Genomic DNA, 112,220 nt, shown 5'->3' with positions numbered 1-112,220 from the left:
TATTGAATAAATTATTTTAAGTTCAATTTTTTAGAAATTAAACTGATAAACAGTGATGCAAGAAGAGGATGCAGTTCAAACACACACACTCAGAGGGCTAGCGTCCTCTTTCTGGCATTACTGCTCGTAAGAGAAAAAAATATACTTTGGATTTAATGTTAATACTAGTTCTTTATATACATTTCATGACAAATATTGAATACGAGTTAAGTTAAGAAGCAAGCAAAGAAATTAATGTAACAAGAAATTTTATAGATCCAACCAAAAAATGCTAATCAAATCTTTATAGTAAAATCTATTAAACGTTCTAGTTATAAAAAATCGAGTCTTATCATGATAACTAGAAATTTTTGTTTGATTTAACCTTCAATCATATACGTCTTGTTGGTACAATCAAACGATTTTTCTCAGTGTATAATTGCAATATATTATTATATTAAAATATATTGATAAATTATATTGAAAATAAATATTGATAAATTATATTAAAATATATTGCAATTTATATTAAATTTATATTAAATTTTTTTTCAAACAAAGCCACACATACAGTTGAAAGATCCTTACATCATCAAATTTCCTTAAAGCAGCAAAGAAATAAATGTTCTAGTTATAAAAAATCGAATCTTATCATGATAACTGAAAATTCTTATTTGATTTAATCAAAATGCCTTCAATCATATACGTCTTGTTGATACAATCAAACGATTTTCTCAGTATACAATTGCAATAATAATTATTATATTAAAATATATTGATAAATTATATTGAAAATAAATATTGATAAATTATATTAAAATATATTGCAATTCATATTAAATTTATATTAAAATTTTTTTCAAACAAAGCCACACATACAGTTGAAAGATCCTTACATTCTCAAATTTCCTTAAAGCAGCAAAGAAATAAATGTTCTAGTTATAAGAAATCGAATCTTATCATGATAACTATAAATTCTTGTTTGATTTAATCAAAATATCTTCAATCATATACGTCTTGGTACAATCAAACGATTTTTCTCAGTGCACTTATCCCGGCGACAATAATAAATTTCGAGTTCTCGCTGCATCTCGGAAAATCGCCGATTTCGACTCGTACGTACCTGGATCGGTGGCACCGTCTATGTGAACAGCAAATGCTCGAAGATGAGAAAGAGGGGACCCGATCGCAGTAGGGACCACGTCGTCGTGGTGGTGGCAATATAAGGCCCAACGGGTGGCAAGCCTCAGCCAGTCCGTTGAACGGTATCTACACCTTCAAGGTCCGCGTCCTTGAAGGCGTCCTCGATTTTTTTGTCGTCCCGTGTGTCATTAAAGGATCGCTGCCGAGATTTCTAGCTGGATCTTCCTTTGCACCCGACTCCCTCCTTTGCATTTTCCCTGCTTCAAAAATTACGGACGGACGCATCGCCATTTTACGATCAAGTACTCTTTCAACCCTCGCTGATCGACAGCGTCGGGCAAACATCAGTTGAGCGGAAGTGATTGAGGGGGTGAGATTTAGGTGCAAGACGAAAAATAAGAAGACGACGACGACGTCGAGGAGAAGAAATCATATCCCCCGAGGATCAGCATGAGGTCCTCGCTGGTGCTGCTCCTGGTAGCAGCTTTTGTCCTTGCCGGTGAGTGCCAGATTTCTCTACCAGCTCTTTCGCTGGCCGATGCCAAGGTATCGCTTCACACGTCAGGAAACCATATATCGAATTTCTTGCATGGCGGAACGCGTGAGAGTTTTACAAGTCTTTCCGGTCATATAACGCGTGGGAGACAATTTTTCTCACGAAGCTTACCAACAACCGTTCGACTTGAACTGATTTTTTTCCACCGATCAAGCGCACCGATTCTTTTTGCGCCTTTTGTATTATTTTTTATATTAATTTCTGAATCGCGTTGAACCCGACCTGCGATATAATGTGTAATCTTGAAGGAAAATGCCGATAAGAAATTCTCTTGATTACTTACATACTAATTAATTATACCTATTTATGTTAAATTATTAAATTATATTAAGTAAATATATAAATATATTGATACATAAATTATGTATCAAAATTAATTAGAAATTATCTATTTAAATTACAAATACATTTTCGATACTTTTTGATGAATAAAGAAATATCTTTGAAATATTGAAGAAGAAAAATGTTAATTAAATGCAAAGATTATACCAGATGCAAATTAATTGAGAGAATTATTTCAAATATATCACAGATGGACACGTGTGAGATCGTGCATAGTGACAGTCATTCAAAATGGCGAAAGTACCACTGCAATCTGGTCATTTGAGATTTCTTCTTTCTATTCCGGTATCTTTGATCGTGAGATTAGTTGTTCTGTTTTTTTTGTTTTTACATAAACGAGCGATATTTACGACAACAAGAAAAATAATCTAATAGTCGATCGTCGGGACGACAAGTTGCATAAGAGATTAGAGCGTGAAAGCTTCTCGGTCTGGTCGGTCCCGGATAGGTGACGTCACTGCCGTGCCCCGGTCTGGAAATAGCGCGGGTGGGGGTACAACTTTCCCCGTTTGTCGTTCCACCATGAAATCGTCTCGCAAGCCCGGGGGACCAAATGTTTATCCGATATTATTAATGACTATTTCGATATAGACTGCAGATAAGAATTCAACAAGCGCCTTTAAAAATCAAGCTTTATGAGATTAAGATATTAATTTAGAATATTCTTTATTAATAAATTAATTAATTGATAAAATCGTTAAACATAAATCTCGTCCTTTGTCTTTCATTATTTTTGTTTAATATAAAATCTTGTAAAAAATTAATTTTTTTTGTAAAAAATCGAGCTTTATGAGATTGAGATATTAATTTAGAATATTCTTTATTAATAAATTAATTAATTGATAAAATCATTAAACATAAATTTCGTCCCTTTTCTTTCATTATTTTTGTTTAATGTAAAATCTTGTAAAAAATTAAATTTTTTTAACAAACTTGTTAGCGCACGATTACAAATTATTCAAGCACTATATAAATCTTATAAAAATATGATCCTTATGTTAGTCCTGATTTTCAATTTTATTAACCACAATCGTAAGTTTAAAGAAATGTCAGATTATATCAATCTCTGTGGTACAAAGTTTTTATCACTCTAAACCACTCTCGTTTCGAACGATGCAGACATGTAAATTGTATAGAAATTACGATAGTAATAACTCGAGTATGGTTACTTTAATCGCTTTGAAAATTTCGAATAAGATTGATAATGTCATCTGCAATAAGACATTTCTGATCGTTTCGTAAAAAAACAAACCAAGTAATATATAATAAATTGATATTTAGCTTATCAAGAAAAATCCAATCAATGTTTCGACTTCAAACAAAGCAAATATTCTTATTTCTCGTAATAATATAATTAAAAAGTGCTACTGCAATTGTTTAGAAATAATCATAAATATTATAAAACGGTAGATTTTTATCATAATATGGCCCCTTCTCCAAATTTATTTTCTAGAACACATTTCTAAGAATTGAGAAATATTGCCGAATTATTTGAATAATTATTTCTAGAAGAGACGAAATCTTTGTCACGTCACAGATTCCACTATTTCACTTTTTAGAGGGCTCGACTCGAGTTAAGCGACAAGAAGAGAAGAAGGAGGAGAGTTTTGAAAATGAGATCTGCAAGGATAAAGATGCCGGCGAGTGGTTCAGATTGGTCGCCGGCGAGGGTGACAATTGCCGCGACGTCATTCAATGTACGAGTTCCGGTCTACAGGCGATAAGATGCCCGGCCGGCCTGTACTTTGACATCGACAAGCAGACGTGCGATTGGAAGGACTCTGTCAACAATTGTAAACTAAAGAACAAGGAGAGAAAGGCCAAGCCCCTGCTCTACACCGAGGAACCGCTTTGCCAAGACGGATTCCTCGCGTGCGGCGACGGATCTTGCATCGAGAGGGGCCTCTTCTGTAACGGCGAGAAGGATTGCACCGATGGCTCCGACGAGAATATTTGCGGTAAATTTACGCAAGTTTGCGCGAAAGCCTACCCTACTCCTGCAAAACAGAAATTCGTGCCGTTTAGAAAATGAGTAAATGTTGCAATTTGCAATTTTTCGCCATTTCAGACATGGACAACGATCCCAATAGAGCCCCTCCATGTGATCCCGCGGTGTGCGTTCTGCCCGATTGCTTCTGCTCGGAGGACGGCACCACGATTCCCGGCGATCTCCCGGGTAAGGACGTGCCGCAAATGGTCACGATTACCTTCGACGATGCCATCAACAACAATAACATCGGTCTCTACAAGGAAATCTTCAACGGCAAGCGCAAGAACCCGAATGGCTGCGACATCAAAGCCACGTTCTTCGTCTCCCATAAGTACACCAACTACTCCGCGGTCCAGGAGATGCACAGGAAGGGCCACGAAATCGCCGTCCACTCCATCTCGTAAGTATTAACTTCATTTATCCTAACATCCTCATTTTTCTCGCCATACTCCGAAAGCCATACTCCGCCCGAGATGATTACGGGACTCTCTCGAGCGCGAGGACCCAGGCAAACCATTCATAGAACTGGAAAACAGGTACACGAGCACAGGTTCCTGCGATGCATCGTCACGTCTCACGACCATAGTCATAATTGTTAAAAATCAGAACACGATCACTACATAAAATGTTTACATGACAACTTTGGGGCAAGGCATAATGACGACGAGCGCTTCTGGTCGGACGCGACCGTCGACGATTGGGCCAAGGAGATGGCCGGCATGAGGATCATCGCCGAGAAGTTTGCCAATCTGTCGGACAACAGCGTGGTGGGCGTGAGAGCACCGTATCTGCGGGTTGGAGGTAACAACCAGTTCACCATGATGGAGGAGCAAGCCTTCCTGTACGATTCCACCATCACTGCGGCCTTGAACAATCCCCCATTGTGGCCGTACACCATGTACTTCCGGATGCCGCACCGCTGCCACGGAAATCTTCAACACTGCCCTACTAGGTCAGTGCTATATATCATTTGGGTTGACAGTTTTCTCATATGAATATGTAGGTGGGATAATAAGTTTCAAATGATGCTCCAAAGATCGCACGCTGTGTGGGAAATGGTGATGAACGAATTGGATCGGCGTGAGGACCCGCAGAACGACGAGTACCTCCCTGGCTGCGCCATGGTGGATTCCTGCAGCAACATTCTGACCGGGGACCAGTTCTACAATTTCCTCAATCACAATTTCGACCGTCACTACGAGCAGAATCGCGCGCCCCTAGGCCTCTACTTCCACGCTGCCTGGCTGAAGAACAATCCGGAGTTTCTGGACGCCTTCCTTTACTGGATCGATGAGATCCTGCAGAGCCACACCGATGTCTACTTCGTGACGATGACTCAAGTGATTCAGTGGATTCAGAATCCGCGCACCGTCACCGAATCGAAGAACTTCGAGCCTTGGCGGGAGAAGTGCGTGGTGGAGGGTCCACCAGCGTGTTGGGTGCCTCATACCTGCAAGCTGACCTCCAAGGAGGTGCCCGGGGAGACCATTAATCTCCAGACTTGCGTGCGCTGCCCCAACAATTATCCTTGGGTGAACGATCCAACCGGTGATGGCTTCTTCTAAGCTGCCGAGGGCGCGATCCTCTTTCTCGTCCAAGTCAAGTCCCTCCTCTTCTTCCTTCCTCTCTGTTCTCGATCATGTAGGTTTTCTTTTCTCCAATTCTCGAGCTGAAGAATGCGTCACAAATCCTAGCGATTCAATGCGACGCTGGATATCCATCGAAGCATCAGTATCGTCGAAAATAACGATACTAGAAGGCACACCAGAGAGAAGAGAAAATATCGTCGTTGACCCGTTAGACTCTGGCAACTCCGCTCTAGTTGCCAATAATTTTGCTGTTTTATTGTTGAGAACAATGTATCTGTGATGATTAAGTTCGGTTCGGTTAAGAACTGGAACACCACGTCTAACGGATTGAAGACGAATAAAATGAAAGGAGGCCTTCTATCCACTTTGCATTCTCTTCGACGTTGACGTTCAACTTTATTTTTATCAGATTGAAAAATATTATTGAAAAAATTATTGTAAAAAAAGTTTCTCTTTTACGCGTACCTTATCAGCTGATAATTAAAATTAACATTCATACGCCAGCCAATCTGTGATAGACTCCCGAGAGAGACGGCGTTCCCGAAGACCTCGAGGCGACGATGACGATGACGACAACGAGATTCGCGCGCATTCCATTCGAAATCGGCATAAAAGCAAGCAAAACAAAATGTCGCCCCACCCGATCCCATGAGGAGAAATCGCGGATCCCCTTCGATGGCGGCGACTGGGCGATCCGCGAGTGGGATTCCGTGTGTAATATAATCTGTGTCCCCCTTCTCATTCTCTCTTTTCTTTCTCGCACCTCTGATTTCTCGGCCGATATCGATCTATCGGTGAATATGAGTCTTCCTTTAATCCTCCCCTCCCCCCCCCCCTCGACGGAAGTAATAAACGAAGGCCGCCAGATTAATTGTTCCCCGATTCGAAGTGTGCCCTTACTTTTTTAAGGGTTCCGCCGATCTATATGTATAAATTTATATACGGGGTGTCACTTAATTGGCGCCCACTATTTATTTAGCGATATTCCTCGTGGAAAACTGCGTCGAAAAGACCTGAACTATTTTTTTCTATAATGAAAAAAATTTTAAACCATTTCTTCTTTAATCCATTTTTTTCTTCTATAAAGCGAAAAACTTTATTTTGCATTAAAAATCATGTTTCTTCCGTTAAAAGCGTTTCCATAAAGAAAATTTCGTCGAGGAGGCCGAAGGTCAATGCTTATTGGCGCGCAACTTTACTCAATAATTACCGCTTTATTAAGCGTTATAGAAAAAAATGGACTTTTCGACTCAGTCTTCCACGAGGAATGTCGCTATATAAATAGTGGGCGCCAATTAAGTGACACCCTGCATATTTATATATATATGGAAATTAAATATTGTATATGTATATTTGTAAAAGTAAGTGATACTACCAACCTAGAGTTCCCTCGATGTGAACCTTTGAATAAAAAATTCTGAGAAATCTCACACACGAAGTGGTCTGTCTCCCTTCTTTCTTTTTCCCCTTGCACGCGCTCGTCGTATTATTCACTACGATCGTTCGATAATGGAATGGAAAGTGAAGTACGCTTAGACCTCGCAAACTTGACCGCCAAACCGGGTCAAGATTCGTTTCTAAAATGCAAGGCAAGTGAGAGGACGGACGTTCTTTATTCGTTCGTTAATTTTCTCGCTACTTTATTCGCGATCGATCGTAAGCACCTCGTAAAAATCAAAGACACCAGTTTCCGAGTGTTAATTGGGAATTAATAATGTGTGTCGGAAATCTCGTTCAAATCGCGATCTCGCCGATCTGTCTTCTTTCTCTCTCTCTCTCTCTCTCTCTCTCTCACAAAAAAAACGAAATTTTTTTTTCAGTCAATTTGCGTCCGTTCGATGTTAAATGTCCCGATATGAGATCGCAATGTGTGCCACACGTGTATACATACATCGCGAATACGAGAGACCGATTTATGCGATGACGAAAACCTCATTCCGGTTTCGTGGTTGCTCTGAAAATCTCGCTCGCGTGTCTCGGCTGCCATCCAGCCGCCGTCACGGCCTTGATCTGAATGCGATGATATCGATGACGCGAAGAATTAAGAGAGACCCGATCCTCCCACGCTTTAAGAAAACGCCCCAAGAAAGCACTCGGAATTTCGAGAGCGTCGGCGATAATCCGAGCGATCGTTTTTTCGATCCGATTGTATTGTCCTATCGATTATATTTACATATTCTTAACTGTCGGTCGTATTTCAGCATAATTAATTTTTCTTTGATTATTATTATTAGAATAATTTAATAATTTAATTATTATTAATAATTTAATAATTTAATTATAATATTATTATTTAGAATAATTTGCAAACAATAAACGTTGCTCTAAATCCATTGCGATACGAATGAAATTTATTGCTCTTTCGCATCTCTTTCGCACAATCAGCAATAAATATAATTCTAAGGGATATTTCTAAATTCTTAACAATGTTTAAATTTATTTACATATTTAATATTTACATATCTTTCCTTACTCATAATTTAAAAAAGTTTGCAAAGTAAATAAGAGTTTGGAATTTCAAATCGATACAACTCGAGACGCAGCAAATAAAAGTACATCCTGAGAGAAAGAGTTCTTTCATTCTTTCTACGCCAAGAATTAAATCGCGATAAAGCGAGAAGCGCATTTACAATAGCTCGCAATAAAGCGGATGATTCTTGAGTGGCTCTTCGCTTCTCCTGTCTTAAGCGGTTATCAAATTTGCCTTGCTAATTAAGGTGGATTATACAGCAGGATTATGCCGTCACGGCAGACATTGTCGGGAACAACGTTAGTATACGTTCGACAATAATGCAGGACGTCGTTTTGCCTGCAAATTATTTCCATCGCGCCTCACTATCCGCCAGGAATCGAAGAAAAAGAAAGGATTCGCGCGGCAGAGAACGGCAGAAAAATAATGATAATCTCGTGAAATACCACAAGCGTCGATTGGCAACGGTTGCATTCCGATGCAGCCTCTCTTTCGTTGCCGTTTCATCGCTTCCACGCGTCGAGACGAGCTTAATCAACGAAAAGGATATTCCATCGTTGCTTTCAAGGGACTTCTCTCTATCTCCCTCCGAGCAACAAGTTTCTCAATTACAATCGTGTACGATAAATTACAACAATAAACACGGCCGCAATTCTCAATCACAATCGTAAACGACAAACTACACATGATGAACTGCATATATTTTTTATTTTCTGATTCGCTTCTTAATTTTAACGCTATTATATTCAAAATTAGTGTATATTTAGTTGTATATTGTATACGATAAATTACAACAATAAACACGGCCGCAATTCTCAATCACAATCGTAAACGACAGATTACACATGATTAACTGCGTATCTTTTTTTATTTTCCGATCCGCTTTTTAATTTTAACGCTATTATATTCAAAGTTAGTGTATATTTGGTTGTATATTTACACGATAAATTACAACAATAAACGCGACTGCAATTCTTAATCACAATCGCACACGACAGATTACACATGATTACCTGCGTATCTTCTTTATTTTCCGATCCGCTTTTTAATTTTAACGCTATTATATTCAAAGTTAGTGTATATTTGGTTGTATATTTACACGATAAATTACAACAATAAACGCGACTGCAATTCTTAATCACAATCGCACACGACAGATTACACATGATTAACTGCGTATCTTTTTTATTTTCCGAGTCGCTTCTTAATTTTAACACTATTATATTCAAAGTTAGTGTATATTTGGTTGTATATTGTATACGATAATTTACAACAATAAACACGGCCGCAATTCTCAATTACAATTGTAAACAACAGATTACACATGATTAACTGCGTATCTTTTTTTATTTTCCGATCCGCTTTTTAATTTTAACGCTATTATATTCAAAGTTAGTGTATATTTGGTTGTATATTTACACGATAAATTACAACAATAAACGCGACTGCAATTCTTAATCACAATCGCACACGACAGATTACACATGATTAACTGCGTATCTTTTTTATTTTCCGAGTCGCTTCTTAATTTTAACACTATTATATTCAAAGTTAGTGTATATTTGGTTGTATATTGTATACGATAATTTACAACAATAAACACGGCAGCAATTCTCAATTACAATTGTAAACAACAGATTACACATGATTAACTGCGTATCTTTTTTATTTTCCGATTCGCTTCTTAATTTTAACGCTATTATATTCAAAATTAATGTATATTTGGTGATATATTGTATACGATAAATTATAACAATAAACGCGGCCGCAATTTTCAATCACAATTGTAAACGACAGATTACATATGATTAACTGCATATATTTTTCATTTTCCGATCCGCTTCTTAATTTTAACGCTATTATATTCAAAATTAGTGTATATTTGGTGGTATATTGTATACGATAAATTACAACAATAAACGCGGCCGCAATTTTCAATCACAATCGTAAACGACAGATTACATATGATTAACTGCATATATTTTTCATTTTCCGATCCGCTTCTTAATTTTAACGCTATTATATTCAAAATTAGTGTATATTTGGTGGTATATTGTATACGATAAATTACAATAAACGCGGCCGCAATTTTCAGTCACAATCGTAAACGACAGATTACATATGATTAACTGCATATATTTTTTATTTTCCGATCCGCTTCTTAATTTTAACGCTATTATATTCAAAATTAATGTATATTTGGTGGTATATTGTATACGATAATTTACAACAATAAACACGGCCGCAATTCTCAATTACAATTGTAAACAACAGATTACACATGATTAACTGCGTATCTTTTTTATTTTCCGATTCGCTTCTTAATTTTAACGCTATTATATTCAAAATTAATGTATATTTGGTGGTATATTGTATACGATAAATTATAACAATAAACGCGGCCGCAATTTTCAATCACAATTGTAAACGACAGATTACATATGATTAACTGCATATATTTTTCATTTTCCGATCCGCTTCTTAATTTTAACGCTATTATATTCAAAATTAGTGTATATTTGGTGGTATATTGTATACGATAAATTACAACAATAAACGCGGCCGCAATTTTCAATCACAATCGTAAACGACAGATTACATATGATTAACTGCATATATTTTTCATTTTCCGATCCGCTTCTTAATTTTAACGCTATTATATTCAAAATTAGTGTATATTTGGTGGTATATTGTATACGATAAATTACAATAAACGCGGCCGCAATTTTCAGTCACAATCGTAAACGACAGATTACATATGATTAACTGCATATATTTTTTATTTTCCGATCCGCTTCTTAATTTTAACGCTATTATATTCAAAATTAATGTATATTTGGTGGTATATTGTATACGATAATTTACAACAATAAACACGGCCGCAATTCTCAATTACAATTGTAAACAACAGATTACACATGATTAACTGCGTATCTTTTTTATTTTCCGATTCGCTTCTTAATTTTAACGCTATTATATTCAAAATTAATGTATATTTGGTGGTATATTGTATACGATAAATTACAACAATAAACGCGGCCGCAATTTTCAATCACAATTGTAAACAACAGATTACACATGATTAACTGCGTATCTTTTTTATTTTCCGATTCGCTTCTTAATTTTAACGCTATTATATTCAAAATTAATGTATATTTGGTGGTATATTGTATACGATAAATTACAACAATAAACGCGGCCGCAATTTTCAATCACAATCGTAAACGACAGATTACATATGATTAACTGCATATATTTTTTATTTTCCGATCCGCTTCTTAATTTTAACGCTATTATATTCAAAATTAGTGTATATTTGGTGGTATATTGTATGCGATAAATTACAACAATAAACGCGGCTACATTATTCTTCCTTTGTTCACTCAAGTATCTATAATACGTTTCATAATCGGTGTGGCAAGTATTTTTATATATATGCTTCGTGTAAATTCTTTGTCGGAATTTTTCTGCGTCACGCATGAATGGGAGGTCTCACCCACGATCAAGTGCCATTTATCCACGGAAAGAATGTCGATAGTTTTCGCAACAATAAAGGCGGCATCTTTAAAATAGCTTCCTGATAGCACTCATCGATCAACCTTTCTCCGCACTAAATATTTAATGGAAATCGATGAAAATTTCTATACAATGTCGAATCACTTAAGATACAATTGTAACTGATGACTATCATAAATGGCAAACATTGTAAAAGCGTTTAATCTTTCAAAATATTTAATAATTACGTGAGTTATTTTAATAGATTACATTAATCTTGATTTATTAGAGAAATATTCTATTATCCAATTTTTTCTATCAAGTGAACCTTTCTTTCCAATCAGTCAAAAAATTTCGTTTTACATAAATTAATTACATATCGTTAACTGCTCTTAATTAAAGGCAATTTAATGGAAATGCATACAGCTAGCTTAACGACCGAGTATAAAAAGACGACGTTGGTTCCCTACGTACCGGGTAGGACGAATTTTCTCTTCTACTTTGCTGTAGAATGCATTATCTCCCAATAAGATACAACGACGCTAAACGACAACCTGAAAATCTCGCGTAAGCGAAAGTAGAGAAAGCTGCGTATCTCGTGAAGCCACGAGCAAGGCCGCCGCTGTTTAAAGATGAAACACGCCTAACGGCGCCATCCAGATGGCAGAATCACGTGCGAGCCTTCCAGATGGGCCACCGGGTATTTATTAATCGCGTGTGCGCGCACCAAATCGATTATCTTCGAACGTAATAAAAGTTTCATGGACCCTGTGAACGAGGTCCCCTATCGTTGGGTCTCGAGTTTATCGCATTCATAAATATTGCGATATTTTTTTCCATTTCGACGTATCTGTATGCGATTATATAAGAATGTTTAAAATATTTCGTACTTTTGTAATAAGTAAAATTACATTGATCGAGTCTCTAATTTCAATATATTAGATACGTTTAACTGAAATATACTTAATTCAGCGTGTGTTGAATGCATACCATGTATATTAATTATTACATATTTTATCCTACTTAAATTGTTTCCTTCTTAACGAATATTCGTTCAATCTGCGAAGCAATCTACCAGCAATGCAATCGCAAGGTTCTCTGTATGCAAAGTCGCGTATGCTGCATTATTAACAATAATTCGCGATCCCGAGGAGAACGAAGATAGGGGATGCGATTTCGGCGACTGGCCCGCTGCACTTCCTGGACTGAATAAAGCACGTGGCGCATACGAGCGCAAGAATCCCGATAATGGAATATTTAATAATTTCGTTGCTCGACTGGCGGCGCGCTTCGAAACGAAACGAAACGAAGAAATCGAGCGAGTCGGTGAAATTGACGCCTACTAGGTCAGTGGGTGACGGAAGACGAGTACGATGTGTATTCGTCTATCTGCTTTGCCGCGACTTGTTTTTAGTCGGCGCCAATGTAGATAAACATCCGGCAGCAGCTCCTATCTCTACGACGTTAATTGAAATTCTCCTTGCCGTTCGAGGGAGGGACAGGACCGGAGATTTTCTCGGAGCAATGCTCAATTTCACCGGTGAAGATATCACGATGGCTCATTTAAAAATAAATTCCACTTAGTGAGAGAGAAAACAACGAATTTATGAATAAACATCGCGGAATGTGAGAGTCTTCAGTGTATGGAATAAATTATAAATGCGTTTTATTTATTTATAATTATAGTATATGAGCATGATGTAAAATTATTACTTGAGCGAGGCATAAAGGAATTAATTAAGGATGTTTTGTATGTACAAAATCCCAGCAAAAAGTAGCTTAAAATCAATATTGACGAATATCCAACAATATCCGTTGAAGTATCTCGTAATGTCATTGAAATGAATTATTACACGACTATTGTATCGATAAAGTATTTTTCTTCGACGTATTTATCAAGAGAAGTGAGGAATTTATTAATTATTATATCAATTCCATGTAAAATTTAATTAATATACGCATATATGTTATTTTGAAATAATATTTATCTGACAGATTTGTCAATATTTTAAAGTGTATCATGAAAGATGACTTTTTTCGTAAAATATCAAAACAATATGACAATTATATGAACTTTCGCGAAGGTTATTGTGCGCAACGATAATTATCTGTCAATTTTTACAATATTAACATCCGGTTTACTGTTGCAGTAAAATATATTTACACTTTCATCATTAATTTTTCCAAGCCTGCAAAATATATACACATGCGATCGAAATTTATATTTCTGGAATGCGTTTTTCTCAATTATTAGTATCAAAAGACACAATAATGTTTATATTCAAAATATTTTTAAATATATTTTTAAATATAAATAATTTATTTTTAAGGATGCTTTGTATATACAATCCCAGTAAAAAGTAGCTGAAAATGAATATTGACGAATATATCCACTTTTGGTGTATTTTGAATATGAGAAATTGCATGGAATATTACAATTTGATCAAAGATGTATTTTTTAATATTTATTGCGATTTTACTGAAATATTCCGAATTTTGTTAATCGAAATGATTAACTTTGGCAGAGAATTTCGCCTTGTGACAGATACATGACTAACTTCATTGAATTATATTTAATATCTTTTTAACCAGTACTTGTATAATATTATTTGACCAAATATTTCCTCTGTATCTAAACTTTTGCAAATTTTAAACAAATTCTGAATATTATTTCCATGTGTTTTTGTCATTTGAATCAACGTGGTTATACGTTTCCTATAAGAACACATGTTAATTCGGCAAATTAAAATCCTTATAACTTGTGAATCAATTTAAAAATTGCACTGAAGATTTTATACATATGTAAGGACATTCTGTACAACTTTCATTAAATTCTCAATATTTTGAAAATAGATACAAAACGTCCTTAAATGATAATACGAATAAAATATTTCCAAAAATGTAATTATCGTTATAAAAGAAAGCAATAACAAAATGTAACGAGTTAAACACGATAATGATTTCTATCATTAAGAGATGCAATCAGCTTGGGCATCAGCTTGAAGGCTGCACTATCCTGGCGATTCAAAAAAGAATGTCCTTCGAGCCGGATTTGAACCAGCGACCTATGGATATCTACCTTAATGAAGCTACCTCTACAGTCCACCGCTCTACCAACTGAGCTATCGAAGGCTTCTGATGAAGCTTGCTTAGGTAACACACATCTTCCAAGAGCCTTTATCTATAACTATGAATAACACATTTATTGTCGCAAAATCTTCAATTCAGACAAATGTAAAATAAAATATCCCTAAATCAAATTTGAAGGAACAATTTATAAAATTTATGTTCTCTAGAAAAAGAACTAGATAATTCTCTAGATAATTATTACAAATCATCGTGCGTGTACTATTTTTCCATGAAGCTATGGAAGATATACATTTCTACAGGAATATAAACAATTATTTATAATGCGATCTTATTATAATTATTAAATAGATTTAAAAGAAAAAATTCTTGAAAAAGACATGATAAAAAATTTTTCAAACTGTATTTTCTTCAATTAGCTACTTATGAATGATTATTTTTGAAAATAATCTTAATTACTCATCTTTTTATCGAATTTTAATGCGTAAGATCAGAGAGATTTTATATAATGATCTGTGAAAATGATCTTTACAAACAATATTCCATTATTTTTATCGGTGAAATTATTGAAAGTGTATCTTTTATATCTATCTAGCGCATTAAATATCTTTTTCTTACGTGTGTATCTTATGCATCTATATCTTACAGAGTTTCAGGCATGCGATGAATGGTAATTGATTATTTTTCTGGAAGACATTTATAACTGCCTCAGGCAAATTCGGCACCAAAAATATTTTCTTTAACATTATATCACATTTTAATTTGAAATTATTGAAATATAATAAATGCCTGTTGCCTCTAAAAATTTTTCCATAACGAATTAAAATACACATTAGAAAGAAATTAAATTCGAAGAAATCTCGCTTTCTAGAAAAAAATGCGCTTCGAGCAAGAATTGAATAATCTTCAGTAATAAAAAAATCTAAAATACCGGATTTATTTCAACAATCTACCTCCGTACCAGAGTTACATTTTGAAATCAAAAGTAAGCAAAAATTTTCCTTCGAGCCGGAATCGAACCAGCGACCTATGGATGTCTTTTATCACACAAACAATCAAACTACAGTCCACCGCTCTACCAACTGAGCTATCGAAGGCTGTTGCTAATTTTATTTAATTATATCGTTATAAAAAAATTTATAAAAACGAGCAGATAGCCCGGACTAGGCCCCAATCAATCACTAGAATGGCAATTTACAAGACAACAGTAATAAAAATTTACAACATCGCTGGCAGGGACGCATAAGTCGTTTTTTCTTGCGACCGTGATATTAATGTAACACTTTCGTCGTAAGACAGGTAGAGATCGTAATAATAAAACATGTTCCGCTACCGGCGTTACAGGAGCGTTCCGCCTGAACGAGCAGAATTTCCTTCTCTCGATTCCGAGTCTGTGAGTCGCGAGAGAGATTATCGTCAAGTCGACGTTTATGCGAAATAAACCGCGTTATGATAACGAGGGACAAATTGCCAGGTGGATTGCCTTCTGGTGGCGACCGGCAGACTCCACCTGACGGAAAACCCGCCTCCGGGTGAAGCGAAAACTCAATCAATGGAAAGCGATTATGCAGATTCCATTCTCCAAAGCAGAAGCAAGTCACGGCATTTTCACCTGCGGCAGAACTCGCGATAAGATCGTAACTCCCGTTACATTCTCGTTAACCCCCTTCCTTTCCTCCCGTCTGACTCCTAGAACGGTTTAATTGACGCATTTCGCATCTGACTTTCTTACTCTGCCCGGTTAATTTGTCTGCTAATTTGATCGCATTTGACATGTAGTCGAGATTCACGCTGTTTCAAGTGATAGCTCAGAGTCCTAAAATAAAGCTGCACTGTTCTTGAAGCACGCGACACACCTCGTTGCCTTACCCACGTGCATTCCAATCGCTTTTCTCCAGCAGGAGATTGTTTTCTGGTAACGAAACCGCAGATTGATGAGGAGCGCGCGCTCCGATTATTAGCCATAAGGAGATGCCGGAGTTCTGTTTTACCGATAAAATGTTATATTTCATTTTTGTCCGAAATCATTTTATTAATTGCACAGAATAATAAATGCTCTTCCACGAAAGTACAGAAACAAAGCGGGAACCTCCTGATTTTATGTTAAAAGTTAAGAAAAAATTGAAAAATTACAGTTTTTTATCGGCTTCTGGGGTCAAATCGTAACAATATTTGCTTTGTATGCACAAAATAAGATAGGTTCCCGCTAGGGATTGTATGAAGGAATATAAATGAACTTTTAGAAATGAGTTTAGAAACCTAATGAAAAAGATTTCGATAAATAAACCGAAATCTTTTTCATTAGGCTTCTAAACTCATTTCTAAAAATTCATTTATATTCCTTCATACAATCTCTAGCGGGAACCTATCTTATTTTGTGCATACAAACTCCAAAACTTTTATATTAAGCAAATATTGTTATGACCTTTTTACGATTTTCCAATTTTTTTCTAATTTTTAATATAAAATCAGGAGGTTCCCGCTTTGTTTCTGTATGTACTTTAATCGTGGAGGAGCATTTATTATTTTGTGCGACTAATAAAAAGATTTCGGACAAAAATGAAATATAACATTTTATCGGTAAAACAGAACTCCGGCATTCCCTTAAAATACAATAGAATCGTTACAACTTTCATCGACAGGAGTAGCCCTTTCGAATGGACCGACGTGTTTTCCTTCGGACCCAAGCAAGGACGAGACCGGAAGATTGATCGAACGAACAATCATTGCTCGACCTCGAGATTGTCTTGTCAGTGTCACGAGAGTGCAAATTTCTCGCGATCGATAATCCGACATCGTCCTTGCTATCAGCTCGTTTCACGAGCTTTTATTACATGCGTTTTAACGGTGATTGAGAGACGCGATATCAAAAGAATTTTTCTATAGTGAAAGGCATAAAGAACGCCTTTTTGTTTCGAGACTTGCCAGCGCTTGTTAATAGATTCCTGATTGATATCTTTCTTTCTTTCTTTCCTTAATGTCACGGTACTTTTTATTAAATATTGATGAAAGATACTTATAATTAACGATATTTTTTTAATTAACTCATTTGTATTTCCAGGAAGAAAAACGCGCGGCTTCCTGCTTTTATATTATATTTGCTGGAATTTCTCGATATTACTCGATGATCAGATGTTATAGAGATTTCTATAAAAAGTATACGAGGAGTTATATGGAAGAATATTTTTATCGGCTTCACAGAGAATGTTTAAAATGAAAACGAAATTGAATTTAAAAATGATGCGAGAAAGCACTCGAGTGTCTTCCACTATCGCTTTCAACTTTCAACTCTCCGTAACCATCGTGCTCTCCCTGCTCGACGAGTTCTTTTTTTTAATGTCACTGAATATATATCAACGATGAAACGTGACACGTTTATTACGACACGTTTATTACGACACCTCTTATTATCTAAAGGGGCATCTTGCGAGAGAAAAAGAGAGAATATGTAGAGAGGAACGATATATGTATAATCATCTGGATTGAATACTGTGCTCAGAAGCATTATTTACTCCGTGATTTTCTTAACTACATATTCGCATTATCCAATCGATCATGAATAAAGTGGATTATGATTGCCGAGTAACGGACTATCTCTTTATTTTCTTGCTTGAAGGACTAGATAATAAAGTACTATTAACGTTACGCGCGCATATCATCCTGTAGATGATATCATAACAGTTGTTTACTAATTTAATTATAATTAAATATTAATATAATATAATTATAATTACATATTAAATAGAATAATAAAATTATAATTTTAATAATATGTCTAATTGCAAAGTATTTAACATGAAAAAATATTTTAATATTATACATGTATATATATCGTAAAATGAAGTATAATACAGAGATCTTACATGAAAATTTATTTATAATATATCGATTTCTAATTAAATAACGTGCGAGAAAATTAAATGTAATTCGCATCAAATGCAAATCATTATCTAACAGCCATATGAATTGTCGACCGTATTGTACATATAAGCTATTTAAGGATGTTTTGTATGTACAATCCTAGCAAAATGTAGCTGAAAATCAATATTGACGAATATCCACTTTTGGTGTATTTTGAATATGAGAAATTGCGTGGAATATTACAATTTTGATCTTAGCTACAATGCAAAGATGTATTTTTTAATATTTATTGCGTTTTTACTGAAATATTCCGAATTTTGTTAATCGAAATGATTAACTTTTGGCAGAGAATTTCGCCTTGTGACAGATATATGGCTAACTTCATTGAATTATATTTAATATCTTTTTAACCAGTTAGTACTTGTATAATATTATTTGACCAAATATTTCCTCTGTATCTAAACTTTTGCAAATTTTAAACAAATTCTGAATATTATTTCCATGTGTTTTTGTCATTTGAATCGATGTGATTATACGTTTTCCATAAGAACATGTTAATTCGGTGCAAATTAAAATCCTTATAACTTGTGAACGCTTTAGTGAATCGATTTAAAAATTGTACTGAAGATTTTAAACATGTGTAAGGACATCCTGTACAATTTTCATTAAATTCTCAATATTTTGAAAATAGGTACAAAACATCCTTAATCGAAATGATTAACTTTTGGCAGAGAATTTCGCCTTGTATCAGAGACATGGCTAACTTCATTGAATTATATTTAATATCTTTTTAACAAGTTAGTACTTGTATAATATTATTTGTCTAAATTTTTCCTCTGTAACTTTTGCAAATTTTAAACAAATTCTGAATATTATTTCCATATGTTTCTGTCATTTGAATCGACGTGATTATACGTTTTCCATAAGAACACATGTTAATTCAGTACAAATTAAAATCCTTATAACTTGTGAACTTTAGTGAATCGATTTAAAAATTGTACTGAAGATTTTAAACATATGTAAAGACATCCTGTACAATTTTCATTAAATTCTCAATATTTTGAAAATAGGTACAAAACATCCTTAATCGAAATGATTAACTTTTGGCAGAGAATTTCGCCTTGTGTCAGATACATGGCTAATTTCATTGAATTTTATTTAATATATTTTTAACATGTTAGTACTTGTATAATATTATTTGTCCAAATATTTTCTTTGTATCTAAACTTTTGCAAATTTTAAACAAATTCTGAATATTATTTCCATGTGTTTCTGTCATCTGAATCGATGTGATTATACGTTTTCCATAAGAACACATGTTAATTCGGTGCAAATTAAAATCCTTATAACTTGTGAACGCTTTAGTGAATCGATTTAAAAATTGTACTGAAGATTTTAAACATATGTAAAGACATCCTGTACAATTTTCATTAAATTCTCAATATTTTGAAAATAGGTACAAAACATCCTTAATCGAAATGATTAACTTTTGGCAGAGAATTTCGCCTTGTGTCAGATACATGGCTAATTTCATTGAATTTTATTTAATATATTTTTAACATGTTAGTACTTGTATAATATTATTTGTCCAAATATTTTCTCTGTATCTAAACTTTTGCAAATTTTAAACAAATTCTGAATATTATTTCCATGTGTTTCTGTCATCTGAATCGATGTGATTATACGTTTTCCATAAGAACACATGTTAATTCGGTGCAAATTAAAATCCTTATAACTTGTGAACGCTTTAGTGAATCGATTTAAAAATTGTACTGAAGATTTTAAACATATGTAAAGACATCCTGTACAATTTTCATTAAATTCTCAATATTTTGAAAATAGGTACAAAACATCCTTAATCGAAATAATTAACTTTTGGCAGAGAATTTCGCCTTGTGTCAGATACATGGCTAATTTCATTGAATTTTATTTAATATATTTTTAACATGTTAGTACTTGTATAATATTATTTGTCCAAATATTTTCTTTGTATCTAAACTTTTGCAAATTTTAAACAAATTCTGAATATTATTTCCATGTGTTTCTGTCATCTGAATCGATGTGATTATACGTTTTCCATAAGAATACATGTTAATTCGGTGCAAATTAAAATCCTTATAACTTGTGAACGCTTTAGTGAATCGATTTAAAAATTGTACTGAAGATTCTAAACATGTAAGGACATCCTGTACAATTTTCATTAAATTCTCCATATTTTGGAAATAGGTATAAAACATCCTTAACGGAATATTCCAGCTGCATCTCGTTGCAATATCATCGCATTATTCTTAACCGTGGTCATTCTCATACTTACGCATACGAGAATCTTTGAGTCTCTCGGGCTCGGATAGTCCACGAATCTCACCAAAAGCCTGGTGACGAATCTCATCGAGAAATTTCGTCGGATAAATATTCATCCTTTCTTTCATCCCTCGCATCTTTTCGCCCCTTTTTCTTAGCTTTTCGATTTTGGCTCTGGATGACAAGATATGACGGTTTGACAGTAAAAGTTTTTGACGCGTTCTTGCGCCCTCGAAGTGTCGATAAATACGACATGAAAACCGCACAGGTATGCTCGCCCCGAGGCCTTAATTGCCCGGAGGACACGATCTTCCGAGCTATCGACTTCCAAAAAGTCCATGTCAGCTAAAGCGATAGATACGATCGGCATGAGTTATAATTCTTCCCCAGGGACCAGGATCCAATCCACGTGTCACGCATCAACGAAACGACATGTCCGGAGTTGTCCGCGATTATTCAAAAAAGAAGTCGCGAATTGTTTTCGAATTCTTACGAAACGATTAAAAAACCTGTCTAATGAAGATTTAAATGCAATGTGGATAAGAGGAAAGTAGAATCTTCTCTCGCTTAATTCTTAGAACTCTCTTCAGTAACGCGCCAAGTTCTTCAAGTTCTTCTTGTGTTTTTCCTCGTCGCTCGAAACTCACACGAGGTCGCAAATAAGTCCAGAAAATGATTAAGGATCCGTCCATGAAAAGCTATGAATGCGAATCGATAGCTCTTGTTACAGGGACACTCTGACCGCACTCCGCCTCCTTGCACCTCTTCAGGGGCAAGGTCGACCGCTCCCTACCACTGTACACGCACGTGTACGCATACAAACATGTGAATATATATATACAGGATGTATCAAAAGTCTGGAAACAATCGAATATTTCATAAGCTATGCATTTTAGAAAGAAATGTTTCAGACAAAAATTGTATGGCTTGAAGGGAGCCATAAGATGGTGTCATTGGTTTGACCTTAAATAGTTACTTGAAGGTCACGTGAAGATCACCCTCAATTTTTTAAATGCAGTTCCCTATTTTTTATTAGTTATTCTTGTAGCTTATCTCGAGGGCTTTCCAAAACACTATAACAAAGTATTTCTTCATTGAGTACCTTTCGAGTTATGAGGCTTGAAATAATTTCTTAATTTTATAAATCATAAAATATCTAGTAAAATATTGATTTATATAAATTATAAAATATCTAGTAAAATATTGATTTTTCGATTATTTTACTTTAATACTTTTATATACAAAATAATGAGAGGAATCAATTGATGTAAAAAAACAACTATGTTTTTTCTTTACACCAATTGATTCCTCTCATTATTTTGTACATAAAAGTATTAAGTGTGCCGGAAAAACATGCGTCGGAAAAATTTTTTACATTATATTTCTACATTATAATATACCTAAATTTATTTCCATTTACTCCTTAAATAATATACAATTTTTATCTGAACTATAAAGGGAAGTAAATTTTTCTAATTTGGGCAGCTTCCAATTTTTCTTCCATTTATTCTGCTACATCTTCTGAGGCCTCTCTTTATTTTTTTCTTTATTATTGTCCTCATGATCCGAGGAAGAGCCCGATCTAGTTTTTGCTTCTCTCCTTAATTTTTCTCTCGCTTTTGATAATTATGTACTCAGTCTTGTCACATGCTTATTCATTTTGCATATTGTTCAATGTAATGTCTCGCAAATATATAATGTGAAGAGAAAAATGTTTAAACTCTTATAAGAGAGATATTAATCTTTGATATATTTATAGTTATATATCTATAAATATATCTTTGATATATTTATAGATATATATTTAATATTTACTTTTTATTATTTTCAAATCGGCAATGAACTTTTATCTATAAATATATCTTTGATATATTTATAGATAAAAGTTCATTGCCGATTTGAAAATAATAAAAAGTAAATATTATATAATATTACAACCGTATAATATAATAAGCTTATTAAGGAATAACATATTTCGTAAATCCTGATGTCATCATGACTCATGCCAGAATTTATACCATTATATGTATCATTATTTAATAATGGTCTGATATGTTCTTGGAAATAATAATAATATTCTAAATTATAATTTTGACATCTTACAAAGTTCTTTCATATCAATAAAAATTCAATAAAAGGCTTTAAGGACCAACGCAATGGTGAAAGAAGCGAAATAAAAACAGTTATATTAAAATAATAACCTATTCAAACGTTTATTTAGTTTTCTTTACCTATTCAAACGTTTATTTAGTTTTCTTTCATATCACTTGCATGAAAATGATATATTATCTGAATCTCATATGTACTAGATTTTACGCACATTGTAATCTTCGTAGTTTTACGAATATTTAACTTACTCAGGATTCTGAATATTTAAGTATTATTCAATGATATTATTAGTGATAACGAATCGCGAAGCGCTATTTTTAGTTCCTACATCAAGCTTAGAAAATTTGACGATTCCTGTCAAACATCGACATCAAATTTATCACGTGTCTGTATTGTTTCTCTCTCTCTCTCTTTCTCTCTCGCACTCTCTTTCATTATTTTATCCAGGGCACCGTGTATCACTAACTCATCCAGCCTAACCCTGCGGCCAAACTGGTGAAAGTGACAGGAGGCAAGGTCATCTCAGGCCGCCAGAGAGTTACAAAATCAGGAATTCCTCGAAAACCGAACGGCGCGGCTGTGACTCCACATTGCTCGGAACCACATATCGGTATTCAGCCGATCGCACGAGGATAACTTGCGCAAGGTTCGTAAAAATTAAGGATTAAAAGGATCGAGGGAACATTTAATGTCACTTAGTACGTGAAACATTCTTTTGCGCCAGTAATAAAGAAAGCAACTCTTTTGGGGGTTCACAAACAAGTTGCAAGAATATATTTTAGAAAATAAAAGTTATAAACGTTAAAAAACGCGATATACAGGGTATCCCATTTTAAATAATACGCTCAAATATCTCCGAAACGAACGCGTTAAAGATGTTTTGTGTGTACAATCCCAGCAAAAAGTAGCTGAAAATCAATATTGACGAATATATCCACTTTTGGTGTCTTTTGAGTAAGAAATTGTGTGGAATATTATAATTTAATCAGAGATGTATTTTTTAATATTTATTGCGTTTTTACTGAAATATTCCAAATTTTGTTAATCGAAACGATTAACTTTTGGCAGAGAATTTTGCCTTGTGTCAGATACATGGCTAATTTCATTGAATTATATTTAATATCTTTTTAACCAGTTAGTACTTGTATAATATTATTTGACCAAATATTTCCTCTGTATCTAAACTTTTGCAAATTTTGAACAAATTCTGAATATTATTTTCATGTGCTTTTGTCATTTGAATCGACGTGGTTATACGTTTCCATAAGAACACATGTTAATTCGGTGCAAATTAAAATCCTCATAACTTGTGAACGCTTTAGTGAATCGATTTAAAAATTGTACTGAAGATTCTAAATATATGTAAGGACATTCTGTACAATTTTCATTAAATTCTCAATATTTTGAAAATAGGTACAAAACATCCTTAAATAAAAAAATGTTTCAAACTAAAGTTGTATGGCTTGAAGAGGCAATTAACAATTACATATTTTTTTTTTAAAACGACTATGTATTTTATTTACACCAATTGATTCTCATTATTTTGTACATAAAAGTATTAAGGTAAGATAATCGAAAAATGAATATTTTACAAGCTATTTTACGATTTATGTAAAATTAAGAAACGATTTCCAGCTTCATAACTCGAAAAGTACTCAATGAAGAAATACTTTATTATAGTGTTTTGGAAAGCTCTCGAGATAAGCTACAAGATTAATTAATAAAAAATAGAAGATTCTATTTAAAAAATTGAAAGTGACTTGCGCGTGATCTTCAAACGATTCTCCATGGTCAAATTATTACCACCATCTAATGGCTCCCTTCAAGCCATACAACTTTTATTTGAAACATTTTTTTATTTAACGCATCGTTTCGGAGATATTTGAGCGTATTATTTAAAATGGGACACCCTGTATATCCTGTCCAGGCCTTTTTCAAAATAAAAATTTCTTTCAAAAACTTGATTGAAACACTTGATTGAAATTGATTACGTGGACATCGCGAATGGATATATAAATATTTCCAAAGAGAATGTAACCGGACGAGTTTGCATGAAAAACTGAAACAAATAAAAAAAGAAATAATAACGCGACTCTGACGCTCCATTTTCGCTTGACTCATATTTCCAATAAACAATTAAATTTCACCGGCGATTTCTAACGTCACAGTTCGAAGAGATGTGTCGCGTTTATCTTCACGAAAGCGTGACAAGGTAGTCGTTTATTTGATTACAAAACAGATATGAGGGCCTTAAACACATCTAATAATGCGACTGATATCTCGCAGGAAGATTTTGAATAAAGTTCAGACGATTCAGAGAAAAGCTATTAATCTGGAGAAAATGATTTCGAATAAATCTATTTCATTTTGTGTATCAGAGACGCTTTCGCGCGAGACGTGTACACATTTTTGTTCAGCCCGGGGAAAACGGAATACGCTTCTTAGGTGCGCGTGTTCTAACTATGAGCGTTGCATATGCATGTCGTCGTAAGGTGTAACGAGTGGCAATAACGTTATGTGGTTTTCGCGGAGAGAAAGGCGCAGAAATAATCGTCCATGGACGGATTTCCGGGATGTCACCGTACATGATCTATCATAGCCGTTTGATCAGGCGCGAAGTCCGCTTCCTCGATAGATAAGCGTGTTCGTCGGGTTTATCGCAAACGACATTAAAGATATGCAGCTACAAGAACGTTTTCCAATGTCATATATAATTTTCTTGCCCAAGAAAAATGATAAATCAAGCGCGATAAAAAATATTACTCACTAAATATTATTTATTTTAAATATTTTATATAGATAGGGATATAACATTTTTTTAGAGTATGAGAAAAATGCTAAACTGTTGTTCGCGTTGCGTTAAAAATTTAGCAACTAATTTGCATACTCGATATCTTCGATTCGAAAATAAATGATTATTTTCTCTCGATAGGATTCGTCATCTTCATCATTTTGTACAAGTGATTCCAAATCACCTTGACTTTTTAAATGGCATACAACTCAGGTAAAGGAATGTAAGCCAAATGGTATAACGGAATACATGGATCAATGTTGAATTTCTAAAGCCGTGTGATAGCAATATTAAGTAATGTACGATATGTAGATGAATTTGCGATACGAATAAATAAAATCGACTTCAGACATTCAATGCATCTTATAATAAAAATCTTATAATAAAAATAAAAATAGAAATCTTTATCATTGCATTAATATTCTTCGCATTCTTTTTTTGTTTTTCTTTTTTCGAATTTTAGAAAATTTAATTTCCTGTCGGGAAGTCGCTTATTTTTAATCACGTGTTGGCTTAAGACGGTCCTGTCGACACATCGACAACCCGATCTAGAGATCGATTTAGAAAGGTGGATCACAAAATTCGGGTCGCCATCGAGTAGACTTTCTTCGAATCGCGCAAATGTACCTCTTATCGATTCCTCCTTAATTAGCGCCTTTTAATTCAACTAAAAAGTGCACGCAAAGTAACATTTCGAAAAACAGAAGCTAATTCCTGCACGACATATGATGAAAAATGATAATGTACATTTTTAACTTCTCAACCTCACGGTAAAAAACATTTTGTATTTCTGTTAAAGTTTTCTCGTGTAAAAATTTTTTTGTGTTAAATTTTTAACATACTCTTATGTTAATGTAACATATTATCATTGCGTTATTTTGACATTTCTGCGTTGAGTTAATATTCACCGTTTCTAAGAGTTAAAACAACACAATTAATATGTAAATGCACGAATTTTTGATGAAATATGTTATATGTTAAAATAAACAGATAAGTTGTGTTATTTTTCTCTCTATAACAGTTTCCATATGTTAAATCGACATATCTCTTCTGTTATTTATCATAAAAATGTAAGAATAACATTTTCTTTTAATTAAATTTAACATTATAAATATGTTAATTTAACATAAACTTTATTTCCAGATAAAGTTTAAGTGTTACACTCTTGTGTTAATTTTTAAACATATTACTTGTGTTATTTATTTACATACTTGCCTTCTGTTAAATTAACATTAAAATTAGAGTGGATAAATTGGGACATGTGAAATATGTTAAATTTAACACAACATTTTTTACTGTGCTTATGTAGAATTCTTATAGACGCTATTTTGCTTTGTCTCGAAATGACTCAACGCATAATAAGTATCCGGACGACGCGTGAATCGCATAAGAAAGGACGTGCGAAACAGGTAAAGTCAAATGTTGAACTTGCATGAGACACAGAATAATCGGGAGAGCAAAACAACTTTACAATTAATGAGCATTAATTACTTCATAATTAATAAAGATAAATATTCCATTATTATGCGTCGAGAGTTGCAAATTTTCCTGTGTAAAATTACAAATTATCTCGATTCTCCGTTCGATGATTCCCTCATTTCTCCGAATGGTAATCGCGATTTATCAGCTGCAACTGCAGTGAAAACGACAATCTGACGCTGCACCAAATACGTGTCGTGTCCTTCGCGCGGATAGCGGAAAAGTGAAAAGGAACGAACACCTGAAGTATGATACATAGTACGCGCTAATTCGACGAAAGCGTGCTCGATTGCATTCCTATCGATCGGCGAGAATCGATAGCGTCGCTGGCCGTGGAGCGGATTACGGTAAATAACGGAAGGCTGTTTCTGCAAGGTGAACCACCTTCCTTCTCACCTACCTACCTACAGAGAGCAGATATGGCTGGCATACCTTTCCAAGCGGAATTTCTCTCCTGCGATTCTCCTTCAGAAAGTTTACGGGATAAGAAATAATTATCGGATCATTCCACGTTGCAGACTCCTTCAACATTAATCTAATACATGATTATACTTGATTTAAAATAAAATAAAATAAAATAATATAATATAATAAATATATAATAATATAATAAATAATAAATAATAAAGTAATAAATAATAAATAATAAAGTAATATAAAGTAATAAAGTAATAATAATAATAAAGTAATAAATAATAAATAATAAAGTAATAAAATAATAAAATAATAAATAAATATAAAATAAAAATAAAATAATAAATAAATATAATAAAATAATATAATAAAATAATAAAATAAATATTAAATATTTCGGAAAATAAAATAAAATAAAATAAAATTTAAATTAAATATTTCGTTATATAATATTTAATTTAAATTTTATTTTATTTTATTTTCCGAAATATTTAATATTTATTTTATTATTTTATTATATTATTTTATTATATTTATTTATTATTTTATTTTTATTTTATATTTATTTATTATTTTATTTTTTTATTACTTTATTATTTATTATATTATTATATATTTATTATATTATATTATTTTATTTTATTTTATTTTCCAAAATATTTAATATTTGTGAAAATTATATTAAATAAAATAAATCAACACTTGATTTCTAACGAAATATTTAATTTAAATTTTATTTTATTTAACTTAATTTTCCGATTAAAATAGAAAGACGAAATTGCGGGAAAAATGTTCAATCAATCTTGAAATTTGATCGACAAAAGATAAATAAATTTATAAATTTTTCTTTTTAAAGAGGCTCTTTTATCGCGAGATTAATAAACCGGATCTTCCTCAGGACGACATATAGAAAAATTATTCTTTGTAATATCATCCTCTTAATGAACTCCCTCGCGGATGCGATTCGAGATATTAGCTAGAGCCGGCAATTATCGGCTTAATATGGCACAAGAGTTGATATTCGCGCGCGCATAAAGTTTTCTATTTAATAGGACGAGGGAATAAATTCCCTCTCTCGGATGAGATTTTACGCGGAAGCGACTAATAATTCTTTCCATCGCATTCTCGTTCAACTATTCTCGTAATGCGCACTTTCTGCATACATTAAGATCGCGAGTGTCGATATGTACGTCATCAGTAGATCGTTCCAGCAGAATATCACGAGAGAATCTATTATTAAAATTTTTCTCGACGATAGTTTTAAAAACTTAGTGGGCATGTGTATATAAGAATATAGCTGCATCCTAATGTATTTCTAACTTTGCTTTTTCGCTCGAAGTCTCTCGAGAGTAAGTTTATACCAATCGATGACTCGTCTTCTTGCGATAAAAATTTTCTCTTTCCAAAAATTCAAGCTGTCACAAACTGTTGTGAAACGGGATTTTATATGATATACTAAATTTGTGACGAAACATATATATATATATATATATATATATATATATATATATATATATATATACAGGGTCTACCAAAAGTGTGGAAACCCCTAAATATCTCGGAAAATATACGTTTTACAGAAAAGTGTTTCCAACAAAAGTTGTAGGGTTTAAGAAGATCTATATACTGATTCTATCAGTTTGACCTTGGATGGCGTCGTCAAGGTCAGGTCAAGGTCACATTGACTTTTTTAAATGACACCCCCTACATTTGATTGCATATTCTTATAGCTTAATTCAAGAGCTTTCCAAAACACTATAATAATGTTCATTTTTATTAAGTACTTTGCGAGTTATGAGGGTTGAAATAATTTCTTAATTTTACATAAACCATAAAATATCTAGTAAACCATTCATTTTTCGATTATCTTACCTTCATACTTTTATGTACAAATTAATGAGAGGAATCAATTGGTGTAAAGAAAACACATAGTTGTTTCTAAGAAAAAATATGTAATTTGCAATTAACAATTCCATATTTTTTCTTAAAAACAACTATGTTTTCTTTACACCAATTGATTCCTTTCATTATTTTGTACATAAAAGTATGAAGGTAAGATAATCGAAAAATGAATGGTTTACTAGATATTTTATGGTTTATGTAAAATTAAGAAATTATTTCAACCCTCATAACTCGCAAAGTACTTAATAAAAATGAACATTATTATAGTGTTTTGGAAAGCTCTTGAATTAAGCTATAAGAATATGCAATCAAATGTAGGGGGTGTCATTTAAAAAAGTCAATGTGACCTTGACCTGACCTTGACGACGCCATCCAAGGTCAAACTGATAGAATCAGTATATAGATCTTCTTAAACCCTACAACTTTTGTTGGAAACACTTTTCTGTAAAACGTATATTTTCTGAGATATTTAGGGGTTTCCACACTTTTGGTAGACCCTGTATATATACAGGGTGTCCGTAGATTTTCGACCAAAATGAAATAAATAAGTAGATTGGCTCGAATTAAGAAGGAATGACCTGTATTGTTTTGGGATTGTCGCAGTAATTAACGAAATATTAAATAAAACAGATCGGCCAATCTGCGTGAGTAAAAGCGCGCGGCGACGAGAGTCGTCCCATCGTAATCCGATACTACGAGCGCGGCGAAGCGGTGGGCGGGTCGCTCTCCGAGACATGATGGTGGTTTGCGATATATCGCAATACCGCGCCGAAAAATGACCCGTCCCCCCTTTTCGTGGCGAGAAAATGATGCGCTATCATTTCCACACCACCTTGCGGTAGATAGCATGGTGCGCTTTTTTTATAGTGGTTTCCCCCATAGGCCTATTCCACTCTCAATTTAAAAATTATTCAAAATACCATTTACCATACGCTGAGTATATCGTAAATGTAAAAAATTAATGGACAGTACCTTTACAAAAATTGATTCGTGGTTGAAAATCCCTCGATAAAATGTATTGCACACGTTGATAATGTGATACGATGATAAAATTCTTCAAGAATCCTTTCTTCATCTCGTACACGAAGACGCACTGCTGGACCGGTTATCCCGATATTATGCACGACACTCAGTTTCACATAATTATTGCACAACACGTAAAATTGTACGGCCACTTGGTTTTCGTGCACGCCCGAGAAATGATTCCATGTAAATTGCAGCCGCACGATAAGTATTTTCTCCCGCTAGTTCGTATGCCACAATCATATCCGTATATTCCTGCAGAGTACACTTCATTTTCTCTGTTAATTTACTACGCAAACACAAGATTTTTATTAAAACGTCTTAGCTCTCGCACACTGTTACCAGACTGCGTACGCCAGCAGCACGCAACTACAGCTGACAGCTGAGCGGACTGAGTGTAATCATAGTGCGCAGGCGTCGAACTCACACGTACGCTTACACTCACATGTCCGCTCAGTTGTCAGCTGTAGTTGCGTGCTGCTGGCGTACGCAGTCTGGTAACAGTGTGCGAGAGCTAAGACGTTTTAATAAAAATCTTGTGTTTGCGTAGTAAATTAACAGAGAAAATGAAGTGTACTCTGCAGGAATATACGGATATGATTGTGGCATACGGACTAGCGGGAGAAAATACTTATCGTGCGGCCGCAATTTACATGGAATCATTTCTCGGGCGTGCACGAAAACCAAGTGGCCGTACAATTTTACGTGTTGTGCAATAATTATGTGAAACTGAGTGTCGTGCATAATATCGGGATAACCGGTCCAGCAGTGCGTCTTCGTGTACGAGATGAAGAAAGGATTCTTGAAGAATTTTATCATCGTATCACATTATCAACGTGTGCAATACATTTTATCGAGGGATTTTCAACCACGAATCAATTTTTGTAAAGGTACTGTCCATTAATTTTTTACATTTACGATATACTCAGCGTATGGTAAATGGTATTTTGAATAATTTTTAAATTGAGAGTGGAATAGGCCTATGGGGGAAACCACTATAAAAAAAGCGCACCATGCTATCTACCGCAAGGTGGTGTGGAAATGATAGCGCATCATTTTCTCGCCACGAAAAGGGGGGACGGGTCATTTTTCGGCGCGGTATTGCGATATATCGCAAACCACCATCATGTCTCGGAGAGCGACCCGCCCACCGCTTCGCCGCGCTCGTAGTATCGGATTACGGTGGGACGACTCTCCTCGCCGCGCGCTTTTACTCACGCAGATTGGCCGATCTGTTTTATTTAATATTTCGTTAATTACTGCGACAATCCCAAAACAATACAGGTCATTCCTTCTTAATTCGAGCCAATCTACTTATTTATTTCATTTTGGTCGAAAATCTACGGACACCCTGTATATATATATATACAGGGTGTCCCAGACCACTCGTACAACCCTTTTAAAATGAAAATAAATGGCTTTTATCAAAAATTGCGAACAATTTTGAAGTAAATCAGGTACACTCTATCAAATGATGATATTTTCAACTTTTGATTCCGACCGAAAATACGCCATCCGGATCGGAAGTTGATTTTTTTAGGGGAATATGGTACTTTTTATTACAGATTCAAATTGTACGTGAAAAAGTAAGAAACTTTTGTATCAAACGTTTTCTCTAAAAGTGCCTCTGTCAATCTTAAAATTGACCTTGAAAAAAGTTACTTTCACAGTTACTTTCAAGATCAATTTTAAGACAGAGATACTTTTAGAAAAACGTTTGATACAAAAGTTTCTTATTTTTTCACGTACAAGTCGAATCTGTAATAAAAAGTACCACACTGAGAAAAAAATCTGGTTGCATTAATTAGAATTCTGGTAGATTCAACCAGTATGTCTTGGAAAATGGATGAACCAGAATTCTTGGAGGAATTATCAGATGAATCTGATTAATTTCTTCCTGTTAAATTTACAAAAATTTTCTGGCTAATAATACTAAATTTACCAAGTCGTCTAAAATTTTTTCCATCTAATCTCAGAAGTCTGTTTAATATTCTGAATTCCAACACGATTATTGCATAAATTCAATCCCAATTATTGAATAAATTATTTAAATTCAATTTGTTAGAAATTAAACTGATAAATAGTGATGCAAGAAGAGGATGCAGCTCAAACACACACAATCAGAGAGCTAGTGTCCTCTTTCTGGCACTACTGCTCGCAAAAGAAAAAAAATATACTTTGGATTTAATGTTAACACTAGTTCTTTATATACATTTCATGGTAAATATTGAATACGAGTTAAGTTAAGAAGCAAGCAAAGAAATTAATGTAACAAGAAATTTGATAGATCTAAGCAGAAAATACTAACCAAATCCTTATAGTAAAATCTATTAAACGTTCTAGTTGTAAAAAATCGAATCTTATCATGATAATTAAATCAAACTAGAAATTCGTGTTTGATTTAACCAAAATGCCTTCAATCATATACGTCTTGTTGGTACAATCAAACGATTTTTCTCAATGCATGTTCTCTTAAAAAAATTCAACTTCCGATCCGGATAGCGTATTTCTAGTCGGAATCAAAAGTTGAAAATCATCATTTGAGCGTACCCGATTTACTTCAAAATTGTTCGCGATTCTTTATAAAAGCCATTTATTTTCATTTTAAAAGGAGTGTACTGGGACACCCTGTATATATATATATATATATATATATATATATATATATATATATATACAGGGTTGGGCAAAAGTCCGGAAACGGTCAAATATCTCGAAAAGGATCAACTATAGCGAAAAATTGTAAATAGCAAAGTTGTAGGGCTTAAAAAAATGTACCTAATGATGACTAAAAATTTTACTTTGAGTGGAGGACGAAGATCATATAAAAGTCAAATTGAATTTTTTAAATGGAACTGCCTACTTTTTATTGCATATTCTTATAGCTTATCTCGAGACCTTTCCAAAACACTACAGACAAATGTTTTTTCATTAAGTACTTTTTGAGTTATAAGGCTTCAAAGTTTGCAGTACTTCGATATAAAATGCAAAATATCTCGTAAAATATTTAGTTTTCGGTAGTCTTACCCTAATACTTTTATGCACAGGATAATGAGACAAAACTATTGGTGCAAAGAAAACGCATGATTGTTTATAACAAAAAGTGCATTGCAAATTACACATTTTTTATCATAAACAATCATATGTTTTCTTTGCACCAATAATTTTGTCTCATTATCCTGTGCATAAAAGTATTAGGGTAAGACTACCGAAAACTAAATATTTTACGAGATATTTTGCATTTTATATCGAAGTACTGCAAACTTTGAAGCCTTATAACTCAAAAAGTACTTAATGAAAAAACATTTGTCTGTAGTGTTTTGGAAAGGTCTCGAGATAAGCTATAAGAATATGCAATAAAAAGTAGGCAGTTCCATTTAAAAAATTCAATTTGACTTTTATATGATCTTCGTCCTCCACTCAAAGTAAAATTTTTAGTCATCATTAGGTACATTTTTTTAAGCCCTACAACTTTGCTATTTACAATTTTTCGCTATAGTTGATCCTTTTCGAGATATTTGACCGTTTCCGGACTTTTGCCCAACCCTGTATATATATATATATATATATATATATATATATATATATATAAAGTGAAAAAAAATTATGCGTTAATTTTGTCCAGGAATATACATACATATATATATATATATATATATATATATATATATAAAATATATACATACATTTATTAGGCTGTTCAACAGTTTTTTTTATTGAAACGGAAGATTACAAGGTAAACCGCCTTCGTTGCCGCGCGTGCAACGATTTTGCAATTAAATTGCCGAGACATATAAGTCAACTCAATCGTAGTCTTTCTCGTATTCTAAAGAAATTTACTCACAATCGACGTACGATCGTTTCAAGAAATCATTCATATCAATCGTTATTAGTCAACGATACGCGAGAACGAACGAGACTCGACATTGATTTGATATTCGATGTTAAACATGAAGAATCCTCGTTAAATTTTGCGTGAGAGTACGCATGAATAATTTTCTCTAGCATTTCTGCATAATATCGATAGTTTTGACACGTTGCACAAAGGCGAAGCGTCCCGATTATTCCGCCTTCGCTTCTCTCCGGGTCGGAAAGCGTCGGTGTCTTTCGATGGGAAAGTCTCTGGATAAGGCGAGTCGCACGGCAGCGCAATAACGACGCTGCCGAGAGAAAAGAAGAAGCGTTTCGAAATACGAGATGCGCATAATTATGCGCGCCTACTTATAGCTGCATCGAGAATGCAGAGACGTCCTCCGTTTTTCTGGCACGCCCTCGTCGTTTCTACCTTTCGATCGGCGTTTATAGTGTTTCTTGCGGGAGCGCACTGACGTCGTCTTTTCGTCGTCATCGTCGCCAAACAAAGCGGGAAAATTTCGCAAGAGAAATCACGCCGCGAATTCTCACCTCGAATTTTGCCTATTTTATACACTGAGGGAAAAATTTTTTTAAATCAAATAACTTTGTTTTTTTGAAACTTTTGCTTTAAATGCAAGGAATTGTTTATTTAATTTAAGCAAAAGTATTTAATTTTAATTAAATATGCATGTTATATTAAGTACATTATTTTCATTTATATATTTTTTTATATTTAAATACTATTTTCGTAAAATATATACTATAATTTATTAAATTAAATATATCATTTTTTAAAATTAAAATATTTAAAATTTTTGGGAATAAAAAATGCATTTTAATAAATATTTTGTAAAATTAAAATAAAAATATTTAATTAAAAATTATATTTTTTTAAGCATATATATTTTTTTAAACATATGTAAATAAATACTTAACTTAAGCAAACAGACGTTTTGAATACAAGTAAATACGTGATTAGTACCCACCGAATAAATAGCTTTTTTCAGTTAACTAAACTTTTTTTATTTCAAGATCATTTTTTCCTCAGTGTATTATATATAATTGCAACTTTATATTTTTGTGCTTACGAAACATTATAAAAATACATTTCGCAAGCAGCGATCTGAATATTTCGCGATCTTATTTCGCAATGCAATGTATATCTAATGAGAGAACGTCAAATGATTCCGCCAAATTTTCACCTCAAACTTCGCCTATTTTATATTATATATAATTGCAACTTTATATCTTTGTGCTTACGTAGCATTATAAAAATGCATTTCGCACATAGCAAGCAGCGATCTAAATATTTCGCGATCTTATTTCGGAATGCAATGTATATCTAATGAGAGAACGTCAAATGATTCCGCCAAATTTTCACCTCGAACTTTGCCTATTTTATATTATATATAATTGCAACTTTATATCTTTGTGCTTACGTAGCATTATAAAAATGCATTTCGCACATAGCAAGCAGTGATCTAAATATTTCGCGATCTTATTTCGCAATGCAATGTATATCTAATGAGAAAACGTCAAATAATCCCATCGAATTTTCACCTCGAAATTCGCCTATTTTATATTATATATAATTGCAACTTTTTTTGTGCTTACGAAACATTATAAAAATACATTTCGCACATAACAAGCAGCGATCTGAATATTTCGCGATCTTATTTCGGAATGCAATGTATATCTAATGAGAGAACGTCAAATAATTCCATCGAATTTTCACCTCGAAATTCGCCTATTTTATATTATATATAATTGCAACTTTATATCTTTGTGCTTACGTAGCATTATAAAAATGCATTTCGCACATAGCAAGCAGCGATCTAAATATTTCGCGATCTTATTTCGGAATGCAATGTATATCTAATGAGAGAACGTCATATGATTCCGCTGGAAAGATATTATTTTTATCGATTTATCCGTTCAATGTTATAACTTATAAATAATAAATTTACCGTATGTTTTATGTATGCGTTACATTTATAACTGTAATGTGGTAGTTTTAAACTTTTCACCATGTGACAAATTTAACCGAATATAATCTAAATATCAAAATGTTGCGGAAAAGAAACTCATATCGTTTCACGCGTATTGAAAGGTAGAGGTAAACAGGTCAGATCAATGATCGTCGATCAAAGCACGATTTAATCGAGTTAATTCCGATCGCGTAGCAAAAGAGGACTCGTTCGTATGATGGACGCACACCAGGGACAACGTGATTTTCACCTTGACCGTGAACAGGTCATTGTCCACTGGTTATTCTAACATTTCGAAATGGTTGATTGTTCGAATTAATCCGATTAATTGGAACACACACTGTTTGTTCTGAAACCAATAAATGTATTTATTTTAATCTTCCAATTAAAATGATATATGCTAAAACAAAAAGTTGAAATTAAATAATGGTTCATGATGGAAAAGATTATCGAATTGATTTTCGTACGTGAGTGGCTTCGCTTGTGAAACTTTCGTTTACAATTGGATTTACCAACTTATACAAAACTTTGTTAGTGAATAAAACTTGAACGTTATTCAAAGTTTCAAGAGTGATTATAAATTAAAACATATTGAAGTCTTTCTTTATAGAATTTCCAGACAGAGTCGGATTAAAAGTTGTAGACTGTAAATTATATTTTGTTTCAGAGTGATTATAAATTAAAAAATATCGAAATCTCTCGCTATAGAATCTCTCGACAGAGTCGAATTAAGATTTCTAGACTGCAAATTATATTTTGTTTCAATTCAATTGTTTGAAATTCTGAGTAGCTTGTCCAACTCTTATGGTGAGTTAGCACGTGTTTAACTTTCAAACAACGAAAACTGGATTAATCCAATCAAATTTGAATTTGACAAATGCTTTCGAAACGCAGATTTCGATAAACTTGAGAAATACATTAAATGAATATTAATGAATATTAAATGTCAGAATTTTTATTTGTAAAAATCAAAAAGCTATTTTACTAAATTACTTCTAATGAAAGTTAATGACTTTTGTGGAAAGATATAAAACGTTTCCAATAATATGGAACTTCAAGGCGAAAACATCAATCCCTCATAAATTTATATAAATAGGTCTTTTAAGCTTTATAATAAGTTGTTAAATACAACGACAATCTTCTGGAGAAAGAAGCTATTCTTAAAAAATATGAAAGAAATGTGTGGGGTCAATTTGCCGTAATACATTTATATCGCGAGGACCTTCGTTCACCAAGGATTTCACGCACATACATATAATATTTATGTCAAAAGAAAGGTCAATCATATATTTGATATTTATAAAATAAAAATAAATTATTATCGAGAGATTGTCAGGTAAATGTCTGTCAGAAATGCTATCAGAGATGCTGTCAGATGCTTCATGATTCCTCGAGTTATTCTTAACTCTCTCGAATTTAATTTTCTTTTTATAGATCTTTAAGGCTACAATCTTCACGTTTAGATTCATAATCCTATATTTACTCTACAGTTAATTTCTATTTATTCCAGGATAAAAGTGTAATCTCTAGAATACATTCCATCAATCTTACATGTGTAATTTAACCCTTTCTTATCTCCGGGACATATATGTCCCACCTACGAAAAAATTCATAACTTTTAAACAAATAATCCTATCGACTTCTATCTTGGCTTGTTTTAAAAAAGAAGATTCAAGCTATATGTAAAAAAATCACGCACTTTGAAATGTAATGTTTACAGTACAATATAATTATCTAAACTTTGCAAAAAACCTAACTTTTAGAGAATGAAAATTAACCGCATAATTAATTAAAAGATCATAAAATTTATGCACTAATTATAAACTTAAAATTTTATTTAAGTGTGATTGACAACTTTATTATGATAAATATTATAATAATTTATATGTGTAATCAAAGTAAGGCCAAAGGGGAAAAAACATAATACTTATTAAAAAAATTTCAAAATAAAATCAAAGCTCATATTTTAAATATATTGATATTTAAGCTTTTTATTGTCGCCATTTTGAATTTAAATTTCGATGGTAAATTTGGAATCAGCACCCCCAAAAACCTGTAAAACTGTCTTCATATGAAACACATCTCTTTTGGGCAAGCTGGAGATACGAAAGGGTTAAGCAACGATGCTTATTGCAGTAATTATGACATTTCTTGTAACACCATCGTAGCGAGAAAAACGAGCGTATAAAAAGGGAGAGCCATTTTCCACCTGTTATTTCTCGTCGCCTCTTCGTGCGACACGTTCGTTTACATTTTTCTAGGAGCAGCCGAGAAGTCGAAGGTGAAGCTTAACGTCGGTGAACGAAGGATCCGCAGTAGTTCAAGGAGAGACCGAATGAGAATGCAGCGCGTGCAATCGTAAAAAGATGAGGAGAACGGGAAGGCGCGGATGAGAAGGACGGGGAGAAGCAGCGGGTCATTGCACCTTCGAAATGCCGATTGGCAATTGACATTTATCATCGGCCGTAGATGAGATATAATAAAAACTTTTCTCGTCGTCCGTCACGAACAATCTGCATTTCGCAATCGCGGCGATAAACTTTAGAGGTCCAGGTGCCACGGGCAAAATGGCGCGCGGTTCAAACAATTTCTTCGATTTCACGCACTGAGAAAAATCGTTTGATTGTACCAACAAGATGTATATGATAGAAGGCATTTTGGTTAGATCAAACAAGGATTTCTAGTTATCATGATAAGACTCAATTTTTTCTAACTAGAACGTTTCATAGATTTTACTAAGGATGTGGTTAGTATTTTCTGGTTGGATCTATGAAATTTTTTGTTACATTAATTTCTTTGCTTGCTTCTTAACTTAACTCGTATTCAATATTTGTCATGAAATATATATACAGAACTAATATTAACATTAAATCTAAAGTATATTTTTTTCTCTTACGAGCAGTAGTGCCAGAAAGAGGACGCTAGCTCTCTGATTGTGTGTGTTTGAGCTGCATCTTCTTCTTGCATCACTGTTTATCAGTTTAATTTCTAACAAACTGACTTTAAAATAATTTATTCAATAATCTGAATTTATCCAATAATCTTGTTGGAATTCAAAATATTAAACTTTTGAGATTAGATGGAAAAAAATTTTAGACGACTTGGTGCTGGCGAGTTTAGTTAAAGTTATCATTAACCAGAAAATTTGATAAATTTAACAGAAAGAAATTAATCATATTCGTCTGGTAATTCCTACAAGAATTTTGGTTTGTCCATTTTCCAACAGACATACTGGTTGAATCTACCAGAATTCTAATTAATGCAACCAGATTTTTTCTCAGTACAAAAATATATTCACGCACTGAGAAAAATTGTTTGATTGTACCAACAAGACGTATATGACTGAAGGCACTTTGGTTAAATCAAACAAGAATTTCTAATTATCATGATAAGATTTTTTATAACTAGAACGTTTAATAGATTTTACTATAAAGATTTGATTAGTATTTTCTGATTGGATCTATAAAATTTCTTGTTACATTAATTTCTTTGCTTGCTTCTTAACTTAACGCGTATTCAATATTTGTCATGAAATATATATAAAGAACTAATATTAACATTAAATCTAAAGTATATTTTTTTCTCTTGCGAGCAGTAGTGCTAGAAAGAGGACGCTAGCTCTCTGATTGTGTGTGTTTGAGCTGCATCTTCTTCTTGCATCACTGTTTATCAGTTTAATTTCTAACAAACTGAATTTAAAATAATTTATTCAATAATCTGGATTGAATTTATGCAATAATCGTGTTGGAATTCAGAATATTAAACAGACTTTTGAGATTAGATGGAAAAAATTTTAGACGACTTGATGCTGGAGAGTTTAGTATTATTAACGAGAAAATTTGATAAATTTAACAGGAAGAAATTAATCAGATTCATCTGCTAATTCCTACAAGAATTCTGATTCGTCCATTTTCCAACAGACATACTGGTTGAATCTACCAGAATTCTAATTAATGCAACCAGATTTTTTTCTCAGTGTGTAGCTTCACGAGCTATAGTTATCAATTTGCCGAATTATTTTGGCAGGTCCCTCGCGATATAAACTTGGCCGATAAAATTAAAGTAACGACGTCTTTAAAATCCGAAAAACAACAGTACAATTAATAGCCGTTCTCCTCAACGTGACCTAGAAGTGCAGCCATGATTTTTAGCTCGCCAACTTTTACTTGGCGGAGTCGCTCTCAAACTCGCGATCGAGTTAAGAGACAAGGATTGGGATTCTCCTAGAGGCATAGGTCGGAGGCGACGGAAAGGTAGGGAGAGAACGGGACGAAGAAAGGCCGTTGTATACGCGAAATACGAAAACTGGTTTCCCATGCGGCTCCCCATATTTATTACACGCGCTCGTGTACGGTGAACGTGTGCCCCCGTCGGCATCTCGACGTTTGTGCATCTCGCCAAGGACTCGCGTTTAGAAAATGCCACTGGATCCTCCCGTGTCGCGCACACAATACCTCCGAGGACAACATCGCCGAAATAAATTATACTGCTTCTCGCGGAGAGAAAGATCTCGTAAAGAGAAACGGTCTCCCATACAAGTGTCATGTTACGCGTAAAATAATTATGCATTATATCACGTCAACTGCATGTGTCCATTATTGCCGACCTGTACCACTATTCCGATCAGCCGGCAACGCAAATGCATATGTTTTCCCCATTGCGTAACGAAGAGGTGTAATACGCGGAGAAATTAATTCTGATTTTGTGTGTGTGTGTGTGTGTGTGTGTGTGTGTGTGTGTGTGTGTGTGTGTGCGTGTGCGCGAGATGGAATTTTATTAATCTTTTATAATGACTTTTAATTTACTTATAGTCGTTTGAATTCTCTACACTATTAACGTTGTGTAATTTCTCATATCGCAAGTCAGGCGTGTGCCTCGAGATGTGCAATTATTAAGTAGGAAGTGAGATCTTCCGTACCAGAGAGTGTGTTCAATACGTGATTTTGCGTTACCTATCTGATTGATTCTGTGTACATATGTTCTTTCTCCAAGCTATCATTCATTGAAGAGGATCTGTATTTCCTTGTAACACACATATTTCCCCTCGCTCGTAATCTTCTGATTAATTTTGACTATCATTATTTGCACGATTCATGCGAGAGAAATAATCCTCTGCCTTATTGCATGGTTTTAATTAAAATATATACAGGGTGATTCATTTTACTCTTAACAGGCAAATATTTTGAAAAATATGCGAGATATGAAAAAATGTTTCAGACAAAAGTTATATGATTTTAAAGGAGACATTAGATGGTGTCATTAATTTGACCTTAAATAGTTACTTGAAAGTCACGTGAAGGTCATCCTCAATTTTTTAAATGGAACCGCCTATTTTTTATTACATATTCTTGTAGCTTCAAGAGCTTTCCAAAACACTGTAATCAAATTAGTTTTCATTAAGTACTTTCTGAGTTATGAGACTTGAAATCGTTTCTTAATTTTACATAAATCGTAAAATATCTTGTAAAATATTCATTTTTCGATTATCCTTCTTAATATTTTTATGCACAAAATAATGAGAGGAATCATTTGGTGTAAAGAAAACACATTATTGTTTCGAAAAAAATATGTAATTTGCAATTAACAATTACATATTTTTTCTTAAAATGTATTACTAAATGTAATACTATGTATTTTCTTTACACCAATTGATTCCTCTCATTATTTTGTTCATAAAAGTATTAAGGTGAGGCAATCGAAAAATGAATATTTTACAAGATATTTTACGGTTTATGTAAAATTAAGAAATCATTTCAAGCCTCATAACTCGGAAAGTATTTAACAAAAATAAACTTAATTATAGTGTTTTGGAAAGCTCTCGAGATGAGCTGCAAGAATATGTGATAAAAAATAGGCGGTTCCATTTAAAAAATTAAGGGTGACCCTCACGTATCCTTCAAGTAACTATTTAAGGTAAAATTAACAACACCATCTTATATCTCCTTTAAAACCATATAACTTTTGTCTGAAACATTTTTTCGTATCTCGCATATTTTTTAAAATATTTGCCTGTTGATATTAAAATGAACTGTATTCCCGAGACTCAATTTTCATTTTGTCGAAATGTATTTCATTGTTTGTTCCCGCGAGCGTCGCGTATAAAATTCGCGAAAGGTCAAAAGGCCTCTCGATACGCGGAAATTGCATTCACCTCGTTGCGCATGCAAATGATATTACTTCCGGAAGAATTCACATCTCACGGTTATATACTTAAAGGGATTGAATCGCGCTAGCCATTTCACGGAAATGCGCGGGGGCGGTTAATATTCGCACGCTGCGAGCGATTTCCATCGTGCATGGACGAACATTACGTTCCGGAATTATAGTGTCCCCCTCATCGAAGTGACTTTCTTTTTTACATTTCGTTCTCGTGCGTAACACTCGACCTCTTAATATCAAACATCGAACATACGTCAAGTACTATTCCTCTCGATAACGGCCTCAGCTTGAACGCAGTTCCCGATGAAAGTAACGAGGCGGGAGAGACACTTTCTCGGGTTTACGAGCACTTCATTCGCGAACGCCTCCAGGACGTCTTCATGACGATCGTAAAAATGAAACTTTGTAAAAGGTCCCGTTTTCACTTCTCTTCGACCAAAGTCACGACTTGGATCTTAATCATTTAATAAACGACCGCGCTCGTGTGACGGAAAAATTGTTCTTCGTAATGATCGATTGCGTTGTTTACGCGTAAAGTCCTACAATTTTTCAAGAAGCACGCGATTCTTTGGTTGTCGCGATAAATCCAGTTTTCGGACTATAACAACATTCCTGATGCCAATTCGAGGAAGACGCTAGCCGGTCGGGTTAAAAATGATCCTCGCGTCGGACAAGAGTCGGTGGTGCAAAGATAAGCGGTAAATAATGGTTTCCGAAGGGGCCAGGTAGAGAAAACAGAATTCGAGCGATTAATTCTGCATTCTATCCCACGTCCAACTCTCCAGAAGCACTAAATCTTTGTTGCATCAATATTCGATGATCAAAGTCTTTAAATATTTGAGCACAGACTAAACTCTGTTCATATGGCTTTTCAAGCCAAAAAAACCGACGATATTAACGAGAATTACAATAATGATCGTTTCAGCAAACGATTATCATACGTAATAATTTTGATAGTTAAATAATTAATTAATTGTAAATTTAATTTCATGGGGAAGAGAGGGAAGCTGGAAGCTCCCGCTGCTCGTCGCATAAATCTTCTCAGTAAAGAACAGCACGCATTTCGCTCCTGCCATTTACCTGATGCCCACCTGAAAAAGATGGCAGCACGAACCAGAAGGTGAAAGTTTTCCCTGATCAAGTCGGCAGGAGTGGTGGTGCACATATAGAGGGGTGGAGAGGGCGCGGCTTGTTCAGACGTTCTCTGTCCTGACAACGACGACGACGACGACGACGACGACGATGATGTCGCCGAAGTTGATATTTTTGCTAGGATCCCTGTATCTATTTGCTGGTATGTACAATTTCTGTAATTAATAATCCGTCCGCGAAAATTTGTCGCGTCGCGATTTTCTCGCTTTTATTAAAATTACATTATTTATAGTCTCTCTTCTCTCTCTCTCTCTCTCTCTCTCTCTCTCTCTCTCTCTCTCTCTCTCTCTCGATCACATTAAAATTTAATTTTCGAATCTTACTTAATCCGCGTCGAGTATGTCAAAATTGATGGAGCAAGCTCTGAAACTTTGTAAGAAATTAGTTTCCAAATTGTGAGGGATTATTAAGAAAATTATTGCATTATGCAAGAGTGATTAAACATTTTATCGAGGAGAATATCTTGAAATAAATTAAAGGAAAGAAATTAAAATTGTAAATAAAGAGGAGGAAGAATTTTTTTGGCATCGATAATATTTGCAAAGTGGAAGAGAGAGATAGAATCTACTTTGGAGAACCACTGTCGCTTTCCCCCCCGTTGCTCTGACATTTCCAAGACTTTCTACTTCTACCGGAGTTCGTCGACCCCTTCTTCGATCGCCGATCGCAAACCGCGAGCTGGATGTCGTGAATCGATCGTGACATTTTCAACGATTAATCGAATTCACCTCTGCTTTGTCCCGGCGCGAAATGTCACATTCGATTGAAATGTACCTTTGATCTCGCCGACCGCTCCCAATTTCTGAGATCACATACGTTACATCATTGTCTGTCGGAAATTAATTCGAAAGAAATATTCCAAAAATTCTCAGCAATTTAAAGACCAAGACAATTAAAATATTTCATCAAAAAATATACTTTTATTATCGAGTCGTGTAACTTGCATATGTAATATCTGAAATATCTGTAATAGTTATTAAATGAAATAACTGTGACAAGAAAATGAAATTGAATTTTGATCCGAAAATGATATAAATTTACTTAATAAATTATTAATAAATTATTTTTAATTATTAATTTTTATTATTAATAAATTACTTTTTTTTTTGACGCAGCGACACAGGTCAAGGCGCAAGATGAAGAAGGCGGCGACGGGACTGACCCAAACGCCGAGGAACTTTGTCAGGACAGGCCGGGTGACGAGTACTTTCGCTTGAGCGTTGAAGGGGATTGTCGCGATGTCGTGAGGTAAGTCGTATCTCGTTATTCTATCCGCGAATGCAGGATCGGATCGAGCCACTTGGACATCCTTCGAACGCGAAATCACTTTGCATAATATTTTTTTCTACTTTCTTGCGCACAGAAAGTGGGGGAAATTTTTTTCGGCATTGCCTTTCGACATCTTGGCTGCTTGTCTGCTTTGTATTATCGCAATATGTCTTGCTTTATATAATGGAACGTTTAATCCACAGTAAAAACTGCAGGTGAACGGGATCGTGTAAAGTGTGAATCGATTTTCCAGTGAAAAAACTCGCTCACTCAGCGTTGACTCAGTTCGGCCTGCGCACCACGACTTGTTCTACTAATTCTACAGGTCGCCGGCAAGTAATTAGACTTGCTCGTTCAATGAATAAACTTTCTCCGGCTGGCGCACCAATTTTAACTTTACATTAATTTAATCCCGTTTACCCGCTGTTATTTTGATGTTTTAGAAAATTTATTAAAATCATTAAAATTCTATAAATGCTCCCTCCTCTACACGAAACGCAAGAAATACGAATTAAGTTTTCGCGGGAACTCCTTATGCAGAGAACGTAAGTCTCAAGGACATCCAGTTTTGACAGGACAAGCATAATAATTCGAGAACGCAGTTGACGATAAGCTATTTATTGATTATTAAAAATAGCATCAACTGTCTCACCTATTGATTCAGGATGTGATCCTAGAATTTTCCAGGACTCAAGGTGATCCGGTAGACGCAAGAACCGAGACCAGTTTAGAGATTTCTCCTGTCATTTGATATTTCTTTTAATTGCCACGAAGAGCTTGTTTCTGTTGCATAATTATAGCATCATCATCATTTTTTCATTTACATTCAACTTTAACTCGCTCGAATATATATGAGATTATATCACAAGTTAAAATCATATTAATAGAATGGGGAAACATCGCTCACTCATATTATGTAACAATAGTTTGTGTTTGGTTTATAACTTATATAATAACTTTTATAACTATGTTGCACTTAGACTTTGTGTATTTTAAACGCATTGTTTCTCTTCCTCGTTGTATTCCACGCTTGTGCACTGAGAAAAATCGTTTGATTGTACCAACAAATCGTATATGATTAAAGGCATTTTAAATCAAACAAAAATTTCTAGTTTGATTTAATTATCATGATAAGATTCGATTTTTTATAACTGGAACGTTTAATAGATTTTACTATAAGGATTTGGTTAGTATTTTCTGATTGGATCTATCAAATTTCTTGTTACATTAATTTCTTTACATGCTTCTTAACTTAACTCGTATTCAATATTTGCCATGAAATGTATATAAAGAACTAGTATTAACATTAAATCAAAAGTATATTTTTTTTCTCTTACGAGCAGTAGTGCCAGAAAGAGGACATCCTCTTTTTGCATCACTGTTTATCAATTTAATTTCTAACAAACTGAATTTAAATAATTTATTCAATAATCTGGATTGAATTATCCAATAATCTTGTTAGAATTCAGAATATTAAACAGACTTTTGAAATTAAATGGAAAAAATTTTAGACGACTTGGTGCTGGCGAGTTTAGTATTATTAATCAGAAAATTTGGTAAATTTAACAGGAAGAAATTAATCAGATTCATCTGATTCCTACAATAATTCTGGTTCGTCCATTTTCCAACAGACATACTGGTTGAATCTACCAGAATTCTAATTAATGCAACCACATTCTTTTTGTCAGTGTACAAAAATATATTTACGCACTGAGAAAAATCGTTTGATTGTACCAACAAGAAGTATATGATTGAAGATATTTTGATTAAATCAAACAAGAATTTCTAGTTATCATGATAAGATTTTTTATAACTAAAATGTTTAATAGATTTTACTATAAGGATTTAGTTCGTATTTTCTGGTTGAATCTATAAAATTTCTTGTTACATTAATTTCTTTGCTTACTTCTTAACTTAACTCGTATTCAATATTTGCCATGAAATGTATATAAAGAACTAGTATTAATATTAAATCCAAAGTATATTTTTTTTCTCTTACGAGCAGTAGTGCCAGAAAGTGGACGCTAGCTCTCTGATTGTGTGTTTGAACTGCATCCTCTTCTTGCATCACTGTTTATCAGTTTAATTTCTAACGAACTGAATTTAAAATAATTTATTCAATAATCTGGATTGAATTATCCAATAATCTTGTTAAAATTCAGAATATTAAACAGACTTTTGAAATTAAATGGAAAAAATTTTAGACGACTTGGTGCTGGCGAGTTTAGTATTATTAACCAGAAAATTTGGTAAATTTAACAGGAAGAAATTAATCAGATTCATCTGATTCCTACAATAATTCTGGTTCGTCCATTTTCCAACAGACATACTGGTTGAATCTACCAGAATTCTAATTAATGCAACCACATTCTTTTTGTCAGTGTACAAAAATATATTTACGCACTGAGAAAAATCGTTTGATTGTACCAACAAGAAGTATATGATTGAAGATATTTTGATTAAATCAAACAAGAATTTCTAGTTATCATGATAAGATTTTTTATAACTAAAATGTTTAATAGATTTTACTATAAGGATTTAGTTCGTATTTTCTGGTTGAATCTATAAAATTTCTTGTTACATTAATTTCTTTGCTTACTTCTTAACTTAACTCGTATTCAATATTTGCCATAAAATGTATATAAAGAACTAGTATTAATATTAAATCCAAAGTATATTTTTTTTCTCTTACGAGCAGTAGTGCCAGAAAGTGGACGCTAGCTCTCTGATTGTGTGTTTGAACTGCATCCTCTTCTTGCATCACTGTTTATCAGTTTAATTTCTAACGAACTGAATTTAAAATAATTTATTCAATAATCTGGATTGAATTTATCCAATAATCTTGTTGGAATTCAGAATATTAAACAGACTTTTGAAATTAGATGGAAAAAATTTAGACGACTTGGTGCTGGCGAGTTTAGTTAAAGTTATTATTATCTAGAAAATTTGGTAAATTTAACAGGAAGAAATTAATCAGATTCATCTGATAATTCCTACAAGAATTCTGGTTCGTCCATTTTCCAACAGACATATTGGTTGAATCTAGAATTCTAATTAATGCAACCAGATGTTTTTCTCAGTGCGCGAATGCGAAAAAGGCTTGTGCAAATGTGAGAATGATCCTAGGTGCGACAAGGCCAGCGAGATCGGCGTAACAAGACTGGCGACGGTACGGTGCCCCACGGGTCTCGCCTTCGACATCGAGCGGCAGACTTGTGACTGGAAGACGAACGTGAAGAACTGCGATCAGCTCGAGAGTAAGCGACACGTCTTTTTCTCAGAGTTAGACTCACGCAAGCACCCTCTGTTTTCTGTCCCGGTTCCGCCAGGTGTACAAGGTCCGGTCTGAAGCAAATCACGTGCCCCAGCGGATTGGCCTTTGACGTGGACAAACAGACCTGCGACTGGAAGGGCAAAGTCACCAACTGTGACAAGCTCGAGAGTAAGGCTGTGCATCGCCGATTCCTTGACTAAGTAGACTCGCAACGTAGCACGCACCATCCGTGTATCCATTAGAACTAACGCATGAGAAATCATCTTCTTCGCGCACCTTTTGCAATCCCGATCGCGATGCGTAGCGATCCCCTGCGTCTCTGAAAACCTCTCGTTAGAAATGAATTTTTTTTTTTAATTCTTCCAGAGTCTCCGTCGCAATCAAACATAAATCTTTCGACAAGTTGTCAATTATCAATAAGAAATTCTTTCAAAGTTACCCAATTATCAATAAGAAATTCTTTCTTAATCGAGATATTACGCAACCGTCCCGTTGCGTAAACGAATCTCGCGGATCGAAAAAGAACCACGCGAATCGAATGTAACTTTCCAGCGACATACGATGTCATTAAGCTGGAAAACACGCAACATGGCGAGATACGACGCGAAATGGATCTAAAATGGAGAGTAGAAAAGGGAGCTTGAATTTTTAGTGGCTGCATTAACGATCGAAAATACCTGAGAATCCATATACTTTCGAGAGATCAACTCTCCGCTCGATCACTTTCGTTCTGAGACGAGTCGACGGGACTGGTTTCGATTTTCAGCGAAAGTGTGAACGGGATCGAGCAGAGTCTGGTCATTTCAAACGAGAGAGGAAATGAAACGGGAACGCTTCAGAGACGCCACGATCGCGAGAACATCGCGAGTTAATCCGGTTTCGAGAGAGAATCCTCTATCATTCTATTTTTCTCACGCGATATTCACGCATTACCGATTAACAAAGTTGCACTTTCCAATGGAATTGGATGAAGGAATCGTCTTCTTTTATTCGTGATTTCTAAAGTGTATCTATCATATTATTCTTTAAAATTATTTAAAAAAATTATAATTATAATAGTAAAAATAAATTATAATAGAGAAAATATTTATACATTTATTTTATTATAATAAATAATTTCGGATTAAAAATATCTCTCATGGAAGAATTTCTCTTGATTGTCACAAGAGACAATTTTGCCAATGACAAATTTTATAAACAAATTTAAATAATTTTAATAAATTTTACAAATAAATTTAAATAATTTTAATAAAATATTTTTTTGTCGTATTTTTGTTGTTTCATCCAATTCCGATTTTCATCAGATTTATTTAATATCGGCCTATCGTTGAATCATTGACATCGAATTGCGTGCCAGTGCGTGTTACGACACTATTCCTTCACAAGAGGCGGTAAATGATATTAAATATTTCTCGCTCGTGAATATAACGTATGTCAAACGTATCTCGTTTATCAGGTTGAAGGTACCTAGTTTTGAACGACAGCGCTCGAAATCACCGAATAAGCAGATTTCGCATTTAACTAAATCATTCCGTTGTAAGGGATTATCGCCATAAAGCGACCTTTACGCAAACATATTCTGTAATTCGCGCTTTGATAATCTTTCTACATCAATAATAATATATAATAATCCCGATAATCTTTGCACCGATGTTGCAAAATGTAATTCCATTTAACGCATCGCTGCGTTTCAATTCGATACGAGTATCGAACAGAAATAGTATATCCAGCTTCGTGGGCGCTGGACAAATTAATTCCGATATCCAATTGCTATTAATTAAACGCCGGATGAACAAACCGATGAAATCAATCGGAAGATCCCTTTTATATTTCGTACATTACCCGTTGATGCAAGTCTCAAATGTCACGATTCAACATTGGCACGCAATTTTCTAACGCATTTTGCACTCTCCCTTTTCCATTTCGCTCCCCCCTCCCTCCTCCCACCTGCATCTGTCGCTCGCTCCAGGTACGAGATTGCATATATTCGTTCGCCGATCTTTCTCTTCGCATCTAGATCGGTTTCGCTTCGACGGATCTGGCCTCCTTATACAAGCTTCCCGCTACTCGGCCAGACTCCTGTCCGGCCGGATGGCTTTTACTACTGAAATCTCGAAGCACGCGCGCAGTCAGCTTAATCTTCACGGGAGATTTTTCTCTCTTCTTCGTCGATCCTCGTCTCACGAGGATGAATAAAGGACGACGAGAAATAGCTTCGAGATTCCTTCGCCTCCGTTTCACAATCTGTCGCAGTTGCGATCGGGATCGTAGGACGTCGCACGCTTTCTCTCGGATTAAAAGCGATAGCGATCGAACTAAAGAATATGAAATATATATGTAGAAAGAGAGTTGATTAATTTTTAAATAATAAAAAATTACTATCTTGAGATATACAGGATGTTTTATATAAGTAGGATGCAGACTATCGTATTTCTTGAAAAATGAGCATCCTTTTCACTTAATAAAATTTCCAGAAATGTATTGTTTTTAAAATATTTCACTTCTTGATAGGCATTTGTTGTTTTTTTTGTCTTCAGGAATATAATTCTATCTACAAATTTTAATAATTCTGTTATAATTAAATTTAATATTTATATGTAATAAAACACTTGAAATTTTATTCCTATTATTTTTATTAATTTTCTATTTTTAAGTATTTTCTTATAAAATGTATATCAAAATATTATATCAATTTTATTACAACAGAATTCTTACACAAAATATTATTTATACGAAGAATCAAGTAAATTGTACACTGAGAAAAATCGTTTGATTGTACCAACAAGATGTATGTATATGATTGAAGATATTTTGATTAAATCAAACAAGAATTTCTGGTTATAATGATAAGACTCGATTTTTTATAACTAGAACATTTCATAGATTTTACTATAAAGATTTGGTTAGTATTTTCTGGTTGGATCTATAAAATTTCTTGTTACATTAATTTCTTTGCTTGCTTCTTAACTTCACTTGTATTCAATATTTGCCATGAAATGTATATAAAGAACTAGTATTAACATTAAATCCAAAGTATATTTTTTTTCTCTTACGAGTAGTAGTACCAGAAAGAGGACGCCAGCTCTCGGATTGTGTTGAGCTGCATCCTCTTCTTGCATCACTGTTTATCAGTTTAATTTCTAACAAACTGAATTTAAAAAATTTATTCAATAATCTGGATTGAATTTATCCAATAATCTTGTTGGAATTCAGAATATTAAACAGACTTTTGAGATTAGATGGAAAAAATTTTAGACGACTTGGTGCTGGCGAGTTTAGTATTATTAACCAGAAAATTTGGTAAATTTAACAGGAAGAAATTAATCAGATTCATGTGGTAATTCCTACAATAATTCTAGTTCGTTCATTTTCCAACAGACATACTGGTTGAATCTATAAGAATTCTAATTAATGCAACCAGATTTTTTTCTCAGTGTATTGATATATTTAAAAAAAGATGAGATATAATGCATTTCTGCAAATTTTATCGAAGAAAAAAGCTGCTTAATTTTTGACGAAGATAAGAGATGCAAATGGAATTATTTTCGTTGATCGATTCTCAAAGTCGCATCAGTAGATATAGTATGGCTAATTTTCCTTTTGTACCGCTCATGCTGCTTCACATTCTATTTATTCTATTAATTTCATCTTGCAACAGTCTCGCTCTTCTCCGTTTCTCTCACACAAACACATTTTTAAAACTCATTTTCTAATCATTTTCTCTCTCTTTCTCTCTTTTATTTTTCTTTCTCACTTCTCATATACATGAATAACGACTTGCGTGCATCGCTGCCAGTCGACAAAGCAGATAAATGCCGAGTCAAAGTTTATCTTCGAGTCGCTCGTCGGATGAAAGACAAATAGTTTTTCCACGATAGAGGGAAGTTGCACAGAGGACGAGACATACATATATACATATATTCTTCGCGGAGAGTTAAACGAAAAGCTATTATACGTTGACGGACCGACGAAATGTAGACAAAGTGTAAAAAAAAAAAAAAAAAAAGAAAAAGAAAAAAGACCGAGAACTTACAAAAGTAAACGAAAGGGACGAAAGACAAACGAGACGAAAGCCATTCCGATGGAGGATAAACGAGTAAAAGCAGTGGCGTAGGAACGCGTTCGTCCAAACGTTTCTTTTCTCTTTCGCGAAAAGAAACGCGAGAGCTCGAGAGAGATCTCCTCCTGAATTACCTGTATATATATTCCGTCACTCTCTATATCTATCGAAAAAAAAAAATATATATATATAGTAGAGATTTGATGTATCATATTGTTTGCTGAAGTAGGCTGCGGGAATTGGGTGGCACGAATTAATTCAGCACGATCCCCCAACTTAACAGTGTTACATGCATATTTTTGCATTGATTGTAATACATGCCCTTTAAATGTCCACGCAACACACGTTCCTACGCTGCTGCGTGTAAATAAACGGGAGATAGTGGCATTCGGGCCTTGATTGCACCTGTAGCTGAATCACCTGAATTATATACAACACAGCCACCAATGAGAATCTCTCGTGCAGTAAACTGGGCGTAAAGTGTCTATTACGAAATCTCGATTGCCTCAATCACACCCTTGACTGTTTGCGTGAACACCGATAAAACGATAAGAATCTCATATTAATCCAGGTGGAACATGAAACTCATAATGACATTATGACGTCATCATGATTTTATTTATCACTTAAAAGTTAGCTAAACAAAAATGATTAAAAAATGAATTAAAGATGAGAAAAAGAATCATAAATTTTTAAGTTCAATAATCGCATAATTTTAAAAAGATTATGTTGCTTAAATATAATTAAAATATACATATAATACAAATACATACTATATATACTATAATATATACAGGGTGTCCCAAAACTCATAATCAATCTTTCAAAGATAAATTCCTGGGATCATTTGGAGACGATTTTTCCTCAGCGAAAATGTCGATGAAGGCCATCATTTTTTGCATGTTCCCGATTTTTGTCATCATATATCTTTGCAATTAAGCCTTAAATTAAAACTCAACTAAAGTAAACTCGATTTAAAATTAATCAAAGAATGTGATTTTATTAATATTTTATTTCTACAAAGCTTAGTTTACGAAAAACCCCTTATTTCCAATCACTTATAATTCGAAAATTATTAGTGCCCCGACATTTTCGTTGAGGAAAAATCGTCTTCAGATGATTTCAGGAATCTGTCTTTGAAAGATTGATTAAGAGTTTCGGAATACCTTGTATATACATAGTCAATATAATATCAAAAATAAGTCACCAAAACATTGCCAAAAGTATAAATGAGATCATTATGATTCTAAAATGATTCTAAAATGACTTTCAGGTGACGTCATAATGATACGTCATTATTTTATGTTCTACCTGGAAATCGATATCTGGCCGCAAGAATGTCTCTTACAAAATTTATCTTGATATAATTAACGATATATCGATTAAGAAGATCAAGAAGACGATCCTTAATAAAAAAAATTCCTTTAGTGAAATTTGACGGTTTTAATGATATTTGAATTAATTAGCGTTAATTAGCGTTAATCATTGATTTGAAAATGTAATGGACGCTTTATCGTACCGGATGTTTTATTAGTCATCCTGATGAATTCCCAAGTATGTCGAGTAGCCCAAACGGCAGCTAATTTGCAAATGAGAGGGATCTAACGGACAATTGCCTTTCTACAGAACCGCGTAAAGTTTTGCCCATCCTTAAGACCGACGAACCCATTTGTCCGGAGGGGAAACTGTCGTGTGGTAACGGCGAGTGTATCGAGAAGGATCTCTTCTGTAACGGCACGCCCGACTGCAAGGACGAGTCCGACGAGAATGCCTGCAGTGAGTATCGCAATTATGATTCGTATGCAATCGTGACACGAATCGATTTCATTTACAATTTATAATAATTTTCACCGAAAGGCAATGTATTTATTGTACAATTTAAACACAGAGATTTGTATTCATTAATAGATATATAAATCGTTCCTTCGATGACCTTTACTCAACTTAAAAATTCACTTTCCTTTATTTTTCAAATTGCGCACAATTCGTAAAGCTTGATGAATCCGGACAATATATTTTTATTAAAGCAACAAATGTTTTAGAAAACCTTTCAGAATACATGTACGAGTAATATACATGTCATACGTTTTTATCAACTTTGACATAATCCATTTGTTGATGCGAAAATTGCTACGAACTTTTCAGATATACAAGGTGATTCATTTTAATCTTAACAGGCAAATATTTTGAAAAATATGCGAGATACGAAAAAATGTTTCAGACAAAAGTTATATGGTTTTAAAGGAGACATAAGATGTCATTAATTTGACTTTAAATAGTTATTTGAAAATCACGTGAAGATCACCTTTAATTTTTTAAATGGAACCGCCTATTTTTTATTATATATTCTTGTAGCTTATCTCGAGAGCTTTCCTAAACACTATAATTAAATTTATTTTTGTTAAGTACTTTCCGAGTTATGAGATTTGAAATCGTTTCTTAATTTTACATAAACCGTAAAATAACTTGTAAAATATTCATTTTTCAATTACCTCACCTTAATACTTTTATGTACAAAATAATGAGAGGAATCAATTGGTGTAAAGAAAACACATAGTTATTTTTAAGAAAAAATATGTAATTGTTAATTGCAAATTACATTTTTTTTTCGAAACAACTATGTGTTTTCTTTACACCAATTAATTCCTCTCATTATTTTATACATAAAAGTATTAAGGTAAGGTAAAAGTATTAATCGAAAAATGAATATTTTACAAGATATTTTAGGGTTTATGTAAAATTTAGAAATTATTTCAAGCCTCATAACCCGAAAAGTACTTAATGAAAACTAACTTAATTATAGTGTTTTGGAAAGCTGCCAAGATAAGCTACAAGAATATGTAATAAAAAATAGGCAATTCCATTTAAAAAATTGAGGTTGATCTTCATGTGACCTTCAAGTAACTATTTAAAGTCAATTTAATAACACCATCTTATGTCTCCTTTAAAACCATATAACTTTTGTCTGAAACATTTTTTCGTATCTCGCATATTTTTCAAAATATTTGCCTGTTAAGATTAAAATGAATCACCCTGTATTAATCCTTTTCACACGCTCGCTAATGGCGACGAAAAGTCAATTTTAAATAAAAAATACAACTAATTTTTCTAGATATTTTAAATTGGAAAACGCGTTATTAAACATGCCTCTGTTATAGCCGTGGAGACCGATCCTAATCGCGCTCCCGATTGCGATCCCACGCAATGCGTCCTGCCCGATTGCTACTGTTCCGCTGACGGTACTCGCATCCCGGGTAACATCGACCCTCAACAAGTGCCGCAAATGATCACGATTACGTTCAACGGTGCCGCGAATGTCGACAACATCGATCTGTACGATGAGATCTTCAACGGGCAACGTCAGAACCCGAACGGCTGCCAGATCCGCGGTACCTTCTTCGTCTCGCACAAGTACACCAATTATTCGGCCGTGCAGGATCTCCATCGACGTGGCCATGAGATCGCCGTATTCTCGTTAACGCACAAGGAGGATCCGCAGTACTGGAGCCAGGGAACGTACGACGATTGGTTGGCCGAGATGGCCGGTGCCAGGCTGATCATCGAGCGTTTCGCCAACATCACCGATGGCTCCATCATCGGTATGCGCGCTCCTTACCTCAGAGTCGGCGGCAACAAACAGTTCGAGATGATGGCCGATCAGTTCTTCGTCTACGACGCGTCCATCACCGCGTCCCTGGGACGTGTACCCATCTGGCCGTACACCTTGTACTTTAGGATGCCTCACAAGTGTAACGGCAACGGTGGCAACTGTCCGTCGAGGTCGCATCCGGTCTGGGAGATGGTGATGAACGAGCTGGACCGCAGAGATGATCCGACCTTCGACGAATCGCTGCCGGGTTGTCACATGGTCGACTCCTGCTCCAACATACAGAGCGGCGAACAGTTTGCCCGACTGCTCAGGCATAACTTCAACAGGCACTTCAATAGCAATCGGGCACCGCTCGGTCTGCACTTCCACGCATCCTGGTTGAAGAGCAAGAAGGAGTATAAGGATGAGTTAATCAAGTTCATCGAGGAGATGATCGCCAGGAGTGATGTGTACTTCGTCACCATGGTCCAGGTGAGAAATGGAGTTCGCTTCTCCATTAATGTCTCCAAGTGAGACAGCTTTTTTTTCTACATTTTACTCTTCCTTTCCAGGTGATCAAGTGGATGCAGCAGCCCACCGAACTGTCCGCTCTCAGAGACTTCCAGGATTGGAAGGAAACTTGCGACGAGAAGGGTCTACCCTATTGCTCGCTGCCCAATGCCTGTCCTCTGACGACCAGGGAGCTGCCAGGCGAGACCCTGCGTCTCTTCACTTGCATGGAATGTCCCAACAATTATCCGTGGCTGCTGGACCCAACCGGCGACGGCTTTTCCGCGAAGAAGTGATCCATCATCAGCGAGACGAGATGATTAGCCGAGATGATTAAAAGCGTGACTCTAGGAAGAAGATACGGAAGCAAAGAACAATCGCGATGATTCTCGAAGTGAGATGACGGAATCGTGATTAGAAAGCGTTACTTTGGCCGAAAATAAGGTCGTTGAACAAATACGTAAAGTGGAGCGAAGCGCGTTCTGCTCTCGAAAACGCGTTCTCATCCGATTTCTCCAGGTCCGCGATAGTCTCGACTATTATTATTATTATTATTTATGTAAATTAGAATCGCGCTGAATAAGAAGGAAAGGAAAAGTCGCAATGCGGTCGATTTCTTGGGCCGATGACATTCGCGAAAGAGGAAAAAGCAGGACAAGTGCTCCTCTTCTTTTCTTCGCGCCCACGAAACGAGAGCTCGCTTGGGTCTCTCGCGAGGATCGCGACGTTCAATGACGAGGACAAGACGATCCATGGAGACGTCCCACTTGTAAATAATCATAACGGATTCTTCCTGCTCTGTCTTCCCTCCTCTTCCTCTCCCTTGCCGAATTAAGTCCTGTTGTTTCCTAGAGGCGCACGTACGCGTGACGATAATGGACTCTTGTGGTTAATAGAGCGAAAAATAAAGCATAAATATACATTATCATCCCGTGCCACTCCTTGAACATGTACTCCTTAGAATTTAAGCGACGCGCGAAAATTTATATATAAAATATTTAGTAATCTAAAAATATTTCCGAATATAAAACTCGTACGTAGAAAAGAAAAACAATCGGTTATTATACTTTATTTCTTCCTCTTTCTCACTTATCCCTTTCTCACTTATTTATTCGTTGAATCAACATTTTATGTCATTCGTTTTATTTAGAGTGAACGTTGATTAATTTAATCGAAGATTATAATTAACATAATCGAAAATCAATTAATAAAATATTCGTTGTAATAATTCAATTTATCACGTCATCAATAATAAAGAGATTAATTCTATTCATTAATAATCTAGAGTAATAATTAAAAATAGAATAATAATTAAAAAATTAACAAGAGATTTTTAATACTGCTTCTTGAATCCTTTATCATATTATAATCAATTCGATTATGTAAATATAAAAATTCTTCACACAATTACTATATAAATTATATATATATGAAAATAATAAGATGAAAATTTTGCTATATCAAGTAGAAATCTTTTATATAAAAAGCAATTCTTCAAAATATGGAAACTTCTTTTTCTTATCGTATATCTAATGTTCTCTCTCTTTCTCATAAATTTACCATAACTTATTTCGTCGGATAGATTTGTTTCATTGAATTCATAATACTCTAATTTCTTTTATAGGCTTTCTTTGAATAACAACAGTATTTACTGCTGTTTTATATTTTTTTTTATTTCATATTTTTATTTTATGCTTCTTATTTTATATTTTTCTTTTTGCATATAATAATATATCTTGGATTGTTCAATAAATAAATAAATTTCATAAGGAATTTTAATATACTATAAAATATACTATAAAAATTTGAATATTCTTACAAAAACTCTTTAAAAGAATTTAAAAAAAAATTCGAGTGATGGATTACTTACAAAATAAATGAAAAATAGATTTTTCTAGATAAATTTTTTTTTACTTCATCATTGTGCCATATACTGAAACATATACTGAATCTGCATACAAAGAGCGATTGACGCAATATGACAAGACGACCAAATTTACTTAGTTATTGTTAAGAAAGTAAATAATATAATATATTAATAATAGATTTTTGTATGATTCACGACAGATTCCTTGACTGCCTTGCGTCAGTATCAAGTATTTGTATGAAACGATACAAATACTTTTTTTAAACATTTGTCATGTATTTTATAGAGAAAATACAATCGATAACATATAACTAGGAAAGAATATAGAATTAGTGATACATAAATGCATATTATGCCTCCGTTCGTGATATAAAAGAGAAAAAAAGAGATTGGTCATTTACATGGCAAGTACAATAAAAACGCGCATGCATTATGAATTATATATACATGTATATATACATATATATATATATATATATATATATATATATATAAAATATATGTATATATGTAAAATTAAATATACATACATATACATAATTGAAATTATATTTAAATATATACGCACACGAAAGAAAGACAATCGCTATGTGACACATATTAAATCCTTGTTTTTGCGCAATTAAAAAGTGATAAAATGTAATCTATATGTACATCAATATGCTAATTAGTGCGGTTCTAATCTGTTGTAAGCACTCTAACATGGTTTGTTTATCACAGTAGCACCTCGACTGACGTCACGTTCATATCTAAATCGCATTTCCTGAAAATCTATCTTGTGTATAGTAACAAATACAACTATTGTTCGGTAATTAAACGCGAATTCTGATTGCTAAACGATCCGAGAATATTCCTATTATTAATGTTCCGCACATCCATAGTTACTCAGAATTTCATTTAATTATAATTTATTCAATTATAATTATTATTTAATTTCATTTAATTTAATGCACTCAGAATTTCACTTAATTATATCGTATTGTGTTGACTTACGCCTGCTTTTAGTTCTACATATCGCTTATGTACGTAAGATTTTTGAGCACTCACCGTTTTACATACTCGTACAAATCGTGCGTTTAACTTCAAGCTGTTATTCATTTTCAATTTTTCGTACGCACGGCCAATAATCGATCTAATATGATAATTAAAAGAATATGACGTCTGGCTTTATCGTCTCGGTCGCGCATTTCAGGTCATATACCAAGGTAACTGCAGAAAATGAATGCGCCGCATATGCACAAGACTATTAGCAAGATGACGAACCAAAATGGCAGTGTATCTGTCATTTGAAAAAAGATTATTATTTTTCATAAACTTGTTTCTAGAGATAATATCAAGAGAAGACAATTTCCTCGCTGATATACTTACGTCTGAATGGTATGCTGTGTATACAGATCCTGTTGTCTACAGAGATACTAACGACCGCAGTCTCCGTGTTACTAGTGATCGCAACACCGTTCAGTTCATCGTCCGTTGGAAGAAATTCCAGACCAGTTACAAACATCCTGTGCGCTCCAGGAACGTGGAGAGCTTTTCTCAAACTGAACGCCACGAATATGTCGACGCTACCCGAGGTCATTGTGCCAACGGCCACAAATTTACCATCACTAGAAACAGCTAAAGCTGATAACGTTTCCTTATAAGGAACCGACTTGGTTATTACACCATTATTAATGTCCCACAACTGAAGGAAACTAGGATTCTTCTTGGGCGTCGTGGCATTAGTAAGCATAAATAGATCATTCTTCACCTCCTCTGTCAATCCCCTGAATCGACATTTTTTGTACATGTACTTTATGCCATCCGGTGGCTTCCAACTAAGTTCTGTGCTCTTTTTGCTTTTTATGTCCCACACAAAGGCCTTTCCTTTGGCGATGCTCACTAAGAGACTGCCATTTGGATTGAAATCTATATCATCTATATAATCGTCCCCATGTCCATCAAAATCGTACAGCTTCTCCAGTTGTGGAAATTTCCATAATCTAACTTTACCATCTGTGCCACCTGTAGCCATAATACTTCCGCAAGGGCTCACTCTAACAACTCTTTGTAAAGGTTCTTCATTCCTGTAAGCAAAAGAATTCTCATTACAAATCAGTTCAGTAATATTTTTTGATTTTTTAATTTAACCAGTCAATTTTTTGATTTTTTAATTTAATCATTTTATGATTGTTTAATTTAAATGCAAAAAAGTATTTTACCCAAAAGTTGTTTGTATGCTGTCGGCAGGTTCCAGGACTAATTGCAATTTCTTGCTCTTGAAATTGTTGTTTTTAATTTCCTCTATCTTCTCCTGCTGTAATTGAGATTCTTTAGCTTTTTCGCTATTTTTTCTGCATCTAAGATTATGCGCTGTTGGTCCTTTGATGAATTCTTCATTCTCCGAAATTAACTTAGAATTATACAATTGACAGTGACTTTCCTGACCAGCAACAATCCATGTCTTACTTTTACTCCTATACGAAGCACAATTCATGACGACGTTGGGACCTGTTTCGTGCCTAGTTACTTCTTCGGCAACAAAATATGTCCCATTGTGCGATAATTCAAAAATTTCCTAAAACGCAAGCATACACAATCAACACCAATTTCATTGACGTTTATCAAGATTCTGATAACATCGTTATCAGAAGTTCTTCTCAATGTAATAAATATTTACAATAATATAATATTTATAATAATATAATATTTATAATAAATATTATATTTTGATAATAAATATTTAAAAAATTAAGATATCAATCCAAGATATCAATCAATTATTTTAATATAGATGCAACTTGCTAAAAAAATCCATTGAACTCACAAATCCATTAGCAACTCCGGTCTTGGAGGAACCGCCTCCGCCTCCTACCAGGATGTGCCTGTTGGTTATCATTTGCACGGTATAGAGAGGAAAATTCACCCTAGCCAGGAGACCGCCTTTGCTTCTTCTAGAAGACATGATGCTGCAGATTCTCGTCGTCCAGTTGCACGTTTCGTCCTCACCGAGGACGATAAATCTGAAGAGCAGAGAGAGATGGAAGAATCAGCACCGTCCAGTATCACATCTACACGTGTCACGTCCACGTATCATCGTCTCGTACGAACGATCTATAACGAGGCACGCAGCTCGCGTGCACTCACCAAGTGGCAATACGGGAATTTTACGAGGCACACGTATGTCCTTTTAAACTGGCGGAGTAATTGAATTGCCCAACAACAGATTTCGCCACTGGGCTATTCCTGGCATGTGTACCGACATTTGATATTCTAATACGTTGCTAGAAATGAAACAAATTTATGAAGAAAAAGGAAGAAGAAAGATGATTGTAAGAAAGAGAAAGAAATATTAAGAAAGATATAGGGGGTCTTCAAAAAGTTTCGGAACGCAAAAATATCTCGAAAACGTCCAGCAAACACAGAATATTCCAGCAATGTTGCGGCAAATTTAATATAAATAAAAAATTATATAAATAAAAAATTTAATATAATTTGAAATTGAATACAAAATAATTTATTACATCGAATAATTTATTACACGAAAATGTACAAAATATACGTATAATATAAAATTTATTAAAAATTTTTACATACCCAGGTAGAACATGAAACTCATAATACTGACATCATTATGACGTCATCATGATTTTATTTATCACTTAAACGTTACCTAAACAAAAATGATTAAAAAATGAGGTAAAGATGACAAAAAGAATCATAAATTTTTAAGTTCAATAATCGCATTATATAATTTTAAAAAGATCATGTTGCTTAAATATAATTAATAAAATATACATGAATAATTAAATAAACAAGTAATTGCGTAATATATATAAAAAATGATATTAAGTCACCAAAACAGTGCCAAAAGTATATCAAATGAGATCATGAGATGAATGAGATTATGATTTTTTAAAATGACTTTTAGTGACGTCATAATGATGTCATAATGATTAATTACCCGACATTTATTATTAATAATCGATATGCGATAATAGAATTTAATAAATTTTATATAACGTAAATAATTGTGATCAAAAGAGTCATTAATAAAATTATTGATCGTTTCTTCGATTGTAAAAGAAAGTATTTGCATTACTGGCGCATTTTGTGTAGATTATCAAAGGAAATATTCAAAATACGAAAAAATAAAATAAGCTTCGATGTAAATCAACAATTAAATAAATCGCGATTTAAAATTCGCGACAAAACGCGAATAAATAAATCGATAATAATCGGAATATTCTATTACGAGAAATATACGTATAATTTTTATAATATGATAATCAAAACCATCAATAGATACGCGCGCGACATAATTATTATCACACAAATGATGATACACGAATATTTTGATAAACATTTGTGGTCCGTATTGTTTATGAACATAAAATTCACTGTCCAATTTATTTGTGATTAATACGCGATTTTATACGAATTTCGCGATTGAGAATAAAATACATTCTATCTCGCGCATGATTACCTAAATAAAATGAGCTTTATAAGCTTTAAAATATAATTAAAAAATCGCCACATTTAATAGAGAATTGAATGATTTGATCAAAATTATTTAATTCATAATAATTAATTCGTGATCCTATAATATCAAAAGTGATCGTTAAATTTTGTGAAGCTAATATTTAATCGACTTATCACATCAAATCTTCACTTTTTTATTCGACATTGCTTTATATTCAATTAGCAATATTTAGGAATGTTATCTGACGAGAGAGACAGCGATAAAATTCTTCTGTTAAAATGATAATCTTATATACGGACGTGAAGAAAACGCGGAAAGAACACGGTATTTTTGCAATCATAATTTAATAATTTATTTTAAGTATATTCAGTTCCGCGCGATATGAAATTCATAAAAAAAGCTAACGCAAAGCATGTCATTAAATTTATAATAATTGACTCGCAATTCTGTAATGAAGGCGTCCGTCAAATTTTATAATGCTTATATTTAATCATTAATTTAGCATCGAATTTTTATATTTTATATAAAAATTTTCCGAATTTATTAATGACTCTTTGATATGAAAATACAAACAGTTACTCTTTTATGAATATTCCAAAAATATATACTTCAGAAACAAATACTTTAATTTAATGAATTGTTATTATGTTAATTACTATTATATAATCATTATACGTATACTTTCGATAATTTTTCGTGTAATTTACATAAGAACTTACAATCGTAAATACAATTTCACATAATATAATCATAGTTATAATTGTATTGTATTTTACAATTAAAATATCAATGTTAGATTATAATTAAAATACAATTATAGCTATACTATTAGCTATATTATTATAATTTACAATTTACAAATTTATAATTTACAAATTTATGATCCTATTAATATCAAATAATAATATTCCATTTATTCAAATATTTAATGACATCGATATAATAATATGATATTGATAACATTAACATTTAGATTTAATATTATATTTGATTTAATACATATATATTTTTAATTTTTAAAATAAAATATAACATGTTATGTTATTTCTTAAACGTTAATAATTATGCAATTTCTTTAATATTTTTGAAGATAATTTTGATAATTTAAATTTCACTTTTAAAACATTTTTATTTTTAAAAACATGTTCACATTGATTTCGCAGGCCCGATACATGGACAATGGGTACTCGTCATTGTCGACAACTACTCCAAATTCAGTAGAAGCAGGATTTTCAACAATAACATCGGCAGCAACATGTCAATATCTGCGAAGACTCTTTAGTCGATATGGACCTCCTGAAGTACTAGTTTCAGATAACGGTATTTAATTCACATCAGTAGAATTCACGCAACTGTGCGCCGAATTTAGAATTCTTCACCTGCGTACCATCCTTCCTGGGCATCCACAATCAAATCGTCAAGCCGAGAGAATGGTCAGAACATTGAAAAGTTCTATCGACATAAGTTAAAGTTCACAGTTAGAAACGGAATTAAACAAGTTTGTTTACGCATACATCGTAATTTAAAAAATTTTAATTATTAGAAAACTCGACGCTGCTGAATAATATACAAATAAATTTGGCAGCGTGGAGTTTTTTAATTGTAGATAATTATGACAACTATTTTACACAATTTTTTTAATACAGCAATTTTTTATTGAAATAATTTTTTGTAAAATAGTTTTATACAATAATGTTTTACTACTGAGATGACTCGACTTCCTTTTTTTACCTTTTTTTGAAAAGGTAATTTTTTTAGGATATCACTAATTTTTGTAGACAATTAAGAAATAACTATTTTGCACATTAACTTTGTTTAATGTAACATTTTTGTAGTTTAAATAATACTATGTCTTGTGCATAAAACAGTTTTTTACAATAATATAAAATTTTTTACAATTTAATACTGACACATAATTAACATATTTTTACTTTTTAAAAAAGTAATTTTTGAAGATATGTTAAATATCCAAATAAATAAGCAAAGAATCCGCCACCAGTCCGGTCATTTCATTAAAATATGACGATCTTCTCTACTTAATATACTTTTTGCAAACTTCGTAAAGTTAAAATATTAACAAAGCTACATTCTTCAATTATTATAATTCCAGGTGAAGTTCACTTTAATAAAATTTTAATTTTAGGTTTAGTTATAAACCTTCGATATTTTCAATGAAGAAAAATCGTCTCTAAATAACTTTAGAAATCTGTTATTAATGTTACTAGATAGTGTGATAGTGCAGGAGACTGCATATAGGATGAGTTTTATTTCGTGTACCAATTTTTTTTATGCGAGGGATTACTGATTGCAATTGCAATAAATTAATCGATACATAGGTGACAATTATTTGGATGGGTATTACATTCGATATGCATGGTCGATTCAAATAATTGACATCTATGGGTACTTTCCGATTCACGCATGATGTGCATAAAGTGACAGAAAATGAATAATATGCGTGATATAAACTATACATTTTCTGTCACTTCATGCGCATCATGCGTGAATCGGAAAGTATACTATATACCGATCAATTCATTCCAATTAAAGTCGGTAATTTCTCGCATGATAAAAAAATTATACATCTCTCATCGTCACGAGAACACAGCGTTTCTTTCATCAAATGTGCGAATCGTACAAGCAAAAATAAAGACATTTTCCTTATATAAATCGAATTCAAGCAATTGATTGAATCTAATAAGAATTTGATCGATTCAACGGTTATTGAAAACTGATAATATGCATTACTCGCAACTTAGCCATTCGCGTAAAGATACACGGTGTGTCTTGCATCTAAGTGATGACTCGACTTCAAGACATTACCGTGTCTCTTGATAAATGCCAAAAACACAAATTAAGTATGCAATCAAACAATACTTTTACAGATCCTTATTGTATGAAGAAAAATGTCCAAAATAATTGATTTTGAGAAATTAATTATTACATCCAACCTATATTTTTATTCGAATAAATATTTAATATTATAAATTGCATAATTATCGAAAAAAATTTCTTCTTAAATATAACTTTCAAAAAATAATGAATAGAAAATCCACTTCTTACATGAAATATCTAAATAAATATATTATAAAAAATATTTTATTGTATTAATGTATTAATGTTTCTATTAAATGTTAATATATCTATAAATATAATACTTATGTATCTCGTATAAAAATATTTGATTTGATTTTATTTTATAATTTGAAACATTTGAAATTAAAATCTGGAATGTTTTATACGTTATATTATAGATAATTTAGAATTAGTATAAAATGAAAAAAAACGAGTAATATATTCATTTTGAAATTAATATAAATATGACAAATAATTTGTATAAATTATTTACTGCATACTATACGTTGTCTGATGCTTTTCCAGAATTCTTTTTTTTCTCTTGTATATCTTTCGTTGTTTGTTCGTAATCGTTATTTCCTCTCGTGGCATTTACTCATTCACGAAATGGGACACTTTGCACGAGATTCTCAATCGTGAAATAATTATACGAAATTATACGCACTTTATTATATTATAAGAGAGTAACACGATCTTTATACAAGGTCAAAATCATTCGCTACTTGCTGTAACATGCGTATTATTACTACCGATACACGCATACGTTATATAACATATGAATCAAAAGAATTAAAGATTAAAATAATAAATGAAGTCTAGCATCTTATGGTCTAACTACGCGGATTATGCGCTTATTGATCGATTTTTTAAAATTAATATCTCGACATTTTACACAATTGTTTATAAAATGATATAGGACTTCTTAGTTCAGTTTAATAAGATCTACTTGTATATTTTCGATAAGACACCTTATACATTAAATAACCTATATATATTATATAATTATCATCAATCTTTTATTTTCAGATTTAAAAATAAAATCAAATGAAAAAAGAAATGAGAAAGAGAGAGAGGGAGAGAGAGAGAGGGAGAGGGAGAGGGAGGGAGGGAGAGAGAGAGAGAGAGAGAGAGAGAGAGAGAGAGAGAGAGAGAAAATTAAATATAAAATATGAAATAACAAAGAAATCTATCTATATAAAAATAAGGAATAACACAATCAAAGACATTATCTCATCAATCGGTACTTGTTATCGAGATATTGGATATATTTTCCTCTTTTATGGAAAAGTTATTATCGTATATTGGTATTGGAAGCATCTGTATTATGATGACCATAACTGTTATTAACATCATGATAAACTGAAAAAAATGCATATTAAATTATTACACACAATGAATTTATAATAAAGATTATAAATTAATTGCATGTAAAATTATAAAAGAAAGACAGAGACCGAAAAAAAGAATAACATTACTGTGTGATTAATTTATAAAATATAAATTTTTATTACATAATTAAATATAATAATAAACATGTAAAATGCGATAAAAAAGTATATAAATAATAATTTGTAACATAATAATTTATAGTATGATAAAATAATATAATTATTGATAATAATTTATAGCATAATAAAGTATACAAGAGGATAATTATATAGAGAAACTAACTTTTCGCAGAAGACCACTGCCAAAATAGAAACAACCCAATCCAGTGAATTTTAGTGGATGGTATATCATATACAATGTAAACTGATAAATCTGTACGAACAGAATTCTTATGCACATATATACATATACAGAACTATTATTATTTAAGAAATTTATGTAAAATATTTTTTTGTATTATAAAAATTTTATTTTACTTCGTCACGAATATCAGCATATCGAAGAAAATCTGTTAGTTGATGAATAATTCTTTCCATTTCATTAGCCTAAAGAAATAATTAATATTTTATTAATAATAATAATCAATTATATATGTAATTATATGTAAATATGTAAATGTATGTTATATGTAAATATGTTAATATGTAAATATACATATATATATATATATACAGGGTCTACCAAAAGTGTGGAAACCCCTAAATATCTCGGAAAATATCCGTTTTACAGAAAAGTGTTTCCAACAAAAGTTGTAGGGTTTAAGAAGATCTATATACTGATTCTATCAGTTTGACCTTGGATGGCGTCGTCAAGGTCATGTCAAGGTCGACTTGAATTTTTTAAATGGGAACCCCTATTTTTCATTGCATATTCTTGTAGCTTATCTCGAGAGCTTTCCAAAACATTATAATTAAGTACCTTTTTATTAAGTTCTTTTTGAGTTATAAGGCTTGAAATAATTTCTTAATTTTATATAAACCATAAAATATCTAGTAAACCATTCATTTTTCGATTATCTTACCTTCATACTTTTATGTACAAAATAATGAGAGGAATCAATTGGTGTAAAGAAAACATACAGTTGTTTTTAAGAAAAAATATGGAATTGTTAATTGCAAATTACATATTTTTTCTTAGAAACAACTATGTGTTTTCTTTACACCAATTGATTCCTCTCATTATTTTGTACATAAAAGTATGAAGGTAAGATAATCGAAAAATGAATGGTTTACTAGATATTTTATGGTTTATGTAAAATTAAGAAATTATTTCAACCCTCATAACTCGCAAAGTACTTAATAAAAATGAACATTATTATAGTGTTTTGGAAAGCTCTTGAATTAAGCTATAAGAATATGCAATCAAATGTAGGGGGTGTCATTTAAAAAAGTCAATGTGACCTTGACCTGACCTTGACGACGCCATCCAAGGTCAAACTGATAGAATCAGTATATAGATCTTCTTAAACCTTACAACTTTTGTTGGAAACACTTTTCTGTAAAACGTATATTTTCCGAGATATTTAGGGGTTTCCACACTTTTGGTAGACCCTGTATATATATATATATATATATATTTATCGGGCGGTTCACATAACTGTTAACATTTTAATACTTTCAAGAACTATGAGATCAATTTTAATTTGATCTTGAATTTTATAAATCATTGAACCTTTAAATCTATGTTAAGATCTTCTTCTAAACAGAAAGCGCAACTTTAAAATTTCCAATGAATATAAAATAAATATTTTTCGTAATCTGTATTTGAAAACAAACATTTTTATGAGTTATGTGAATCACTTTGTATTAAAAATTTACCTTAGTGCTGACATGTTCACAAATGTAATTTAAACAGAAGATCCTAATCACACATAAGAATACCCATATTTGGATATTAAGCCAAGATAATAGTGGTAATTTTGAGAGAAATTTCGTTTGTCCAAGTAGATAAAAATATCCACAAAATGTTGCGAAAGATATCATATAAGTTATCATTTGCATAGTTATATGTATGCCAAATATTTCGTTTAATTCGCGAGAAATTCGACACAATTCCAAATGGAGATGCTTTCAAGAAAACAAGATTTATTAATGAGGAAACATAGAAAAAGCATATGTAAATAAAGAAAAGAATTATTATGTGATATTTGTATAAATCGAATTTCCCCACCGATTTTCAAAAATCTAAATTATTAAATTTATTAGTTTAATAGTCTCCAGAAATTACAGATATATTTGGACAGATATGTGTATCGATTTACATTAATGTCCATAGTATTTGTTTGTAATAGTTAGTATGCGTCACATATCTAGGAATCAATACAGTGTTTTTCCACGTGCATCGTGATCCATATTCCTGTTTTATTAGCAGACATCTCATGTGCTTGTTTACTTCGTCAAATCTGATACCAATATACCTGTGTTACAAAATAAAAGCACTTATTATATAGTTTAAAATATATCGAACATAAATTATTTTGAAAATATTTTAAAAAATATTATATTTTTGTCATATAAAATATTTTATACTTTTTATCAGTATTATACCCTTATACACACATATTTTCACTCAATTTGTAATGCATATATACATATATATATATATATATATATATATATATATATTAATTATGTTTATTATTAAAATATAATAAAATATATATGTTTTGGAAATAATACTAACCATAGAAGAGCTACAAATAATATATCCATAAATGTGTTAACGTGCTTATGGTGATTTGTGATATAAATTAAAATTAAGACGTATTGATTTTCTAACGATTTCCACCATATCATATCATTTATATTGATTATATTTGTAAACACTAACCATCCAATTAATAATCGTTTTGCATATACGTGCACTTTGTGATATAACTTTAAAGTGCCTAATTTTTCTAACGTGTTGTCTACAGCAGCAAGTCTCTTTATAAATATCCAAAATCTCTAAACAATATTAAACAAGAACAATATTAAGCAGTATTCAGGATATATATTTAATTTTCTATTTATAATGTATATATAACTTTGCTGCATTCATTTTACACAAAATATAATATTTTAATTATTTCCATTATTAATTTCAATATTGAGAATATGTATACATGTGTGTGTGTGTGTGTGTGTGTGTGTGTATGTGTGTGTGTGTGTGTGTGTGCGCGCGCGCGCGCGCGCGTGTGCGTGTGCGTGCGCGCGCGCGCGCGCGCGTGTGTGTGTGTGTGTGTATACGTACCTTATTATAATAAATATTCGTAATAACAGATATGATAATGATCAAATAGGAAACTAGTACAGCGATTATATTATAAGATTTAAAAAACCATCATTCTACTTTAAACTCGATTATTACGTAATAAAATAGACAAGGATAAATAATCCAAACTATCAGATTATAAAAAATATTTAAATAAATTTTCTTTGACAAGTAAGCACCAAAACCGAGAAGAGAAGAGGTTAACAGCAAAGGATATAAAGCTTCTTCTATAGTGATCGCCATAATTACATCACCTTTGCGGTTTTTGAACGAACTGACAAGTTTGCACAAATTCATTTTAATTGGACACTTATTAAAATGATGGAATCAATTGTAAAGCAATTGGAATGATGGTATATTAATTGAATTGATACATTAGCGCTATGCATTATGTAATACCTTCAATATCATATGCACAAGGAAATCGATCGATTTTACTGAATTAATCAGTATTAACGCCAATAATTAGCAAATGGCTTTTTTATAGAAACAGCTAAAGTATTTACATTTTTATTAAAATTGTATAAGAAATAATGATTAAACTTCAATACTTTTTAACCAGTTTTTGTATCTTCTAACCAGATTATGTATCTAAATCAGAGCTCGGCAAAAACTGCACATTTCGGCCGATTTTCAGCTGGATCCGTCTAGCGCGTCCCCCCTTTCCTCGTCGTCTCGCGCAAAGCCGACGAGCCGCTCAGCGGTCAGGAGCGGGCGTATGGCAATTTCCACGTCACCCATGAGGTAGTATTGTTGACGGGTTTTTTTTTGAAGTGATATCCCCAGTAGGCCTAATCCACTGATGACTAAAACGACCCTTTAGCTAATTGCATAAGACGATAAAGTTTATCACGTCTTATGCGACTTGCTACATGCCGTATGCAAATAGATGTTCCTGATCTCGCTTATAAAAAATCCCGAAAGTCATAAATTCATCATATCAATTATTATTTATAATTCCGTGCAATTAGTTAAAGGGTCGTTTTAGTCATCAGTGAATTAGGCCTACTGAGGATATCACTTAAAAAAAACTCGTCAACAATAGTACCTCATGGGTGACGTGGAAAGCTATTGCCATATGCCCGCTCTTGAGCGCCGAGCGGCTCGTAGGCTTTACGCTAGACGGAGCCAGCTGAAAATCGGTGGAAATGTGCAGTTCTTGCCGAGCTCTGCATTATTTTATCAAGTTATGTTTAATGCAAGTCTGCGTATACAGCGACACCTATATAATATATGAATTTCAATGTCAGTATATATATTCAGACACTCAGATGCAGTTCTCTTATTATAAGTGTATCACTCGACACGTTGTATTCGCTTAGATATGTTGAGCAAGCTGCAGATAGTCCTTTGCCTTCTTAATATCGCTGCAATGATCGTTCCTATACAATCGAACAGGCAAGCTTCATCGAAGCGGTTTCGTAATCTGTACAGTGATGATGTAAATATATCGAATGTAACAAATGTCTTCAGAGCGAGTGTCGGACTTTTGAACTTTTTGGACCAGGGTCAACGTTATCTAAATAAGGAATTACCGGATATTACCCCTAAATTCGGAGATGTATACGATTTTGTGGTGATTGGTGCCGGTACAGCTGGTGCTGCGATAGCCGCGAGATTGAGTGAAATTTCTCAGGTCAAGGTATTATTGATCGAAGCTGGATCTAATGAGAATTTAATCATGGACATTCCGTTAACCGCTTACATTCTACAACTAAGTAATGACGTTAATTGGAAGTATCGAACCAAGCCATCCAACAAATATTGTCTCGGTATGAACGACAAAAGTTGTAACTGGGCGAAGGGAAAAGTGATGGGCGGCAGCAGCGTGTTAAACTATATGATTGCTACCAGAGGCGGCGCCGAAAATTACGATCGCTGGGCTAAAATGGGAAATGAAGGTTGGGCTTACAAAGACGTTCTCAAATACTTCAAGAAATTGGAAACAATCGATATTCCGGAATTGAAATCGGATACTATCTATCATGGAAAAAAGGGACCATTGAACATCGCTTACCCACATTTTCATACAGTATTAGCAAAGGCTTTCTTAAAAGCTGGCAAAGAGCTAAAATATCCTATAGTAGATTACAACGGAAAGGATATAATAGGATTTTCATATTTGCAGAGCACGATTAAAAACGGTATGCGCATGAGCAGTAATAGAGCATACCTATATCCTATACATGATCGCAAAAATCTTCACGTGACTCAAAAAAGCATCGTGAGAAAAGTATTAATAGATCGTCGTACAAATCGAACGATTGGTGTAGAGTTTACTAAATATGGTCGGATTATATCCGTGTTCGCAAGGAAAGAAGTAATATTATGCGCGGGTGCTATTGGATCGCCTCAATTACTAATGTTGTCCGGCATTGGACCGACTAAACATCTCACCAAACTCGGCATAGATGTTATTCGAAATGCGCCGGTCGGGGAAAATTTGATGGATCATGTATCCTTTGGTGGACTGACATGGATAACGAATGACCCAATAAGCTTAAAAATGCAGGACGTATTCAATCCTACGTATCCTTTTTTAGCGGATTTCTTAACAAAACAATCGGGACCATTTACAATTCCGGGTGCATGTGAGGCTCTTGGTTTCATCAATACTAAGGATCCAGAAAAACACAGCGGTTTACCGGATATAGAATTATTGTTTATCGGTAGTGGTATCAAAGGAGATCTTCTTCTTCCGATTGTAATGGGTTTGAATCCTGAAATGCGTCAAATATGGAATAAATATATCTATAAATATGGCTGGACAATAATGCCAATACTGTTGAAACCAAAAAGTCGTGGACGGATAAGATTATTGGCTAATGATGTTAATGTTAAACCTGAGATTGTGCCAAATTATTTCAATGATGTGGAAGATATCGAGACGATGATTGCTGGTATTAAGGTTGCGATAAAAATCGGTCAAACAAAGGCGATGCAGATGTTTGATTCGCAATTGTCTAATGATACTTTGCCCGAATGTGAAAATTACACTTATGATTCCTTTGCTTATTGGGAATGTGCAATCAGAACGATTTCTTTTACTATGTATCATTACTCCGGTACTTGTAAGATGGGGCCGAGAGAGGACCCAACTGCTGTCGTCGATCCTAAATTAAAGGTATTTGAAAGACACGATAACATATTTATAAAGTACAATTTATATTATAATTTACAACGTTTATATATAAATTTATGAATTTACACAATTTTGCAAGCTAATGTTTTGCATAGGTAATCGGTGTTCAAGGATTGAGAGTAGCAGATGCATCTATCATGCCTGAAATTATAGCGGGGCATACAAACATACCTACTTATATGATTGCCGAAAAACTAGCAGATATGGTTAAAGAAGAATGGGGATACTTGAAGAAGTCACAATCGTAATATTTCACAAAATAGTTATACCAATTTTCACACGTAATGTTTTGTAAACAATCAAAGTTGTAAACAAAATGCTCAATTAAAATAAAGTTAGGCAAAACTCATTCGATTAATTAAAAAAAAATGATTCTAAAAAATATTAAAAAAGAAAGCAAAGAAAAAAAACAAGTGTTATTTAAATTATTTCATTTAAGTTATTCAAGTTATGTCAAGTAATTTCTTCTTTAATTTCTTCATATTGTATTTAAATTATTACAATTATTTCACTATTATTTACATTTAAGTATATTAAACAACAATTATAACATTTAAGTATGTTAAAGAAAACACAGAAAAATTAAGGTTAATAAAGTTATAAAAATTAGATTACAAAATTATTTTCAAAAAAAAACATTTAAAGAGTCTTTGTGTAGCATTAAATATTTATACATCAAAATATTTATTTATTAAAAATACCAAATAGGAGAAAAAATAGATATTTACGAATATGAATATTTATTTGTAAAATACTGTTTTAATGAGATAATAAAAATAATAAAAATTTTTATGAAAGAATATTCTAATTTTTATGCCGATTATTTTTGCTGTATTGTACTATCTTATTATTTGTTATTAATTTCATTACAAGTACTGTAAATTAGAACACTACGTTCACAATCAAATATTCAATCTTCTCAATTTTCTCAAATTAACTTTAAATAATGCGTTATTACATATTAAACTGTTTTATTTCTAGCAATGATAGAAAACGAAAAATAATAGATCGAATTTGCAAATATTTTAGATTTATATACACATAATTCAAAGTACAATACTTTTAAATATTATTTACTTTCTGATAGTTTTAATTTTTTATTTTTATTATTTGGAATCAATAGAAGCTAATTTGTTTAAAATCAAAACAATTAAAAAAATTTTTCTACCTTCACATATTATAAATCACATATTATAAACGTCAGTAAAAATAGGGATATATGAGAGAAGATCAACGAGTCTTATTCGGTCAATTCGGGCAGAATTGACATTGACGCATATTCCGTGAAGAGAGCATTCACATTGCTCAGCCCAACGAATAATTACTAGAAAACAATATTCGTGGACTAGAAAAATGTATGAGGTGCGAGTGACTGAATCGGGAATCAAACCCGAGGTCTTCCACATTCCGGGCAACTGCTCTAAACTCACTGAGCTAGAACGTCATTTAATGTTTTTATATACAGGGTATATAAAAACAGCGAGACTCTAAACAGCTAAACTCACTGAGCTAGAACGTCATTTAATGTTTTTATATACCCTGTATATAAAAACATTAAATGACGTTCTAGCTCAGTGAGTTTAGCTGTTTAGAGTCTCGCTGTTTTTATATACAGGGTGTCAAGGAATTTTTGATCTTTACGAAGTAAGGAGGTAGATTGGCTCGAGTTAAGAAAGAAGGACCTCTATTGTTTTGTGATTGTCGCAATAATTAACGAAAAATTAAATGATGAAAATCGGTCTTCGCCACGCATTTACACACTCATCGCTCCTTCCCCAATCACCGCTTCGCCGCGCATCGTCATTATGTTACAATCAGATCGCCTTCGCCGTCGTGTGCTTCTAGCCACTACATTGGCCGATCTTCTTTATTTAATTTTTCGTTAATTATTGCAACAATCACAAAACAATAGAGGTTCTTCCTTCTTAATTTGAGACAATTTACCTCCTTACTTCATGAAGGCCAAAAATTCCCTGATACTCTGCAGATTCCTGAGCAATATATGCAAAGATTTTCTTGTTCGATATATGGAATGCCGATTGGCACGAAGGATACTTAACAGTGACTCTTAATACTCGGATCCAGTTTTTTATCAGTTTTTTATGTATTTGGCGTCGCAATGCTACCGCGTCGCTTGATTCAAATCAATTATAAAAATATTTGAATATGACTATTTTAAATGTATTTGTTTTATTTAAAATTCTTTATATGTTTGATTTCAATTTATTTTCATATAATTGTATTTTACGTGCGCCGCGTCGACGCCATGAATGTTTTATCATATAATATTATGCTGCTTGAGGGCTTCTTTGAGTTTAAATATTTTTGTAAATTGCATTAAATAATATAATATTTATAAGTGTATGATATGTATAAAAATTAACTCTCCAAAAATTAATTATTAAAGAAAGCATGTTAAGTTGATATTTGAATCAAATTCTTCTCGAAAATCTCGAAATTTATTATTATTATTATAATATTTATTATAATTATTATTATATTTCTTTTCCATACATCTATTGACTATTTTATTGTAAGCACACACAATTGTCATCATTTAATTTATTATTATTATTATAATATTTATTATAATTATTATTATATTTCTTTTCCATACATCTATTGACTATTTTATTGTAAGCACACACAATTGTCATCATTTAATTTTATTCTTCTTTTTAGGCCTTTTACATGTCTTATTAATATCTATATGTATATTTACATATAAGTATTTTTTATATGAATTATATTATATAAATTATATGAATTTATAAAAATATCAAATATATAATTTATCATATATCCCACATAAATACATCATGATGTATAAATGAGTTGTTAAGTACATAAATCATTTAATTTATCGAAATATCATAATATATCATAATATCGAATACACATGGTATTTGCAATTGACTTATATTTTTCTGGATGCATGATTTTTATATCTAGAACGATACACAATTTGTACATTAATAATGTACATTTTGTACAATAATAATGTACAATTTGTACACAATTTGTATATTACATTTCCTGTAGAATTGTATTATTTTGAAGAATTCTATGAATGAAAAAGTCTATTTCTTAAAGAAAAATTAAAAAATATCAATCAAAAAGTCGGCATTATTTGAGCCATCATTCTATCTCCAATATTCTAAAAATATGCTTAACTAAATGTTTTCAGGTGTAAATCCTCCGATTGTACGTGAAATATAAATAACTGCAAACCGGATTTTGCATAAAATTCCACAATTTCCAATTGAATATATATATATTATCATCTATAATGTGGAATAAAAAAATATATATTATCATCTATAATGTGAAATAAAAAAATAAATAAAATTTTTTTTACATCCGTAATTGTGATTTTTAATTGTTTTTTGAGATAAATTTTTCAATCATATGATATATTTAATATAAGTAAAAAAGTTTTCATTATCTATCTGTAACTTCATATAATTATTAAATATCATAGTATTTTTGAATCTGTAGCTTAGCAATAAAGTTTTTTCTACAAAGTACCGTATATATACAGCATATTTTAAAATAAATAAATTGTTTCATTAGCAAATCGATGATGATCGCATCTTATTATTCGCGCAAATGAGTCTTCTATTTTAAAATAACTGATTATACAAGTTTTCTCTTTAAATAGACAGTGTTGTGTCGTGACTTAACCATCGCAGAAAAAAAATATCAGCCGCATTTTGAAAAATTCGCTGTAGTCCTAACACATCAAATTAAAAAATTGCAGATTAGAAAAAATGAATTGAGTTCTCAAATTGTTAACGATGTGCGGTGAAAGTTTTGCATTTTGGCTTTTTATAATTTTACGTCTCACTTCATCTTTAACGACTCTGCGAAACTTCACAAGTGACAACAAAAAGAACATCATATGGGAGGAGACATATAATCATATGAACTTTATTAAAAACGAAACATAATAATAATAATAATAATAATAATAAAAAAAATAAAAAATAAATAAAAAAAAATAAATAAAAAATAAATAATAAAAAATAAATAAAAAAAAATAAATAATAATAATAATAATAATAATAATAAAAATCACATTGTTTCATACGAAAAATGCGACAATATTACTTGCATTCAGCTCTGTTGTCCGCTCGGTGATCGCTTGGTTGAGAATTGCATTGCTAGTGAAAATGAATATATTTTACCAAACATATATAGCTACTCGAACAATTCGATACAGAGCGAAAATAAGAAGGTGGACTAGCTTTTTCCACTAATTGTTGAAAATCCGTGCCAGGAAACTATATGTTTTCTTCTTTATCCGGACCATTATTTCATGTACTTGAAGTATATGTTTTTCGCAAACAGCTCTCTGTATCTTCCTTATTTCGACATATTTGTCGAATCAACATCTTATTATTTGGCCATCGTGGATCATAATCAATTCGATGCAATTATCTGCTTGGAAGCTGTGAACGAAATCATCGATAAAAAAAAGGATAACATGATAAACGATCTGATAAATGAAATCTCAAACGAATTAAGATTTTTATTTTTGAGTTGTCGCATAGTGTCTATGTTGTGTTTGCTGACAATATTTGTGGTGTATTCTATACTGCCGGAGCTTCGTAACATACATAGTTTCATGCTGCGCAAATACTGCAGTTTGATATTTTTCGGATACATAGTTGACACTATGGTTTCCAATTCAATCCAATCAACATAATAGATTATTCATATTTCATCTGTGTTATAATTGGTACAGTACAGCCAAATATAATAATGCAGTCAATGCTGTGTGTACATTAGTTTTTTAACGTAAAACACAATTTAAATTACTTTGAATATAATTACTTTGAATAATATTATTTTCACAATATTCAAATTTTGTAGAGTTATATATTTCTGATATCAAAACACTATTTAATTTAATATTAGCACGCATCCTTTTCCGCGATGCCAATTGGTTCTTTTCAGCTGTTATTTGCGATTATTACAAATTTTAACAGCTTGTGTGACAATGAGAAATGTATATATAATAAAAGTGAATAAATGGCGTGCGCAAAGCGCTCGCTTTACGTCGTCTAGTAGAATTAAAATATAAATGTTAAATTGTAATTAAAATATAATTATAACGATTTATAATTTACAATTTACAAATTTATGATGCTATCAATAACAAATAATAATATTCCATTTATTCAATATTTAATAACATCGATATAATAATTTGATATTCATAGCATTAACATTTAGATTTAATATATTTGATTTAATACACATATATTTTTAACTTTTAAAATAAAATATAACATGTTATTTTTTAAACGTTAATAATTATACAATTTCTTTAATATTTCTGAAGATAATTTTGATGATTTAAATTTCACTTTTAAAACATTTTTATTCTTAAAACATGTTATATTTACTTTTACAACGTTTTTAAAAATAAATTCAACTAAATTAAAATAATTTTAATTATGATTATTGGAATATTAAAAGAAAGAATGAATCTTACTTAATAGCCCTAACAATCCTACTATTAAAGAATTCTAATGATCTTAGAGCCCTATCAACCCTAACATCAATAGAAGAATTCTAATGATTTTACTTAATAGCCTTAACAACCCTACTTCCTGATTAACTAAAATTATTTGAGATTTGAGAAACCTATCTCTAATCATCACCTTATCTAATTATGTACATATATTTTAATCACCTAATCATGTATATATATTTTAGTGCCCTAACCGCGTGCCCTAACCGCGTGCCCTAACGGCGTGCCCTAACCGCGTGCTCTAACCGTACTCAGGCCAGTTGAACCTACCTTTCGTTGATCCTGGCCACTTTCTTTTCTCTAATCAGAGATCGTATAAGGAGATAATTACTCCTTCTTTTGCCGGATAATTACGGCAAAAGAGCGTGAAATATTTACGCTCATTTAGTAACGTTCGTTCGATTTCACGATCGCTCGTTAAATACTGAATATAACTTTATTTTAACTGAAATAAAGCCAAATTACTACAAATTTCTATAAAATATATTAAAGTATATAATAAAGTATATAATTAATGTGTATATATATTTATCATATTATAAATTATTTAATTCAATAATCATTTGACTTTATATTAAGTTAAAGTAAAGTTTCAAAACAATATCTACAAATCTACAATTCTACGATGGATAAACTATGAGCAATTAGAAGATAAGTGCGTATTATAAGAATACATTAGCATCAAAAATTAATAAAATGGATAATTGTTAATGCGTTCTTTATTTAAAAAATTAGACAAAAAATCTTTACAAAAAAATCTTTTCTTGATCTCTTCTTTTTTTAATTAATATTTCAATATATTTTCGCAATAGATGCAAAGCATCGATTGATTTAATTTAATAATATAAGCATTAATTTAATTAAATAAAATAAGCATCTATTGATTTAATTTAATTATTTAATTTAATTTATTTAATTTAATCCATTCTAGCTCATCCATTTTAAGGCAACGGATTTATCTACAATCTACAATCTACATCTACATCTGTAATCTCTACGAATCCATTACCCTAAGTTAAATAGAAGTTTTTTTCACTCACCGGCACTGATGCGCAACAGCGGAGTTGTTATTGTGTATCGAAGCTGGTTGTCTGTAACATATAAATATAAAATTCATTTATAATAACACTCACAAAATGCAATTAATATTTTAAAAAATTTTTATTGCGTGGAATTTTATACCCGATGTGTAAAATAATAAGCAGATAAACACGAAAAAATGAAAAATTATGAAAAAATTTTATTAATGTTCGAAATTGTAATTTAAATAGAAAATTTTATATGACTTTTATAAAAATCTTTTTCTTTAATTCATTTAAATAATAAGATCGAATTATTGTTCGTTTATAACAAGTTAACGATTAATAACAATTAATATATAAATAATAATGTTCACCATCAGGTTGTTCCGCCGGTGCAGGATGCCTCTTCTAGGCTTGCTCCTCCTCTCAGATCAGGGTTGTTGCATCGATCTGTAACATACAAAAGAAAATTCTAATGTAGCAGCGTTCAAAATAATTAATATATTTCAAGAATTGTTGTATATTGAATTTTATATTCGATGCATATAATAATAGCAGATTAATAAAATAATAGTTCTATAAATTTTAAAAAACATTATTAATAATTCTCTTATAATTTTATAAAAGCTTACAAGATACCTTTACAAGATTATAGCTTTAATTTGAAAATCTTTTTCTTTAATTTTCTGTTATTTAAATAAAAAATGTAAATAAGAAACATCAAATTAATTGTTGCGATTAATTGTTTAATTTAAATTATAATAAATATATTTAATATTTAATATTTAATACAATTACAAATTACAAATAAATAAAATGCTTACCAGAAGATTGCTTTGCCGGAGCCTAATGCCTCTCCTAGGCCTTCTCCTCCTCTCAGTCTTAGACGCGTGATACTTAACGGCACTCCCGCACTCACGAGCGATATTTTTATATCACTATTTTCGTTATTTTACGCACGGTACTGAACGGCACTCCCGCACTATTTCGGTACGATTAAAAATTTGGTCGCGCGATGTATATATTTAATATATATATATATTTTCAACAGCACTCCCGGTTTCGGTACGAGCGAAAATGAAAAAGTCCAGAAGTTCCGCGAAAACGCGACAACGCGAGAATACTACACGCGAAAACGCGGTAACGAAGCGCTTGTCGTCCGCGGCACGTTGACGGCACCGGTGACGCAAAAGGGTACTTAGCTTCCCATTCAGGCACCTTAAGATTTATCATAAATTGGAAAATTTAAGATAAACTTCAAGGCACCGTCCAGGTACTAAGCCCTCCCACCGCGACAAGGTGTACCCCATGGGAAGGTTATATTATATTATATATAATTTTATATATAATATAATATATAATTAATTTTGTAATATACTATATAAATTTTACTATATTATATAATATAGTATATTAATTTTACTATATTGTAATATAGTATATTAATTTTACTATATTGTAATATACTATATAAATTTTACTATATAATTTTTATACTATATACTATATAAATTTTTCATTCGCAAATATAAACGGTAAATAAAAATATAAAAAATAAGAGAAAATCTATTATATAAAGCAATGTTCAAAAAAATTGTTAGAGAAAGAATTTGATAATATATGGAACGTTTCACATCACTACCTCACTGCTTGAAAGCCACTGAGGGAATGATAGGATTGGTCAGAAACATTACAACCGCGCTACTGTTTATATCGCCAAGGTTGACTATGTAGAGACAGAATTTGATAATATATGAAACGTCACTACTTTATTGTTCAAAATTACTGTGCGAATGATCGTAAGTCTTAAACATTACCGCGATACTGTTTATATCGCCAAGCTTACTTATATTCTGTTACTGTTATAATTCGTCGTTGAAATATTCTACGAGTGATTGCCGATTAAGAAAATTTAAAGCATTGATCGAAATTTATTTAATTCTAATAAGTATCATTGGAAAAATTATTATAATAAGCATCAATATTCGAAAGATCATAATAAAATTAATTTCCTTATCCCTTTTTATGTTCTCTTTTTCAATTTTTATTCGCAGTAATTAATGATTGCGATTCGATAAAGATTTATCGTTGCGATATACAATTTCATGTCGTTTATCATAAGTTAATTAATTTTTAATTATTAATAATTATATCAAATTATGTTTCAATACTATTGTAATCGTGTTTAAAAAAAAATATTCGACATTATGTGAAGCGTTTCGCACTACTACTTTATTGCTCGAGTGTCACCATACGAATAATAAAGCCGCAACATATTAATAATAGCGCGCTGCTGTTTACATTGCCAAAGTCGAACATCGTGTTATTGATAATTCATGTATATATACGTGGAATAACTTAAATTATACGAATATTTTATAGTATAAATTAATTATTTATTAAACAATAATTAATATACCTCACAAAACTTTAACTACGTGACTTTATCATTCGATTATTTTATCACGCGTTCTCAATTTGAATTGTATTTAGATTGTTAGAAAGTTGAATGAGAGAGAGAGAGAGGGGGGAGAAAGAGATAAAACGTCGAATAAATACACTTAATTTTGAAGTATCGTTAAAGAAATAATTATCCTTATAAAAATCACAATAAAACGATAATTTATAATTTTAATTTTTGTCACACATTTCTATTTTTAAAACAATACGTCAAAAATTAAATACAAGTATAATCAATTAATACTTTTTATAGATCTATTCTTTATAAAACTCAAAATAATTTATTTTGTAAAACTAATTATCACGCGCAATCAATTGTTTGATCTTTTATCTCTGATATTAATACATTAAATGTAAAACTAGCAAAAAAATATTTTCTTTTATTATAAATTTTTAAAAAATGTAATTAAAAATAAAGAGAATATGTTAATTTTTATGTATGAAATATTTAAATAATTATATTATTTTAAAAATATTTTCTAAAATATTAAAATATTTCCATATAAAAGTATTAATTAATAACAAAAATATTATAGATACTTTAAATGTGTAAAAGTTAAACCTGGAATATTTTATATATGCATTATATGATTTTTAGTGCGAATTATATAAATATACTATTGAGAAAATGAAAAAATAATAAGCAATATATCTATTTTGAAAATAATATATATAAATAATGAATAATTTTATATATATACGGTACATGTATATTAATATGAATTATAAGTTTGAAAGTTTAATATAATTTAAAGTCATGATACAATAATCGTTTAATTAATAATTAATTTAATAATATATACGTATTTCATACTACTATATCTTTTCTATTCGAGTGTCGCTGTGAGAATGATACCAAGACTGTATGAAATGAACATTAGCGCGTTATTGTTTACATCGTAAAGGCCGAACATCGGGTTATTGTTCATATTCGTTATATTGAAATATATTTTACGTATTTTAATTACAGCAAATAATTTTTCAATATCGATTGCGATCGCGTCTAGAAAAGGAATTTAACGGAGCACCATTAATTTACTCTTTGAGTGTCGTCGCGCGAATAATAATATAGTCGAAAAATTAGTCTGAAGGATCGAAAACTGTATTATTAAAAACGTTATTATTATTTTTTAATCAAAACATTTTTCAAGACCGACATATAAACATTAGCGCGCTATTGTTTATGCCGCCAAGATCGGTGTTATTGTCTGTTCGTCATCGAAATATTTTACGTATTCTAACATATATATACATACATACACACAAAAACACACACACAGATATATATATATATATATATATATATATATATATATCTGTGTGTGTGTTTTTGTGTGTATGTATGAAAGAGACATAAAGAGAGAGTGAGAGAATAATAAGAAGATTACTGAAATGCGTTAATCGTATATTTTTTAAAGTCAATTTTTATTTATGACTAACTTTAAATATTCATGAATAAACTTGCTCATTGTAAATGGAAAAAAATATTATCTATGTAACAAAAAATATATGAAACCAATAAAAATATTTCTAATTTTTCAAACTATTACTTGCAATAGCTTTTTAATGTAAAAGATAAAATTTCGTGAAAATTTATTGTAAAATAATTAACAGTATCATAAATAGGACCATTATTTTTATATCAATTCTTATATTAATTCTTGTCGCAAATATTTAACATATAAATTGGTTTTAGTATTAACATTTTAATTATAATTTTATTTAGTTTATAACTGTATGAATGTATATAATTCTTAAGCAATTACATCACAATGTCCAAATGTTAAAATTCATTTTTGTGCAAATCTTTGTTCGAAAGTATCTTACTAGGAAGAGCACGGAAGTGTCCGCCTCCGATTTTGATAAGCTTTTAATATGTTGTTTTCTAGACAAAAATAGGGAACATGTATTTTTTTATACTTGCTTATTATTATTATTATTATTATTATTATTATTATTATTATTATTATTATTATTATTATTATTATTATTATTATTATTATTATTATTTTATCTTGTGCCACCTTAAATTAAACAAGTTTAGAGTCTCGTGCGTCACTTTATGCATACATTTTGAGCTTATTTATATTTAACGTTTTAATATCTTATCACATATTAAATATAAATTTGATTTGTTATATCACTGTTATTTTAGCTATACACGCGAAAAAAACGTAATTACATAGATAAATGTTCGTGTTAGTTAACTTCTGTTACGGAAAAACAGGATGTGTTGCGCGAAAAATCGAGCGCATGAACGGACGCGAATAGGCGTATTACAGAGAAGTTTATAATTAATTCTGGAAAATGACTTTTCGAAACATAATTTAATAATATATGGTTGGATTCGTAAAAAAATAATCTTTCACTTGGTAATAAAGAAATTTCAAAATTGAAAAAAAATATACAGGGTCTGCTAAACATGCGGCAAAAATTCAGGGGGTGATTTATTGGGTTATTTTAAGACTTTTTTGTTATCTGATGATTTTCGAAAAAATGCTTTGTTTCGAAAATAAGAGACTCAGTCTCTTGACGAAGTCTCTCACAGACGCATTAATTTCTCTCGAATTCAAATTTAGTTAAAATAACGTGTTTTTTTTTTAATGTGACTTGTGCAATTTACAAGATTATCATCCATGCCGGTCTCCTGATTTTTATTACATCGTGTATACTTGATAAGGACCACAACCATATGGTCGAAACGTCGTCCAAATAAATCAATTTCTGGCTAGTTTGGTCGATTATATTTCTTTGATCCCTTTATTTATTGGACTAGCGACATCAAAATATTCATAACCTTTTAATTTTTTTAGTTCCAAATTTACTTGGAACTTATTTTGAAAATCATTTTTATTTTGTCGAGAATCTAATACATAAATGCAAGATTGAATTAGTGACAAATATTTCAAATTACAAGGTAGAATATTTTTTATGTACTTGGCGTATTTTTTTACCTTTGTAAGGTTTTTTTTGGAAGGATTATGATTGTTTCTCAAAACAGTTCAATTTAAAGTAAAAATATAACATTGATACAGAACCGAGTTGGCAGTTCTCCATTTCTCTATATTTCCATTTTTCCACATTTCCATTTCTGCACATCTCCTTTCCTCCATTCCTACATTTCTCCACATCTCCATATCTGCATACTCATGTAAACATGATCGCATCCCTTCCTATATATATGATCATAAAAATTATCAAGTCATCTATCGCGTCGATCTTAGTATATGATGATTGTTTCCCAAAACAGTTCAATTTAAAGTAAAAATTTAACTTCAATGCAGTTTCAGTTGGCATTACTCCATTTCTCCATATCTCCATTTCTCCACATTTCCAAATATTTATACTCATGATCGCATGGATCTTTCGTATATATTTTCGTAAAAATTATCAAGTCATCTATCGCGTAGATCGAAATATATTATGATTGTTTCTCAAAACAGTACAATTTAAAGTAAAAATATAACTTCAATGCAGTCTCGAATTGGCATTTCTCCATTTCTCCATTTCTCCATATTTCCATTTCTCCATTTCTCCATTTCTACACATCTCAATCTCTGCATAGTCATGAAAACATGGTCGCATGTATCTTTTCCTATATATGCTTATAGGAATTATCAAGTCAGCTATCTCGTCGGTCGTAATATATTATGATTGTTTCTCAAAACAGTTCAATTTAAAGTAAAAATATAACTTCAATGCAGTCTCGAATTGGCATTTCTCCATTTCTCCATTTCTCCATATCTTCATTTCTCTATTTCTCCATATCTTTATTTTTCCATATCTCCATTTCTCCATTTCTCCATATCTTTATTTCTCCATATCTCCATTTCTCCATTCTTCCATTTCTACACATCTCTATCTCTGCATAGTCATGAAAATATGGTCGCATGTATCCTTTCCTATATATGCTTGTAAATTACAAATCCCTATCAGTTGCTTCAATGTACTTGGCTAATTAATCATTGATTTCATATTTAGTTTTGATTTTTTTTAGGAAAATTATATATATTTTTTGAGGGAAAATTTTTATAAATTATTATTTATTATAAGGGTATTTTTTTATTAAACGTTTTGTTGCATAGAAGATTACAAGATGGAATATTTTTTATGTACTTGGCGTATTTTTTTTACCTTTGTAAGGTTTTTTTTGGAAGGATATCACTGTTTATCAGTTTAATTCCAAGCTGGATTTCTTGTTGGGATTCAGAATATTTATTTATATATGATTTAATATTTATGATTATATATGATTAATATTTATTTATATATGATATCATATATGACTATATTTGGCAAAACATAATTAGATGATATTGACAAAATCTATATATGGCCAATTTTATATGGACTTTTTTTCCCGGGATTAGAAATATATCTTTATATAATAATATACAAATATATATATATTCATATCAATTTATACATAAGCATATCTATTTTTATATGGACAAAATTGATATATAAGTTTGTATAACTAGATATAATCAGTTTTGTCTAATTATATATGAAAAATTTTTTACCGGATATTAATAATCAGAATTGTATGCCTTGACATATCGACGGTTGAATAATTCTACATTGCTTAAGCCATTCAGACCTGAATTTTTTATGGTAATGTTATGTTATGTTATGTTTTGTTATGTTTTTGTGCATAATTGTGCACATAGGGTCTGAATAGGTTAAAGACACAACACACACACACACACAGATGCACACGCGCGCGCAGTACGCTGATTATGCACATCTCCGCCGAATGTTTAACCAGGATATTCAACCAGAAAGGATAGTCGAGGGTATTAAGAAAGATGCAAACAATATCCATCTCCATATTTTTATAATTAAATATAATGTTCATATACAATGCGTATTTTATTTATAATTGCATATATATAATATATATAAGGATTTTCTCGCAATTTGCACATTTTACACTCATGTAGTATTTACGTTTTAAATTTTAAACGGCTATTGGCATTTAATGGGGATAAATCTCATATGAACCGGATGAGAAGGACGAAGTATTATATCGGTCTTCAGTTGAATATCCTTTAAACCTTCAACGGGCTCCAAATAAAAATTGTGCACCAAAGGAGCTATCATAGCCTTCAATTCCAACAAACCGAATCGTTGACCTAATAATATATAAAATTCGAAGTCTGTCGAAAACTATCAACATGAAGAAAAATGAAATTCCCAACCAATTCACCTATGCAATTTCTCGGTCCTGCGCTGAATGGTAGGTAGGAATAAGGATGACGATTTCGTATGTTTTCGGGCAAGAATCTATCAGGATCAAATACTTCTGGATTTGGCCAAAAATTAGGATCTCTGTGAACTCCGTAAATATTAAGATGTAAGATTGTTCCAGCAGGTACGATATATGAATCTGAAAAATATAAGAAAATTTCAAAATTTACAAAAATAAGACTTTTTGAAAAAAAAAATAAAATGTACATAATATTGTATTTTTAAAATGTAATATAATATATTAAATTTTACATTCGATAATATATATTGTACTTTGTGTGATGTGACAAAACATGTCAAATAAAGTGATTAATTACGTAGTTTTACATCTTCCGCAGTATTTCGTGATATTAAGAACACACTGGGATACAAACGTAGAGCTTCTCTTAAACATCTATCTAAATATGATAAATTTTGCAATGATTTCATCGTAAGTTTCCCTCCGTTCTCTTGCATCATGGTATTAACTTCTACCCTCACACGTTCCTATGTCATCGATAACGATTAAAATATATTTTTTAATTTAGGTTTTTATATGCATAAATATAAATAAATTTATAATAAATCATAACATATTGTTTATATTTGTTTTGAGATGTTTTTTCGGAATTTATATATTGATGTATGTATAGAAAAATACATTGTAAATAAAAACTTGATATTTGTACTTTGAATAAAATTCTCGATTTAAATAATATATTGAAGTATACCTGAACATCTTTATGTTCAGCTAATAATAACAAAGCAAACATTATACCCGCTGCTGTAGTATCATGACCCTGTAATCAGATCATCATATTGTTTTATGTGTTAGATAATATGTACAAACAATTAAAAAAAATATTACATATACGTACTTCAAACATGAAAGTATCGACTTCCTCTCTTATGTCCAAATCAGTTAAAGAAGTTTCTCGAGATACCGCTATTAATAGGTCCAACATGGCTAGCCTTTTCTTTTTAACTAGAAATAAGCAAGGCATATTAGCATCATTTTTGCATATCGTGCTTTAACTATATAACATTGTTCTCGTTTAAAATTTAAACTTTCTTGCAAATAGTAATAATTTATTCTTATAGCGAACATGTATTGCATCATTTCGTGTAAGTATACATATATGTTTAATGTAAATAGAGTATAATTTATAATTTTAGATTGTAAAGTCGAATTTAAGTTAGAAGCTCTGAGTTCTCACATACTTCCAAATATTTCGACATCTTCTGCCTCCGTCTCTTTATTATCTTCAACATTCTTTAAGTATCGATTACCTGTACGTTCATGATAAAGTTTTCTTTCCGCGATGACCTATACACAAGTACGATATTTAATTTTTGTATTAAATAGCAATGACATATTGTATTATATTATAAATATTAATATGTTATTAATATTACGAGATTTATTGTAATTTTTAAAAGTGTTATTTGAAGGACTTGATAACATGACTTATAACGTACTTTTTCTGTAAATCCATGCAATATCTTCAAGAGATTTTTTTGTTTTCTTCCTTGTGGTGATAATGAGAATAATAAATCATTATACAACCAAGGCCTAAATGCTCTAAACCGATATAGTTTAAAAGAAAGAAATATATAGTTTAAAAATATATAGGTTTTAAAATATATAGGTATATCATTATAATAAAGGATCTTAAATATTTTACACAATTATTTATTATACTGTCATATATTGAATTACCTATAAACTATCAATTCGGTTATTTCATGAATTGCATTTCGATACTGTTGTTGGAATTCGCCGAATTTTTGCAGAGAGACGCCCATGGCAGTTTCTATAATACATATTTATTATACAGTTTCCAGAAATCGAGGACATAAAATGTACAGTATGATTGTCCGTGCCAGACAATGTTTTCCTCTGGCAAAAGTACGTTAAATATTACTTTTTAAATGGAAACAATTAATTAAAGGATTTGTTAAACAAAACACATTTGTTGAAAATATAAATAAATAAAAAATATTTTTTATAGAAAATATGGAAATTATATACTTTCATTTTCTTAACTTCATTGAACTTAAAATCACAAATTCGAAATAATAATCACTCAATTGAAGCACTTAGATGAGTTTGCTTAAATCTACCAAATTTCATTCGTCTATAAATTGATACATCGCTGGTTAATCGTCATTACTATGCGTGAAAAATCTGACTTTCCTAATATCATACCGTACACCATATATGATTCAACTGCCTATCTGGTCCAGAGCACTCATTCGTAAGCTGAAAGTTGTTTTTATTTCAAAAGTAGTGTTCGGACAAATTTTTGCCAAAGAAAAAAGTTGTTTCTTCTGGCACGGACATTCAAGCTGTGCATTTCGTGTCTGCGAATTTTGGCACAATCTGTGCCGAAATCGTATCATCGAAGATTATTACGGATGAATCTTTCATTCATAGCTTTGACAAAAAAATCGAATATTATTTATTTTTTCTGTACTGTACTGTACTGTATTGTACTGTATTGTACTGTATTGCATACGTGTGTTACGACACGGTAGGTGTGTGTGCGTGTGCATGTGATACTTCGTGTAGAAATAAATTCTTTTCTTAAGTTATAGTCATTTGGAATGTTACCGCATATCGCGTTTAGCGTATGTTCACTAATAAATGGTAATAAATCTTTCACAACTGTCCCTCCGACATCCTTCAAAGATCTTGTCATGCAATCACTTTCCTTGATCAAGATATCAACAAACTGATTTAATATATTAAAATGGAAGGCAGGAGTTAATATCTTTCGCCGTGTTTGCCATTTAACGCCTGGAACAAAAACAAGATAAAATTATACGATAAAATACAAATAATAGAATATAAGATTTATACATATTATAGCGTCTCTTTTACAATTAGTTTAATGTTTACTGCCGATTATTAAATAACAATATTATTCTGCGTTTTTTTTATATCGTAAAATTCTTTTATAATTTTTTAAATATATCTTCTCATAAAAGTTTTACAAACGGTAAGTATTGAAAGTATTAACTTGAATTTAATTATTATTTTGTAATTAAATTTTTATATCAAAAACAAATTAGAGAACGTTAAAAACCAAGCGCCGATGTACGTAATGAGCGTAACAAAAAATATGCAATTATTATCAATAATTCACATTAAATTATAATAAATTAAAGATCGAAATACAAACAATTTGGTTTAATCCAGGTTCTTATCAAAGTTATTACAAAAATATTATAAAATGTGAGCGAAAGAATCATAAAAAAATATAAAAACATAAATCAAAATTTAAATCTTTATTGATTGATGAATAAAAAAGTATACGAAAAATATTATTAAAAAATGTCCGTTACTAATGATGTTTGATTTACATTTGAAAATTTTTAACTGAAATATCTTATAGAGAGATCATCTCTACTATTTCTTTTTAAATTTATTAATTTACATAACAATAAAGTTATATAAGTTATATTATATAAGTTCACCATTTAAAAAAGATAATATTTAAATCTAATTGTAATATTTATTTGATTGTTTGTAATACAGATAGATACAAAACTGCAGTGCAACCGAAATAATTAATATTAAGTATTTCGAGTGAGAAAAATTATTTCATCCAGATGTGAATCTTATTAAAATTGAGTATGTTTGTACACAATGCGTAATTTATTTGTCACACGAAAATTCCGTTACTTCAAAAAATCATATTTACGTCATCTCCAACCGAATTTATTTAGTATTAAGTTTTACAATTTTAACGTTTCGATCAGTAAGCAATTCCTATTATTTTTCATTTATTTAGTTCATTATTTGTTTTCAACTTTGCGTTGTTATGTTCACACAAGATGGTGGATTAAGGGAGTATTCTAGAAACCGAATGTTTGTATGTTATTTTTGCAAATTTTTTTAAAGAGCAGTGTAAGTTTTTTGGGATGTGGTTTTTCTCACCGTATCCCAAAAATTTATATGTACATACTTGAAGATATTTCCAAATTTTTTTACTAAAAATAATTATAAATAAGTGCAATATTGAATAAGGTAATAAAAAAAATTTGGTTCATGGCTCTTATGATTCTGGAGGGCCGTTCTACTCCTAAAATCTAAAACAAAAAAACCAGAGAGATTCTTAATTAGTATGAGTTTGGCTATAGCAGATATCGAAATGAAAAAAATTATTAAAAAATTTAAAAAACTGTAAAAAGGCTGCAAGAATTAAAAAAAAATATTTTGGACTTGATTTTGGGAGTTGCTTTAACTATACTTATGCTGACGATGTGTGCATATTCGACTCAATTGATTTTAACTCAATTGGTTTTAGAGATATCATGAGATATCATAAGATATGTAAGAGGCAAAAATAAAAAACGTATTCAAAGTTTTTCACATTGATTACATAGAGATAATTTTACTTACGATCGATCAGCTAGTGCAGGAGTATGCAGGGGACCTTCCTCCTGCTCATAAAAGTCTTACTGAACTGTTCCCTCTTTCCTGCAATTTAGTCTCTCATCTTTAACAAAATCAGTTGAACGCCGTTTCAAGCTGGTGATACGAGTTTCGTTCTAAAAATTTGCGTACATTCCTGCATGCTGGGACCAGAAGTCACTCATTAAGTTCACAACTTTCAAAATTGGTATAAATCCTTCATTGAAGACAATAATTACCAGAAAAGTTACTACTTCAATTTTGATCCCAAAATGAAAATGTTTTGGAGCAAAAGTTCAAATCAATAAATTCAAAAAATTTTAATTGTTATTTTGTGTTTCTCGTAAGCAACGTTTTAACAGTTCACTAGCCGAACCTAACCAAAATATAAATGGCGACACAATGCTCTATTGTGCGCCGCGCGGCCGAAGTGTGCGCCAGAGATCGCTCCTTACCGGGTGCTATAACTGTGTCAATTTTGTGAATCGAACTAAATCCTTTTGCAGACATATTTTCCACACCAAATTTTTGCAAAAAATCATTTTTTTTTTTGCTAGACTAGAATACTCCCACAATACACGATAACAAACTAAAATAATGTTTGTACGTTTTTATATGCTAACATGTTATATGCTATTACCTGTACTGGTGAGGAGGCCTGTGCCCAACCAGGGATGTGTTATATTATATAAACGACTTTTCTCGATGTGCTTAGTGCTGGTTAATATTTTCTATAATGACCAGAAACATTTATTTATTATAGCATTCAATATCAGATGCACAAATAATTAACTAATTGTATCTGATATTTTAATCTAATCTGTATGAATTTTGAATCAATGCTTTTTATTTTTTTTTTTTTAATATTTTTATTAGCAAAAATCTTCTGAAAAGCATCTTCGTGAAATACAAAATTTATAATCTACCTAAATTGTAATGTCTGTAAAAAATAAATCTTTCCAGAAATTTCTTTATTACCTCCAGGTCATCTGGATGACGGATAAGCACAGCAAATACAAGTAATCCCCATATTTTGAAAATAGGATAATACTTATCACATAGTGTACACAATAATTTCCATTGTTCCACTAAAAAATATATTATAAATATCAATACAAAAATTAAATAAGATTGAATAAATTTAAAAATTTCAAATAATAATAATTAAAAATTAAATCAAAATTGTCAAATTAGAGACACAACACGGTAATTGGGGCTCAAGGAAGAAACAGCACTTCTTTCCTTCTGATTATTCGTATATTTCAAATTAAATATAATTATACTAACAAAAGCAAACGTTTTGGATAATCTTTTGATCCCTCTTTTGATTCAGTTCAACTTTAATAATATGCGTTACAAAGTATTATACGCGCGATGACACATTAAATTATAAAAATATTGTCTCCGTTAAAATAACGTAGTGTAGATAACATTAAATTATATCTCGCAGATATCTGGCAGCACATTTTACATTACTTCAAATAATTCTTTAAATTATTGTACTGTCATGTGCCAATGTATTAAATCCAGGGTCTGTAAACTCCTTTGTTAAAATTTGTACCAGCGTTAATAACGCCGTCTAGAAGGCTGCTTTCAGATGATTATGGCTGCGTATGGAAAGACGCTCTGGATGCTTTGAAACATCATTCTATCTTTGTACTACATTCTATGAAAATAAAGAATAAAGTTTCGGAGCATTCATAGTGCAGTCTTGATCGCAGCCAATATAAACCATCTTCTTAAAAAATCAACATGGTGTCTCAAAATACGATAAATCAAATACGCTTGAAGACACATGTTACAATATATTGTTGTCAATTGTAATGTTAATTAACATTTTAACTATATTATTATGTATCTTTCAAGTTGGCTGATGATTCGATGATGTAATGTTTAAATATGTCTTCGATTGTTAGAAAGTAAACATAGACTCAACCGAGAACAAACTCGATTGATTTGATAATAACAAACGTGTAAATATATGAACAAACGTCTCATATGTTTGATAAATTATCAATTATCGTCGCAAATGCGTGATGCAAGAATATTATTTATAAATTCAAGTTATTTTTTATCACTTGATGAACAGTATTTCAGAGACGAATCTTTTGTCAAATCAGGACTCTCTGTCCAAAATTTCAAGTTCTTCTCAATTAAAATCATGACCAAATTTGAATCTATGATTGATTATGACTGAAAATTGCGAAATATTACTCTGGATATGGTTTCGATGTCCCGAAATTCGTTGTTTCAATTGTCTACTAATCTAACCAACATGACGCTTCGCAATCATTGCATGAGAATTATATATTGCTGCATGAATCTTTTGGCATTATGTTTTTATGGCAAAACTACGAAATTTATCTGAATTGAAATAAGATAATCCCGTGTCATGATCACTAAGAATTCGTTTAAATTGTTCCAAAAATCATTGTTCATATATAAGATATAGTGAAATATGAAGAGAATTCTTTGAAGGATGGTTCTCATTAAACTCTAAATTTGTTTGTTCTTGGCTAATGGCAACCTCAGGTGTTTTCGTATTACATTGAAAATATAAACCAGAGGATAACACTTGTCCAAGAAAATACTGATCAGCTCAAAATTTTTTTGAGTGAAATTTGGGATGTGACAATAAAAAGGTACGATCTATCAATCCCACAATTATTCGTCTCTTATAGAATAGTGAGTGATTCCATTTATAAATTAGATATTTTCCAGAAAAAGTGGGTTTATGATCTCAAATTCAATTAAATTATTATTCACGACTATCGTAACATCAAAGAAATTAAGTTTATTATTCCTTTTTCCATTGTGAACTAAAATCTCAGATAAAAAGAATTGAAGATCTCATTGAACATGGAAGAAGGAATCGCCAAAGTTACCTACATACCTGTAATAAAATAGCAAATTGAAAGAAATATGTCTAATTCCATCATTAAATCTTAAGTCAACATGAGAGACAACAACACAACGATATATCATTATCAATTTGTAAAAAGCGCAGAATCTGATGAATCATGTTTTTGACTAGTAATTAAAATATAAAAAGTTAATTTATGTATATTTCGTATATTACGCATGTTACATAATATTTCTTTGTATTTATATTTTCACTTGACTTGTTAAATTTAACACATTGGCATATTACAATAATTTGAAGAATTATTGTAATATGCCAATGTGTTAAATTTAACAAGTCAAGTGAAAATATAAATACAAATTTATTACACATTATTTGCAACATGTGCTACCACATATCTGCGAGATACAATCTAACATTTATGCGTTCTAATGTACTAATGTACGTATCAAGGACAGATATTTTTATAATTTGATGTGTCTGCAACACTTTGTAACGCATATTGTTAACGTCGCATTAAAGAAGGATTAATAGATCATTCGAAACGTTCATTTTTAATATAATTATATTTAATTTGAAGTACACGTGTAATCAGAAGAAAGGAAGTATTGTTTCTTCCTTGAGCCCCAATTACCGTATTGTGTCTCTAATTTGCCAATTTTGATTTAATCTTTAATTATGGAAAAATTTTAGTACAACTAATTTTATTGTTATTTTCAATATTAGCGCAACTTTATCTTGGAAATAGATAAATAATTAAAAAAATTAATTACTAATAATTATTCCAAAGAGAAGTGCTCAGATATGTAATCTGCTTGTATAATAATAATCTTGATAAGTATACGTTTCAGAGCAAAGATTTATGAATTTAATATTTTTGCTTATGTATATATGCCTGAATGACGAGTTATTTGTCAATTAAATAGAGTAGATAGTTTGTACTTGCCTGCTGAAACAGAAAATAGGAATATGTTGCCGAAAATCGGAACGCTTGGGGGTCCCGGTATAAGATGAAGAAGTCGTCCTTTTTTTCCATAATGTACGTAATAATAATATATCGACAAAATAAATATGAACAATAACGATATATTTATAAACATTGTTCCTTAACGTTGATATTCTTAATTGTCAAATTTAGCTTATTCTGTTTAGTGTTTTTTTTTATGATTCTTCACATGTATCACAAAATAAATGGTAGTAATTCTCCCAAAAAATTGATAATTACCTTGTTATTCTAAATGTTAATTCTAAATAGAAAGAGACATAAAGAGAGAGTGAGAGAATAATAAGAAGATTACTGAAATGCGTTAATCGTATATTTTTTAAAGTCAATTTTTATTTATGACTAACTTTAAATATTCATGAATAAAACTGCTCATTGTAAATGGAAAAAAATATTATCTATGTAATAAAAAATATATGAATCCAATAAAAATATTTCTAATTTTTCAAACTATTACTTCAATTGCTTTTTATTGTAAAAGATAAAATTTCGTGAAAATTTATTGTAAAATAATTAACAGTATCATAAATAGGACCAGCATTATTTTTATATCAATTCTTATATTAATTTTTGTTGCAAATATTTAACATATAAATTAGTTTTAGTATTAACATTTTAATTATAATTTTATTTAGTTTATAACTGTATGAATGTATATAATTCTTAAGCAATTACATCACAATGTCCACTTAAAATTCATTTCTGTGCAAATCTTTGTTCGAAAGTATCTTACTAGGAAGAGCACGGAAGTGTCCGCTTCCGATTTTGATGAGCTTTTAATATGTTGTTTTCTAGACAAAAATAGGGAACACATATTTTTTATACTTGCTTTATTATTATTATTATTATTATTATTATTATTATTATTATTATTATTATTATTATTATATCTTGTGCCACCTTAAATTAAACAAGTTTAGAGTCTCGTGCGTCACTTTATGCATACATTTTGAGCTTATTTATATTTAACGTTTTAATATCTTATCACATATTAAATATAAATTTGATTTGTTAGTATCAATGTTATTTTAGCTATACACGCGAAGAAAACGTAATTACATAGATAAATGTTCATATTAGTTATCTTCTGTTACGGAAAAACAGGACGTGTTGCGCGAAAAATCGAGCACATGAACGGACACGAATAGGCGTATTACAGACAAGTTTATAATTAATTCTGGAAAATGACTTTTCAAAACATAACTTAATAATATATGGTTGGATTCGTAAAAAAATAATCTTTCACTTGGTAATAAAGAAATTTCAAAATTTAAAAAAAAATATATATTTAGTGGTGGAGGTATTTTAAAAATTTAAAAAAATAAAATAGTTTTGTTATTATTGTAAAGTACTCTTGAAGCCATTTAACTTTTAATTTAAAATTTTTTTTCTATCTCTTATAGTTTCTGAAATATTCATCTTGAAAGGAAAAACCTGATTTTTTCAAAGGGTTTCATGGGGTGTTTTAGCCCCTAGACACGCGTATGGGCACGTATAAAAAAATCGTGTCCTTTTGTGAAGATAACAACATATTAAAAGCTCATCAAAATCGGAGGGGAACACTTCCGTAGCTTTCCTTGTTAGATCTATAAATATACTTTTATAGTTTTATAAAAAGAGTTTTTTATAATAAATCAAAATTATTTAATTAAGCAAACTGTATCAATAAACAAAGAATTATTTTATTAGTTTTTATTTAATTTATATCACAATCATTATTCTATTATATTGTGTTTTCATATAATATACAAATTGTATAATTATCGTGATTTCTTATAAGGGTTCTATCGTTTTGTTGTGTATCTAATTGTTAAACATATTTCTATAAAAATACTTCTGCTATAATATATATTTAATAAAATTATAACAAAAAAAATTGTATAAAACTAACAGCTTGTGATATTTGAAAAATTTATATCAAATATTTATATTAAAATCATGCTCTTAAAATAATTATATTATTATCAACCATTGTTGGGATTTTACAATAATATTATAAAATTTTATTTGATATATTACCTGATAAATTTTCGAATAAAATAATTAATAATTAAAACACTGGAATGTTTAAAATGAAATTGTAAATTTCTCCAAGCAGATACACATGTCAGTAAAACAAATCTTCTCGAACTAATAATGTAAATCTCAGATTTGTATTTATAGCCGTTCATCAGCTCAAGAGTGTATTAATCATCAGAATTTTTTGTCTTGAGATACAAACGATAAAATAATTCCTCTTTGCTTAATCACACAAACGCACACACATACACATATCATTAATCTATATACATACATATATACATATCTATATCTATACACACATACACGCGCGCGCGCGTAGTATTGTGTGTGTGTGTGTGTGCGTGCGTGCGTGCGTGCGTGCGTGCGTGCGTGCGTGCGTGCGTGCGGTGCGTGCGTGCGTGCGTGCGTGCGTGCGTGCGTGCGTGCGTGCGTGCGTGCGTGCGTGCGTGCGTGCGTGCGTGCGTGCGTGCGTGCGTGCGTGCGTGCGTGCGTGCGTGCGTGCGTGCGTGCGTGCGTGCGTGCGTGCGTGCGTGCGTGCGTGCGTGCGTGCGTGCGTGCGTGCGTGCGTGCGTGCGTGCGTGCGTGCGTGCGTGCGTGCGTGCGTGCGTGCGTGCGGGCGTGCGTGCGGGCGTGCGTGCGTGCGTGCGTGCGGGCGTGCGTGCGTGCGTGCGTGCGTGCGTGCGTGCGGGCGTGCGTGCGTGCGTGCGTGCGTGCGTGCGTGCGTGCGTGCGTGCGTGCGTGCGTGCGTGCGTGCGTGCGTGCGTGCGTGCGTGCGTGCGGGCGTGCGTGCGGGCGTGCGTGCGTGCGTGCGTGCGGGCGTGCGTGCGTGCGTGCGTGCGTGCGTGCGTGCGTGCGTGCGTGCGTGCGTGCGTGCGTGCGTGCGTGCGTGCGTGCGTGCGTGCGTGCGTGCGTGCGTGCGTGCGTGCGTGCGTGCGTGCGTGCGTGCGTGCGTGCGTGCGTGCGTGTATTTATAGAGTAGACCGGGAGGAAAAATAACATCGTCATGAAAATAACAAGCCTCCTACTAACCTACATAATATGTCGACTATAATTTTTACTATACAGGGTGTCGCAGACCACCCGTGTCAGCTGAATATCTCAAAAACTGAGCGCGACAGGCAAAAATATTTCAGACAAAAGTTGTATGATTTTAAAGAGGACATAAGATGGTGTCATTAGTTTGACCTTGAAGAGCCACTGGAAGGTCACGTGAAGGTCACCTCCAACTTTTTAAATGGGATACCCTATATGCTTTTATATATTTTTATAACTCATCTCGAGAGCTTTCCAAAACACTATAATTAAGTTAGTTTTCATTAAATACTTTGCGAGTTATGAGGCTTCAAATCATTTCTTAATTTTATTTTTTTTTCATAAACCGTAAAATATCTTGTAAAATTTTCATTTTTTAATTATATTACCTTAATACTTTTATGTACAAAATAGTGAGAGGAATTAATTGGTGTAAAGAAAACACATAATTGTTTTGAAAAAAATGTAATTTGCAATTAACAATTATTAATTAAAGAATATCGTCTAATAAGCTTCCGATTGGCGTGATTAAAACGTCTTAAAACAAATATGAACAATACATTTTGATTTATTATAAATTTATTTATATTTATGTATATAAAAAAATTGAAAAATATATTTTAATTATTATTATCGATATCATAGGAACGTGTGAGAGTTGAAGTTAATACCGTGATGAAAGAGAACGGAGGAAAACTTACCATGAAATCATTGCAAAAGCAGTCAGCCATTTCAGCAAGGATGGCGCAGAGTGTTCGAATCGTACTTTTACGACATTCCCATCCAATTTTATAACATATTTGAATCATTTTCTAGTCAAATAAATATTTTTCAAATGAGAACCATATTGATTTTAAAATGTTAAAAATGTTGAAAAATATCTATAGTTTTTTTAGCAAACAATATACATCTCCATATCTTTACAATTAAATATAATGTTCATATGCAATGTGTATTTTGTTTATAATTGCATATATAATATGTATAACGATTTTCTCGCAATTTGCACATCTTACACTTATGTAGTATTTGTGTTAGTTTTAAATGGCTATTTTCGTGTGATGGGGATGAATCTCATATGAACCGGATGAGAAGGACGAAGTATTACATCGAGCTTCAATTGAATATCCTTTAAATACTCAACGGGCTCCAAATAAAAATTGTGCACCAAAGGAGCTATCATAGCCTTCATTTCTAACAAACCGAATCGTTGACCTAATAATATATAAAATTCGAAGTCTGTCGAAAACTATCAGCATGAAGAGAAACGATAATCACAACCAATTTACCTATGCAATTTCTTGGTCCTGCGCTGAATGGCAGATAGGAATAAGGATGACGATTCAGCATTTTTTCGGGCAAGAATCTATCTGGATCAAATACTTCTGGATTTGGCCAAAAATTAGGATCTCTGTGAACTCCGTAAATATTAAGATGTATGATCGTTCCAGCAGGTACGACATATGAATCTGAAAAGTATTACAAAATTACAAAATTTATAATAAAAAATTTTAAATTAAAAAAAAAAGAATTGTTTTAAGAAAAATAAAATGTACACAATATTCTATTTTTAAAATGTAATATAATATACTAAATTTTACGTTCGGTAATATATGCTTTGTGTTATGTGACATAAAGTGATTAATTACGTAGTTTTACATCTTCCGCAGTATCTCGAAATATTAAAAACACGCTTGGATACAAACGTAGCGCTTCTCTTAAACATCTATCTAAATATGATAAATTTTGCAATGATTTCATGGTAAGTTTCCCTCCGTTCTCTTGCATCACGGTATTAACTTCAACCCTCACACGTTCCTATGATATCGATAATAATAATTAAAATACATTTTTCAATTTTTTTATATGCATAAATACCCTATAAATAAATTTATAATAAATCAAAATGTATTGTTTATATTTGTTTTAAGATATTTTAATTTTTTTGTAATTTTTATATATTAATTTACGTATAGAAAAATAGATTGTAAAGAAAAACTTGATATTTGTATTACTTTGAATAAAAATTTTAATTTAAATAATATATCATAAAATATTGAGATGTACCTGAATATCTTTGTGTTCAGCTAATAATAATAAAGCAAACATTATACCCATTGCTGTAGTATCATGTCCCTATAATCAGATATATAGATATATTATATATGTGCTTAGATAATATGTATAAAAAATTAAAAAAAATATTACATATACATACTTCAAACATGAAAGTATCGACTTCCTCTCTTATGTCCAAATCAGTTAAAGAACTTTCTTGAGATGCAGCTATTAAAAGGTCCAACATGGCTAGCCGCTTTTTTTTAACTAGAAATAAGCAAGGCACATTAACGATTATCACATTTTTGTATATTCCGCTTTAACTATAAAACATTGTTCTCGTTTAAAATGTAAACTTCCTTACAAATAGTAATTCTTAAAAATAGCGATAATTTATTTTTATATCGGACATATAATGCATTATTTTGTGTCATTATATATTATTTAGTGTAAATTAGTGCAAGTATAATTTATAATTTTAGATTGCGAAATTGAATTTAAATTAGAAGCTCTAAGTTCTTACATACTTCCAAATACTTCAACATCTTCTGTCTCCGTCTCTTTATCATCTTCAAGATTCTTTAAGAATCGATTACCTGTGCGATCATGATAAAGTTTTCTTTCCGCGATAACCTATATACAAATACGATATTTAATTTTTGTATTAAATAGCATATTGTATTACATTATAAATATTAATAATGTAATATGTTATTAATATTATGATATTTATTGTAATTTTTAAAAGTGTTTAAAGGACTTGAGATAATATAACTTATAACGTACTTTTTCTGTAAATCCGTGCAATATCTTTAAGATTTTTTTTTGTTTTCTTCCTTGTGATAATAATGAGAATAATAAATCATTATACAAATAAGGCCTTGCTACTCTAAATCGAAATTCATTTATAGTTAATAATTTAGTTAATAATATAGTTATATAATTTTAATAATAATGTTATTTTGTAAAAGTCTTATTTAATGCCATTATGAAGTAATAGAGTAATCTTAACTCTAAATAATCATAGATTGTAGACAATATATGAAAAATTTAAAAGTATACGTGTGACGAAAAAGTTATGTAAATTCTTCTAACGACATTGTATTTTTGTTTAAATATTTTTTTATCGAAGCTAAATATTTTTTAATCTACAAATTGCCCACACAGTTCATTTGTCTTAATTTTTCAAGAGTTTCAAGATTAAAAATAATTTTAAATAAAATATTTAATGGAGCATGCACAATACATTTTAATTGCTAATTACGGGCTTAAAGAAATCGATATTTATATTAACATTGATATAAACAGTTGTTCACATCTGCATCTTCACATGACTTTAATAATCAGTCTATTTTTTAAAATGTGCAGCTAAATCATTATAATAATTTAAAGGATCATAGATATGTCACACAATTATTTATTATACTTTCATGTATTAAATTACCTATAAACTAACAATTCAATTATTTCGTGAATTGCATTTCGATACTGTTGTTGGAATTCGCCAAGATTTTGCAGAGAGACACCCATGGCAGTTTCTAAAATGTATTTATTATTCGTGACATAAAATCCAAAATTCGTAGACATAAAATGTACAGTACGATTGTCCGTGCTAGAAAAAACAACTTTTTCCTCTGACAAAAGTGCATTTAAATACTTTTTAAACGGAAACAATTAATTAAATTACGCACAAATCACAGGAGTGGTGCCTACAGAGTTTTACTATATTATTAAAGATTTTATAAAAACTATGCATGATATTTCAATATCGCTATTTTAAATACAATTTATTTAATAAAAAAACATTTTCTAAATGATATCACTAAAATAACGATTGAAAATAGAATAAATTGATTAGATGACATGTGAATAATTTTGATTCCAACATTTTTAAAAAAAAGTAAACATAAAATAGCGTACAGGTTCAAGTGCCATGTAGCCGTACAATTTTGGCAAATAGCTCGGATTTTTCGTGCATGCGCAATAAACATGGCCTTAATAATGGATAATAAAGGAAAAAGTTGTTTCTTCTAGCACGGACAGTCAAGTTGTGCATTTCGTGTCCGTCCATTCTGGGACTTTATATCAAGATCGAACAATCGAGGATTATTACGAGTGAATATTTAATTGATAGCTTTGATAATAAAAAATCAAATATTATTTATTTTCATTGTACCATTGTATGCGTGCGTGTATCTACGTCGCGGTATGTATGTGTGCGTGTACATGTGATACTTCGTGTTGAAACAAATTCTTTTCTTAAGTTATAGTCATTTAGAATATTACCGCATATCGCGTTTAGCGTATATTCACTAATAAATGGTAATAAATCCTTCACAACTGTCCCTCCGACATCATTCAAAGATTTTGTCATGCAATCACTTTCCTTGATTAAGATATCAACAAACTTATTTAATATATTAAAATGGAATGCAGGAGTTAATATCTTTCGCCGTGTTTGCCATTTAACGCCTGAAACAAAAACAAGATAATGTAAAATTGTGCGATAAAATACAAATAATAGAATATACGATTTATACATATTATAGTGCCTCTCTTACAATTAATTTAATGTTTATTGCCCATTATTAAATAACAATATTATTCTACATTTGTTTCTTTTTATATCGCAAAATTCTTTTATAATCCTTTAAATACATCTTTTCATGAAATTTCTACGGTATGTGTTGAAAGTATTAACTTGGATTTAATTATTATCTTGCCATTAAATCTTTATAGATTGATAAACAAAAAATATACTAAAATTTATTAAAAATGTTTGTCGCATAATGATGTTTGATTTATATTTGAAAATTTTTAACTGAAATCTTAGAGAGATCATCTTTATTATTTCTAGCTAGTTGAGAATATATATCTGGCAAAATTATCTCTCGATATAATCTCATTTGCAGCTTTCTCTTAAATGTATTAATTTATAAAACGATAAAGTTATATTATATACGTTCATCATATAAAAAAGATAATATTTAAATCTAATTGTAATATTTTATTGTAGTTATTTGATTTTTTTGTAATAGAGATAAATTGATAACAAACTTCAGTGCAACCGATATAATTAAGTATTAAATATTTCGAATAAAAGTGAGAAATATTATTTCTAAAAGATGTGAGTCTTATTAAAATTGAATGTATTTGTACAATGCATATTTTATTAGTTACACGAAAATTCCGTTACTTCAAAAAATCATGTTTGTGTCATCTTCGATCAGATTTATTTATTTTTATTTTTTATAACTTTAACGTTTCGACCGATGCAGCAATTCTTATTATTTTTTCATTTATTTAGTTCATTATTTGTTTTCAACTTTTTTTTATTATGTCCACACCAGGGGGTATTAAGGGAGTATTCTAATCTAAAAGCCGAAATTTTGTATGCTATTTTTGTAAATTTTTTTAAAGAAAAGAATGTTTTTTTTTAATGCGATTTTTCTCACAACATCCCAAAAATTTATATGTACATACTTGAAATATATTTCAAAATTTTTATTAAAAAATAATTATAAATAAGTGCGGTACACAAAATTAAATAAGATAAAAAAAAATTTGGTACATGGCTCTTATGATTCTGTCTGTTCTGCTTCTAAAATCTAAAACAAAAAAATCAGAGAGATTTTTAATTAGTATGTGTTTGGCTATAAATATCGAAATGAAAAAAATATTGAAAATTAAAAAAAGTGACGTCATTTAGAAAATTAAATTTCGATTTTTATCATTTTTTCACCATTCAAAAGATGTAAAAATTAAAAAAAAATATTTTAACTTGATTTTGGGAGAGGCTTTAACTATACTTATACTGAAGATGTGTACATATTCGTTTGATCAACTCATATCAAATTGATCAACTGGTTTTTTGGGACATCATGAGATATCATGAGAAGCAAAAAAACGTATTTAAAGATTTTCAAATTGATTACATAGAGATAATTTTATTAACAATCAAGCTAGTGCAAGGCCATACAAGGGATTTTCCTGCTCATAAAAGTCCTACTGAGCTGTTCTCTCTTCCCTGCGATTTAGATTTTCGTCTCTAATGAAATCAGTTGAACGCCGTTTTGAGCGGGTAATACGAGCTTTGTTCCAAAAATTTGCATCTTCGCATACTGTGACCAATAGTGACTCATTAAGTTCGTAACTTTCAAAACCGGTATAAATCCGGTATAAATCCGGTACATTGAAGACAATAAGAAAAGTTGCTATACTTTAATTTTTCCTCCAGAATGAAGATGTTTTGAAGCAAAAATCCAAAAGTCAATAAATTCAAAAAATTTTAGTTATTTATTTTGTATTTCTCTTAAATAACGTTCCAGCAATTCACTAGCTGAACTTAACCGAAATATAATTGCCGATCAATGTTCTATTGTGCATCGCGTTGTCCGAATGCCGAGTGCGCGCCGGAGATCACTCCCTACCGGAGAGCTATAACTTTGCTATAACTGTGTTAATTTTGTAAATTGGAAATCTTTTTGTAGGCATATTTTTCATATTAAATACTTGAAAAATATCCAAAAAAATCCGACTCGCTAGATTATAATATACGACAATAAACCCTTAATATACGACTCCCTTAATATACGACAATAAACTGTAATAAAAAATAACATTAAAATCTTGAAAGTCGCCAGTAGATAAAATAAAAGACGTAATTAAAATCGACCACACTGGCAATTTTATTGATGGTAAAAAATCACAACGTTTCGACCATAGGTTTTGGTCCTTTTCGAGTGAAAATAATTTAGTTAACTTATGTATCGTGAGAAATAAGTCTAGTCTTTCTCTGTGTGTTGATGGAGAGGTTGACATAATAATCTTGACGAAATGATTTCCTTATTTCAATAAAATTGCCAGTGTGGTCGATTTTAATTACGTCTTTTGTAATAAAAAAGTTTGTATGTTAACATTGTTATGTTACCTGTACTGGTAAGGAGACCTGTGCCGAACCAGGGATGTAACAAATTATATAAACGACTTTTATCGATGTGCTTAGTGCTGCTTAGTATTTTCTAAAATCACCAGAAACATATATTATAGCATTCAATTTATTATAGCATTCAATCTTAGACGTACAAATAATTTGTATCTAATTGTATCTCATATCTTAATCTAATTGTATAGAGTTCTGTACCGATCCTTTTTATGTTTTTTAAGAAATATTTTCAGCAAATATCTTCTTGTGAAATACAAGATTCCGCAATCTCTAGCTACAGTAATATCTATAGAGAATTAAATCTTTCCAGAAATTTCTATATTACCTCTAGATCATCTGGATGACGGATAGACACAATAAAATAGTGTAATCCCCATAGTTTCATAATAGGATAATACTTATCACATAGTGTACACAATAATTTCCATTGTTCCACTAAAAAATATATTATAAATATTTATACAAAAATTAAATAAAATTAAATATAATTAAATAAAATTAAATATAATTAATTAAAATTGAATAAAATTGAAAATTATTTTGAATAATAATAATTAAAAATTAATTCAAAATTGGCAATTTTAGAGACACAGCGCAGTTGGAGCGCAAGAAAGAAATAGCACTTCTTTCCTTCTGATTATTCGTATATTTCAAATTAAATATAATTTCACTAACAAATGCGAACGTTTTTAATGATCTTTTGATCTCCTCTCCCCTTAATTTACGTATATTTCGTGTATTGCATATATTACGTGTATTACGCAATATTTCTTTGTACTTATATTTCTATTTATTAGATTTATTGGGATTTAACACAATGGCACATTACATGCGTTCTACTAATCTACGGATCAAGGACAGATATTTTTATAATTTGATGCGTTACGCACTTATATAACACTGTGTAATGCATATTGTTAATATCGCGCTAAAGAGGAATCAAAAGATCATCTGAAACGTTCATTTCTTGTTAATGTAAATGATTATTATTTAGTTATATTTAATTTAAATTACATAGAGTAATCAGAAGGAAGAAAGTGTTGTCTCCTTCTTGCATTCCAATTACTGCGCCGTGTCTCTAATTTGCTAATATTGATTTAATCATTAATTATGGAATTCAAGAATTTTAGTGCTAGTTTTATTGTTATTTTTAATATTAACGCATCTTAATCTTGGAAATAGAATAAATAATAAAAAAATTAATTACAAATAATTATTCCAAAGAGAAATGCTCAGATATGTAATCTGCATATAATAATCTTGGTATACCATTAGGGCAAAAGATTATTAAATTTAATATTTTTGCTTGAATATATGCATGAATGACGAATCATTTGTCATTCAATTAATGCAACTAGAGTAGAAATTTTGTACTTGCCTGCTGAAACTTGGACTAGGAATGTATGACCAAATATTGGAACGCTCGGAGGTTCCGGTAAAAGATGAAGAAGTCGTCCTTTTCTTCCATAATGTACGTAATAATAATATATCGATAAAATAAATATGAATAATAACAATATATTTATAAACATCGTTTCTTAACGTTGATATTTTTAACTGTCAAATTAAGCTTTTTCTGTTTATTGTTTCTTTGATTCTTCACACGTGTCACAAAATAAATGGTATAAATTCTCCGACAAAATTGATAATTATTTTGTCTCTAAATGTTAATTCTAAATGGAAAGAGACATAAAGAGAGAAAGAATAATAGAAAGATCACTGAAATGCATAAATCGTATATTCTTTTTATAATTAACTTTTATTTATGATTAACTAAAAGATTTATGAAACAATATGATAAATTTGTTCATTATTTATGTAAAAAAAAATCTATGAATACAATAAAAATATTTCAAATTTTTCGATCATTACTTGCAATTGTTTTTTATTGTAAAAGATAAAATTTCGTGAAAATTTATTGTAAAATAATTAACAGTATCATAAATAGGACCAGCATTATTTTTATATCAATTCTTATATTAATTCTTGTCGCAAATATTTAACATATAAATTGGTTTTAGTATTAACATTTTAATTATAATTTTATTTAGTTTATAATTGTATGAATGTATATAATTCTTAAGCAATTACATCACAATGTCCACTTAAAATTCATTTCTGTGCAAATCTTTGTTCGAAAGTATCTTACTAGGAAGAGCACGGAAGTGTCCGCCTCCGATTTTGATGAGTTTTTAATATGTTGTTTTCTAGACAAAAATAGGGAACACGTATTTTTTTATACTTGCTTATTATTATTATTATTATTATTATTATTATTATTATTATTATTATTATTTTATCTTGTGCCACCTTAAATTAAACAAGTTTAGAGTTTCGTGCGTCACTTTATGCATACATTTTGAGCTTATTTATATTTAACGTTTTAATATCTTATCACATATTAAATATAAATTTGATTTGTTATATCAATGTTATTTTAGATAGCCACGCGAAAAAAACGTAATTACATAGATAAATGTTCGTGTTAGTTATCTTCTGTTACGGAAAAACAGGATGTGTTGCCCAAAAAATCGAGAGTATGGACGGACACGAATAGGCGTATTACAGAAAAGAGAGAGTTTATAATTAATTCTGGAAAATGACTTTTCGTAACATAACTTAAAAACATATGGTTGGATTCGTAAAAAAATAACCTTTCACTTGGTAATAAAGAAATTTCAAAATTGAAAAAAAATATATTTAGTGGTGGAGGTATTATAAAAAATTAAAAAAATAAAATTGTTTTATTATTGTAAAGTACTCTTTAAGTCATTTAATTTTTAATTTAAAAATTTTTTTCTATCTATCATATTTTCTGAAATGTTTATCTCGAAAGGAAAAAACTGATTTTTTTCAAAGGGGTGTTTTAGACACGCGTATGGGCACTAAATGGATATAAAAAAATACGTGTCCTTTCGTGAAGATAACAACATATTAAAAACTCATCAAAATCGGAGGGGAACACTTCCGTAGCTTTCCTTGTTAGATCTATAAATATACTTTTATAGTTTTATAAAAAGAGTTTTTTATAATAAATCAAAATTATTTAATTAAGCACTCGCAAATTGTATCAATAAACAAAGAATTATTTTATTAGTTTTTATTTAATTTATATCACAATCATTATTCTATTATATTGTGTTTTCATATAATATACAAACTGTATAATTATCGTGATTTCTTATAAGGGTTTGTTCTATCGTTTTGTTGTGTATCTAATTGTTAAACATATTTCTATAAAAATACTTCTGTTATAATATATATTTAATAAAATTATAACAAAAAAAATCGTATGAAACTAACAGCTTGTGATATTTGAAAAATTTATATTAAACATTTATATTAAAATCATGCTCTTAAAATAATTATATTATTATCAACCATTGTTGGGATTTTACAATAGTATTATAAAATTTTATTTGATATATTACCTGATAAATTTTCGAATAAAATAATTAATTAAATCACTGGAATGTTTAAAATGCAATTGTAAATTTTTCCAAGCAGATACACATGTCAGTAAAACAAATCATCTCGGACTAATAATGTAAATTTCGGACTTATACTTATAGCCGTTTATCAGCTCAAGAGCACATTAATAATCAGAATTTTATGTTTTGACATATCGACGGTTGAATAATTCCACTTTGACAGAACTCATGTATATATACATATATATAGCAGACCGGGAGCAAAAGTCACAGTAGCAACTGTGACAGCGTCAAGATACACATGTGCGTGCATGCGTGCGCGCGCGCGCGCGTGTGTGAGTTTGTGTCAAGCAAAGTGGAATTATTCAACCGTGGATATGTCAAAACATAAAATTTTGATTATTAATATGCTCTTGAGCTGATAAACGGCTATAAGTATAAATCTGAAATTTACATTATTAATTCGAGAAGATTTGTTTTACTGACATGTGTATCTGCTTGGAGAAATTTACAATTACATTTTAAACATTCCAGTGTTTTAATTAATTATTTTATTCGAAAATTTATCAGGTAATATATCAAATAAAATTTTATAATACTATTGTAAAATCCCAACAATGGTTGATAATAATATAATTATTCTAAGAACATGATTTTAATCCCTTTCCGTTCTTTAACAAATCTGACTCGTGATGAAGATTTTGGCCCAAACATGAATATGACGAGCCAGGCTCGTGAACAGATAGTCGGGCCAAACATAAACATCACGAGCCAAGCTCATGAACAGATAGTCGGGCCAAACATAAACATCACGAGCCAGGTTCGTTAACATAAACATCGTAATATAACGGTCGTAATTGAATGTTAGTTCCTATCAGTACACCACGAGAGTTAGAGCCCGCTACCACTTGGGCCGAGTTTCGTCGAGCTAAATGGCACGGAAAGGGGTTAATATAAATATATAATATACATTTTTTTCAAATATCACAAGCTGTTTGTTTTATACGATTTCTTTTGTTATAATTTTATTAAATATATATTATAACACACACACAGAAGTTCTACAGAAATATGTTTAACAATTAGATACATAACAAAACGATAGAACAAACCCTTATAAGAAATCACGATATGTATATATACATATATAGAGCAGACCGAGAGCAAAAGTCACAGTAGCAACAGTAACAGAGTCAGGAAAGTAAGACGCCTCCTACTAACCTGCATAATATATTAAATAATTTTTACTATATAGTCAAGCGGATATGCCCCGATTCCTTTTCTTTTCAGCTAATTGTTGTGGAACGATCGCATATCAGTTTCACACACAGGAAAATTAGTGTATTCACATTATTCATATAAATAATTTTCGTAAGTATTTCTTGTTTCAGTTTTTTTTGTATTTATGCTTAATTAAAGTGTATATATATATTGACGTAATAATTTACCGGTGCATTTTTTTACAATGTGTTCATAAATTTTTATAGTTGATTTGGATAAGTCTTGAATCCTATTTAGGTTATAATACTTTTATTCTAAAAAATGTGTCAGAAGGCAAAAGTAACACAACACTCTGTGGACGAAAATAACATGTTGTTAGGGCTGGTCCCATAATAACTGTACCAATGGCGATTCTTATTATGTATGCCATAATTGTGATTCGGAATAGAATAATAACCTTGTGCCTAGTAATAATAACTTTAACTTTAGTTGGCACTGAAAATAATTATATTTATAGTAACTACAACTATTTCTTTAATCCTTTCTAAAAAAAGTATATTATATTGAAAGTCTCGAAATATATCGTTGCTTTTTTTTTTAATATTGATATGTGCGTTGCGACTTGCTTCATGTTATGTGCGGTTGTGAAATCAGCTATCAATTTTGACAGTTTGCGTAAAATAAAATAAAATTATCATTAAAAATAATATTATCTTATAATATAAGGATTATAATCCCATACAACATCGAAATTTTGCAATAACATTACATAGATTTAATATTGAAACATTGTAATATAATTACTATTATTATCGTTAATATTATGGTGAAATGTATTTATAATATTAAAATGCGTTTTGCTACATGTGCAAAATGCTTTAAGTTTAATAAAAAAACTTTGAAAATATAAGATGATGTTTAAGCAGGATAAGAAAACACGTCTTTGAAAAACGTCCATTAATTTTATTAATTAGTGTTTATAAAATGTTTCTTATCAAATACTTATCTCGATAATATATATACAATTATCTTACATACACTCGACATCAGAATATTTTAATACGTGGAATAAATGGACTATTTTATAAATATCATTTATATATCATTAATCTAATGACTCGACTAGTTTGTGTCATTGCAGAAGATCGATATTGAAAGCAACATGATAATAAAACGAGATGTCACTTCCACGCCAAAAAAATTGTTGTTGAAGTGTTTATAGTGCATATATATGCATATATGTATATATTTTTTAAGTATTTTTTTTTACAAAAACTTGATATTTGTACTTTGATTAAAAATCAATTTAAATAATATATCATAAGATATTGAGGTATCTGAACATCTTTGTGTTCAGCTAATAACAACAAAGCAAACATTATACTCGCTGCTGTAGTATCATGACCCTGTAATCAGATCATTTGGAAAATGGTACATATATATCTCCGTTTCATTTATAATTCTTTTACTTACTACTATGTAATTAAATCGATTAAAAAATTCATTCAGCTTTTAAATTTTATTTTTGTTAGAATATCCATTTACTAAACAAAACTTGATTTAAAATTTTATTGATAATGTATTATATAAAATGAAAAGAATTTGAAAAAGCAGAATATG

General features: G+C 31.3%; 6 protein-coding genes and 2 non-coding genes across 12 annotated transcripts; 3 read left to right on the top strand and 5 right to left on the bottom strand.

Moving 5' to 3' along the window:
- The first annotated feature begins 1,222 nt into the window (after positions 1–1,222).
- LOC105258157 lies at positions 1,223–7,029 on the top strand. Of its 2 annotated transcripts, none has more exons than XM_011269252.3 (5): positions 1,223–1,621; positions 3,580–3,978; positions 4,089–4,410; positions 4,657–4,962; positions 5,047–7,029. In XM_011269252.3, the coding sequence occupies exons 1-5, from the start codon at positions 1,573–1,575 to the stop codon at positions 5,573–5,575; spliced, it is 1,605 nt and encodes a 534-aa protein (XP_011267554.1). In that variant the 5' UTR covers positions 1,223–1,572; the 3' UTR covers positions 5,576–7,029. The 2 variants fall into 2 exon arrangements, with proteins under 2 accessions (XP_011267554.1, XP_011267555.1); XM_011269253.3 differs by having other exon boundaries at positions 4,663–4,962; positions 5,047–5,575.
- A 7,572-nt stretch (positions 7,030–14,601) lies between these two features.
- Positions 14,602–14,696, bottom strand: Trnay-gua. The gene is made up of 2 exons: positions 14,660–14,696; positions 14,602–14,637 (listed from the first exon to the last, which is right to left on the bottom strand). It is a non-coding gene; the product is annotated as a tRNA-Tyr (tRNA).
- A 954-nt stretch (positions 14,697–15,650) lies between these two features.
- Trnay-gua lies at positions 15,651–15,748 on the bottom strand. The gene is made up of 2 exons: positions 15,712–15,748; positions 15,651–15,686 (listed from the first exon to the last, which is right to left on the bottom strand). It is a non-coding gene; the product is annotated as a tRNA-Tyr (tRNA).
- Positions 15,749–43,644: 27,896 nt separating this feature from the next.
- LOC105253169 lies at positions 43,645–57,242 on the top strand. Its single transcript, XM_025410801.1, has 6 exons — positions 43,645–43,827; positions 44,801–44,933; positions 48,081–48,211; positions 53,915–54,064; positions 55,447–56,369; positions 56,450–57,242. The coding sequence occupies exons 1-6, from the start codon at positions 43,776–43,778 to the stop codon at positions 56,681–56,683; spliced, it is 1,623 nt and encodes a 540-aa protein (XP_025266586.1). The 5' UTR covers positions 43,645–43,775; the 3' UTR covers positions 56,684–57,242.
- Positions 57,243–58,804: 1,562 nt separating this feature from the next.
- LOC105253168 (prolactin regulatory element-binding protein) lies at positions 58,805–61,465 on the bottom strand. Of its 2 annotated transcripts, XR_889352.3 has the most exons (5): positions 61,061–61,465; positions 60,456–60,811; positions 59,623–60,320; positions 59,302–59,533; positions 58,805–59,025 (listed from the first exon to the last, which is right to left on the bottom strand). XR_889352.3 is itself a non-coding variant. In XM_011261012.3 (4 exons), the coding sequence occupies exons 1-4, from the start codon at positions 61,196–61,198 to the stop codon at positions 59,448–59,450; spliced, it is 1,278 nt and encodes a 425-aa protein (XP_011259314.1). In that variant the 5' UTR covers positions 61,199–61,465; the 3' UTR covers positions 58,805–59,447. The 2 variants fall into 2 exon arrangements, 1 of the variants encoding a protein (XP_011259314.1); XM_011261012.3 differs by having other exon boundaries at positions 58,805–59,533.
- A 10,023-nt stretch (positions 61,466–71,488) lies between these two features.
- LOC112638700 (glucose dehydrogenase [FAD, quinone]-like) lies at positions 71,489–73,725 on the top strand. Its single transcript, XM_025410848.1, has 2 exons — positions 71,489–73,337; positions 73,451–73,725. Exons 1-2 carry the CDS (start codon positions 71,538–71,540, stop codon positions 73,601–73,603), a joined length of 1,953 nt encoding a protein of 650 aa, XP_025266633.1. The 5' UTR covers positions 71,489–71,537; the 3' UTR covers positions 73,604–73,725.
- Positions 73,726–87,268: 13,543 nt separating this feature from the next.
- LOC112638685 (cytochrome P450 4C1-like) lies at positions 87,269–98,017 on the bottom strand. 3 transcript variants are annotated; one of them, XM_025410805.1, is made up of 13 exons: positions 97,911–98,017; positions 95,835–96,135; positions 93,004–93,113; positions 92,666–92,756; positions 90,220–90,405; positions 89,326–89,419; positions 89,085–89,187; positions 88,827–88,932; positions 88,484–88,590; positions 88,337–88,405; positions 87,944–88,112; positions 87,586–87,765; positions 87,269–87,511 (listed from the first exon to the last, which is right to left on the bottom strand). In XM_025410805.1, the coding sequence occupies exons 2-13, from the start codon at positions 95,986–95,988 to the stop codon at positions 87,345–87,347; spliced, it is 1,536 nt and encodes a 511-aa protein (XP_025266590.1). In that variant the 5' UTR covers positions 95,989–96,135; positions 97,911–98,017; the 3' UTR covers positions 87,269–87,344. The 3 variants fall into 3 exon arrangements, with proteins under 3 accessions (XP_025266590.1, XP_025266591.1, XP_025266592.1); XM_025410806.1 differs by lacking the exons at positions 92,666–92,756; positions 93,004–93,113 and having other exon boundaries at positions 87,270–87,511; positions 97,911–98,016; XM_025410807.1 differs by lacking the exons at positions 92,666–92,756; positions 93,004–93,113; positions 95,835–96,135 and having other exon boundaries at positions 87,272–87,511; positions 97,911–97,927.
- A 1,577-nt stretch (positions 98,018–99,594) lies between these two features.
- Positions 99,595–109,476, bottom strand: LOC105256021 (cytochrome P450 4C1-like). The gene is made up of 14 exons (XM_025410808.1): positions 109,380–109,476; positions 107,327–107,621; positions 106,274–106,383; positions 105,934–106,024; positions 103,290–103,475; positions 102,448–102,541; positions 101,790–101,892; positions 101,531–101,636; positions 101,164–101,270; positions 101,013–101,081; positions 100,595–100,763; positions 100,235–100,414; positions 99,962–100,160; positions 99,595–99,757 (listed from the first exon to the last, which is right to left on the bottom strand). The coding sequence occupies exons 2-13, from the start codon at positions 107,478–107,480 to the stop codon at positions 99,994–99,996; spliced, it is 1,536 nt and encodes a 511-aa protein (XP_025266593.1). The 5' UTR covers positions 107,481–107,621; positions 109,380–109,476; the 3' UTR covers positions 99,595–99,757; positions 99,962–99,993.
- Between the last annotated feature and the right edge of the window lie 2,744 nt (positions 109,477–112,220).

The sequence above is a fragment of the Camponotus floridanus genome, unplaced genomic scaffold, assembly GCF_003227725.1.
Source record: "Camponotus floridanus strain SB8 unplaced genomic scaffold, Cflo_v7.5 scaffold35, whole genome shotgun sequence".
NCBI lineage: Eukaryota > Metazoa > Arthropoda > Insecta > Hymenoptera > Formicidae > Camponotus > Camponotus floridanus.
This window is presented reverse-complemented; position numbering and strand designations above follow the sequence as displayed.

Bases quoted from the DNA above. Each gene is read 5' to 3' on its own strand.
- LOC112638685 (XM_025410805.1), bottom strand. From the start codon at position 95,988: ATGTTTATAAATATATCGTTATTGTTCATATTTATTTTGTCGATATAT. The intron at 88,113-88,336 runs GTATACTTCAAT...TCGATGACATAG, and splicing joins CTGAACATAAAGATGTTCAG to GAACGTGTGAGGGTAGAAGT. The intron at 87,512-87,585 runs GTGAATTGGTTG...ATATATTATTAG, and splicing joins AGGACCGAGAAATTGCATAG to GTCAACGATTCGGTTTGTTG.
- LOC105256021 (XM_025410808.1), bottom strand. From the start codon at position 107,480: ATGTTTATAAATATATTGTTATTATTCATATTTATTTTATCGATATAT. The intron at 103,476-105,933 runs GTAACATAACAA...TTTTTGTTTCAG, and splicing joins AGGTCTCCTTACCAGTACAG to GCGTTAAATGGCAAACACGG. The intron at 101,637-101,789 runs GTACGTTATAAG...ATTTGTATATAG, and splicing joins TGCACGGATTTACAGAAAAA to GTTATCGCGGAAAGAAAACT.
- LOC105258157 (XM_011269252.3), top strand. From the start codon at position 1,573: ATGAGGTCCTCGCTGGTGCTGCTCCTGGTAGCAGCTTTTGTCCTTGCC. The intron at 3,979-4,088 runs GTAAATTTACGC...TCGCCATTTCAG, and splicing joins CTCCGACGAGAATATTTGCG to ACATGGACAACGATCCCAAT. The intron at 4,963-5,046 runs GTCAGTGCTATA...GATGCTCCAAAG, and splicing joins CTTCAACACTGCCCTACTAG to ATCGCACGCTGTGTGGGAAA.
- LOC112638700 (XM_025410848.1), top strand. From the start codon at position 71,538: ATGTTGAGCAAGCTGCAGATAGTCCTTTGCCTTCTTAATATCGCTGCA. The intron at 73,338-73,450 runs GTATTTGAAAGA...TGTTTTGCATAG, and splicing joins TCGTCGATCCTAAATTAAAG to GTAATCGGTGTTCAAGGATT.
- LOC105253168 (XM_011261012.3), bottom strand. From the start codon at position 61,198: ATGTCTTCTAGAAGAAGCAAAGGCGGTCTCCTGGCTAGGGTGAATTTT. The intron at 60,812-61,060 runs GTGAGTTCAATG...CTTGCGTTTTAG, and splicing joins CCGGAGTTGCTAATGGATTT to GAAATTTTTGAATTATCGCA. The intron at 59,534-59,622 runs GTAAGTATATCA...TTCAAATGACAG, and splicing joins ACACAGCATACCATTCAGAC to ATACACTGCCATTTTGGTTC.
- LOC105253169 (XM_025410801.1), top strand. From the start codon at position 43,776: ATGATGTCGCCGAAGTTGATATTTTTGCTAGGATCCCTGTATCTATTT. The intron at 54,065-55,446 runs GTGAGTATCGCA...CCTCTGTTATAG, and splicing joins GTCCGACGAGAATGCCTGCA to CCGTGGAGACCGATCCTAAT. The intron at 56,370-56,449 runs GTGAGAAATGGA...CTTCCTTTCCAG, and splicing joins ACTTCGTCACCATGGTCCAG to GTGATCAAGTGGATGCAGCA.